The 137,231-nt window shown below is 50.8% G+C and overlaps 4 protein-coding genes and 1 non-coding gene across 6 annotated transcripts; 4 read left to right on the forward strand and 1 right to left on the reverse strand.

Moving 5' to 3' along the window:
* The first annotated feature begins 8,348 nt into the window (after positions 1–8,348).
* Positions 8,349–44,737, forward strand: Epha10 (EPH receptor A10). Its single transcript, XM_015484744.2, has 17 exons — positions 8,349–8,552; positions 10,903–10,967; positions 12,688–13,366; positions 19,384–19,539; positions 20,027–20,166; positions 26,687–26,884; positions 30,822–30,993; positions 34,422–34,530; positions 38,434–38,495; positions 38,616–38,741; positions 39,709–39,894; positions 40,352–40,413; positions 40,634–40,837; positions 41,135–41,284; positions 41,523–41,716; positions 42,045–42,200; positions 42,368–44,737. Exons 1-17 carry the CDS (start codon positions 8,447–8,449, stop codon positions 42,480–42,482), a joined length of 2,880 nt encoding a protein of 959 aa, XP_015340230.1. The 5' UTR covers positions 8,349–8,446; the 3' UTR covers positions 42,483–44,737.
* On the forward strand, positions 23,058–23,164 carry LOC125610437. The gene has a single exon (XR_007340456.1). It is a non-coding gene; the product is annotated as a U6 spliceosomal RNA (small nuclear RNA).
* Positions 44,738–49,728: 4,991 nt separating the features above from the next.
* Cdca8 (cell division cycle associated 8) lies at positions 49,729–66,541 on the reverse strand. 2 transcript variants are annotated; one of them, XM_015485247.2, is made up of 11 exons: positions 65,946–66,541; positions 65,611–65,825; positions 65,353–65,481; positions 63,202–63,242; positions 58,217–58,289; positions 56,274–56,359; positions 54,563–54,627; positions 53,618–53,713; positions 52,354–52,480; positions 51,514–51,600; positions 49,729–50,531 (listed from the first exon to the last, which is right to left on the reverse strand). In XM_015485247.2, the coding sequence occupies exons 2-11, from the start codon at positions 65,702–65,704 to the stop codon at positions 50,487–50,489; spliced, it is 843 nt and encodes a 280-aa protein (XP_015340733.1). In that variant the 5' UTR covers positions 65,705–65,825; positions 65,946–66,541; the 3' UTR covers positions 49,729–50,486. The 2 variants fall into 2 exon arrangements, with proteins under 2 accessions (XP_015340733.1, XP_048671690.1); XM_048815733.1 differs by having other exon boundaries at positions 65,611–65,720; positions 65,850–65,949.
* On the forward strand, positions 66,122–73,305 carry CUNH1orf109 (chromosome unknown C1orf109 homolog). Its single transcript, XM_015485248.2, has 5 exons — positions 66,122–66,166; positions 66,561–66,841; positions 69,353–69,532; positions 71,528–71,646; positions 71,805–73,305. Exons 2-5 carry the CDS (start codon positions 66,567–66,569, stop codon positions 71,840–71,842), a joined length of 612 nt encoding a protein of 203 aa, XP_015340734.1. The 5' UTR covers positions 66,122–66,166; positions 66,561–66,566; the 3' UTR covers positions 71,843–73,305.
* Positions 73,306–114,427: 41,122 nt separating this feature from the next.
* Positions 114,428–134,846, forward strand: Rspo1 (R-spondin 1). Its single transcript, XM_015485249.2, has 7 exons — positions 114,428–114,750; positions 116,731–116,888; positions 119,082–119,439; positions 130,403–130,594; positions 132,400–132,549; positions 132,825–133,013; positions 133,637–134,846. The coding sequence occupies exons 3-7, from the start codon at positions 119,346–119,348 to the stop codon at positions 133,804–133,806; spliced, it is 795 nt and encodes a 264-aa protein (XP_015340735.1). The 5' UTR covers positions 114,428–114,750; positions 116,731–116,888; positions 119,082–119,345; the 3' UTR covers positions 133,807–134,846.
* The last annotated feature ends 2,385 nt before the right edge of the window (positions 134,847–137,231 follow it).

The raw sequence follows: 137,231 nt of genomic DNA on the forward strand, positions 1-137,231 counted from the left end.
ACTTTTATATATTTTTTTTTTTTTTTGATTTTTTTTTAAGGTACTGGGGATTGAACTCAGGGGCACTTAGCCACTGAGCCACACCCCCAACCCTATTTTGTATTTAGAAACAGGGTCTCACTGAATTGCTAAGCACCTCATTTTTGCTGGAACTGGCTTTGAACTCGCCATCCTCCTGCCTTAGCCTTCTGAGCTGCTGGGATTACAGGCATGTGCCACTGTACCTGGCCTGGCCTGGCCTGACCTTGTACTTTCGATCCTCCTGCTTTGCCTCCCGAGCCAGGTTACTGGGATTACAGGAGTATACTCCTTCACCTGGCATCGCTTAGATTCTTTTAGGATCTTGGAAGTGGAGGGAAGAAGGAAATAACTGTTTTTTTTTTTTTTTGTACTATGGATCAAATCTAGGGCACTCCATCACTGAGCTATATCCAGTCCTTTTTACTTTTTATTTTGAGACAGGGGCTTCTGTTAAATTGCCCAGACTGGCCTCAAACTTTCCATCCTCCTGCATCAGCCTCCCAAGTCACTGGGATCACAGATGTGCATCACTGCACCTGGTCATAAAAAGCTCTTTTAAGAAGGAGGGAGTTGCTTAGTATGCACAAGACCCTGAGGTCAATCCCCAGAACCACAGGTGAAGAAGTAAATTAAAATGAAAGTGCAAAGGAGCAAGCAGCAACTCTGTAACCGCACCACGGAGCCTAGCTCCACTTCCCGCCAGGTTGTCCAGCTCATCTGGGACGTGCTTCCTCTACTCAATCACTCCTCCCTCATTTGCTTGTGTTGATCTGAATATTTCTGTGGTAGGCAGACCCTGGAGTGGTCCCCATTATCCCCATTCCCTGGGGTGTTGGTGACCTTCCACATCTCCTCCCCTGAGTATGGGCAGAGCCCGTAAAACACAGCCATGATGAGGGATTCTGCAGATGTAATTAAGGTTCCAAATCAGCTGAGGCCAAGTAATTGAGAGGGAGATAATTCCAGCTTAATCATGAAAAGGTCCTTCGAAGAGAGAGTAGGTAAGAAACTCTTGTGGGCTGGATGGAGTAAGCAGTCATGCTGGGAAACTGTGGGCAGGGACTGTGAGTGGTAGCTCTAAGAGCCTGCAGTTGAGAGTCAGCAAAAGAGCCAGGCCCCCAGGTGTGGATCCCCAAACAAATTTTGCCAACAATCTTTTTTTTTTTTTAATTTTTGTTCCTATTTCGGAACCAGGAATTGAACCCCTGGGTGCTTAACCACTGAGCCACATCCCCAGTCCTTTATTTATTTATTTATTTAGAGACAAAGTCTCACTGAGTTGCTTTGTGACTTGCTAAATATTGCTGAGGCTGGCTTTGAACTGAGATCCTCCTGCCTAAGTCTCCCAAGCCACTGGGATTACAGGCATATGCCACCACACCTGGGAAGAAGACAGGGTCTTGCTAAATTGTTGAGTCTGGCCTCAGACTACCAATCCTTCTGCCTCAGCCTCCTGAGTCACTGGGATTATAGGTGTGCACCGCCATGCCTGGCTGAATTCTGCCAACAATCTGAATGACCTTGGAAAAGACTTGTTCCCAGGTGGGATTTCAGATAAAAATGCAGCCTAACAGGACGGAGGGTGTAGCTCAGTGGCAGAGCACTTGCCTACATAAGCAAGGTTCAATCTCAACGCAGCAGAAAGAAGAGGGGTGGGGAGGGAATGCAGCCTAGCCAACACTTTGGTTACAGCCTGGATGGATCAAGCACAAAGGACCCATCTAAATTGTACCTGGACTAATGACCAATGGGAGCTGCTGAATTTATAGTAATTTGCTAGCTTCGCCTTTGCCACCCACTTTGACTAAAAAGGCCTGCAGTGCTCAGCCAGGAGGCCTGTGTTCCAGCCTCAGCTTTGCGGAAGTTGTCTTGGACCCTGCTCCCACACTCTGCTCTGTTGTGATGTGCTTTAATTCTGCCTGCATTTAAAACTCCACATCCTGTTATTGCTTTATATAGCCATTGTTCATTTATTTTTACTCTTTCTAATCCTGCATGTTTCTGCTTCCTTTTAGGTTTATTTTTCACTGAAAGATTCCCTTTAGTATCTTTTTTTTTCTTTTCAGTGCTGGGGAAATACCTTTCAGTATTTTGCCTTTTTTTTTTTTGAAGGATATTTTCACCTGGTATAGAATTTTTAGATTATATGTTACTTTCCCTTATCACTTTAAAGATGCCTCTGCATTATCTTTGGGATTTTACCTTTTTTTTGTATTGGAGATGGAACCCAGGGCACTCAACTGGGAGTGCCACCCCAGCCCCTTTTATTTTATTTTGAGACACAATTTCATTAAGTTTTCCAGACCAGCCTTGAACTTGTGATCCTCCTGCCTCAGCCTTCCAAGTTTCTGAGATTACAGGTGTTCACCACCATACCAAACTTTCTTTTCTTTTCTTTTTTTTTGAGGCAAGGGACTGGGTGGGTACTGGGGATTGAGCCCGGGGCACTATACCACTGCATCCCCATCAGTTTTTATTGTTTATTTTGAGATAGGGTCTTCCTAAATTGCTCAGGCTGGCCTGAAACTTTTGCTCTTCTGCCTCAGCCTCCTAAATCTTTGGGATTACAGGTGTGCACCACCTAGTTTGGCCCTTCCTTCCTTCCTTCCTTCCTTCCTTCCTTCCTTTCTCTTTTCTCTCTCTTTCTCTCCCTTTCTTTCTAATGCTGAAGAGGCATTCCTTTTTAGAATATCCAGGTTGGGTGATGAGCTATCACTCTACCACCATCCCAATGTAAAATCTTACTGTTCTGCACAGATCTACCCCCATTTTGTTATATAAAATCTCATTTCTGTTTGCGCCAATTTTTGTTGGGCTTCTTGTTATATAGAACTGAAAAAAACTTAAATGACAGTGTTGAAGATATCAGTCTTTGTGATGTCAATACGTTGTAGCTGCTCCTAGTGCCTAATGCAGACACCACATCCCAACAGACACATCCCTTCCTGAAGCTCTTTTTATTAGGAGGGAAACCTTTTCGAGAATCCTCAATTCAGAAGACCAGAAATGTATCCTGTGGCACATGGAATGGGATGAATATCATTAGCCAATAATAATCTTCTGGCTGGGCCTGGTGGCTCAGGCCTGTAATCCCAGCAGCCCAGAAGGCTGAGGCAGGAGAATTGCAAGTTCAAAGCCAGCCTCAGTAGCTTAGTGAGGCCCTAAGCAACTTAGTGAGACCCTGTCTCAAAAGGTAAAAAGGGCTGAGGCTGTGGCTCAGTGGTTGAGTGCCCCTAGGTTCAGTCCCTGGTACCACAATCATCATCCTTATCATCATCATCTTTTATCCCTGATCTTGGGGAGAAGGTCATATTTACTAAGCAAAGGACTATAATGGATGAACAAATAAAGCCGAGGCTCTGTCAGCAATATAAAATATGAGAAGGGGGAGAAATATTGGGTAGATAGTCAGTTACACAACCCCCTCTAACTAATATATTCATTTTCTTGAAAAATATGTGTGTGTGTAGGAATGGTACATATCAATCTTCACATGATTCGAATTTGGGAATAGGTTATCTGGGGTGTAATGAATGAATTTTTCAATTTTTACTTATAATATTTTATTAGTTTATATTGCTTTGATAATTTAACTTTCAGAGGCCTGCTTCAGTCCGAAAATGGCATGCTCATAAACAGAGCTAGGATTTTATACGCAAAGAGTCAAGGAAGCATATGGGATGTCTTATTTCCAGTCCTGAGCCCTAGTATCGTCACTCAGGTCCAAGTGGAAGGTTTGTCCTCACTGGGAGTCTGGAGGCACCAGGCTCTCAGAGTCTGATGCTGTGAAGTATTTAAGCTTCCAACTCCTTCCCTCACACTCTCAAAGCTGCCTTCACGTCATCAATTGGCTTCCTTGTACATTTCCCTACAGGGAAAGGATGTGGTGGACGTGGTGATGTGCCGCAGTCTGGCTGGGCACAAAATCACGAGCCACTCACAGCCTTGTAGATTCAAACAGCAATTCTTTATTCCCGAACTCACACTGGCACTCTACAAGCACGTTCTGGGCAAAATCCACACTCTCCACCGGGCTCTGAATCCCAAATACTCTCTGAATCCCTCGAGAACTCAAGGGGAACTCAAGGGGCCTGAGGCAGCAGGATATGCCCTATTCCCAGCAGGAATCACCTTAAACCTGGAACCGCCCTGGTCCTTGAGCAAGGTCACCTTTCATGCAAAGTCACTGCAAATGATCTGGGTCCACAATGGAGAGTCCTTCCTCTAAGCAACATGGGGTAGGCTGACAAGGAAATTGCCATGTGTCTGTCGTACCTACTTAGCTATGGCTCTCAGCAGTGATGTAAGCCTCCTGGTCCCCTTGCCATTCTATTTCTCATCATGAATGAACACTTTGGTTCTTTAGCTCAGATAGTAGGATAGAAACTGAGTCAGTAAGATCTCCCCTCAGCCCTCCAAGAAACAGATTCTCTCTGAGTGCTGCTAGAGTCAGATGTATAATTCTGACCATGATAAATTCACCAAGTAAATGTCACCTCTGATACCATTTGGCACTTGGCCAGCCAGCCTGCCTGATGACACCCCTGTCTCATCAAGTGCAGACTCCTGTGCTTTCCTGCCACGTTCATCTCAACCAGCGGTCTCCTTCTTTATCCCTCACTCCCTTTTCCTTTAAGACTCTCTCCCTAATTCTGTCTCTCTTCCTACCTCACCACTTAACTTCCTTTCTTCTTTCCTTTTTTCTTCTTCCATATTCCACTTTAATTAACCACAGAGTTGAATAATAGTATATACTAGAGTTCAACAGTACTGTGCCCGGCTGTCTACTAAAATGATATTCTGAGCTCAAATTAGCTCTGAAAGGGTCTTGTTCCTGTGGTGCAGAGGAGGAAGTTGAGGCTCTGAAAGGCTAAATGGTTATAGCTCATAACATTAAAGGTTTTTCTCTGCTTAATTTTCAGTAACTAAATTAAACCCTTTATCTCAGAAAAATTCAGTTAAAATTGCTCATAGCTTCCATCATACTTTTCCTTGTGAGTCAGTTGTACCAGAGAAGAATCTCCCTGAAGGATGCTTATTCCTTTCTCATCCTGGAAAAAGGAACATGAGATGAAGAGTGAATGAGCATGATACGGAATCGCAGCTGTCCCTGTGAACGGCAGAGCTCCCGACTTCTCTTTGCACCTCCTTGCCCTTTTCCCAGAGATCAGGGTTTGCCCCTGATTTTTCTGGAGCCATCTTAGTCCTCTCCGTGGAGGAGACGACCCTCTCTGTCTAGTGTGACCAGAATGTGAAGAATGAGGAAACCAAAATTTCAGCACCTGGATTTGTAACTTTTAGTAGCTCAGAGATGGAAGTTGTGGTTAAGTCGAATCTGCCCTCCCAAGACCACTTTGAATTATTTGGGGTGGTGAACTAGGCTGCTTAGCCCCAACAGGTGTTCCCTCATGGTCCTAGAAGACAGTGAACTGGAGAGAAGCATGCTTTTCACCAGACTTCAGTGGAGGTGTGGGAAGGGCTGTAGAGAATGCAGGCTGCTTCCATGTGTCCCAGGCTCTCAACTCTTACTCCAGACAGTGAAGGCCGCTTGGCTCCGGCAAACACAGATGGCCAGATTGTGGCAACAGGCTGGAGGAGTGGGTAGTCCTAGACTGAAGATCATAGGGCAGCAGCCTATGACTGAAGTTGGAAGGTCAGACCCTGGTGGATCAGCACCATGGAAATTAGGTCAAAGATGGGCTGCAAGCTGAGGCCTCGGCAATACTGCCAGGGGCTCCCTCCCTGCTCACCTCCTACCCCCTTCCCCTCTCCTGTTGCTATGCCAGAGAGGAACCTAATCCTGGCCATTGTTTGGTTGACTGGCCCAGCACTTAAACATTGTGATAAATGATGACTTGGTTTCCTTCAAAGGCCCTTCAGAATTTCTTCACTGAACTGTCTACTCTGCAGTCTCCTGGCAGTGTGGATCCATCTTGGAGTAGCTCTTAAGATCTGGCTGATTTGCATAGATCTGTATACTCTGGGTCTTTTCCATTCTGGCCTTATTATTATAAATGTTCACCCAGGCATGGTAGCTGCACCTCTGTAATCCCAGTCACTAAGGAGACTGAGGCAGGAGGATAGCAAGTTTGAGGCCAGCCTCAGCAATTTAGCAAGGCCCTATGCAACTTAGTGAGACTCTGTCTCAAAAATTAAAAATTAAAAGGGCTGGGGATGTAGCTCAGTGATAAAGCCCCTTTGGGTTTAACTCCCAATATGAATGAGTAAATAAATAAATGTTCAGAAGAAGAAAGAGAAGGACTATCTCCCTCTTTTTCTTCCTCTTTCCCCTAGTCCTAGGGTGCAGTCTGTCAATTTCCCCTGTGTGCCTACAACAGACTTCCAACAGCCAGGCGCCCTATGCAGCTCTCCTCAGTTAATTCTCCTCATTTATTCGGCGCCTGAAAGATCCTTGGGAGGCTCTGAGGGAGCCTGCATTGTGATTTATTTAGCTTTTACCCAGGGTCAGAACATTTGGGCTGAAGTCCCTGGAGCTGGGGTAAGCAACCGTGACGGGTGCCTTAGAGCCTGCTAAGGGGGTGGGGTTTGAAGGGAGGGGTGAGGGGTGATGGAGTGAGGACTCATTCTGAAATGAAAGGAGTCCTGGGTCTCTAAGCCGCTTCTAAAAATACAATCTCCCAGCGCTGAGGAAGGGGGAGGGGACAATGGAGCGTGAGGAGAATGGAGATAGGAAGGAGGTGGGGAGGTATTAACTCTTCTTCAGGTAGATCTTATTTCAGAGACCCCGCCTGCATCCAGGAACCGGACCGAAGCCACACCTCCTTCTGCTTCCTCGGTGGGCTTCAGTCTCATGCGGCATCTGAGCCCCAGCCTCTCTTTCTTTTCAGCAGAAAAAAGATACTAATTCCATCACCCACTCCTCTTCTTGCTACTATATGATACGTATGTGAGTAAGTGGGTGTGTGCACAGCGCGCGCGCGCGCACACACACACACACACACACACACAAATGGCACTTGAAAGCAGCTTGTAAGTGACCAGTGATCTACGATGCTAGGAACTCTCATTACACTGGATGCTCAAAGAGGTATCGACTGTGGCAGAGACTGGGTGATTCACTCAGGTATATTCGGCACAGAGCATGGCGCCCAATAATTGTCGGTTGGAGGGGTGAGGAGTACATTTCATGCAGAATGCAGAGACACTCAGACCACACAGGCCAAGTAAATGCAGGACCCACCCTCACTCTTGAGGAGGCTCGAGCTAATATACCGTCCAAAGGGAGAGAGGGGGTGGGTCCCCCAAGTAAAGAGCTTGAAGAAGCAATGAGGCGGGTGGAGTTTTCTCCCCTCGAGTTCAGCTCAGATGGTGAAGCTCAAGAGCCGCCGCCTCCCTCATGCTAGAGGGCCGCAGCTCTTCCCACCACCAAACGGTTAAACCCTCAGCTTGCACATAAATGACCTTCACTAAATAGAGGTCGTGTTCCACGTTTTCTTGCGGCTTCTTCAGCACCGGCTGAACTCTGAGAAAATTGCTCCGCCTCTCTCGCAGCTGCCTCGGATTCCCCGCCACTGCGCTCCTCACCGGTCTCCTAGGGTGGGCGGAGTGGGGTGCTCAGAGGGGAACCCCAGCCTAAGGACAGTGAGGTGGTGGAATGTGCTACTTGTGTCTTGACAGCCAGCAGGAGCAAGAATCTGAGGAACCAGTCATTCATGCAAAATCTACCGCGGCCCCCATCCTGGTGTCCACATGGTTTCCCAGCCTCAGAAGCGCTGCTGGTAGGGTGGGACCTGTCTCCCATTTGGCTCCGTTTTCTCCAGCAGCTCCTGGGGTAGGGCTCGGCCCCTCCCTCCTGCCTCGGTGTGTGTCTGATGAGGGCGGGGAGAAGAGGGGAGGGGTCGAGACATGAAACGCCGAGAGCCGCAGACGCAGAAACAGGCAAGGGGTTTGGAGATCGAAGAGCTCCCCAGAGCTTGGGGTCAGGCTTCGAAACCCCCTGCAAGTCTTGGGACCAAGGGAGCTTCCAGGCTAGTTAAGAGGCTGCAAGTATCACCGCTTCCCCGCGTGCCGCCCCTCCTTAAGCCACGCCCACATTGCCTACTTCTCAGGGTTGAGGGGCTAAGGTTTAGCGCCCTGGGCCACCGACGCCAGGTCCTCTTCTCCCCAGAAAACGAGCCAGCTCTCAGCGCTGCCCCACCCCCATGGTTTGGAGATCTGCGGGACCCCTTCCTTTCCTATTCCAGTTGGGTGTTCCGCCCCTAGCCTATAAAACTCCACCTTCCCACCCTCTGTTGGCAGGGATTGGTGGACCTCCCGCGGCGATGCCTAGTGATTGGTCCCCATGGATGATGGTGACCGGCGAGACTCCGCCTACAGCCCGCGCTGGGGTCTGGGGGCACTGCTCAGCGGTGCTGGGCTGGCGCGGCTTGAGCCGCTGCCGCACTGACAGCTCGGTCTGCGGACCATGGAGACTGGCGCTGGTCCACACCGGCTGCGCCTGTTAGTCTGCCTGATGCCGCTCTGTCTCGCGCTGCTTTTGGGACCCGGACGGCCCGGGACTGCCGAGGAAGGTAAGGAGACTGGTGGCTGTGCTCAGAGTCTGGAATGCCAAAAGATAGGGTGCTGGGGTGCTGGAATGCTAGGGAAGGAGTCATTGGAGAGACTAGAGTCTATATTGGTGTTTGAAGCAAGCGGGCAGCGGGTGGCACAGAGCGAGCGAGCGCGAGCGAGCGAGAGGCTGCTAAGCAATAGGGAAGAGAGGGGCGTTGAGGAGTTTGAGGGCTGGAGACCCAAGAAGCTGGGGAAGAAGGAGACCAGAAACCGCGGGAGCCAGAGGCGGCGGTTAAGGGGCCAGTGAGACGGACAGGCTGAGTGATTGGAGGTGGGAGGTGTGGGGGCGGGGAGATGCAGAGAGCGGAGGAGACGAGGATGTGCGGAGGTGAGATCCGAGGGTGAGGAGATGGAATGTAGCCCGCATAGTGGAGGCCAGGAAACCACTGTTGGCCAACTGGCCAACAGGAGGTGGAACGCTGGTTGCAGGGTCGCGAAGTGCCGACCGTGGAACTGTCCGCAGTGCTGAATTTGGAGCATAGTGTAAGCCGCGGTCTCGGTTGCCGGGTTTGGGGCGATCCGCTGTATCAGAGCCCGCGTCTTGCTTCTGTCTCTGCATTTAGGGGAGCTGTATGCTCAGTTGGCGTCATATGCAGGTGCAGAATCCTGAGGAGCTGGAATCAGGCGCTGACTTGCAGGGTTGGTCCTGGCGCCGGATAGCAGATGCCTTCCAGTATGCAATTTCTATGTGCTGTCAGTTGTGTGAAATCAGCACGCTGTTGGCGGTCCTGCCCACTGTCGCTGACGCCTCTGGAGCCAACCCCTCTTAGACGCTCTCACCTTGGCGGCCCACCCCCTTCCTTAAGCTCCATATGAGTAATCTTCCGAGATTTGGGGATAGCCTGGCTTCCAGTGTCTGGGTTGCTGGCTCTGCTGTCCAAACCAGTGCTTTTCTGTGACCAGTGCTGAGAGGATGCAGACTGCTGATCTGACACCTCCCGGGGAATAAAGTGGCTCCAAGCTTCTCTGGTGCAGGAGGAGCCATGGATCATACATGAAACACCCTGACATTCTTTCAAACATAGTATATAGGTGACAGCCCTGGGAAAGGAGCTGGCTGAGGAAATGAGAGATTTTTATTCCTCTTGTGGTTAGTAAGGTCTCTCCACTCCATTTTCTCTGGAGATCCTGGGAGTCAAATGAAAAGGCTAAGTCTCCTCTCTGCCTGCGTACATGACTTTAGAAAAGCCCCTGAATCTGAATTTGGGGGGTATACACAGGAATCCCCTGCTACACTCCTTTTCTCCCTCTAATTGACACTTAACTGTAATTTAGGGAACCTGGGAAGACTGGGGAGTGTCACGGGCTCCCCACCCCCAATTTGAGAGCCAACTCTAGAGAATTCTCTAAGGAATCTGTGGAAAGCTGAAAAATGACACCCCTTCTCCAAAAATGTCTATGTCCCAATCCTCAGAACCTGTTAATCTTACCTTAAGTGGCCAAAAGGGGCTTTGCAGATATAATTAAGGATTTTGTGATGGAGAGATTATTCTGGATTATTTGGATGGATCCAATATAATCACGATGGCCCTTATGTGAGGGATGCAAGAGGAGTCTGTCCGAAAGAAGGTGATGTGATGGCAGAAGCTGAGATTGAAGTGAGGCACTCAGAAGGTGAAGGAGGGGATCATAAGCCAAGGAATACAGGTGGTCACTAGAAGCTGAAGAAGGCAAGAAAATGGATTCTCCTCTCAGAGTCTCCAAAGAAATCAGTCCTACTGATGATACCTGACTTCAGACTAGTGGAACTGAGATCAGGCATCTGACTTCCAGAACCGTACAAGAAATAAAATTCTGGCTTTTTGGGGGGTGGGGGTGGGGTGGCTACCAGGGATTGAACTCAGAGGCACTTGACCACTGAGACACATCCCCACCCCTATTTTGTATTTTATTTAGAGACAGGGTCTCACTGAATTGCTTAGCACCTTGCTGTTGCTGAGGCTGGCTTTGAACTCGCAATCCTCCTGCCTTAGCCTCCCAAGCCTCTGGGATTCAGGTGTGCATCACTGTGACAAGCATAAAATTGTGTCGTTTAAAGCCACCAGATTTGTGGCAATTTGTTTCAGCAACCCCAGGAAACTAATATGAACTCCTTCTCTAATCATTGTGGCTACCTATCTCTGGATTTGTGGTACTCATAACTCCATTTCTGAGGAAGTATGGAGTGGGAAACATTTCTTTGCATCCTTTGCCACATTCTCTATCCCTCAGTTAGCAAATTTACAGTGAATTCAGCAAAGGATCCCATCCCACCCTCCTTGTATACTGACCTTCTGACTTTCTCACATCTCTCTTCTCCCCTGTCCTTAGTCATCCTCCTGGATTCCAAAGCCTCCCAGGCTGAACTGGGCTGGACCTCACTGCCAAGTAATGGGGTAGGTGTAAAACTGTCCTTCCCTGTCTCAGAGATCCTTCAATGTCTTTACCTCCCCATGGTCACCTCAGATCAAAACACACTCAAACCTGTGAGATCTCCAGTTGCCCTGGTGTCAAACCAAAGAGGCCTATTAGAAAATGTTGTCTTCAGTTAGTTAGACAAATAAATAGAAAGAAAGAAGAAAGAAAGAAAGAAAGAAAGAAAGAAAGAAAGAAAGAAAGAAAGAAAGAAAGAAAAGAAAAGAAAAGAAGGACTATGTCTAAGAACAGAAATATGACAAATGGATGGAGTTAATGCTGGAGTGTGCTTGTACATAGTAGATCCTGCAAAGAGTGTTGTTGATTGACAGAAAGCAAGACTTGGAGTCCTAAAAGAGGGCTTGGGAACTTGGGGTGGAGTACTGTGGGAGGCAATAGAGTTTGGTGTAGTGGAAAGGGCACTGGATGTAGAGTCAAGACACTCCAGATACCATTCTTAGCTCTGCCACTAATTCAGTGTGCATACCGAGTCATTGCTCTCCTTCTGGAATTTCAGATTCCTCACCAATAACAATAAGGATTGTTGTTTATTTCAATTGAATATATACTAAAATGCAGAACAATGCAGAAATTAGCACAGCCTAAGAATGACATGCAGATTTGTGAAGTGCTCCATTATTTGTTTGTTTTGGTGCAGGGAATTGAACCCAGAGACTTGCACATGCTAGGCAAGAACTCTGAGTTATAGCTTCAGCCAATGTTATTTATTTATTTATGTATTATTTTACTTCTTCTTCCTTCTCCTACCCACTACCCACTGCCCTTCCACTTTGGGCTGCTTTGTACCACCATTGAATGAAAAAAATGAATAAACTCTTGGACTCCATGGGTCTTGAAATCCCATAGTTCTCCCTGACAGTGCATACCAGGCCTCACCCTTCTTTCCCTTGTTCATGAGCTCCTTAGAGCCCTTTTGGGATTTTTTGGAATCACTTTGGACTTCTACTACTTTGCCTGAAAGGGAATTTTGAATTCTACAATGCTGTGGTGCCAGTTAGCAAGAAGGAAAGTAGGTACACAGAGAAACCAGGTTTTATTTATGTATTTATTTATTGTGGTACTGGGGATTAAATCCATGGACACTTTATCCCTAGCCCCCCCTTTTTTATTGTTTTGAGTTGTAGTTTGACACAATACCTTTGTTTTATTTATTCATTTTTATGTGGTGCTGAGGATCGAACCCAGGGCCTTGCACATGTTAGGTGAGCGCTCTACCTATGAGCCATAATCCTAGCCCACCCTTTTCATTTTTTGAGAATGGGTAGCACTAACTTGTGCACACTGTCCTTGAAATTGCCATCCGCCTGCCTCAGTTTCTCGAATCACTGTGATTTGCAGGCCCAGATTTCCCCTCCACTCCCCCACCTCCACACCAAACTTGGGATTGAACCCAGGGGTGCCCTACCACTGAGCTACATCCCCAGTCCTTTTAATTTTTAAATTTGGATCAGGGTCCTCACTAATTTGCTGAGGCTGGCCTTGAACTTGTGCCCCTCCCGAGTTGCTGGGATTACAGGTGTGCATGACTTGCATTTTATAATTTTAGGAGTGTGTGCGCTAGTGGGAGGGGAGGCAGAAAATGATAAAATGATGCAAAATGAAGTTTTCAGCCAGAGTCAGTGTTTGACTTTCTAGGAGCACCTTGGCACTGAGCTGTTCTCTTCTTTACTCTTGCCCCAGTGGGAGGAAATCAGCGGCGTGGACGAACATGACCGTCCCATTCGCACATACCAAGTGTGCAACGTGCTGGAGCCCAACCAGGACAACTGGTTGCAGACTGGTTGGATCAGCCGAGGTCGAGGGCAGCGCATCTTCGTGGAACTGCAGTTCACACTGCGCGACTGCAGCAGTATCCCTGGCGCCTCAGGCACTTGCAAGGAGACCTTCAATGTCTACTACCTGGAAACCGAGGCAGACCTGGGCCGCGGGCGTCCCCGCTTAGGAGGTAGCCGACCCCGCAAGATTGACACGATCGCAGCGGACGAGAGCTTCACGCAGGGCGACCTGGGCGAGCGCAAGATGAAGCTGAACACAGAGGTGCGTGAGATCGGCCCGCTTAGTCGGCAGGGTTTCCACCTGGCCTTCCAGGACGTGGGCGCATGCGTGGCGCTGGTCTCTGTGCGCGTCTACTACAAGCAGTGCCGCGCCACCGTGCGGGGCCTGGCGGCGTTCCCAGCCACCGCGGCGGAGAGCGCCTTCTCCACTCTGGTAGAAGTGGCTGGAACGTGCGTGGCACACTCGGAAGGGGAGCCCGGCAGCCCTCCGCGCATGCACTGCGGCGCGGATGGCGAGTGGCTGGTGCCGGTGGGCCGCTGCAGCTGCAGTGCGGGATTCCAGGAACGTGGTGACATCTGCGAAGGTATCCTGAGGATGGGAAGTGCGAGGTGGGAGGACAGAGCGCAGGTGGCAATTGGGAGAGTGTGTGTCCTAGATGAAAGAATCAGGAGAGGGAGTGGAGAAGCCATGGGCTTTGGAACTGGGAGTTCTGACCTTTTGTGGAACTTCTAGCGGGTTCAGTCGGGGCCAAGGATTGAAGTTCCTAAGAGGTGAATTGGACTCCATATAAGGAAGCTTTAGGAATCTATATTTCAGGCACTAGGATAAGCACTTCATTCAGGCCTTCTCATTTATTTGCCCAGCAACTAACTCAGTCATCATTATCCCTACCTTATGGGTAGGAAACAGACTCAAAGTTGCAAAATTAGGAAATGGGAAGTCAGGATTTGAATTCAGGTTTGTCCAGCTCTTTATAACTATACCATGTTACCTCTGCTGTGCATAAGAAAGAAATCTACAGCAGCCCAAACTTTGAGCCAGCACTGTATGAGTTCTCCTGGGGTCACTGACCAGTCAGAGGCTGGAGGGGGGACTTGTGAGTTCAAGAGAGAGTGGAGCAAGTTTGCACTAGGACTGGGAAAGTCCCTGTTAACTCTCTGCACCACACTCATTGTGTCTTCTGGGGGGAGATCCACCATGATTTTTTTTTTTTTTTTTTTGCTGGGTTCTCAAGTCTGTGGGGAATTAGGCACAGACCTCTCCTCTCTCTTTTTGGAAATGGGGAGTGGGTGTTAAAGACAGGGCTATGAATGTATGCCTTTAATGTAGGAAGATCAAGGGATGCATTTTCTAAAGCAGGTCCTTTTTTGGGTGCCAGGGCAACATAAATGAATCAGACAGTTCCAGCTCTTGAGAAGCTCACAACCACATGGAGAGAGTCAAAGACTAAAAATCAAAAGAGGGTGATAGATGATATAAGAGAGAGATACACAGGATAATGAGAAGACAGAGGAGGAAATAACTGAACTTGTTCTTATTCCTTTGTTCAATCACCCACTCAGTATGAGATGAGGACATACTGGCTGCATTTATTCAGGTCTTAGATGTGTATAGATGAATACCACTATGTATTCCCTGGGGAAGTTGTATGAGACCCAGAGGCAAGACCCCTTCCTGAGCTCTCCAGATAGGCTTAGGATCCAGTTTAGTGCTCTCCAGTACTCAGTGCAACCTTCTGTACTTACCCCATGGTCTACAGTAATCTACTTGAGTGTATTGTATTTCCACCACTAGATTAAGAATTTTTTTTTTTTTTTTTTACTGGGGATTGAACCCAGGGGTGCTTAGCCACTGAGCCACATCCCAAACCCTTTTTCTATTTTATTTTAAAATGGGGTCTTACCAACCTGCTTAGAGCCTTTCTAAGTTGCTGAGGCTGGCTTGGAATTCATGATCCTCCTGCCTCAGCCTCCTGATCTGCTGGGATTACAGGCAAGCACCACCACGCCTAGTTAGATTTAAGAACTTCTTGCACTCAGACACTGGGTCTTAGTCTCAGCAGCCCCATCATCCATAGCAGGATATGGCATATGGCAGGTGCTCAGTGAAAATGCATTGAGTTAACAAGTGGTTATCATAGGGTGTGATAGATACTAACAGAGAACTGAGCAAGCATGGAGAAGGGAAAACACTTCTAAGGATGGAGAGGGTTTCCCAGAGAAAATGAAAAGGTCTTTATTCCAGGCAGCTGAGACCACTGTGCGCTTAGGGATTGCGTATAAAAGCATGGCAGCAGGAAGGAACATAGCATATTGGTGTAAATAGGTAGCCTGTGTGACTAGAACCAGGACATGGATGTGGGGTATGAGGAGCGATCAGGCTGGAGAAGGGCTGGGGCAAATCACGAAGGGGCCATGAATGTTAGACAAACAGCTTGTGCTTTATGTTTAGACCAGTGAGGAGGGATCCAACATGTTCAGATTTGTATTTTGAAAGATCATTTGAGCTGCAATAGCAAAGACAGGGTTGGAGAGGGAAGGATTAGAGGCTAGACATAAGGAAAATTGTGCAATAGTTTTGGAGAAAGAAGGTGAGCTCTGAACCAAGGATGTAGCAGACATCCTTGAGCCATGAGAATGGGGGTGATCAGGAGAGAGCACCCAAAGCACTTAGTGATCATGTGATCCAGGAGGGTAGGCCCCCCTTTTGACTTGTATGCTGCTGGAGGTTGAATGGACAGAGGGATCGTGCACTGGGTACAGAACCCAGAATACAGATGGACAGGTGTGTCCCAGTGGAAGTATCTAGAACGTGGAGCTGGAGCTCAGCATCAGATACTACTTGAGGCTCTGGGTACGGTTGGTACAGACTAGAGAGAACTACAGGGTAAGAAGCAACAGGGCCAACAAGGGAGACTCAGAGAACAGCAACGTTTAAGGAAAGATAGAAAAAACAGTCCACAAAAAAAGACTGAGGAGGACAGGTGGACAGGTGGGTTGGAGGACAGCTAGGAGAGGGCACTGGCTTGTGCTTAGGGAGAGGGAGGGGTTCAGGAGGGCACCTCCCATGGTATGAGTTTGCAGTTAGGGAAGCTGGGGGCTGGACAATGTTCACTTGGTGGCCTTAGCAAGAGCAGCTTCAGCTGATCAGTGGAGACACCAGGTTGTAATAGGTCAACATTGAAGGACATTGAGTGGCTGGAGCAGGGAATCTAGAAGTGTGGATTTGAAGGGGAAGAAGAGGTAGCATCTTCAGGAAGACCTTGGGTTGAAAGAGGGTGTGAGTGTACCTTTCATCTGAACACAGAGAAAGGGCTTTTATTGAAGGATTTTTTTTTTTTTTTTTTTGGCAATGGGGATTGAACCCAGGGGCGCTTAACCACTGAGCCACATCCATCCCCAGCCTATTTTATTTAGAGATAGGTCTCACTGATTTGCTGAGGCTGGCTTTGAACTCAGATCCTCCTGCCTCAGCCTCCCGGGATGCTGGGATTACAGGGGTGACAGCTGCACCCAGCTGGGAAGGAGTAGTTGATTACTGATGGGGGTTAGAATTGCTGATACATGCTGCTAATAAAAAGAGAGGCCAACTTTTAGTCAGTTCTATGATTGTTTGAAAACCCTCTACAGTCAGTGCTTTTATTCCCTGAACCTGAATGGACCACCTTTTCTGCTCCACCCTCTTAAAAGCCAGCAGAGGAGCCCTGTGAAAACCAGCAGGGGAGATGACCGATGGAATGTCGTCTTTGAAGAGGTGAAAGGGGGGTCCAGAGTGGAGATGGAAGCGCTGGCCTTCAACAGGAGATGGCTCATCCCCTCCTCTAGGACTGGAATGAAGGAGGAGAGGGGAAAGGAGTGTAGATGGAGGTGTTTGTGGGTTTTGATGGCCAGATGTTGAGGAAATTACCAATTGATGGCCTCTCTTCTCCCCGTGAGGTGGGAAGGAGGCACTCGGATCTTTGTCTATTCTGCTCATTGCTGTGTCTTTGGAGTCTAGCTCATAGTAGATGATAAAATCATTTGTTGAATGAATGGATCAAGGGCTGGAGGAGGTTTTGATCCACACTCTGGAAACACACACACACACACACACACCCAATTCCACTCTGGTTTGTGTGGGGCTGCCTTCCTTTGGGCTGAGATCATTTCCTCTGTCCTGGGGAATGGGGAGCTAGGGAGCCAGTGAAGGAGGTGCTGTTTGGACTGGGTTTTAGAGAAGTATAGAACTAGATTGCCAGGAGGAAAGGGGTGTAAAACACTGCAGGACAAGACCCAGAGGTGTGAAAAGAAGAGCGGGATGCGGTTGGCATCCTAGGGTGACTGGCAGTGGAGAGCTGCTGGAGAGTTTAGGAAAGGAAGCGGTCGGGTGGACAGTCCGCAAGCTCAGGCCTTCCCAGAGTCTTCTACAGCTAAGTCAGCCCCCTGTCTAAGGGTAGGTGGATCTCAAAGAGGGTATAGAGCTAAATTATTGTTCTTTCCCCCTGTTTCTCCCTCTAGTGACTGACTCTGTTCACCTCTCCAAGCCACTAGAGGAATTAATGAAAGAGGTGGGGTTTCCCCTTGGGGAGAAAAACCAGGGCATATGGCCTGTGTCTTCCGCTCTGTGGGACTCGCCTGGAGCTAAGGCAACCAAGCAGTTATGTTCTGAGGCTGTGCAGGGCACAGGAAGCCCGTGATGGGTGGCAGGAAGGGAGCACCGACAGGGAGGCCAATTCCAGCTCTTCATAAGAATCCCCAGCCCATTTTATTTAGAGACAGGGTCTCTTAAAAAAAAAAAAAAAAGGTGGTCCATCCAGGTTCAGGGAATTCCTCTAACTGCAGGAGATGGTCCCTGAGGGCAGCCTCCGAGGGGTGAGTGCCCCACTGTGAGGTATATGAGCCACGGGTCTGGCTGCTGCTGCCCCAAAAATGCTGCTGGAGGGCCAGGCCAGGCGAGCTGATCCAGGCTGGCGCTGGCCTTGAGGAGCTAAGGCAACCAAGCCGTTATGTTCTGAGGCTGTGCAGGGCACAGGAAGCCCGTGATGGCGCTGGCCTCGGGGAATCCCCTTCTGAGTGGGCTCTTCAACACACACCTCTAACAGAGCCTCTCAGCGCAGAGACAACCCACTGCTCTGCTGGGACCAGTGGCAGTCATTGTCCTCTCCTACTGTCCCAGACCCTGCAAACAAGGTTGCCCCCAAGGCCCTCACCTCGTCGCTCATTTCACAAGGCAGGTGGGCAGGCTGAGATGATTATTCCCACTTGACTGATGGATTGCGGCCAGAGAGGAGTGGTCTAGCTAACACTGCAACCCAGCCCTCCTGATCCCTGTTTGGGTAGTCGCCACCCTAAGCCACAAGGTGGTTGGCCCCAGGGACTTCTGAAGACCCCTGGGTTGCTGAGACCCTTCCCTACACTGTGCTAGATGGATCTTTCCACATCTGAGCGTCTCCAACACTGGAAATCCTCAGGCCCCTCCCCTCTCTCCCAGAAAGTTCTTCTCAGGTCTAGTCTGCATTCCTGCTGCTGTTTTCTGTCTTCTTGGAGCTGGAAAGCAACCTATCTTCCCTCATCAGTTAATCTAGAGGGCAGGGCCCGGGAACAAGGGGAGGACCACCCAAGTTCTGACAGAAGGGGCCAGCAGCCTCTGCTTCTCTCCTGGCCCAGCTGGTGGGAAATTCCTTAAAGTGGGTGTTTATTACTTTCCACTTCAAGCCTGTGAGGGAGACAGAGTAATTACCATGATTATTGTGTAAAATAGTCCATACTGGTCTAAGCCTTTTGCATGTTTTATTTCAGTTAATCCTCCACCAGCTTTGTTGAGGTGGGTATTCTACACAAGCCTCAGAGAGGTCAACCATTGTGCTCAAGGCCACACAGCAAATAGGTAGTGCAACTCAGCTACAAACCTCAGTTGTTCATATATAAAAGCCTGTGCTTTTAGCAGCTGGGCTTTGTGAGGTGAAGCAAAGTAACTGAGTAGGTGTCAAGACTAAAACCTGCTTGACTCATGAGCCGGGAAACTTTCCAGGGTCCTCTTCTCCCTCCCACCCTGCCTCCGCTGCGCAGCCCAGGGGGTGAGTTGGGGATTTATGACACACTAACTCCCAAGGACCATGGTGGGAAGAAGAGCTTTGACAATGTGCGTGTGTGTCAATGCTGATAAGTGGGAGTGTGCATGTGTCTGTCCCTGGGTGACTGGGGCCCAGCCTTTGGAGCTCCTCTCTTCGCATCAGGATTGCAAAGTTTCTTCCAATGAACCTTAGAGTCATGTAGTCTGGGCTCTAGAGGAAGAGGGCGTGGGTTGGAATCGCACTAGCTGTGGGACATTGGGCAACTGATTTTACTTCTCTGAACCTCAGTTTCCTTATTTTTCAAAATGGGGATGAAGTCACACCTTCATTAGGATCAAATGAATTAGAGGAAGTAAAATATGTCAACGCTCCCTGCAAATGCTGAGTGGTTACTAAGAGGTGACACTAGGTTGTTCACGCTGGAGGAGCTGAGTCCCCCGACTTTCCCTATCACAGTTTAAGGGTATAAACCCCACCCTGAAGGGTTCAGGCAGGAAAGGGGCGGGGAGTTGTGGAGAAGCCCCCTGCTCACCGGCCCCTCTCCGCAGCCTGTCCCCCAGGGTTTTACAAGGTGTCCCCCAGGCGGCCGCTCTGTTCGCCGTGCCCGGAACACAGCCGGGCCCTGGAAAGCGCCTCCACGTTCTGCGTGTGCCAAGACAACTATGCGCGCTCGCCCACCGACCCGCCCTCGGCCTCCTGCACCCGTGAGTGTCCCTCCTGGCCGCATCGCGAGGGTTGGGGGCTCTGGAGGCGGTGAATAACGGCGCGATCCAGATGGTGGTGACAGGGGCTCCACAGTGGGGGCGTGAGGGCGGATGTGGAGCTAGCGACCAGGGGTGTCTAGTGCAGGAAGGGAAGCCTGGGGTGGGGACAGAGACCGGGAGAAGTGAGGATTCCCGACGGTTAAGGCCACACAGGGGGGAGTGCCCTCTCCCGCCCTCAGCTCACGCTCCCCCAGCCTGGAGGGGCTCCCGACCCTCGCGCCCTCTCTTCCCGATCCCCACGCCCCATCCTTGTGCCAGCACCAACCTCCTCCCACCCCATCACGGACGGCCCCCGCTCCCACGCCCTGTCCCGGCTCCCCCAGGCCGTTCCCCTCACTGACCCCGAGCCTGACCCCACTGGGGATGCCAGAGCCTCGTGCCGGCGGGTCCCTCCTGTCGCCCCGCTGAGCGCTGTCCCTGCCGCCAGGGCCGCCGTCGGCGCCGCGGGACCTGCAGTACAGCCTGAGCCGCTCTCCGCTGGCGCTGCGGNCTCAGCAACCCAGGGGTCTTCAGAAGTCCCTGGGGCCCCGCCGTCCCACCGCAGCCACCCCAAATCAACCACGGCCTGTGCGAGCTCCCAGAACCCCTCCAGGACTCGAAGTGACCACAAAACCCCCGAGCCCGGGGATGCCCACCGGGGCTTGGTCGCTGTCCCCCAAGTCCCCGAGGGAGCGATGAGGTTCCCAGGTGACTCCCTGCCTTTGGGCCAAAGAGGATGTGAGCGTTTCCGCAAGTCTGCGGGAGCCCGAGGGTGCTCCTTTCTCTTGACCACGTCGCAGAAAGCCTGGGTCCCACCCAACACTGCAGTTTGTCTGCCTCTGATTTCCCGTGGAAAAGGGACGTTGCCTTCCCGTTTCAAAAGTTTCAGTAGGAAGCAGAGTCATTCTTCCCTTCCTTCTGTCTCAGGGATGGTGTGCCCCGCTGCCTCCATCCTGGGGTCTACAAAAGGGCTTTGCTGCATTGGTCTCTTTCTTGGTCCTGGAAAAGGGCACCGAAACAGAGGGGGCAGGCAGGGTGAAGAGTCCACAGGTCAGCCAGCTCTGAGTCTGGAATTGAGACGAATAAAGGAAGACCTTTTATACTACACCATCATTCTTTTTTCCTTGCTGTCTGCCTGCCTGCCTTTCTCCCCCTGGCCCCTCTTCCACTTTCCCCTACTACTGGGGATCAAACCCAGGGGGTACTACACCCCCAGCCCTTTTTATTTATGTTTCATTAGCGACAGGGTCTATATTGCTGAGGTTAGCCCCGAACTTGCAATCCTCCTGCCTCAGCCTCCTAAGAAGCTGGGATTACAGGTGTGCCACCATGCCCACCCCCTTGCACATTCTTGACACTGCTCCCGCAGACTCTCTGAAAATGTACACTTTCAAGTAATCTCTCAAGTATCTTTTGCAAGAAGGATGAGTGGTATGGTTTTTGAGTTTTCCAATCTGAGGACATGTGAGGGGTTTGTGACCCTACTTCCCTCCTTACGGTGTCTGAGGCTATATTTGTTTTCATTCTTTTGTAAGTAACTGGGCGTATTTATGTGTAGCACACCAATGTTTGAATAATTCCTTAGCCTACTGACGAAAATTAAAATTTAACCACTATGGATTTCTTCTCATTGAGTTTGGCTGGAATACAGTAAACATTTTAAACATTTCTGCACAGCTTTTTTTTTTTTTTTAATTCCTGGAAAAGTTGTCTTCAGTTATTGCTTTGACTAGAACTTCTGATGGCTCTAGTTTATCTCTTAAGACTATCTCTAAGCATTAGGATGTACATCCATTTTCTGATTTTCAAATCTTGACTCTTGACATTTCTTTATCATTTTAGCTCTTAATCTATTTCCTCTGCCTCTTTTTTTAATTTTTTTTTTTTTATTCTGGGGATTGAACCCAGGGGTGCTTAACCATTGAGCCACATCCCCAACCCCCTTTTATAGGAGCCACCACACCTAGCTGAATATTTTCTTTTTGTCATGAGGTTATAAGAATGAACATGTAGAGAGAAATATATTCATATATATGTCTATACACATACATCATGTTAATATATACACACACCTCAAGGTGACAAAAGCTATGGTGACAAAAGCAGTGTATTTTCAGCTGGGGGTGGTGGCGTACACCTGTAATCCCAGCAACTTGGGAAGCCAAGGCAGGAGGTCATGAGTTCAAAGCCAGCCTCAGCAAAAGCAAGGCGTGAAGCAACTCAGTGAGACCCTGTTTGTAAATAAAAATATAAAATAGGACTGGGGATGTGGCTCAGTGGTCGAGTCCCCCTGAGTTCAATCCATGGTACTCCCACCCCCCAAAAAAGAAGTGTATTGTCTGTAATTGTCTCATAGCTCTGGAGTCTAGGAGTCCAGAATCAAAGTGTTGGCAGGGCCGTGCTCTCTCTACTGGTCTAGGGGAGGACACTTCCTTGTTCTTCTGTCTTGTGGTGTCACCCAGCAATCATCCAGTCCACAGGACTCAGTGTCTTCACAGCATCTTGCCCATATATGTCTGTCTCTGCATCCAAAACTCCTGTTGTGTCAGAGAGCACCTAAATGACCTCATTTTAACTTCACCTCTGTAGAGTTTCCCAAGTAAGGTCACATATTCTGAGGGCCCAGGGATCAAGACTTCAACATATCCTCTTTGGGGAGACAAAATTCAACACATATAACCCTTATCAAATATGTGACTTGCAAATATTTTCTCCCATGCTGTGCATTGTCTTTCATGTAACTGAGAGTATCCTTTGAATCACAAAAAGCTTGTAGTTTATCTATTTTTTTTAATTGTTTGCTTGTGTTTTGGGTGTCATCTCTAAGAAACTATTGCCTGATCCAAGGTCATGAATATGATGTATGTTTTATACCTGTTTTCTTTTAATATTGTGGTTTTGACTCTAATTATTTTAATTTTTGGTACTGGGGATCAAACCCAGGGTGTTCTACCACTAAGCTACTTTTCTCAGTACCCCCTGCTTCCCCACCCAAGACACAATCTTGCTGAGTTACTGAGGGTCTCACTATATTACTGAAGCTGGCCTGGAACTTGGAATCCTCCTGCCTCAGCCTCCCAAATTGCTGGGATTACAGGTGTGCACCTCTGTGTCTGGTTTAAATTATTTTAGAAAATGTTTTGTCATTTCCAGTAAACTTATTTTAATTTTGTTTGGAAGAACCAGGACAACATGGAAAGCTCAGGCAGAGGAATTCTGACTTACTGTTCCATGGTGAGACAAAGATGATTGGATAATTTTTACTCCTTTTATATTTTTTAGTAACTATTGAGTTTTTCTTTGTATTGTAAGATATGGTAAAAATGTTAACTAGGGCTGGGGTTGTGGCTCAGTGGTAGAGTGCTTGCCTTGCATGTGTGAGGTACTGGGTTCGTTCCCTAGTACTACATAAAAAATAAATGAATAAATGAATAAAATAAAGGTATTGTGTCCATGTACAATTTTAAAAAATTTTTTTAGTGCTCGCTTCGGCAGCACATATACTAAAATTGGAACCATACAGAGAAGATTAGCATGGCCCTTGTGCAAGGATGATACACAAATTCGTGAAACATTCCATATTTTTAAATTTAAAAATTTTTTTATAAATGTTAACTATTTCATGGATACTTTAAAACAATGTGTATTATTTTGTAGTGTAACATTATCTCTATATATACACATACATATATAAATTATATATAAATATATATATATATATTTCAGTATATTATTTTATTGTTTTCTCCTTATTTTGTACTTGATGTTCCTAAGACTGAGAGGTTTAGGTTTTCCATTCTGTTTGTGGGTTCATCAACACTCTAGTATTGGTGATGAATTTTCTCTTAAACATTTCAGTTTTGCTAGTGTGTTCAGTTTCCCTCTGAGATTCTCGGGTTTGGTTTCCCATGGGGTTCCCTCCTGTCTGCCTTCTTTCTCATTATGGCCGCCTTCCGCTGTTGGGTGGAGGCTGTGTCTTCCCATTTTGAAGATTCCAGGCTGTCTCCTTACTCATTCCTCTGTCACACTGCACCACTTTTCAAGACAGACTCCTCCTCAGTCTTCAGAATGATGTTGGGGTTCCCTTATTCAGAAATATTTTTCATATGATGTTTCCTGGTCATTTGTTTTTGGACGAGGTGATAACTGATGTTTGCGGAGAATGTGTGAATTGCCCTATGGATTGGTTTGAGGTTTTTTAATTTTAATTTTTTATTTTATTTATTTATATGTGGTGCTGAGGATCGAACCCAGGGCCTCACACATGCTAGGTGAGCACTCTACCACTGAGCCACAACCCCAGCCCTGGTTTGAGGTTTTTAAAAGCTGAAAATAACAATACAGTTCAATCCAACCGCCTTCACTGAAAAGGATTTCTTAGCTCACAGAAGCTTGGTGTTAGAGCTTGGTGAGCCAGGTTCTTTCTGTCTTTCCATTCTGCCATCTTTCCCACACAGGCCTGCTCCCCCCGGGGGAGGGGGTACGTTGGCTTCACATCATAGCCTCTCCATCCAGAGGCATAAAATGACTTTCTTCCTTGTAGGTATCTTTAAAGATTTTTGCAATGCTGGGGATCTAACTCTGCGCCTCACACATGCTAAGTGCTCTACCACTGAACCACATTGCCAGCATTTATTTATTTATTATTGGGCACTGGCTGGATTTCATCGCTAATGTTCAGCTGGCCAACAAGCGCTCGGGCTCAGTTTTTAGTTTTGCTCTCAGGCTTATCAGGCTTTTGTGTAATTTATCTCTGAGGTGCTGAAATGGAAGCATATCCCACCTCTGTATCCCAGCCATCGGATGCTCTTAATGAATGCAGTTCACAGTCGACATCTCTGGGCTCTGCCTCCCTCTGTCCCCATCTGTATCTGCACAGGACCAAGCCACCTCCTGGGACTCTTCTTCACTCCTCTCACCTTGTGCCCGTATCTCCAAGTGAATTCAGGCTGAGAGGTGCTCCCGGGGGACAGGGAAAAGCACTTTTCCTCTAAAACAGATGTACAATAGAGTCATGGCTGCGCATTGTCCCATTGACAAAGACCTTGCTTTTTTTTTTTAAGGGTCAGACACTTGGAGGGGAGGAATAAAGGATTTTTCAAGTTATTTTTAGAATGGGAGGCAATACCACTCTGCAGGCAGCATAGCCTGGGGTTCACTACAATTATACATTTCACTCTAGTTCTACTGGCTTTATCATAGGTAAAAATACCCCCATGCGCTCCCCGTCCACCCATTCTGGCAGTCAGCTGCAAGACGAGTGTACAGTGACGTTGTGCATTTTCAATGCTTTCTGTATCTTCCTCCCCCGCCCCGTACTAGGGATTGAACACACTGAGCTACTACGTCCCAGCCCTTTATTTTATTGTTTACTTTGAGACAGGGTTTCACTAAATTGCCCAGGCTGTCCTCAAACCGTGTCGCATTTCCTCAGCCTCCTGAGTCTCTGGGATTACAGGCATGCACCGCTGGGCCCAGCCCTGGCCTGTCTCTTACATGTGTTTCTTGGGCTTATTTCCTAAACCTCTTCCTCTTCTCGAGCATTTTCCCTGTTACCTTGGATGGCTCCTGAATCTCCCCATTCCTCCCCAACACCTCTTCTGAGCCTGTACCAATCACTGCTCTGCCTTTCCAACTTCTGCTCTTGGACATGCCTGGCTCAAAATACACCCAAGTAAAGTCATGACCTTGCCTCTCAGTGACATGTGTGTATGGTGTGTTTGTGTGCCAGTCATCTGACATTATCTAGACTAGTGGTTCTCCAACTTGTCTGCACATTGGAATCACTAAAAAGCTTTTAAAAATCTTATACCAGGTGTGGTGGCGCATGCCTGTAATCCCAGCAACTCAGGGGGATGAGGCAGGAGGATCACAAATTACAGGCCAGCCTCAGCAACTTAGTGAGGCCCTAAGCAACTTAGTGAGACCCTGTTTTAAAATAAAAAAGAAAAAGGGCTGGAGATGTGGCTCAGTGGTTAAGCATCCCTGGGCTCAATCACCCCCCAAAATCTATATACTAATGCCTGAGACTCACCCCACAGATGTTATGACTAAAATACTTGGGATGTGACCTGGACATCTCTATATTTTTTATTGTGGTAAAAAGCACATAACAAAAATGTTACCACCTTAACTAATTTTAAGTGTACAGCATAGGACTGTTAATTCTGGGTACATTGCTGTGCTACAGTTCTCTAGAACTTTTTCATCTTGAAGAACTGAAACTCTACATCCATTGGATAGCGCCTCTTTCACCTCATTCCTCCCCTTCCCTTGGCAAGCACAGTTCTACTTTCTGTTTCAAAGAATTTGACTATTTTAATATCTCATATTTTAAAAGTGTGATCCTACAGTGTTTTTTTTTAACTTATTTTTTAGTTGGGTTGAACACAATACCTTTATTTTATTTTTATTTATTTATTTATATGTGGTGCTGAGGATGGAACCCAGACACACACTGGGCAAGCGCTCTACCGCTGAGCCCCAGCCGCAGCCCCAGGGTTGTGTTTTCGTTAGAGGCTTATTGCAGCATGATGTCCTCAAGGTTCATCCATGTTATATAAGCTCTGGCAGGAGTTTCCTTTTTCATTCTTTTTTTTTTTTTTTCGTGGTCACCATAATACTGGCTAGAGCTGTCAGTATTATGGCGACTAGAAGTGGCAAGCGTGGGCCTCCTTGCCTCAGGGGGAAAGCCTCCAGTCTTTCACCAAGTGTGATGCTCACTGTGGCTTTTCATATAGGCCTTTTATTATGTTGGGCTAATTTCCTTCCATTTCCAGTTCGTTGCTTGTTTTGTTCCACTGACCAGACATTTGGACTAGTTAAATAGCTGCTCCCCTACTTCTAAATGATTTCTTATGTCTCCAAGCCATCGGAGGTGTAGAAACCCCCTGGGGGACTAGAGCCACCCACCCTGAGGGAGCTGGGGTGGTGGGGTGGGCCAGGGCAGGAGGGTTGGTGCTTCCCCACAAGAGGCAGTGGAGGTGGTGAAGAGAGTCTCCAGCCCCAGGACTCTGCCCTCTTCCATCCCTAGCCCCGCCCACCACCCACCGCCCCGCCCACCAGCCACCCTTAACTCCTCCCATCACCCGCACGCCCCGCCCTCCAGCCCCCCAAGACCCTGCGCCACTTCAGCGGATCTGGGTGGAGAATCCCGCTTCACTTAATTTCAGCACCCTGGGAGGAGGATGAGATCCGCAGGGACCGGGTGGAGCCCCAGAGTGTGTCCCTGTCGTGGCGGGAGCCCATTCCCGCTGGAGCCCCCGGGGCCAACAGCACGGAGTATGAGATCCGCTACTACGAGAAGGTGAGTGGTCCGGGTCTGGGAGGGACCCGCAGCCTTCGCCCCTTGCCTGCCCGGCTTTCGGCTCTTCACGCCCCCCTTCCAGCTGAACCCTTCCTGTTTTCTTTTTGCACAATTTCCCCGTCTCCAGGCTGGAATTTCTTCTTCCTGACCCCTCCACTCCTGGACTCCATGCTCTGCCCCTCTCCCCTCAAGTTGGCCTTCCTCCTCATTAGCGTCTCCATTTTTACCTCTTTTGACAAAGAGCTTTCCCTGGGGGCTGGTACAGATGTTGTGTGGTCGAATCCTACCATTTGCAGACTGCTTTTAAGGGAAAAGAACACAGAAATACCGTGTTTTTTAAATTTCTCCTCCTCCTCCTCCCTTTCTCCTCTCCTCTCTCCCTCTTCCTCTTGTACTGTGTGTGTGTGTGTGTGTGTGTGTACTGGGAATTGAACTCAGGGTAGCTTCACCACTAAGCTACATCCCCAGCCCTTTATACTTTGAGACAGTGTCTTAAACAATTGCTTGGAACCTGTGATTCTCCTGCCTCAACTTTCCAGAGGGGCGTGTGCCAACCAGCCTGGCTTTGTTTCAAATTTCACAAAAAAACGTCTTGACCATGATGCATGCCTGTAATCCCAGCGAATCTGGAGGCTGAGGCAGGAAGATTGCTAGTTAGAGGCCAGCTTCAGCAATTTAACAAGACCATCTGCAACCTAGTGAGACACTGTCTCAAAAAAAAAAAAAAAAAAAAAAAAAATTAAAAGATGTCTGACCATATGAGTACATTGCTAGGTTGGGTGGAATGCTGGTAAATGTTTGATAACCAGGTCTACAAAATAACGAGTGCAGGAATTATGATTTTATTGATGTAAAGGATGTGTATCTATCACATCATTTATAATACTATTAAAGTAACATCTTTAGTATTCATTATAAATGCCATATAATCAATTGATTATCTCTTTTTGGGGGTACAGGGGATTGAACCTAGGGGTACTGTATTACTGAGTTATATCCCCAGCTCTTTTTATTTTTTATATTGAGACAAGGTCTCCCTAAATTTCCCAGTGTGGCCTCAAACCTGTGTCCTCCTATCTCAGCCTCCTGTGTAGCTGGGGTTATAGGTGCGAACCACTATGCCCAGCTAGCTAGGTGATTCTCATGGGATGGTTTTGTAAACCTCTTGGATTATTATTATTATCATCATGATTATTATTTTGTGATGAGGTCTTGCTGTGTTTCCCAGGCTGGTCTCCATTTCCTGGACTCAAGCAGTCCTTCTGCTTCAGCCTCCCAAGTAGCTGGGACTACAGTCATAGGCCATCATGCTCAGTGGTTTTTTAGTCTATGGGTGCAGTTCAGCTATGATTTGACAAATGAAGTTATATCCCAACCCACTATCTCTTTTCCCTGTAAAATTTATTGTCTTCTAAATCTGAGGAGTAATCTACCGTTAAACTGCTTCTCACCTTGGTGCAAATTAAACTCATTAAAGTGAAACATCTTTCAGAGTCAGCACTACACATGTCAGAACTTTGCTCACTTCTCAGTGACATGTGGGAATTCTTTGCTGAATCAGATAATAGTTTTTGAATACTAGAAGGCAGTTGAGAGCTGGGAGTGTCAGGGACCAGAAGGAAGAGGGAGTCCCAAGTCACTGCTGAGTGTCTGACCTGGGTGACTCAGGGAATAGGGTACCACAGGCTGAGAATGGAGAACCACAGAGCAAGAGGAGCAGAGTGGGGCAAGGGGGTGCACTTGGTTTTGCTTATGTGGCATTCAGGGGGCCTGTAGGCCAGGTGTGGTGCTGCAAACCTACAATCCCGGCTACTTGGGAGGCTGAGGCAGGAGGATTACAAGTTTGACACTAGTCTGGTCAACTTAGTGATAACCTGTCTCAAAAAAAGAAAGAAAGAAAGAAAGAAAGAAAAGAAAAGAAAAGTGCTTGGGATGTAGCTCAGTGGTAGAGCGAGCATCTCTAAGTTCAATCTCCATTACCACACACACACACAAAAGTTGTGGGGTGTGGATAGGGTAGGGCATCCAGGTTGATTCATAGGTCTGAGGCTCAAGGTAGAGCCCTGGGCTGGAGAGAGAGAGAGAGAGAAGGTTGGGTCCTTTCAGCACAGTGATAGTAGCTAACACCAGGAGGGGAGTGTGTAAGAGTAGCCAGGACAGAGCCCAGAGGAACCCTGGAGACAGGAGGCAAGGCCCTGGGAAGCAGCTATGTATGCAGCACGTGCTTAGAAAGGACTCACTGAAAATCCAGCCTCAGCAGCTCAGCGAGACCCTGTCTCTAAATAACATATCAAAAAAGGCTGGGGATGTGGCTCAATGGTTAAGCACCCTGGAAACTCCCCCTCCACCCCCAAAAAGGACTCACTGAACTGACATTTGGGGATCAGGTTGTAGACAAGAGTCCCAGGCTGAGCTGGCTGCATCCTCCCAGGTCCTTAATCAGGGAGTGTGAATATGCTGATAACAAAACCCTCAAAAAGAAGAGCAAACACACCAGGGGCTGTGTTTGAGCTCCACTGGGATGCCAGGGACCCCGGAGCCTCAGTGTTCCTCACCTGGCTTCTCTCTGCAAACCAGCCCAACCTCCTCTGCAGAGGGGCTTCTTTCTAGCACAGCCAGCAGCTGAGGTTGGGGTCCTTGCACCCTTCTCCCCCCTAGCTTACTGCATCTCTTGGGTCCTGCGACCACTGCCTCTGTCTTCCCAGGAATTTTTTTTTTTTTTTTTGTACTGGGGATTGAACCTCAGGGCACTTAAGCACCACTGAGCCACATCCCCAGCCCCAGGATCTCACTAGGTTGCTAATGCCTCACTAAATTGCTGAGGCTGGCCTTGAACCTGTGATCCTTCTGCCTCCGGAGCCACTGGGATTATAGTGGGCTTGAGCCACCAAGCCAGGCTCTTCCCAGGGATTGTCCAAATGCCAGAAAGGAGATTCTCATTGGCCCAAAGTCAGTCCCATTTTCTGAATGCCATGGGGCAAGGATATCGGCAGGGGGTGTGCCTTTTCCAGGGGCTGTGGATGTGGCAGGAGGTCTAATAAGGCATGGGTACAGGTGACAGGAGGGCAGGAGCACCTTTAGGATGTGTCATTATCAGATGCATTGGGGGAAGGATGATGTAGAGCAAAGAGCAGGCGTCACCCTGACCCTTCCTGATTCAAACCTTTGAAAAGGACAGCAGGGCTGACTCTGGCTGGCGGTAAGTAGGTCCTCATCAGTAATTGACACCGCTGTTCCCTGTCCCCAGTAGGGGCCGGGGAGAGCCTTTACCCCGCTGGGCCCAGTTTCCTTATCTGTGAAACAAAACAAACAAGATACTACTCCTGTCCTCTGTGCCTGGAAGGACCTGGGTGAAAATCAGATGATGGGGGGAGGGGAAGCCTCCTGAGCATGAGGTCTGGGCAGGTGTTGGCATCTTTCTTTTTTGGTACCAGGGATTGAACCCAGGGGTGCTTAACCACCGAGCCACATCCCCAGCCCTTTCCACTTTTTATTTTGAGACAGGTCTCTTAAGTTGCTAAGGCCGACCTCCTGCGTGCAATTCTCCTGCCTCATCTCCTGGGTCGTGGGGCTTGCTTTCTTATTCTTTCCTCTGTGATGTCAGGACTGTCGGGACTCTGGCCCCGCGTGTCCCTGGACCACCATGCCCTGATGGCCTGTCCTCCCCAGAAGGAGGCTCTTCCCTCAAGGTTCTCTTAGGCAGAAGTGGGGCTGTTCTCAGCTACCAGCACCCCCAGTGGAACTTGTGGTGGACAGGGGTGCTGGGACTCCCTTGGGAGGAACCTCTGCGGGCCCTGGACTCTAGGGTCGGGTTCTGTCAGCTCACTCATGCTCACCTGAGACTGCTGCTCTCACCTCCCCCTTCCTCTCATCCTTCTCCCCACAGTGTGTGTGGGTCTGGTCTCGGGTCTGGGCCTCACTTCTCCGTTCTCTCCAGGGTCAGAGTGAACAGACTTACTCCACAGTGAAGACAGGGACGCCTGCGGTCACTGTCACCAACCTGAAGCCGGCTACCCGCTACGTCTTCCAGATCCGGGCAGCTTCCCCGGGGCCCTCCTGGGAGGCCCAGAGCTTCAACCCCAGTATTGAGGTGCAAACCCCAGGGGAGGGTAAGTGGTGTGTGCTCATGGACTGGGTGTGGACAGAGAGAGCCTGGCACTGGACAGGGACAGGGACAGGGAGACAAACAGAGGGCGGGAATGAAGCGTGCCATCAAGGAATCCTGCAGAGCAGTGGAATCAGCCTAATTAATGAAGGAGTTTGGGGTCCACTGACATAGATTTGATTGGGTACATGTCCTGGAGGGGCTCAAAGGACAAGGGTCTGGACAGCCATGATGCCTGCCTCGGCCAGTGTCCCCTCCTCTGCAGACCTGTCGTGGTGCAGAAACGCCCTGCGTCCTCTCCCAGATCTGGCCACTTTCTTGGAGGGGGGCGTTGATAAGTCTCATGGTCTCGTTATGACCACCAGATTCTTCTTCCTATTCTCCTGCTTCCCTCCTGTGACATTGGCCTGCCATGGGCACTGTCCCTTTCTCCACCAGGCCTTAGGATGTGAAGGAGATGTCACTGAAGGTTGGGGGCCAGAGGGGTCAGATTGCGGCAATAAAACAAAATGGACACTGGACCCTTAAGTGACCGAGTGGAATGGGCTAGTTGTGAGCTGTTCCTCAATAAAGGTCCTACGGAAACAAGGAGCGCTGGCCAGCAGATATCCTGATCTAAAATATCTGCTTCCCTGTGGCATCACGCTGCCCTTTCCACCCTCTGCGTCCCTCCCTCTCCCTCTTCTCCCCACCACCCTAAATCCCTTTTCATGGCACGCAGGGCAGTTTGGCTGCTGACCCAGCCCTCAGGGTCTCACCTCTATCTACCCTGAGCAGCTCAAGAAAGTATTTTCCAGAACAAAGGCAGTTCCCCCTAAGAGGCATTCTGGCACCAGCTGTCAAGATGATAATTCTCTCCAACCTGCTACATGACTCTAATCCAAGATAGGAAGAGCTCTGAGCCCAAAGGGAGGCGAAGATAAGTGTTGAGGGAGCCGGAGTCCCAGGGAGAAGGCGGCACTTCTTGCTCGAATGGCTGTCTGTGCCAGACCTTGGCCAGGTGCTGCGCAGAGGAGATTAGAGCTACGTCTTGAAGGCTGTGGGGCATCCAAACAAGTGGAGGTGGGCAGGAAGGCGCCCGGGCAGAGGAGCCGAGTGTGTAGGCTTGGGTTTGGCAGCAGCAAGTGTGGTGGGGGCGGGATCCGGGGCTGCTGGCTGAGGAGGGCTGTGGCTTCCGCTCACTGGGTGCCTCTCTGAGCAGGGACTGCTCACATCCCAGCCACCTCTGCTGTGGCTCTGACTGTGGGAGGATGGGTCTCCCCATCTGTGACCCGAAATTGGAGTCTTCATGCAGGGTCATGCTTTGCCCCACTGTTTATTATCTGTCGCAGTGTAACAAATCACCCTCAAACCCAGTACCTGAGGACCGCAGATGTGTCATTTCTTGGGGGCTCAGGAACATGGGGGCTGCTTCTGCAGGTGCCTGGCTCAGGGTCCTTCCCAGCCTGCAGTCTAGGTGTCCTCGGGCTGCAGTTGCCTCACAGCTTAACCAGGGAGGAGCGCAGGTGCTTGCTGGAAGCATGCTGGGCCTTGCCCCATGGGCTTCCTCCTCAATGTGGCTCCCACATGGCATTAGATCTCTTCAGACAGTGAGTAGAGGATGACGGGACACCCAAGACAGAAGCCACGGTCTCTCGTCATCCAAGCTTGAACATGACACCCCATGATGTTTGCCGTATTCTGTTCCTTGATGAGAGTCACCAGGGGAGGGAAGGCCAGGAGGCAGGTATCCTGCCCGCCATCCCAGAGCCTGCCTGCTGCAACTGTCTTTGTCCCATTCTCCATTCCTGTGTCCCCTGGAGGCTTCATTTCAAACACTTCTTGGCAGCTCCCCTGCTCTTCTGCCACCAGCCAGACCCTGGGTCCTGTTCACCTTCAGAACCCCGGGCTCTGCAATGCCCTCCTTGGCCCTGGCCTGATGGCCTCTATGACAGCCTGACAATGGCCCTCAGTCCCAGTTGCACATGTCTGTGTACCCAGCCACCGCCACTTGTCCCTTCAGAAACGCCCCCTCTCTGTCTTGCTGGTCCCAGGCTTGGGCGGAGGCTGCCGCAGGGCGGATTCTCCCAGGTCCAGTTCAGTCCTAGGCTGCTCAGTGCTTCCCGTTCTTCACAGCTACCCAGCTTCTCCTCCCAGCAGAGGCCCTCGGTCCCTTTCTCCCTGGGCAGGACCTCTGTCCACGGTCCCTGGCTCCCCCGACCCTCAGAATGAAGTTCATGCCCTTGGCCTGGCGTCCCAGGAGGTTCTGCCTCCCTCAGTCCCTCCGCCCTCCCGGCCTCCAGCTTCTGTCTTGCCACCTCTGCCTCCATGCAGTCTGTTCCCTAGCCATGTGGGGCCACCTGGGTGTGCGTCTGGGCCTGGAGGGCATTGTCAGAGCCTTCAGTCTCCAGGTCAAGATCAGTCGACACCCCTTCTGCAAAGCCTTCCTCTCGGGCTTTGGGAAGGAATTCGCAGGCTTCTGCTCATGTCTCAGCCTTGGTGAGCACTGGGCTCACTGGGCTCACCTGGTGCTGCCAGGGAAGACCATTCCCAGGGCTGTTGAGAATCCTGTTTGTTCCTTTGTCACTGTTTCATTTTTGCTTCTGTCTGTGAGCTGGGGTCAGGGCACTCACTCCCCCAGGGTAGAGCTGGGGTCTGGGCACTCACTCCTCTAGGGCACACTTTACTTGTTCACTTTTGGATAGGTGGATGGAGGGGTGGGTGGATGGATAGGGTCCTCTGGGCCCCTTGGGGAAATAATTCAAAAGCAGGGGCTTGGGTGTCAGGTAGAGTCTTTGGAGTTCGGGTTCAAATCTTGGGTTCACTGCTGATTAGTTCTTACACATTGGGTGTTAATATTTCATAGCATTTGGGCAAATCCCAGACCTCTACTCTGCCTCAGTTTCCTCAGCTGTGACTCCTGTTACTGGTGTGATGATGAAATAAGATAATGAGACAAAACATAGCATCTTAAATCAGTGGGCATTTAGTGTTGGATCTTATTATTTTTTGTTAATGTTTTATTTTTGTTGTTGCTGCTGGGGATTGGACCCAGGACCTTGCACATGCTAAGCAAGCACCTGCCACCTAGCTGTACCCCTAGCTGGCTCTAACTGTCGGTAATGGTCTGAGTGGGGGTAGGGAGCTAGGAGCAGAGGCCCTTGGCCCTACAGAGCTTCTTTAAGTCTCCCTTGCCCTCCTGAAAGGGCAGCAGGGGAGGCTGGCCCTGCCTGTCTTGCTGTCCTCTCAGCCTCTCAGAGCTGGGCTGCAGTGGGAGGTGCCCTGTCCCAGGAGGAAAGACTCCAAGTGCCACTGTGGGTGGTGGAGCCACCTTGGTCCCTCTGCTCCTGGGAGGCAGTGCTGAATGCAAGGTGCTGAGGACAGGTGACTGTCCCGATGCTTGCTCAGGAGCCTCATTCTCTGCCAGCCTCAACCTCGTGGTTTTCCTCGCAGCTGCCTCAGGGTCCAGGGACCAGAGCCCTGCAGTCGTCGTCACCGTCGTAACCATCTCAGCCCTCCTCGTCCTGGGCTCCGTGATGAGCGTACTGGCCATTTGGAGGAGGTAGGTGACCCCTGGCGGGTCATGTCTCTGTGCACATTAGCATGTGCCCACGGGCACCTGTATCTGCACCTGCTTTGCACACACGAAGATTAGCACTCACACTGCTGTATAGATAGTGACTGGCCCCCGCCTCCCCCACTGCTTGCTGCTCCTGCACAGTAACCCTGCAGCTAGCTCAGCTGCTCTGGGATGAAGGGGATTTAGCTCCTTAACTCATTAAATGTCAGGAGGCATCACTAAGGATAGAATCAAGTTCCAGCTGCTCCAGTGTGATTAGGATTCTTCCGAGGCTCTCCGAGGCCCCCAGCCCCTGTCCCTGAGGGATCTAGAGGCCCTTGAATACAAGCAAAGAGAAGAAAGGCAGAAATTGTGTGTGTGTGTGTGTGTGTGTGTGGACGTGGGGAGGAGAGGGAGGAGGACTCATAAGCCAGAAATCTCTCCAACCCCAGGAGAGGGAAGCTTGCAGGAGAGTGGGCAGAGGAAGGGGATGGGGGTGGGGGGATGTAGAGCTTGAGTCTGGCTGAGAGAAGATTCCAGTCCTTTTGCACACATCAGAGGCCTCACTGGCCTACATCCCTCCTCCACAGGGCCATGCTCTGCTACCTGCAGAGGCCCCAGGTGGTAGCAGGTTGTTGATGAGAGAATGTGCAAGTTGTGGACCCAAAGGCTGGAGTGGGGGAGCAGGGGAGAGATGGGCTGGCCAGGAGCCATGCTGCAGCCTGACTCCGCCTCCTGAGACTGCCTGTGGGCTGAGCATGCACTTGGCACTGGCTGTGTACATGGTCTTGACTGGGGCACTGACAGTGACCAAGCAGGAGAGGGCATTATCCTTCTAGTCTGGGAGCCATTTTTGCCTGGACCAGGTGAGTCCAGAGGCAGAGAGGAGCAGGCAGCTTAAAGGTCCGTGTGCTGGGCCTGCTGGAGAAGCAGGGTGGGCAGCTGCTGAGGGCACCTGTCCTGGTTCTGAACATAGAGGCTCTGGAGGCAGGGGGGACGCGGGGAGCAGGGAGTGTCTCTTCCAGGCAGGGGCTCTGCAGCACAGCAGCAGCTGCCCAGCAGAGACACATGCTGCGGGAGGCAGGCGGCCTGCAGTGGCCCTCCAGACTACCCTGCAGTGGGGACAAGCAGCCGGGCCTGGTGTGAGGCAGGTTCCTCCAGCCTCGCAGATGCTCTGCGACAGCTCTCACAGCATCCTCTCTCCTCCTCTCGTGCTGCCCACTCTGCTCCGTGGCCCTGTCACCTCTGTTCCCTCTCTGGTCCACCTGGCTCACCCATCCCTCATGAGAGGGCGTGGCCTGTCTCTTAACCTCTGGTTTCTGTTAACTTTGCGCTCCCTGTGGCTCCTGCATCCACACAGACTTCCCCCTTTATCTCTGCTCACCTCCCCTGGATGTTCCTCCACATGCACAAAAGTCACCTGCCCTGGGTGACTGCAGTAGCCACTGGTTGGCCCGACACCTGCCTCCCGCACTATGCCTCTCAGTTCTTTGACTCCCTTATTGCCAACGACCTTCTCTTCTGTCCACCAGGCCTCCTGGCCCTCCCCCAAGACTGCTCCCTCCCCAATATGTCCTCCAGCTCTTCTGCTTTGGGCCTGCAGAGCCCACCCAGCCGTGGCTGCTGCCTGCTCTTCAGCCTCATCAGTGGCCCCTCAACTGCCAGCCACCCGGTGTGTAAGCCTGCCCCATGCTAGGCCCCGCTCCTGTGAGCTAGAGACTTCCTCCTAGCTAGGATCAGTCCTACCCCTTTTTCCAAGCATCTCTGTAACCTATTATTACTTATAATGCTTGCCTCTCCCCCAGATAATAATGCACACTTACTGAGGAGGGTTAGTGATCATGTGTGTGAGTTAGCTTTCCATTGCTGTGACAAAATATCTGAGATAATCAACTTATAAGGAGGAAAAGTTCATTTTGGTTCTCAACTCCGGAGGTTTCAGTCCCTTGGTTCCCTTGGCCTTTGTGGCTACAGAGTACAACATGGTGGGGGTGCATAGCAGAGGAAGCCACTCACCTCCTGGTGGCTGGAAGCACAGAGAGCGACAGGCAGGGGCTAGGGTCCCAGTATCTTCTTAGAGGGCTCTCCTTCTGACTTCTTTCCATTCCATCCCCTCCTGAAGGTTCCCCCACTTCTCAGTAGCCACACGGGCTGGTGACCAAGCCTTCGTGGGGGTCATTCAGAATCTGAACTATGTCAGTAAGCCTTTGCAATGGTGCCAGCTGGCCCAGCCGTCTGTATCCTAATTTTATTATCCTAATTTTATTAAAAGGGAAACCTGAGCCACCCAGTCCACAGCCGCTGAGTGGGGGAGCGGCAGCCAGTGCGTGCAGCCAGGTCCAGGCCCTGCAAGCGCCCTTCCACGCCCACTGTGCCTCATCTTACTGGGATCTGATCATTTCTTTTGAAAAGCCCTCCCTCCCTCGCTCCTGCTCCAGCCGTCACGGCCCCTCCCCCACTCTCCCAGATCCCTGTGCCGTCTGCAGCCCAGTTTCCCTTCTGTTTCCCACCTACTTCTCTGCAGGTCTTTTGTGGCCTCCTTGGAGGCTTCCCTCTCCCTCCCAGCCTCCCAGCCTCCCAGCCTCTCACTGCCGGGCTTCCTCAGCCTTGCTCCCAGCTCCTCCTGTCAGGCTCCACCCTCTGTGGGCACCTCCTGAACCCCCTGCGCATTTGCCCCCCCACCCCCCATGCATCCCGCTGGCTCCTGCTCAAATGTCAGATGGGGAAATTTCATCTCCCCATCTTGGCCACAGCACCCCCGGAGCTCTGGGCAACTTCCTCATCTTCCTTTCTGCCATCCAGCCGTCTCCAAGCCTTCGGCCCCTCTCGCCTCTGTCCGTTGACACAGTCACCCCATAGCCAGAGCCACTGCCCTCTCCTGAGGGGACCACAGAGCAGCTGGGATGATCTTTGTAAAATGCAAATTGAGTCACAACACTCCCCTGCTCCAGGCCCAGGGGCTCTTCTCTGCTTCCAGAATAAAAACTAGAGTTATCTGGGCTACCCTGACCTGCCTCAGGTGCCCCGAATGCCAGCCCGCAGCTCTGTGGATTGCAACTTGGTCCTTGGCTCTTTGGCTGCCCGTCTCAGGAAGCCATCCTTGATGGCCCTGGACCAGGTCAGGTGGTTTGTGTGGTGCCTTGCCGGGCACAACAGCCTTCTTTGTTTGGACCTGTGAGCTTGCTGGAGGCCAGGGCTGCCAGTCTCCCATCTTATTCACACTGCTGCTTCCCCCTGCCCCCCCCCCCACACACACACACACACTGGGGTTGTACTCAGAGCCTCACCAAAGAGCCCCACCCCAACCCTTTATTCAGGCTTTTTCACTAATCTGTGGGTGGGGACAGCCCAGGGCTTCCTGCTAGGGAGGTGGATTTGGCTGCCTTTGGGGAGTTTCATGTCTCCAGGTGGAAATAACTAGAACTGCTGATGGGATGAAGGGCTGGGGCTGGGGCTGGGGCTGGGGCTGTACCTGTGCTGTGCGGAGGAGGTTGTCAACTATGGAGGGGGTGGCAGGGCAGCAAAAAAAAAAAAAAAAAAAGATAATAGAGGAAGGAAGGGCTATAGAGGTTTCAAACCAACAGGATAAAAAGGTCCCTCCCCAGTGGCACAGACCTTGTCTGTTTGAAGGGACACCAAGGTGCTGCCCTTGGTGCTGGTGAGGTGAGAAGAACTGAGGGGCCTGGTGGAGCTGGGCATGGTGGCACTCACTCGGTGTCCCAGCAATCCCAGAGGCTGAGCCAGGAGGCTTGCCATTTCCAGGCCAGCCCCAGCCTCATCAGGACCCTGAGCAGGAGCTTGTCTCAAAATAGAAATAGAAAAGGGCTGGGGTGTAGCTCTGCATTCCGGCAGCCCTGGTTCAGCCTTCAGTAACAACAAAACAAAGCCTGGCCATCCCTCTCGCAGGCCCTGCAGCTATGGCAAAGGAGGTGGTGACGCCCGCGATGAAGAGGAGCTATACTTCCACTGTGAGTCTGGGCCTGGCCTCGAGGGGCCACCTACCTCTCCCGAGCCCCTGAGCCCCTGCTTCGCTGCTATTGCCCAGCCAGGAAGCCTCTTCTCAAACTTCTCTTTCCTTGCCTTCTCAGTCAAAGTCCCGACACGGCGCACGTTCCTGGACCCTCAGAGCTGTGAGAACCCGCTGCAGGCTGTGCATCTCTTTGCCAAGGAATTGGACGCGAAAAGTGTCACACTGGAGAGGAGCCTGGGAGCAGGCAAGCTGGGCACCTGGAAGCCTTGATGCCATCCAGGGGTCCTACCCACTATAGAAGCCCCACCCACCAAGCCACACCCAGCCTCGAAGTCCCACCTGTCCCAGTACAGCTCTCTGGAAGTGCCTCACCCACTGCCCTCCCCACTCTAGAAGCCCCACCCCACCCACTCTAAAAGCCCTTCCCCATCCACTGTAAAGCCCTGCCTCCACTCTGTCGTCCCCACCTGTACCCTGTCAACCCAGCCTCCTCCAGGTCTTCAAGGTCACTTTGAGACTTCTCTGCTGGGTCCCATTCAGGGTTACCCCTGCAGGCTGCCATGGGCAGTGTAGCTCCGAGCCTCCGTGGGGGAAGTGCAGAAGGGTCTTTGTAAGCATGGGACCAGACACACCTGCATTCTGGTCCTGGCTCTTCCGTTAAGCTGTATGACCAGGGCATGTCTCTCTTCTGCTCTGCACCTCGGTTTCTCCTCTGCAAAATGGGCGTGGCATCTGCCTTATGGGGCTGATGTGAGGACTTTGCTGCGCTCACAGTGGCCTGCCTGGCTTGCTCTCTGAGGGTCAGTCTCCTGCCTGCCTTTTACGAGTCCCCACCTCTCTATTCCCAGAGAAACCTAACACTCTGACCAGAGCCTGACGTTTTCCCAACACTGTCACCAGACCTGCTGGCCAGAAGCCAGAAAGGGGCAGTATGTTAAAATAGATGTCATTGTCATAGGTCCAGGGTCATGCTGGCTTTAATAGCTTTGATGGACTGGCAAGTGCAACATCCTCTCTTTGAAGCTTCACAGAGAAGGAAATTGAGGTCAAGAGAGAGAGAGATGAAGCTCAAGGTCATTCTGCTAGTACTCAGGTTACTGGGATCTGAACTCAGGAGCTCCAAATCCCTGGCCAGAAACAAACCGGGACCCACAGTCACTTTCTCCTGGGCCAGGTGCTCTAGGGTGGCATCTGAGCATTGTTCCCTGCAGGGCGGTTCGGGGACTTGTGCTGTGGCTGCCTGCAGTTGCCTGGGCGCCAGGAGCTGCCCGTGGCCGTGCACACGCTGAGGGATGGCTGCTCCGACTCTCAGAGGCTCAGCTTCCTGGCTGAGGCCCTAACTCTGGGCCAGTTTGACCACAGCCACATCGTGCGGCTGGAGGGCGTGGTCACCCGAGGTAGGCCCTGGGCTCCACTTCCTGCTCCCCAGCCCCACATGGGGAGTGGAAATGATGGGGGTAGGTGGGGTGCTCCTCCAGGCCCCTCCCTCAGCCACAAGAGGGAGCCCATAAAGGGCTCTCAGCTCCCTTCCACGGACTCAGGTGGCTTCTCTCCAGAGTGGCCCCTCTGACCTGGAATGACCTTTCTGCCCTGTGGTGACACTGGGTAGTGGATTGCTTGGACTTCTGATGATCTTTCCTAGCTAACTTGTTGAGCTCCTGATCTTGTCCTCTTAGACACCGGCTCTTTTGTGTCTTGGCACAGGGGATGCAGGGCCAGGCTGGGTGGTGGCAGATGAGGGAGCTTGGTTTTGGTTCTGGCCATCCTAGTCAAGATGCAGTCCTGCGGGGTGGGATGTATGTGCATAGGGTGGAGCAGGTGACTAAGTGTGTGTGTTCCCCATCCCTGGCGCAGGAAGCCCCTTGATGATTGTCACTGAGTACATGAGCCATGGGGCCCTGGATGGCTTCCTCAGGGTGAGTGGCCCGGGCCCTGGGGATACTAATGACCATGTTATTCTTGGTCCCTCACTTTTCTCCTTGGTGGGGCTTGAATTGGCTTTATTCCTGATGGCCAGGCTGACCTGGTGGTCACAGGGTACACAGATGCCCAGGGACAACCAGGCGGCTTCCTTGAAGTTCACAGAGAATGAGTGCACTGCCCTGGCCTCAGCCTCTCACTCCCTCCATCCTACAGCAGCATGAGGGGCAGCTGGTGGCCGGACAGCTGATGGGGTTGCTGCCTGGGCTGGCATCAGCCATGAAGTATCTGTCGGAGATGGGCTATGTTCACCGGGGCCTGGCGGCCCGCCGTGTGCTGGTCAGCAGTGGCCTCCTTTGTAAGATCTCTGGCTTTGGGCGGGGTCCCCGGGACCGAGCAGAGGCTGTCTATACCACCATGGTGAGTGTTCCCTTCCCCCAGCCCAGCCCCCTGTCCTCCTGTTTTCTGTCCAGCTACCCTGGAGTCTCTGTCTCCCTCTCCCTACCCCTGTCCCTGTCACTCCCCACTCTGTCCCTCCATCCTGTGGGCCTGAGCAAAGGTCAGTGGGCACCACTCTGTGGTCAGCTGGGGCTTTCCTGAGATAGAAGCTGGGGGTGGGGTGCCACCTGGGAGGATGACAGGTGGGGCTGGGTGCAGGGTGGGGAAGCCTGGGTGTGACTCTGTTCCTCTCTGTCCTACCTGCTTGCCCATCCACAGAGTGGCCGGAGCCCAGCGCTCTGGGCAGCCCCTGAGACTCTTCAGTTTGGTCACTTCAGCTCTGCCAGTGACGTGTGGAGCTTTGGTGTCGTCATGTGGGAGGTGATGGCCTTTGGGGAGCGGCCCTACTGGGACATGTCTGGCCAGGATGTGAGTGACCTGTGGCTCAGCTCTTTGCCCTGTGACGCACCCTCTGGCCCCAGGCTCCAGCACCTGTCTTCTTCCCACTGACCTCCTGGCTCCAGGCCCCCTTCTCTATCTACCTCCTTCCTGTCCTGCCTGGCCACCACCTGAGTCCTCCTTGGGATGGTGTCTCTGTGTGTGCGTGTGTGTGCTTGTGTCGGGGAGACCTGAAGCCTCCTGTCTGCTTCTCATCCCCATGACCCAGGTGATCAAGGCCGTGGAGGATGGCTTCCGGCTGCCACCCCCCAGGAACTGTCCCTCCCCCCTGCACCGACTGATGCTTGACTGCTGGCAGAAAGACCCAGGCGAGAGGCCCAGGTTCTCGCAGATCCACGGCATCCTGAGCAAGATGGTGCAGGACCCAGAACCCTCCACGTGTGCCACTGCTGCCTGTCCCAGGTACCTTCCTGCTGATCCCCGACCATGCCAGACTCCGCCACCATGTTTGTAGTTCCAGTAAACGGAGTAAGCGGAGTTGATATTAGTTGTTCCAGCACTTCATCGGCTATGCCTGTTTTCTAGGTATGCCCGCCATAGACTCTTCCTAACACTCCCAGCACTTGAACTATCCCCCCCCCACCCCGCCAGAGCATCCAAAACCTTGCCAGGCTTGGCGCTGGGCTCAGTTGCTTCCCCTTTCTCACTGATTCTTGGGGACCTCTGCAGGAGAGCAGCGGGTTTGGGCACCAGGTCCCAGCCGTCTGACGGTAGCTCCTCTGCTCCCCAGGCCTCCCACCCCACTGGCAGACCGTGCCTTCTCCACCTTCCCCTCTTTTGGCTCTGTGGGTGCCTGGCTGGAGGCCCTGGACCTGAGCCGCTACAAGGACAGCTTCACTGCAGCGGGCTACGGGACACTGGAGGCTGCAGCTGAAATGACCAACCAGTGAGTCAAGTCAGGGCAAAGCCAGGGATTACAGAGACCCTGCCTTGCCCTGATGGGAAGCCCCTGCTTGTCCTGGCTCTGGGCCCAGCCCTGTCCAAAGAAGGGGAGGGGGAGGAGGGAAGGAAGCGGGAGGGCGCTGGACGCTATCTGACCAGCCCTTGTTCCAGGGACCTGGTGAGCCTGGGCATTTCCTCGGCGGAGCATCGAGAGGCCCTCCTGAGTGGGATCAGCGCCCTGCGGGCTCGAGTGCTGCAGCTGCAGGGCCAGGGGGTGCAGGTGTGAGTGGCCCTGACCCTTCCAAGGCAGAGCCCCAGGGGCCTGACCCCCAGCCCTGCCCAAGGACCCTGGCAAACTGCACTCTAGCCGTGTGGGACTGAGCACCCTATTCTCCTCTTGGGCCCAGAGCTGGTTTGGGGCCACAGTGTACCCCATTTCACTGCCTGCTTCTCCCACTTTCCCCTCTGAACACTTCACTGACCTGGTACCCATGGAAAAGAGGTTCAAATGCCCAGGATGAGGGGGAGACCCCTGAGACAGTAGCAGGTGGAAATTCAGGTCTCAGGGCAGAGACAGGGCATGATGGGGAGGGAGACAGTAGATTTAAATTGCCCTGGCTCATGCCCCTCTGTCTTCTATACCCACTGGGTATTGGGGCCTTCCTGGGTGTCCCCTCTTCCCACAGACCCATTGTCAGTCAAGACAGCATGGGTCCTGACTCATGACCCACAGTCAAGGGCACCCATTCAACCCAGCAGCGACCCCAGCTGCTTGGCAGCCTGGGTATGGGAGGCTGGGCTGCAGGGGCAGGGTCCGTAGCTCCCTGTGCTGTGTGTGGGTCTCTCTGGACACTAGTCCTAAGACCCAGGCAGGCAAAAGTGGTGCTGAGCACAGGGGTTGGACCCTAAAGCCCCAGACTCAGAGCTGACTGCTTGCCCACCCTTAGGCTGACAGGCTGAGGGAGAGGGTCCAGGCTGGGCCATACAAGCTCTGGTGCTCTCGAGGGGCCCCAAGAGGCCCCTGTTTGCATTCTTTTCATGAACTGGCTTGGAAGAGCATAAGGGAACATGTCTTCTCCATGGGGCCCTGGGGGCTCATGAGGAATCTTAGAAATGTGTTTTCCTCTCTAGCCGCTGGCCTACCCCCTACAGAGAGGGAAAGCCAAGTCCATGGGACTCAGGGCTGGAGCTGGGGCAGAACCCAGTTGAGGGGGAGCCTGGCATGGAGTTCTGAGACTTGCTTGCCATGTGGCACCATCATGCCCCTCTGGGGCAGCCCAGTGGATACCCCTGACCCTTTCCAGCCATCTCTGTCCCTAGTCACCACCTAGTGTCCCAGGGCACTTGTGTCCTCCCTCTGGCTTCCACAGAACTCTGGCAGGAGTTTTTGGAACTGAGTCAGAGGTTCTCATCAGAAGGGCCCCCAGCGGCAGTGGTATAGACAGGGCTGCAGGCCGAGTCTGTCCATGTTCCCTCCGACAGATGCCTGCTCTGGTCCGGCCGAGTGGGAGGGGCAGGGTGGCTGGGAAGGAGGGTGGGAGAGGTACAGGCCACGGCCTGCTGCTAGAGGGCTCTGGCTCCGTGGAGATGAGCTCAGATGGCAAGGATAAGACAAAGCACCCCCAGTGCCCAGCCCAGGGGCCCTCAGGGGCAGTGAAGGTGGGTGAGAGGGGCAGGTGGACACTCTTGACTTGTGCTTATTGAGGGGTATCCAGAGAGCCTTCTTAGCTGAAGCCTAAGGTCTTGAGGTAGGTGGGGTTTCCAGCAGGCCAAGGGGCAGGCCTAGGACAGGAAGCCAAGTGAAGAAGGAGCCAGAGGCTGGAAGTGCAATGCATCTTTGGGGAGCACCCTGTGTGGAGGAGGTGGCCCCAGCAGTGCCTTTGGCTTCACCCTGCCAGCAGCGACTCCTCCCTCCTCAGAGTCTCCCCGACTCCTAGCTCCCGCTCCCCTGAGCACCTGCCCCACCTTGGTGACTTTGGGGCTCCTGGGACTGAGATATTGCTCTACCTTTAACAGGGTTGGGGGTCCCTTGCCAGGTGCCCTCCTGTCTTTGCCTTCACCGTCCCCTCCAGGAAAGCCTGGACCAGAGTCCAGGGTTCAAGGAGCCCACACCCTGTCTTGGGTAGATGGAACCTCATTCCTATTTCTAACCTTGTCCGTCATGCTCTTAAGGTCAAAACCTTCCCCTCCCCCAGCCATTGGCCGAGGGGCTCCTGCTGTGTTGGTAGGACTTCGGTGTCCAGGGTAGATCTCCCCTCTGCTGCGGGGTGGGATCCCAGAATCCTGATGACCCCGGCCTCACCCTGCTCAGTTGCTGGTGTGATGCAGGCTGGAGTCTTGGGGAGCCCTCTATAAAATCTATTTTTATATGGAACTTGGTCACTGGACAAAGGGAGGTGGCCTGAACCCCTATCACTCCTATCTGAGCCCACCCAGGGAGGGAGGGGGCTGGGGAGATGGATCCTTTGACTAATTCCGGAGACGTTTTTATATTTCTTGGGTTCTAAATGCAGGACAAATAAATACAAACTGTGCTCTGGCGCCTGTTTGAGTGGCGATCATTTTGCCATTGTGTAGCTTGTGGGGAGGGTTCCCAAGGGTTCCCACCCCTTCTCCTGGTTTGGGGTTGCATGTGTCAGGTCCCCAGCATGGAGGGGAATCAGACCTTGCTCCTGCCCTGAAAAATGTCACAGTCTAGTGAGGACACTGTTAAGAAACATGATAGGACAGTGTGGTCAGGGGCTCAGGGAACACCCTGGGCGTGTGACGGACAAGCCTTTGCCTCAGTTGGCTCACAGTGCTTCTTTTCTCCCTGGCCCGGGATGTTCTCAGGCACAGGCTGGGAAGGTACCTCACTCATCCCCACGGTCCAGGCCACCGGGAGCGCTCAGGGGACTGGATGGCGGCAACCAATAGCACCCTGCACCTCCACTCCCACGCAGCTCAGTCAGAACAAATGAGTTCTGCTTCACTGGGAGGGACGGGGATCACAGTACCAGCTCTTTGATAAGGCTGACTGGAGAGTGTTGCTTCCCATGTTTCTTTGAGTCTAAGATACCACTGGGTGTGAGATGTACCACTAGGAAAGAAAATCACAGCCAGTCACACCCTGTCGTGCCATCTGGGTGGCAGATGCACGCCGATTTCAGAGACATCACAATGTGTAAAATGCACATCTCCAGTAAGTGAGGTGCAATGTGTCAGGGACAAGGTGTTTCCCACCATTCCCCTCAGAGTCAGGCTGCGCCGGATGGCAGGCCTCCCTCCTGGGGCCCAGCTGCCCACTCAGTCCTGAGCAATGGGAGCAGACCAGGGGGCGCCTTTCCTTTGGGCAGGCAGATCTGCGGGGAAGCCAGATCTCAAGCAGGTTCTCCCTTCTATTCCTAATTCCGTTAAACCAGTCCCTTCTCTCAGTGGAGGGAGTGAACGAGTAGTGGGTTGGAGACGCTAGGAGCGGTGCCTTGCTGAAGTCTGCCCTGGAGAGGCTGCAGCCAGGGAACCGAAGACCCTAACATCAACACAGTGCCTGGCACCCAGGAAGCACTCTCAGTATTCACCAGCAGGTGTGAGTTATCAGGGAGATGAACAAGAATAGGAACCCAGAAGGACTTCTCCGGGCAGTGAGCCTGCTGATCTAGCTTGACAAAGCATATGCTCATTCAGTGAACACAGACCAGACACCTACAAGTGGCCGGCAGGTAAGTTAAGACCTTGTCTAATAATGGGGGAGTCAGTTAAGTAAAAATCATGAGAAGTCGGCCAATAAAAACTGAGTCCAGGCACAGTGGGAGTCCAGGAGAGGGTGCTGCCTCCCCCGGTCCCTGGAGGAAAACAGGTAGTGAGTTTGCTGCCTTTAACCAGCTTCTGGACTAGCATCTGTTCCTAATGTCACCATCACATTGCTTAGGAACTGAGTAAAACTCCTTGCCATGCAAGGAGTTTTCAAATTTCTTTGGAGACTTTTGCCATTTAAATTGAAGTGCCTGCTGGTGTATTTTTAAAAAAATTTCCCCCTTCGAACATTTCCCACTTAGTAAAGTGGGGACCCGGGCAACAGAAAGAAGTCAGAAATTGTTTTGGGTCATGGATGACCTCTTGATGACTTCCAGCATCTTGAGAGCAGATGAGCTATTTTGACCAAAACAAGTCTAAAAGAAAAACTGAAAATGCAAACTGGACTTTTCCCCCCATTTCAAACACCTTACATCCCCTCCCAGGTGGACTCCCTTCTGCTCCTTGGCACTCCCACTCTGTGCTAGGGATTAAACCCAGGGACTTGCACTTGCTAGGCAAGAGCTCTGCCTCTGAGCTACATCTCTCCAGCCCCTTTAAAATTTTTTTTTGAGACAAGGTCTCATTCATTAAGTTACCCTTGAACTTTCAATCCCTGTCTCAGCGTCCTGAAAAGCTGGAATTACAGGTATGTGCCACCAGCCAGGCACTGTGAAGACAGTTGCCTGAGGTTTGCCAGTGTGACCTTTGTAGCTAAGCTGAGGGGTATTCCTGGAGATTGTGTCTCCATTCTGAGGTTCTGGGCCTATCATCATGTAGCAAGTGCTTTTGTGTGCACTGAACATCTGTAAATGGATCTGGGCTCTTCCTGGTATCTTAGGGCCAAAAGTATGTCTGTGCTCTACCATGTCTACAACCCAGAAAACATGTGGTACACACTTGTAAGCTAGTGGCTCGAGAGGCTGAAACAGGATTGTGAGTTCAAAGCCAGCCTCAGCAACAGTGAGGTGCTAAGCAACTCAGTGAGACCACTGGGTGTGAGATACACCAGTAGGAAAATGCAAATAAAATAGGGCTGGGGAAGTGGCTCAGTGGTTAAGTGCCCCCAAGTTCAATCCCCAGTACCCACCCAAAAACAAACAAAAAAAAAAACATTGACCCTGATGTCAACTAAGGGAAAGAGGATTGCAGAGTGTAGAGATCAGAAGTGCAGGACCCACTTGGTGGTCAGAAGTGATGTCCTTGATGGGGTTAGACTGCGGGATGATGGCAAAGAGCTGAGAAAATGTCTTGTCCTGTCCACAGAGATGGCACCTTCGCCAAAGCAAACGGGATTTGACTTCCATTAAGTGGAGACACTCCCACCTAGTGGCCTCCAATTCTGATTGATTCCCCTCACCATCTCTCTTGGCCCTTCATCTGAAGCCACATAAATCATGTATTTTAGAGCTGGGGTTGTGGCTCAGCAGTAGAGCACTCACCTAGCACATGCAAGGTCCTAGGTTTGATCCTTAGCACCACATAAAAAGTAAATAAATAAAATAAAGGTATTGTGTCCTACTACAACTAAAGAAAGTTATCTATTTTAAAAATTTTGAGGGGCTTAGGTGTAGGTCAACAACTACCTAATTATGCAAAATAAGAGGCAGCCCTGTCAGGGTGTGCGAGTGTGACTGAGGTACACTTTGCTTTTCTGAGGTCATGAGGCGGTGGGGGGCACATTGAGGAGGTAAGTTCTGCACTGATGCGTGAGCTCAGTCACTGGTGACTGGTGGACACGGAGCTCTAAGTTCCCTTGAATGAATGGCATTCTAATGCTCTGAAGGAACAATCACTAGGCCATGTCCTTTGGCTCACACAGATGTGCCAGCTCTTCACATGAGTAACTCTTCACAAGGCAATATATCTGCAATTCTTTCAATAGGAAGCCCCAAGTAGGCTTTTAGAAACACCAGGGGCCCTGTCAGGTAAAGAGGAACCTACTCTTGTGTTGGCGCTCAGGGGTCCCCTGAAACTGCCTCAGGGGGCCTGGGGGAGGGGATGCCAGGCTTCCATCTTCCCTTCTATTTAGAGAAGCTCTCTGTCTGCTTTATATCCCCGGCAAAAGGTACAAATTAACTTGCCCAGAGGGATGAAGTAGGTGACATTACTATAAGAAGTAATCTTTTAGGGACTACTTTGAATAAGAAACAGGAAGAGAATTTTCTAAGGGCCAAGGAAAGTTCTACCCACTTCTGACTGTGGGCCTGTGTTGCCAGATCTTACTTTTGGAGGCTAAGATTTTTTTTAATCTCCCAGTTTATGGTACATACATGTAATCCCAGCTACTTGGGAGGCTGAGGCAGGAGGATCACAATTTCAAGGCTAGCCTTAGTAAGACCCAGTCCCAAAGCATAAAGGATAGAGGAGGTAGCTCAGTGTGAAGAGCACCTGGGTTCAATCCCTAGTACCAGGGGAAAACCAGCCTTCCCAGCCAGCCCCTTCTATCAATTTTAGTTAGCTTTTTTGTCACTGTGATAAAAAAACCTGACAATAAGAATTTTAAAAGAAGGAAAAGTTTATTTGACATTCATGTTTCTGAGGTTTCAGTCCATAGACGGCCAACTCCATTCTTTGGGGGCCTGAGGTGAGGGAGAACATGATGGCCCGAGTGTGGCACAGGAAAGCAGCTCAGGACACTGCTACCAGGAGGGGGTGGGTGGGGTGGATGGAGGGACTCCAGGGGATGACAAGCTCCTCCCTCATCAGATAAAATATACCCAAAGGCATGCCCCAATGACCCACCTCCTCCAGCCACAACCTATCTGACCACACCACCACCCAGTTAACCCCTACTAGGAGATCTCTGCACGATAAAACAGCCATCTCATTACCCACTCATTTAACCTCCTTATCCTTTTTTTTTTTTTTTTGGTAGTTGTAGATGGACAGAATACTTTTGTTTATTTTTATGTGGTGCTGAAGATCGAACTCAGTGCCTCAAACATGCTAGGCAAGTGCTCTGCCACTGAGCCACAGCCACAGCCCCTCCCCTCTAAACCTTCTCATGTCTAAACCTCATGTCAAGCACATCACATGAATTGCCCTATCCCAGTCGCAGGCCTTGACTAGGCACCTGTTGCATATCAAGCATTTCCTGCAGTGGGCTCACCTAGTCAGAGGTGTGAATGGAGTGAACCAGATGAGCCTGGCTCTGGGTGCAGCGTGTTGGTCCCAGGTGTTTCCTTCATGTCAGGCCCTTCTAAGCGCTGTGCCAAAGGAGGGCAAGGGAGAAGCCTCAGGTGTGGTTTTAGAGGCTAGGTCACCTCCTTGCATGAGTAAGCTTTCTTCTACGTGCTGACCAAAGGGCCTCTTCTCCATGAATCCCTGTGCTCAGTGGCCAGCTAAGTTCCATGATGATCATTTCAGTGTAAAGAACTTGAGGAAGGCAGACCTGCCAAAGTCCCAAGGACTTTGGGAAGCGAGAGGCATGATCACAGAGTCACCCACCCTTCAACATCCCAGCCCACAAGCCTTCACTCCACAGGTTTACTACAGACATTCTTGATCTCGTCTTCCCAGATGTAAATGTCTAACTCTTGAAATGAAGGCATTAGGGGGAACCTGCTTGGGGGCTGAGGTTACTGCTGCCCTGGATCTGGGTGTGAGCACTGCTTTAGATACCAGAAATTTTGTCTGTAATAAAGGTTTCTGTGCCTTCTGAATAAAGCAGTTGTCCAGAGATCCCCACTCTTAATAGCTTAGCTCCAAAATGGTCCCTTCAGTTCATGTAGCACAACTGGGAATATTGATTAAAAAACAAAACAAAATCAAAATTTATTGAAAGCAGTATCTCGCAGTAGCTCTGATTTGAACAAATCAGCTTGGACATACCATTACTAGGAAAACAATATGTACAAAAAGTCTCATGAAAAGGAGAATAAAGCAACTTGCAACAACCAGCCTGTACAGGACTGAGTTAATAACACAAAAGATGACTAAAGAGCCAGACGCAAGAGAGGGAGCTGCGTGCCTGCAAGCCAGGAGTAATAATCCTAGTTCCCAAAATTCCTGGACCATAGTATGTGGCCCTTTGGGGTCCAGAGGCTCTGCTCAGAGCACAAGGCTGTAACTGCTGACTCCACACAACTAGTCTGTGCCCTCAGCATGAGCTAAACGCATAACAATATCACCAGACAAGGCACCCTGGCCCTCCCAGTGATCCCATTGAGAGAAGTGCTCTCTGCGGAGTCCACAGACAGCATAGGGATGGTTACTCTGCAGCCAGTCACTTAAACTCCTAGACTACTCTAAGCCCTGTAATTCGCTTCTCCAAATCCCCACTAACTAGAGAGGTAGAAATACAAGACATGGAAGCTGCCTCCAAACCAGTTTTTGGTCTTTGATAAGCACAAAACTCTGTTCCACACGTCAGCTTGACAAGGACTATTAGGCACAGCAGGTAAAAGATTCCAAGGCCCCACCCAGTACCCTGCATCAACAGAGGAGGAGATGGTGGGTAACAGGAGGGAGATGTACACATTCTGCTGCCATGGTCACTGCTACAGCCTGAACAGTCTCACTTGTGGGATCGTATGCTGCTGCAGATTTGGGCGAGATGACTCTAAAAAGAGGAGATAGGCCATTTAAAGAAGATAGCACTTCGTAAGCCAGTCTACCCATGCACACGTCTGTGTGAGTCTCAGCCCTTCCATTCTTGACTTGTACCTCACCCTGATTAACTTTTCTGAAACTTTCTTATCAAAACAAAGGGTTAAAATAACACTTGAATGAGACAGTGAAGGTATCAAGTGAGCATCTGGGACCATAATGCTAAAGGAGGAGGATGGTCACGTGGTTTGGGTGGCTGGGTGTGTGTGGGCCTGTGGCAGCCAGGTCTACTCTAAGTGCTCCCACCCATCACCCACTACCACAGATGACACACCAGGGAGGAGCCTCAGACCAAAGCAGGGTCAGTTAAAATCTCCTTCTTGAGAACCTAAATGAAAACAGGAACCTGAACAGCTGTGGCCCTGGAGCAACAATTAGAATCAGAGGTGTTAGTACCTAAAGCCACACATGAATCATTGTTAAAGAACAGCAGAACCAAGAGCCTTAGGAGAGGGTCACGTGCCAACAGGGAGGATGAAGATGTGCCAGAGAAAGGAGGCTGGGAACCCAGAGCCAAACAGACACTAGATTGGTGTGCCCATGAAGGGCCACATACTGCCACTGCTGATTTCTGATGGTCCCCAGCACTTTAAATGTTTCTTTGATTCTGTGAGATCCCTTATAACAAGCCTCTTCCCTCCTTGAAGGAAGTTTCAGTTCATGGTGGTCAGTGGACACCCTGGCACTTAATTGCCTGATCCTTGTAATTATTGTGGGACTTCAGTGGCAGGCAATCTGGGATTGACCAAACTCAACATTAATCTTGGACCAGAACTGCTGCTATGTAAGCAGGATAACAGTCACAATCCCTTGGGAGAAGGCAACATAATTCTAAATATCAAGTATTCACTCAGACCCAGAGGACAACCCTAAAGAAAGCTAAACCAGGAAAGCTGCCACTGCCTTCCTGGCCAGGAGATGAACATGGAACCCACCGAGAGCTTCTTAATGTCCCCTAAAGCCTCTGGATGCAGCTGTGTGATATCAATCCTCTGCAAGTCACTGGCCAATAACCGCATACTCTGTGTGGAGAGGAGAATGGGTTACATTGACATGTCTTTTAAGGCAGAACTTCCACCCACAGCCCAGTGTGCCTCAGGGGTTCCACTGGATATCCTGCATGTGATGGTGGGGATGGCTGGGAGGGAGAAGTGGCAAGGTAGGCAGGAGGTGGCTCAGGCCTAAAGAGAAGATGACATCAACAGCACTATCACTGGGCCACCAGCTGGATCACTGGGGTCAAAGGCATGCACGCTAGCTTAGCAACCCACACAGACCATCTGAGAAGCCACCCTGCCACTGGGGCTGAGGTCAGCAACTCGCTCTTTATAGTCTAGAGAAACCAGGGCAGCCTGCTTCTGAATCCCGCAGGGTTGCACAGAGTTGAAGGTACAGCTCTCACTGCCCTGTCTAGACTAAGAGCACCCTGTAGTCATAATCCCTTTATCCCTATTGTTGTAGCCTAAGTGTTATAACTGCAAACCCATCTGACTACTGAACTGCTTCTCAAGATCAGGCATCATGTCCTTTGCACCTTTGGCCTGCTTTAATCCAGTGGACAAATGATAGCTGGAACCCTGAGCCGGGCAGGGATCCTCCCAGTCTGGGCCTCTAACATGGGAAACAAAATTGGGTTCTGAGCCCTGCAGAAGCATAGAGATCAGGACCTAGGCCACCAAAGGGCTCTGAAGGACAGAGGTGGTTGATGGCCCAGGGAAGGGAAAGGCTTCACTGAGCAGCACACTGTGGTCTGGCTTCCCAGAGAAATACTTTACCGCTCCGCCGCCCACTGGCACAGTCAGGGAGATCTCTTTGCCATCAGCAAGAGGGCTGCCATTGGCAGAGATGCTGTAAATCTGCTCTCTGGCTGTTGGCGTGCGCAGGCCTGGGGCCTTGAAGACCCTACAAAGTGGGAAAATCTCTGTGAAGACGGTTTGGCAGACTAAAAGACATCAAGCACTGTGAGCCCTTCCAACCCCATCTGGTTTTAAGCTGTAGCTTTCAAACCACACATTTCTAGAAGGCAAGTTCTAAATTTAGGGAAAACATTTTTTAAGTAGTAATGACTAAACACAGCTGGAGAAAGGAGGCTGTAATTATCAAACATATATCTAGAAAGAGTCAATGCATACGCATGTAAAGTTTAGGACCAATCCTCTATATGGGTGCCAGTCCTCCACCCACCACGGGACCAGAAATAAACTGGCTAGGTGTTTCCCAGAGTGGCTAAGTCCCTCCATTAAGAGGAACTCTCCAGGGTCAAGGGAGGATGATTCAGAGATTATATCATCACACCAATCCCCACACCAACCTCCTTAAGATAGCTAAAATGCTGCTGTTTCCCCCTAATTAGCTTTTGCTACCTACCCATGTGAAAAAACAATCAAGTGGGAATTAAAAGTGAAAGTAAGTCTTCCTCACTTTTCCCACCTCAGAGTCAATAGCTCCTTACTCCACTCCCCAGAGGTAACTCCTCTGAATTCTAAGTAAACTTTCCAGAAGTATTCTGTGTGCATAAAGCAAATGGGATCCTAAAGTATGCACTGTTGGTAAGCTGCTTGGAGATCTCTGTGATTAGGAAGCTCTTCTTGTGGGGCATGTACACAGCCATTCTTTTCTAAGGGCTACACAGCATTCTTACTTGAGCGACTAACTCTTATGAAAGGTCTCAACTTCTGCTATAAACATTCTCACTTATGTTGCCCTTCAAAAAAGAAGGTGTTAATTTTACTTCTACCACAGGTATAAGAAAGTACCTAGCCAGCTTAAAAAATCTTTTGGCCAGAATCAGAAAAAATCCAGAGTCACATAGATGTCTCCTAGTCACCACTCTCATCAGATAAAGAATGTTCTTCTCTCTCATCAGATAAAGAACATTTCTGGCCCTGAACTGGGTGAACCTGCATGCAGGGGAGGGGCAAACACTAGGGAGCCCAGGTGGCTTCTCAGGCCAGGATTCAGGGCATTTCCTAACAGTCCTACTTTGAGTGCTGTCACTGCTGGGCTCCCCCCTGAATCCAAGTGCTGCTCAGCACTCACCTGGAGTCAAACCTGGGCGTCAGGCATGGAGTTGGTTTCACCATAGACAGCTCTAATCTGCTTACAGCTGGGGTCACATTGCTGTTGTGGCTTGATCTACAGGGAAGAAACAGCCATAAATGTGTCAACTCTCGGGTGCAATGACAGCTGCAGCTGTAGAGGCAGATGACACGTGGAGAGCACTGATCATGCTCTGGATGTCCTGTGCCCATTAAGTCATGTGGCCCCACCAGCTAATGTAGGAAGCAAGCAGTATTTATCATCCTCATTTACAGATGCAGAAACTCAGGCATAGAGGTTTAAAGAGCTTGTCCAAGATCACACAGCCAATTAGGGAGGAGCAACTCTGAAACCCAGCAGAAATCTTGCAGAGTCTGACTTCTCAATCAAGCTGGAGAAGATGACACAAAGCTCACAGCTACCCCCAAAACTAGAATTCTTGTTCTCTTGAAAGACAGATCGTTAATGTCCTGCTACCTCTGCCCAGAGAGAAAGGGGGACTCATAGTCCAATGCCTACTTTCCTAAGCTGTTTCCTCTTATCTCCAAATAGTGGAGATTCCATAGTCATCTCATAGAATCTTTATTTGGCAAGACCAGAAGGAACATTTCAAGCAACTAATTGTGGGCAGGTGATGGCCACTCTGTGACTGATTCTGGATACCTCTGCACACAGACTGTCAGGCAACTAAACATAAAATACAGTTCTTACTAAACTCTTTTGAGCTCACTCTGCCTGTTAAAAATAAAACAGTGGGGGAGAATAGAGAAGGTAGGCAGAAGAACTGGCTGAGACTAGAGGCCCTCCAGCATGGCTCCTCAAGGATCCTGTGACTTCACACTCCTAGAACACTAATCACCAAAACCCTTTTTGCCTTCTTCTGCCTGTTGTACAGAGTTCTTTCAGAAAGCCCAAGTCACGTGTCTAACTTTGGAAACCCATTACCTTTTGCTTTTGCCTTTTCCTTGTACGGACTGGGTTCTCTTCTTAGATGGAGGACACCTTTTGACCTATAGTCACAATCAATAAAACTGAGGTTACACAAAGCCCAGCCCAGGGGAAAGTTAAGGAGGGTTAAAAAAGGAGAGGAAAGGGGATCAGTTCTTGGAAGGAAAGTTAATATTGAACATAGGAAGGGTTCAAATTGGGGCTGGGGTGGTGGCTCAGCGGTAGAGCACTTGCCTAGCATGTGTGAGGCACCGGGTTCGATTCTTAGCACCACATATAAATACATAAAAATAAAGTTCTATTAACAACTAAAAAAAGTTAAAAAATTAAAAAAAGAAAAGAAAGTTCAACTCACAGAATTTAGTGACTAAAGCATTCAGAATATAATTAATCAACAGAGGACTTACACTGGCTGGGCCTTCAAATAGAAAATTTGGGCCAAGATTGAAGCCTGACTTGCTCCAGTACTTTCCATAAAGTGCTACAGTGGTGGTCGCTCTGGGCATCCCACGTGCCCAATCCAAGGAACCCCCTACAGTCCTTACCTTCTGAGTCCTGGGAATACCTGACAAGAGTCACTCATTTCCTGGCAACTCTCCCCTCCTTTCTTCCAAGTCCAACCCAGCCTTCCCGCATCTCTTTCTGTCCCTTGGCGGTCTGCATCAGGAGCCCTTCCTCCCAACTTCCCTCTCATGCCCACCTGCAGTCTCCCTCCTCATGCTTTCCCTGACAGTCTTTTCCACTCTCCCCGTGGGACTAGCATGTAAAGACCGGGGGGCAGTGCATCTCTACTTCCTCCTCCCCCAGAGCTCCAGGTGAAATTCCTATTTGAATTCCCATGTCCCAGAAAAGTACTCAACACACAACATGTCAAGCAACCAGCACGTCTCCTCTCACCCTAACCCACCTCTCTGCCTCCAGGGTCCCGTGTTCACTGGATGGCAATTGCCTAAGCTAGAAAGTATTTGGTCATCTCTGATTCCTTCTTCCACCAATCATGCTAGTTCTCCTTTATAAAACTTATCTTAAAACCATGACTGTTTTTAGTCACTGCCTTAGTTCAACCTAACAGCTTTCCTTATTTTCTCCTCTTCCATTTATCCTGAATACTACTGTAAAATATGGATCTGATGTCACTTACCATCACCTGTCTGACAGAATAGAAAATTCCAAGCTTGGCACACAAGGCCATCCGTTATTTGGTCCCTGCTCTCCTCCTGTCCTATACCAGCCATACCAAATTGCCTAGGAGCTCCTTAGCTAGACCCTTTCCTAGCTCTTCCAGAAATTTTCTCCCCTTTCTTCTCACTGACCTTGAAGAGACTGGCTATGTCCTCCTTGGGTAGGGAAGGCTTACTAGCTTCCTCTTCTGAGGTCTATACACTTCAAATGCATGTCAATGATCTCTTTTGTTATTTACCACTTACGTGGGATGCTCTCAATCAAATGTGAGCTCTAGGAGGGCAACACTGCATCCCGTGTGTGTGTGTGTGTGTGTGTGTGTGTGTGTGTGTTTAGTTGTAGATGGTCACAATGTCTTTATTTTTATTTATTTATTTTTATGTGGTGCTGAGGATGAAACCCAGGGCCTCATGTGTACAAGGCAAGCACTCTACCACTGAGCTACAGCCTCAGCCCACATCCCATGTATTTTTATATTTGCTTATCTCTTGCCAGCCCTCAGCCCTTATCCTGAATTCCTACTTACTCTTGAAGTTTGAAGATTCTTATGTTTATTTTCCTCCTCCTCTTCTTCTTCCATTATCATTTCATCCACTTGTAATACCTTTCGTGCTAAAAGAGACAGCATTAACAGTGTGTTATTTCTGATAGGAAGAAATTTCATGCATTCACATTTCTCATAAGGAATGACACTTAACATAACCTAAGGCTACAATCATGAAATAGACTCAACATAAAGAATACCACTTTTTTCTTTTTGGCAGTGTTGAAGATTGAACCCACGGCCTCATGGCCTCTAGGCAAACGCTCCACCACTGAGGTATAATCCCATCCTAGAAGATCACTTGAAAAAAGTGGGGGGCATTTAAACAAAGGAACTTAATCAGAGTAGATAAGAAACCCCATACAGTGATTCTACAGGGATAGCCCAGCCCTCCTACCAAGACAGACTTGAGCTTCAAATGTGGTACTACCACTTACCAGGTCAAATGGCTTTAATCAAGGTGTTCAGTTCCCTCACATTTATCAGAGAGCTGTTACTATAGCGATATTATGAGGTTTGGAATGTATGCTCCATAAGAACACATTTGTTATTTTCATTCTTGCCTCCAAGTCTTAGAATTATGTCTCTAAGTGTTTAGTAAGTATTTGAGGAATTAATGAATGTAAAGTCTATTGGACCATACCAGACACTGTTATAACAAGTGTTATTTATTGTATTATTGTTATTTATAAAAATAAAATTTTTATTATAATTGTCATCAAAAGAGGAAAAGGAGCATTAGGGATATTTAAGAAGAATGATTCCAAAGGATAAATGCCAATTTTTAATATTTAAGGGGTTGTCATATTGAAAATAGTTTTATGGGGCTCCAAAGAGCAGAACTAGTATTGATACATAGATACCATAAGAAAACTTTGGCAAGCACTCTACCAATTGAGCTACATCCCCAGCCTGAGATATATTTTAATAGCTTACAATGTACTTGAAGTTCAGTAGTCAAAAGGGTAAAAAAAAAAAAAAAAAAAATCAATTATAATGATTGGTTGACATTGGTCCTGGTATATTCAGTTGTACAAAGTGAAATCAGAAGACCTCTGCCTCCCATCCACCACCATCACTATGTAAGCAAAACTGATAATATGTAATCTAAAAACACTGAAGTTCAATTCTATCATAACTTGAGAGGCAGGACTGGAAAATGGCACAAAGAAAGTAAAAACCTCATCATTCAGCAAGACAATTCTGATGGAAGGCCAGTCATAACTACGAGAAGACAGTGTTTCTGGCCCTGGTTAGAGGAGCAGGTACCTAGAGTGTAGCTCCACATCCAGGCTATGGGGCAGATCTGCCCTCACAAGAGCTGGATGCATTCAGCTACCATAGCTTCATGATAGTGACATTCAACCCAGGTTTCAATTCATCCTGACCATATTCCAAGCTCAAAAGTTCCAACCTGGCTTCCCATATAGCTTTCCTATGAGACAGTGTTTCTCTGGTGTAGGACATGGATGTGAGATGATTTTACATGGCCAGATCACTGAATTGGGGAATGTGAAATTACACTGAGAAAGTTTCCTTCTACGATTCTCTTTTGACCCTGCAGATCACATCAGAGAGTCTCAGTTGGCATTGCCTGTCTTGGAACATCTCCCTGAATCCTGCCAGCCTCTCTGTGTTACTCAGGGGAAAGCAAGCAGGCAACAATGTTTGGTTTCTGCACAGCTGTTTTTCCCCCCATCTCCTTTCACTTTTGCTCACACAACAGCCTTGTGAGTTTGGTTAGTATTATACATACATACATTTAATTAACTAAATGTAGTAGCTAAAATAAAATTTTTGGATTTACAGGATTGGGAACTAGACATTAGAGGGAAGAGAGCCACCAAAAGGCCCTGCCTGAGAGGCTCACCAAGCTCCTCGGACCTCAGCTCTCTGTCCAACAAGGGGTTTTCAAAAGTACTCACCTTTGGAAGATTTCAGGGGAGTCTGGATAGCTTCTGCAGTTAGTTTGTTTATTTCTGTGATATCCACATCAGCCTGTGACAAACACAGACAGAAAGTACCAGGCTTAGTCCATCAAATATGAGAAATACTTGCACACGTGAGGCCCTGGTACATGAAAAGTGACTGCTAAATATTAGTTACAATACAATACAGCAAACCTCCATAAACCTACACATACCACAAGACCTAAAATATTGCCAATAACTTGTTTCTAAGTATGTATTCCTTCCCTGTTCCATTTTTGTCTCTCTCCCTCCCAATGACAGGCTTTTAATCCTGTCATTCTTCAGAGGTAACCACTGTTTGCATAAGACAGTAAATGTATAACTGAATGTGTGTGATTCTATCACCATGGGTTTGTCCATTTTCCCATCAATAGTGCTACTTTGAACTGCCTCACCTACATGTGTGATGCACTTGACGTCCAAGTTTTCTCTTGGCCACATACTTAGGAAGGATAGAGTACTACAGGGTTATATGTTACATAAATGTCAGCCTTACTATTATGCCAAATTTCTTCCCAAAGTTTACATCTCATTTGTAAACACAAGTCCCTAATGAATCACATCCTTTACAACACTTGATACTATCAGACTTTTTTGGGGGGAAGTCTACAGGGTCTCAACAGGGTTTTCTTTTTCTTTTCGTGAGATTGGGTCTTACCATGTTACTCAGGCTGGTCTTAGACTCTTAGGCTCAAGTGATTCTCCCATCTGAGCCTCTCAAGTAGCTGGGACTGCCATCACACCCAGCTCTCAGTAAGGTTTTCTGATGCTCCTTCAAAAAGGCTTCCTTGCTTTCTAATTAGGTTTATGGTGGTGACTACCCATATGTATGATTACAGGCAAGAACAGATATGATTTGGGGTCTTCTCCTCATGGGGCACATATAAATACTAAAATGGTTATTACAGACTAGGAATCACACAGATATCACATCTGGATTTGTAGAGACTACATGGAGTACTCAGAGAAGAATTCTGAGGCTGTCAGGGCTTAGAAGACAGTACTGGGATAGATTAGTGGGGTCTATCATGCTTGATGGAACAGAAATGGCATTCCTGAAAACTTTCTACAGTCTCTAGCAATAACTAGCATGATGTGACTCCCATCATTCTTTGACAAGAATAGTTCACCATGCCTAAATTTTATGCAAACATTGTGGTCTATACCAAACACCTGCTTCTTTCTTCTTTCTTTTTCTTCCCAAGAAGCCAGCACCCAATTAAAATCCTGGGCATTGAGTCTCTAAAGAGTTTTTCTGGAGATAACAGGGATTCTCTCATATTACACAGAAGTTCTTATTTCAGCTCTATATGTCTGATTAATTCAAAAAGAAGATGCATTAATTAATGATTCTATTTCATCTCAGAATGTTTTGAGGGGCTGGGGATGTGGCTCAAGCGGTAGCGCGCTCGCCTGGCATGCGTGCGGCCTGGGTTCGATCCTCAGCACCACATACAAACAAAGATGTTGTGTCCGCCGAGAACTAAAAAATAAATATTAAAAAATTCTAAAAAAAAAAAAAAAGAATGTTTTGAAATATTAGATCCAGATCTGTGACAGGGGGGCATCAATAAAATGGATCACAGACACATAAGAAAAAGAAGGCTTGGGTCAAGAATGTTCTACTAGCTCAATTTTATTTCAGTTATTCCCATCCTTCTCTTACAATAGTCATCTCCCAAATCTTAAATTTTTTCCTAATTGAACAACTAGTTCCTGCCTATCTTTAGCTTCTTGAGCTGGTAGGGATCTGTTATTCAAAGAAAATATGTACCCTTTGAAGTCATACCCCTTCAAACCTCAGATTCCAAATGATTCTCATTGAAGAATGCAGAATTTTGTGTTCACTTTAAAAATGTGTTAAAAGCTACAATAAAATCTCTCTCAACAGGAAGACACACAAGTGGATATGCACATATTTTGTTTGTTTGTTTTTGGTGGTACTGGGGATTAAAACTAGGGCCTTAAACATGCTAGGCAATTACTCCATCCCTGAGCTACATCCCCAGACTTTTCAAATTTTTATTTTGAGCAGGATGTAGTGCCACAAGCCTATAATCCTAGCAATTTGGTAAGCTGAGACAGGAGGATGGCAAGATCAAGGCCAGCCTCTGCAATTTAGTGGGAACCTGTTTCAAAATAAAAAGGGTTGGGGACATAGCTTAATGTTAGAGTGCCTCTGGGTTTTGATCCCCAGTACCAAAAGATAAAATCAAATAGAGTTGTAGTTTATCTCCTAGCTATTCAGGTCATGGTTTAAAGGCACTTGAGCTTGAGGCTTTCCACTTCTCCTAAAGAGTTCAGGAAAAGGACCACTAGGGGCCTGTCAAAAATGGAACTGTCTGCCTCTGAGGATTAAGAATGACAAAACTCCACTTCTCCCCACTATATTCTTTTTTTTTTTTTTTAATGTTTATTTTTTAGTTTCCGGCTGACACAACATCTTTGTATGTGGTGCTGAGGATCGAACCCGGGCTGCACGCATGCCAGGCGAGCGCGCTACCGCTTGAGCCACATCCCCAGCCCCCACTATATTCTTAAGAACATTTCCATGGCCAAATGTGTGTGGATTTTTCCCGACACCATACTATATCCTATATTCAGAAATCCTATAGTGGACATCATTGATTCGATTCTGATCATCTATCTGAGAATAGCATCAGATCCTACAAGACTATTCCCTACTTCCCATGCTAAGTGCCAGCCCCAGGTTGTTTTACCTGTGTTTCTGACCAACTGATTACAAAGAGGAGTCACGGGCTGGGGTTGTGGCTCAGCAGTAGAGCACTCGCCTAGCACAGGTGAGGCCCTGGGTTTGATCCCCAACACCACATAAAAATAAATAAATAAAAAAAGGAGTCCCTTGCCCGCCCCCCCCCATCCCCACCCTTGGGTTTGACTAATTTGCTAGAGCTGCTCTCTGAACTTGGAACCGCTTTATTTATGGCCTTCTGATGACCATTACCTGAGAGACTTTACTTGTATAATAAGATAACTTCTGTTCTCATTGGGATCCCCTCCTCTACCTCCCATAGCTTGCAGTAGCCTCTTTTGCTCCAGGAGCCTCAAGCTTTTCTATCTGACTCTTTCTTTGAATTTTATCCTTTGTGTATGGCTCCTATGTTTATGTATGTTGATCAATTGTATACCTTTGTTACATTGCTAATCTATTACCAGTTTATTTTATATACCAACATTATGGAACCTTCAGAAGAAAAATAATATTTAAAACCTCCTTAGGGCTGGGTTGTAGCTCAGTGGTAGAGTGCTTGCCCAGCATGTGAGGCCCTGAGTTTGATCCTTAGCACCACATGAAAATAAATAAATAAAATAAAGGTATTGTGTCCATGTACAACTAAAAAATATATATACTTAAACAACAACAACAACAACAACAACAAAAAAAACCCAGAAAAATCCCTATAAGGTGCCTAAGGCAAGAGGAAGTGGCACATAACTTCCATGTTCCTTCTGGTTTGCTACCCTCCAGGAATCTCCATGTATTCAACTATTAGAAGCCCATGAACCTGTCCTTTTAAGGGTATTTATGAAGGCTTCACTACATAGGCATGATTGATTGATTTATCATTGGCCTTTGGTGATCAACTTAACCTTCTTCCCTCCCTGGAAGAGAGGTTTTGAGTTCCAACTCTCAGAGCACAGGGTTTGTTTCCCTGGAAACAGCACCTCATCCAGTGGTTACCCAGGGACTTTCCAAAAAAAAAAAAAAAAATCACCTCATTAACATCAAGGTTGAAAGGGGTTTGTTATAAATAGCAAAAGACTGTCTTTCACCTTTATCACTCTGGAATTACTCAGGTCAAAAGGCCAAAAAGATGTTCTTACTGTTGTAGTTGCTTAAGAAATTATAAGGGGTATAAAAGCTGTGAGTTAGAAACCTTGGACAAAACCCCTAAAATATATAGTAGTCCCTTGGTATCCTCAGGGGATTGGATCCAGAACCCCCCTGAGGATACCAAAATTCATAAAGGTTCAAGTCTTTCATATACAATGATGTGGTATTTGCATACAACCTATGCATGTCCTATTATATGTTTTAAATTCCATCAAGATAAAAATAACTATTATACTGTGTTTTTTTTTTTTTTTTAGAGAGAGAGAGAGAATTTTAATATTTATTTTTTAGTTATCGGCAGACACAACATCTTTGTTTGTATGTGGTGCTGAGGATCGAACCCGGGCCGCACGCATGCCAGGTGAGCGCGCCTCCGCTTGAGCCATATCCCCAGCCCCTATTATACTGTATTGTTTAGGGGACAATGACAAAGTCTGTACATGTTTAGTATGGATTTTTAAAAAAATATTTTTGATCCATGGTTGGCTGAACCTTCAAATAAGGAACTCACAGAAGGGCGTGAAGAAGACTGTATCATAACATCAGAGTCCTTTTGGGGATTCAGATCTATTCGGGCTATTCAGATCTATTCAATGTTTGACACACCATAACTTTTTAGTTGGCAGAGATAATGCTCCCTTATGGAACCTCTCTTACAGTGTAAAACCCATTAGTTGGATATCTTTTTTTGGGTATGGGGGATTGAACCCAGGGTGTTTAACCACTGAGTCACATCCCCATCCCTATTCTTTTCTTTTAAATACTTTTTCAGTTGTAGTTGGTATGATATCTTTATTTATTTTTATTTGGTGCTAACAATCAAACCCAGCACCTCACGTGTACAAGGCAAGTGCTTTACCACTGCGCTACAGCCCCAGCCCTGCAATCCCTTTGTTAATATTTTATTTAGAGATAGGGTCTTGTTAAGTTGCTAGGGCTGGCTTAGAACTCACAATCCTCCTGCCTCAGCCTCCCAAGCCCCTGGGATTATAGGTGTGTGCCACCATACCAGCCCATTGGTTGAAATTTGTGAGTGGATTATACTTAAAAACTAACCAGCTCAAAAGTAAAATAAGTCACTTACTGTTGCTGCCTCTTCCAGGGCCTGTTTGTTTCCTCCAAGGGCTTTAAAAAGAATATCACATTTAGTTACTATCAGATTTCAATGATAAATCATCTTCCAGCATTGAAAGACCCTCACAATCTAGTCCAATCTTTCTCTAAGCTGGATTCCTTCTTTTTTGACTTATTCCACCTCATCAAAATTTTTGTTATTTCTCAAATGTGCCACCATCTCTTATGACTTAGAGTCCTAGTATTAAGCATTTCCTCTGCTCCCAACAAATTTCTAATTTATCCTTTAAAACTCAGCTCAAATGTCACCCCAAAATTCTGCTTATGTTTCTATCATACTAGATTGCTGTGAACTGTAAAACTTACATAGTAAATTGCTGAGTTGTTTCCCTTTATCATACCCAACAGCTACTCAAAACAAAAACTGTTTAAGTGTCCACTCCTGTCTTGGACTGAATTCCATAAATAAGACCACTGTTTCTGGCAAAAATTTGGCATAGGAAATATGCATTGAATAGAAACGTCTTTGTTAGATTTAGATGTGGAATAAACTTAGGTTACATCCTACTCTTAGAGACTGTCTTGGTATCCTGTATAACAGTTAAGATCTTACTGGTTATGGTAGTGCACACCTGTAATCCCAGCAGCTCAGGAGGCTGAGGCAGGAGGATGGTGAGTTCAAAGCCAACCTCAGCAACTTAGTGAGACCCTGTCTCTAAATAGAATATAAAAAAGGGGCTGGGGTTGTGACTCAGTGATTAAGCACCCCTGGGTTCAATCCCCAGTTCCAAAAAAAATAACAAAATTAACAACTCAAGTTTTGGAAACAGAATGCTGGGGTTCAAATTGATTCTGCCACTAACTAGCTTGAAACCTTAAGCAAAGTAACCTTTCTTCATGCCTTAATCTTTTAATTTCTAAAACAGGCATGATATTAATAATTACTTAGCTTGTTATGAAGTTAAAATTAGTTCAATTATGTAATCCATTTTGGTACAATGTCTATCTGGAGTACAAAACACTAAATACACTAGCCACTACTCTAGTCTCTTTTGTAGTACTTATAATTCTAATGACATACTTGTAATTTTGTTTTAATTAATTAATTTATTTTTTTTGCAGTGCTGGAATTGAATCTAGGCCTTCATCCATGCTAGGCAAGTTCTCACCACTGAGCTATATCCCCAGGCCCTGAATTTTTAAAAAGACCTTTGTCCACTAGCTCATATGCTCTCAAGGGCAGGAACAATGTCAGTTTTATTCTCCAATGCATCTTCAGCATCCATCATTGTGACTGAGGTGTGCTCAACTTTTGTATAAATGAGTGAATTCATGAAATAATAAATAAAAAGGCAAACTGAAAGACTTGCTAAATCCTATGTGAGCAGGACAAGCATTTCTATCCAGGAAAAAGGCTACATACTATAATTATTAATAAAAAGAAAAACAGAAAAAGGATAACCCAGCAGAGGAAGGTCTCTGCTTTTCCCTGGACATTTAGTGAGGGAGTGGGAAAATCGGCTGAGATTTTTCTCTCGTCAGGAAAATTCTCCCGTCCTTGCAGTTCACAAACAATTTGCCCATTTTTAATCAAGACAGGAGTGAACACTTAAAAATCAATTTGCAATTTTCATGAGCTGCAGAAAGAGCTACTTCCACCTGAGTGCTGATAACAAACCAACTCATTAATTCATTCATTTTTAAATTGTTGGATAATGTACATACACACACACACACACACACACACGTGCATGCACACCCGGAGGAATATCTCCTAGAGTGTGAAAATTATGTGAAATTCATGTTAGTTTGTCCATAAAGTTTTATTGGAATACAGCCCATTTGTGCCCATTCATTATAGTTGTTTCGAAACTACAAAAGCAGAGCTGAGTACCTGGATCAAGAACACTCTGGCTCAAGAAACCTTAAATATTTGCCTCCTAGTCCTTTAGGTTTGAATTGGTATGCCTGTTCGGGTTGTGGGGGTGTGACCACGGTAAGTGCTATTGAGAATGAAGCAGGCAGGTGAGACAGAATGCGACCAAGCAGCAGGGTTGCAGTTTTCCATAAGTAGCCATGTTGGACCTCATGAAGAAGGGAACATTTTAGAGAACCTTTTCTGAAGGGTGTCACGATGCCGCAGCCATAATTTGTCTCTTACCGAAGTAGTCAAGCCAGTTCATCTCGCGCACAGCCTTGGGGAGCCGTAGGATCTCGATGTTGTACAGGTTATCCACCTCCTTGAGAAGGTTCTGCCTGTCTGACTCAATTTGCTTGATTCGTACTTGCACTGCGAGAGGCAGAAGCCGAAAGGACACGCGTCACCAAGCGGGAGAGTCCGTGCCGCGGGCGCCCCAACTCGCCGGCGCCCTGCGACCGCCTCAGGTAGCAGCAGCGACGGCGGGAATCCACCCCTTACCTTCACGGTCGAAGTCCTTAAGAAAGGAGGTGAGCTTTTGGCTCCGTAACGAGTTGGTCTTGTTCGTCCGACTACCACGCTTCCTGGGAGCCATGGCGCTTCGGTGAAGACTGCGGGGAGAGGGGGACCGAGCCTCAAGGGGTCAGCGGCAGAGACAGGGGAAGGAAAGTAAGGGGTGGAGACGACGGCTGGGAATCGTCCTTCGGGGTCTAGGCCTAAAGAGATCGCGAGACACGTACCTACGGGTCAGGAAGCTAGGGCCGAGAAGTATAGCCCGCTGCTCCAGCTGAGAGGGAGAGGCTCTCTAGCTAACCGCCACCCAATTCAAACTCAACTGCCTGCGGCTGACGAATGAGAAGTGGCCCTTTTAAGGATGGTCTCAGAACACCCAACCACAAGAAAGCTCCTCCATCAGACAGCCAATCCACAGGCAGGACTTCATTGCCCAGAAGTCATTGCGGCTTTACGGCATCTTTTCACGACTCCGTAGTCATGGGGGGGGGGCGGCGGTCACTTCTGAGCGTGCGCAGAAAGTGCGAGTCCCGGCGCTTTCCGGGTGGGTTCTCACGCTTCAATATCTGGCGGGGTTAGGGAACGCGAAAGGCAGTTTCGAAGAGAAGAGACAAGATTCCGGCTCCAGGAGCACAAGTCTCGAGGGGAGACAGGTCTTGGGCTCCGGGAATCCTCAGTCTGAAGCAGGAGACTGCCCTATTCCGAGGAGTAACTAGGACACCCGCCTGAGCGGGGGAAGCAAGGGTCCTTCACGGAGCAGCTTCCGAAGGCGAGAGGACGCCTCGGGCAGGAGCTCCTGTGCGGAGGGACTCGGAGGCCGAGAGCCGGGCCGACCGCGGGGCAGGAAGTGGCTCCCACCCGGGACCCAGCACCTCGTCTCCTGACTTGGCGCCCTGACCCCCCCCCCTTTTTTTTTCTTTTGTTTGTTTTCCCAACAGAAGAAGATGGCTCAAGACCGGCCTTTACTTGCTGTGCAGGAGGCCCTGAAGAAGTGCTTCCCGGTGGTGGAGGAGCAGCAGGGCCTGTGGGAGAGCACCCTGCGGGACTGCTCGCCGCTCCTGGCCTCCCTCAGCAACCTGGCAGAGCAGTTGCAGGCCGCGCAAAGCGTGCGGTTCCAAGATGTGCCGGCGCTCCGGGCCTTCCCGGACTTACAGGAGCGGCTGAGGCGCAAGCAGCTGGCGGCTGGGGACGTGGTCCTGGACAAGCTAGGGGAGAGGCTGTAAGGATTTCCTCGGTGCCGTTTAGAAGGATCTTTAAACTGGGCGCTTTCAAGTAGCTTGGGTGGATCAGAAGAGTGTTTTTACTCGGGAGCATGGCATTTGAAGGTGTTTCGGCCCTTCCTTCTGTTGCGAAGGGACCACTGTCAAAAAGCCACTTTCTGGCATTTCCCTTGTCAGAAGCCAGGCATGTAGAAGATACAAAAGCACAAAGGAAAAGGAGTGGAGAAGGCTTATTAGCCCTTCTCTATAGTTGTCTTTGGTAAAGGCAACAAGGAACTGGGCTTTAAGCTTAGCAGGTGCCAGAACTGAAGGTTTTACCTACATTACCCATAAAGTCCTTTAATACCTCTGCGACTTAACCTCACTTCATTCCAGTTTTTGCAAGTGAGGAAATGGACTCAAGCAGGTTGCCCTTGGGCACACATCTAGTAAATAGTTGACTGGATTCCAACCCCCATCTTTTGAAACACCAAAGTCAGAGCTTTTTGTTTGTTTGTTTGTTTGTTTTTTAAGTCCATCTTAAGATAAATATATATTTAAAATATTTATTTTTTTATTGTGGGTTGTTCAAAACATTACAAATTTCTTGAAATTTTTTAATTGTAGTTGGACACAATACCTTTATCTTATTTTATTTGTATATGGTGCTGAGTATCGAACCCATGGCCTCGTACCTGCTAGGTGAGCTCTTGACTGCTGAGCCACAACCCCAGCGCCTATGTTATTTATTTATTTTTTGTGGTGCTTTGGATTGAACCCAGTGCCTCACACATGCTAGGCAAGCACTCTGCCCCTGAACTATGGCCTCAGCCCTTTAAGTCCATTTTTTTATACCTTTATTTATTTATTTATTTTTTATGTGGTGCTGAGGATTGAAACCAGTGCCTCACACATGCTAGGCAAGCACTCTACCACTGAGCGACAACCCAGCCCCAGAGCTCTTAACTATTATTTGTTTTGCTGTGCATTGGTGTCTCTGTGCCCAGGAGTAGCATGTCTAAAAGCTCTGGTTTTTGCCTTTTAACTGTTTTGTCTCTCAGTAACCAAAAGGTTATTGATTGAGAAGAGATAGGAGACAGGGCATATGAGAGCCTGCCTTCCTAGAGGCACTTGTTTTCCTTTAGATCAGTGGCTTTTAGAGTTTGACCATGACCTATAGGGTGAAATAAGTTTTGTATCATGGTCCACATAAACACATGCATACATATAAACTGAAATATTCCACAAAACAATGCTATGAGTATTACACTCTGATATTTTGTCTTCTGTTCTACAAGTCACAGACTACAAGTAAGCAGATCTCACAGTATGAAAAACAGCTTTTGAGAGAATAAATATTGTTTTGAGAACTTTTAACTTCAATTGATTACATATTTGTGTGTGGGTGTTGGGTTGTTATTCTGTTTTTTCATTGTGAGTCATGGTCAAACATTTTTTTTCATTTTTAAATTTTTATTATATATGACAGCAGAATGCATTACAATTCATAGTACACATATAGAGCACAATTTTTCATATTTCTGGTTGTTCATAAAGGGTCAAATATTTTTGAAAGACACAGTACTAGGCTGGGAAATGCCTTCTACTTTTGGAAGTTGTAGCCTTTGTCTTGATGGCTGGATCCTTTGGGGTCACCGATGAAATAATATTTACCATAACCTAGACACTGCTCTAAGCACTTTATATGCATTATTGTGTTTAGTTTTTAAAATAATTTTATTCACTCATTGATTTGTTGAATAAGTGTTTGCTCTGTGTGCTAGTCTAGTTCTTTCGTGAGCAAAACAAGCTGTTTTTATGCATGGGGGAGAATAAATAACTTTCCACAGTAGTCTGTGCATCCTGAGCCCACACTTGACTGTTCAAGAATTTTCTAGAAAGGGTTAGGGAGCATGTAGATGGGAATGGTTTGTTGCTTCAGTACCCTCTTTATTCCCTTTTCTTGTACATGGCTTGAGTCTGTGAGTAAGCATTTGCTCTCCTTAGGTTATTTATTTTGTGGAGGGGGGCAGTGCTGGGGATCAAACCTAGGGCCTTACACATGCTAAGTAAGCATTCTGCCTCTGAGCTCAACCCTCAGTCTATCCTTAACCCCAGAAATGTCCCTTAGTCTTTACTTTCTTTGGTAACCGGGCTTATCCCACAGCTTTGAGAGCAATATAACTTCTTCAGCTCCCCATTATAAAGTTATTTCTTAATTCTCGATCTACCTGTACCTCCAAAGCAATATCACCAATCTCCTTAGCTCATGTTCTCATTTGGGGGTAGTTTTTCTGTGAGGGGATATTTGGCAATGTCTAGAGACATTATTATCATGGTGGAGATGGTGAGAGTGTGGTTTATTTCTGTCCTCTGGTGGGTAGAGGCCAGGTGTACTGTTAAACATCCTGCATGTGTGAGGTGGCCCTCCACAAAACAGAATCACCCAATTCAAAATGTCAGAGTGCCAGGATTGAGAAGGCTTGCTGCGTACATTTCTCATATTGCCTAATGCAGAGACTCTTCCACAGAGCCACCCTCCTCAAGGTGCGTGACACGGTCAGCAGCCATGTGGAGCAAGTGTTTCGGATCTATGAGCAACATGCAGACGTGATCGGCCTTGTTGCTGTTCTGCAGCCCTCGGCTGAGAGCCCTTCTGTGGCTGACATGTTGGAATGGTTGCAAGATATTGAGAGACATTATCGAAGTTCATATCCTTTGCATACATTCCAGATAAGTGTTCAGAGATATTCCAAAGTCTCTTTAATTTTCTAATCACAAGTTTGGATTCACTCTCTTTGGTTCTTGAACATGGATTCCTCTTTGATTATTCTTTATTATGATTTCTCAACTAATTTGTAACTAGCTACTATCTGCCAGTCACTTCTGTAGGTACTAGGAGACAGACATTAAAAAAGGAAAATATAAGGAGCATTTCAGATGATGATGAGTGCTGTGGAGCATAAAGCAGGGAATGTGAAGTATGATGGTGGGTTGTGGTTTTAAATAGAGTGGTCAGAGCAGGCATCATGAGAAACGGACATTTGAGCAAAGATCAGAAGAGGGCAAGGGAGGAAGCTGTGTAGATATTTGGGGGAAGAGTATTCCAGGCAGAGGGAACATCAAATGCAAAAGCCTGAGGTGAGAGTGTGCCTGGTATGTTTAGGAAGTAGCCAGGAGGCCAGTGTGGCTTGAGCAGGGTATGAGGGGAGTCTGCTGGGAGGTGAGGTGATTGAGGAGGTGGCTGGACTTCTTAGGGCCGTGAATGTCTTTGAAAGAATTTTGGCGTTTACTTTAAGTGAAACAGAGAGCTATTAGGTTTTCAATAGAAAAGTAACAAGAAAAGATATATGTTTTTAATGTAACCATGCTGACTGTTCCGAGGAAAGAGTTGGGGTGGTGGTGGGCAAGGGTGGAAGGAGAAGACTAGTTAGTTGAAGTTCTGGCTGTTTTGTCTCCATTCTCACCTGATACCTACATCCACCCTCTGGCTTAAGTTTCTGCTTTCATTGTTGTTGCTAGTCTTGAGCCTCAGTTTTCTGTAGATGCCTCCAGCTGGATTGCTTAAGAAAATAAAAAGTCAAGCTCAAAGTTGAACTCTTCAATCTAGCCCTCAAATTCAACCCCCTTTCTTTTATTTGTAGGCTCAATGCTGTCCATTCACCTGCTAGATGGTGCTAACAGTTTTAGTAATGATGCCAACAGCAGCAGGAGCAGACTTTACTGAGTACTTAGCATGTGCTAAACTCTTTACACAGGCACTTATCAGGCACTTCAATTCTGTTTCCCTGGTGCTTCTTTTACAGTCAGGTGGCACATAACAAATTTTGGTCAGCAGTGGTATCACATACCACAGAGGTCCCATAGGATTGTATCACGTGGTGACGTCAGAACTGTCTTAGTTCGTGTAAGTGCACTCCAGGATGTTTGCACAGGATGACATTACTTACAATGCCTTTCTCAGAACATATCCCCATCAGTAAGTGATGTGTGACTCTTTTTCTCTCTATTCCCTCTGCCACTTCCACAGTTTCTCTTTTGGATTCTTAATCACATGTAGCCTTTGGCAGCCTTCTCTGTCTCTGACTTTTGCCCCTCTAAGCTGTCTCTCACTTCCTTGTATCTTTAGGAAGTCTAGTTCTCATCAGGTTGCTCATACAATATGTGTCAGTAGCTTCTGCTGCTAGTAGGATAAAGTTCAGAATGCCTACCTTGTTCCTCGGTGTCTGTGTGTTCTGGCTCAACCCACCTTTCCTGCTATGTGCCCTTCACCTGCCAGGCATGCTGGAAAGTTCGCAGTTCCCTGAAGGCACTCCACACTTCTTCACTCCGTACCTTTGCTTATGTGTTTCCTACCAGCTAAAATGTTCCTGTGGTCCTCTAAAGTGGATGTATTTCCCCTTCAAACTTCTGCTGCGTTTGTCTTTTATGTCACTTTGCTTGTTTTTAGTTTCTGCTTTTGTCCTTACAAAAGATAGTCTAGGTTTCAGGGACAGTGTTTGATTCTTGTTTTCTGGTGTCTCAAGCCATATTATTAGAGTTGATTAGAAAATATTGTGGCACAGTCTAATCCCACTCCTCCCCCCCAGAGAAATGTAACAATGGCTCTACATTGACTTTATAGTTCCCAAAGCTTTCATGAGGTACCTTTCCCCCACTTCAGCATTATTCCTTTTCTTTTTGAGCAGTCCTTAACTTCCAGGAAAGTATCTGAAGAGAAAGTATCTCTTTTCCTCCATCCAATGGGGAGACTTGGCAGGTATCCAAGCATTGCCCAAGGCCTGGGACCAAATTTCAGCAGATGAACACCAAGATCTTGTACAAGGTACTATTTTTTTAATTCCTTCTTATTTCCTCTCCTCCTTCCCTGTGCCTCTTTGGAGACATTAGAGAGATGCCCTTGTTGTGCTCTATATCTTTATAAATCTGGTGTTTATGTTCTCTGGAGAGGTGATATGCCAGTTTTCCCTCTTCCTATTCCAGATATCCTACTGAATGTTTCCTTCTTCCTGGAAGAGTAAGGAAACTTCACGTTTATGTGGAGACCAGAAGCACCACAGTTGAAGACTGACATTGCTGCACTGTGATATTTCTAAAGAAACATCAGCATAACAACCTGACATGTTTGAAATATCAATGCCTAAAACCCAAGGACTGGGTCCTGAGAGGATTGATGGTAAATGTCTCTGGGGCTTCTCCATGCCAGACCGTGCCAAGGGTTCCTGGGCCATTGCTTGCCCTTCCTGAGGTTCAGGGCAATGGAGGAGATAGAAAGAAAGCAGGAAAGGCAGTACTGATAAACCTGTCTGTATCATAAGGACCAAGCAGCAGGGAGGGAAAGGACAGGAGATAAAGGGCAGAAGTCACCTGTGGCATTATCTGAAGCACCAAGTCTGACTGATATCGGATCCTGGCTTTGTGTCTGTACTTGACACCTTGAAGAACGAAAAAGAGGTTTTGATGATTTAAAGGAGTAAGGATATGGCTGGGGGGGTATGGTTCAGTAGTAGAGCTTGTGTTTGGCATGTTTGAACCCCTGGCTTCAATCCCCAGCACCAAAAAAATAAAAAATAAACTAAGAAGAAAAGAGAGAAGGATGACAGGCTGCAGTAGTTTCTTATCAAGTGATTTCCATTTCCAAAGCCTGCCACCAGGGGGAGGTGGTGCAGTATGAATTGTCTGGTTGCTTTTGTCTCAGAGAGCAGATCTCCTGTTGCTGTTACCATCTGAGAGAAAATAACTGGGGAAAGTGAGACTTCCAAAAAGACAGGGTGTTTTTGGCCAAAGGTGGCATCACACTTGCCACATTTTTTTGAGTTGGAGTAGCTGCATGGGTGGGAGAGAGCCAGGATAGGCAGGTGACTGGAGTGTGGGACTAAGGGCCCTGGCCTTCATGTGTGCAATGATTGTGTGCCTGTGGAAGTCTCATGACTGACATAAAGGGACTTAGTAAGGAGTAGAGATATTTTTCAAAATGAAAATGGCTGTTTATTTTTTTATTACCATGCTTTTTAAAAAGATTGTAAGAAAACTAGGAAAAAATTTAAAAGGTATAAATAAACTAACTCCACCAAAGGCATTTTGGTATATGTTCCTTTAGGGGCAACTTACAATTTTTTTTTTTAAGCATGATACCATCAATATATACTGTTGTCTTTTAAAACATTATAGCATGGCATTTTTTCATATATGTAAATATACCTCAGCACAATTATACACCATTGTATGTATCATATACCATTTTGTGAATGTTATATCATAAATTTTACATTTCATCTTACATTTTACATAGTTTTCTAAATCTTGTGTGTTTTTCTACCTATAAAGGTAATACATTCTGATTGTAGAAAAATTGAAGTATTGCATAGAAATGTACTTTGTCCACTTACCAAATAACTAGTATTAATAAAATGGTATTTTATTCCTCCAGTAATTAAAAAAATCTGTCATATACATAATTATTATAAATAAAACTTAGAAAACATTTGGATGTCAAATCTTATCATGGGCTTGGGGGACAGAAATGAAAGCATCCTAGGAAGGCTTACAGTTCAAGTAGAGAAAGATTTAAAAACCACTGGTTTTTCAAACTTTACCATTCTATAAGTCACTGATATCTTGTTAAAAATTCAGTTTCTCATCCTAAATATCTAGGAGGACCCAAGATTCTGCATTTCTACTGCATTCCCAGGTAATATTGACACTGATCATCCAGGGATCAGTTGTAGATTTAAATTGCAATACTGTAACAAAAGTGTTATAGTTGAGGTAAAGAAAGAGTGCTGTGGGAGAATAGGGGTGATGACTAACCACTGTGGGATTACTTCATGGCGACAGTGACATCTGATTTAGCCTTGAGAGGAATGTTCCTTGGGGCTAGGAGAGGGGTGCAGCGCATTCCACATGGGACAGTTTAGGCAAAGGCAGGCTTTGATTAAGAATGTAAGCTAAGTCTTAATTGAAAGTTTGCTGTGTGCCTGGCATTGGGCTATGGCTTTTACCCCCTAGAACTGGCAGATGTTAATAGTTCAGTATAGCAAGTAACTAGAGTTCATAGAAGGATGAAAGAATGGCAGAAAATAAGTCTGTACAGCAGACGAATCAAATGCTGAAGGATCTTGAATCCTGACTCAAGAGTTTGTATTTTGACTGGGCATGGTGAAGCATACTGTAATCCTAGTATCTTGGGAGTTTAAGGCAGTAGGATTACAAGTTCAAGGCCAGCCTTGGCAACTTAGCAAGACCCTGTCTCAAAAAATAAAAGGGGGTGGGGATGTAACTCAGTGGTAGAACACCACTTTTGGGTTCATCTCTCGTACCTACCCCCCTGGAAAAAAAAAGAGGGGGAATCTGTATTTTGTTCTACACATGGGTTATGTGTTTGTGTGTATGTGTACACATATGTACAATCATGTGCCATATGATGTTTCAGTCAATTAAGGACTGCATATTGAGAGTTGCTCCATAAGATTATATCAGTGCTGGGCAAGTGGTGCATGCTTACAATCTCAGGAGGCTGAGGCAGGAGGATTATGAGTTCTTAGCTGGCCCCATCAATTTAGGGAGGTCCTAAGCAACTCAGCAAGACCCTGTCTCAAAATAAAAACATAATGGGCTAGGGATATAGCTCAGTTGGTAAAGTGTTTGCCTCACATGCACAATGCTCTGGGTTCAATCTCTAGCACCACAAAAAAAAAAAAAAAAAAAAAAAAAAAAAGGGNTTCAAATGGGGTACGTCTTTATTTTATTTTTATGTGGTGCTGAGGATCGAACCCAGCGCCCTGGGCATGCCAGGCGAGAGCTCTACCGCTTGAGCCACATCCCTAGCCCTAAATTGCCAACTTTTAAATTGTTCTTTTAAAATTCAAATTTGATGTATTTTTGAATAAGTGATACATCCACATTGTATAAAATCATAAAGATATGAAAGCATACTCAGTGAGAATTCTCCCACATTTACCCAGTTCTCTGCCCTGGAGGCAGCCAATATTTAATGTATCCAGTGCATCCTGTGTAAGTGTGGTGCGGGTGTCCCCTACCATGCCCTCCAACTCTCCTACCTCTAGCATCCATGCCCTTGGGCCTTCCCTTCCCCTTGGCATGGGCTGGCTTGCACATTTGCATCTAATGAATAGAATACTACAAAGTGGTGGATGTCACTTCTGAAAATGTGTTATGAAAAAAGACTGCGACTTCCATCTTGGTGCTCTCTATCTTTCTGATTACTCACCCTGAGGAAGTCAACTGGGATGCTGTGAGGCAGCCCGTGGGGTGAGAGGCTGATGCCTGCCAGCAATCTGGAAGGATCCTGGAAGGAGATCCTCCCTCCCCAAGCTGAGCCTTTAGATGGGTCCACATCCCTAGCTGACAGCTTGACCACACTCTTCCAAGGACCTGAGCCAAAGACACAGCTAAGCTGAGCTGGGATTCCTGACCCATGTAAACTGAGAATGAATGCTTAAATTGCTGTTCTGGGGTAATTTTTTCCAAGGTAGTGGATACCTAATTCAGCAAATATGTTTTTGTTTTTCTCCCTCATTTTTATATGAATAGTAATGTGCTATATGCCCAGTTTTGTACCTTTTTTTTTTTTTTTAAATTACTATATCTTGGAATTTGCTCTATATGAATACAATAGCTTCCTTTAAAAATTCTTTTTTAAGTTATGGGAATGCTCTTCCACTTAGCTAAATCCCTAGCACTTTTTTTTTTAAAAATATTTTTTAGTTGTAGATGGACACAATATCTTTATTTATTTTTATGTGGTGCTGAGATTCAAACCCAGTGTCTCAACATGCTAGGCAAGTGCTCCACTACTGAGCCGCAACCCCAGTCCCCCAGCACATTTATTTATTTATTTATATTTCGAGACAGGGCCTTGCTAAGCTGACCTTAAACTTGGCAATCCTGCCTTAGCCTCCTGAGTCATAGAATTATAGGTGTGTACACTGTGCCCAGCTTCATTAAAAAAAAATAAACAGATTTACATACCTTTTGCCAATGTGTGGGTATACCATAATTTATTGAACATAGTTTTCTAGGTGTCCACAGCTTATCAATGACATTGTCAGAATTTTCACTAGGGGTTGGTTCTGGTGAAAGAATCTTTTCCCCTGAACATTGTCCCCTTTCTGCCACAAAAGGCAAAAACACCTAACACCTGCTTGAGCTTTCTGAACACACAGTTCTGCACAGGATGTGGTTCCCCTAGCACAGAGCTACCCCCTCTTTCTTGGCAGTGGCACATGAAGTGTCCAGGGCTCTTCCAGGGCAGCTGCAACCTTGCCAGTTACTCTCCCTTCTGATCCCATAGCCAAGATGGTTGGAGTGAATCCTGGGGCTGTCTGCCAGAGACTTACACTTTACCCTTTATGCCAGGGCCTGGGAGAAAAAAGCCAGTCCTTAAGTGTCCTTCTGGGCACTCTCCTCCTCCTCATTCCTGGAAGGCTTCTTGGTTTCTACATAGTGCAGAAGAAAGCCATTTTTCTGAAACTGGTGTCTGATGGGGCATATTGGAGCCCCAGCCCCAAGGACCATGATCCATATGTGTGGGAAGGGGCTGGGTACCTACATTCATACCAAAGAACCCCTCATTTCTACTGCAGAGTCACTAAGAAACAGCCTTAATCCTGAGAAAAAGTGTCAGTGCAAAGAGGGATGATTGGGTAGAATAGCCCGGAAAGGTTGCCCTTCTCGGGAAGAAACTAGTCTTCATAACTTTCTCATTTCTTCATACCTTTCTCTCATTGCTCAGGACATGTAGCAAGTCCCCAGTTCCAGCAGACACCTTAGCATTGCTGGGCATGGTGGTGCACGCCTGTAATCCCAGTCACTTGGGAGGCTGAAACAGGAGGATCTCAAGTTCAAGACCAGCCTCAGTAAATTAGCAAGGCTCTAAGCAACTTAGTGAAACCCTGTCTCAAAATGAAAAACAAGGGCTGGGGTTGTGGCTCAGTGGTAGAGCGCTTACCTAGCATATGCAAGGCCCTGGGTTCGATCCTCAGCACCACATAAGAAAATAAATAAAGATATTGTGTCCAACTAAAAAAAAATAAATATTTTTTAAAAATGAAAAACAAAAAGGGTTGAGGGTGTAGCTCAGTGGTTAAGAACCCCTGGGTTCAATCCTCAGTACCAAAAGAAAAAAGAATGAAGTAATAATAACTATGTCTGTCACATCCACACTCATTCATTCTGAGGCCTTCTGTATGTCCAGCATGGAACTGGTCATTGGTGATACAAAAGAACATGGTTTTGGAGGCTGAGTAGATAAGCATGCTTCTTTGAGGAGGGCTGTCATGAGGGACGTGCAGAGGACAGAGTGGGTGCCTGATTCTTTTTCTGTGAGACTAGATCCCGAGTGAGACTCTCTGGTGTCTATAGATCAAGTCATGGAGACAGGGACAGCACCGGCCATCTACCGTCCTGTGAGCAGGGAGCAGCTCATCCCTGTTATGGCTCTTCTGCTGATTGAAACATGCAGAGTGGTTCTTAATTTGCACAGAAAGCCCAGACTAATAAATCCACTACTCAATTGCAATCCCCACAGGGCGTTTATAGGCAGCAGCTGACTTTTATCAGCTAGTTTGTTCTTTCATATAAGCAGAGTTTTATGAGGGTCTCCTGAGCTGGCTTGTAACGTGATGAAACGTCTGCAAAACTCTGCCATAAATCCCCGGCACCTGCCAAGCAGAGGATGCTGTTCTCCAGGCACATTTTGTCCAGCTGGCGGCTCTGTCCCCTTGCCCAGTTTGCATTTTTGCACTTGTCTCTTTAAACTTGGATTTGTTTTTCAGCTCTCTGCGGCCTCTTTAAAGGCAACTGAAAAATGAGGGATAGGAAAAAGGAACTAGAAAGTTACATCTGTGCTAAAAATTACCCCGGCTCACGTTGCTCTGAAAGCTGGTTTTGATCCCACTGCTGAAACAGACATCAGGCTTCCCAGCCACACGAACTCCAGGACAGGGACCCAGCGGACAGTGCCAACAGAGCCCATTACTGTTACTTTGATTCTTTTCTTGGCCATCACCCTTTGTACTTGCCAAAGGCCCCTACCCTTGGTTGTCAGTTCCATAAATTAAAGGAACAGCTCTAGAGGCCTCTTGCCCAGATGGTCTCCAAGTGTGACATCCTTTCCCAGCATTGAGAGCTCCCCCAACCCAGAGATGAAGTTTATATCCTCCAAAATGGGCAAGACCTAGACTCTGGGAGGCTGCTGGCTGGCTGAGGTGGCCTGGGGACCTGTGAAAGCTACCAATGCCTTGGAGGAGCATGCTCCCTCTCTAGGAAAGGTTGAGTGTGGCTCCAGGTTGTGCCTCTAGTTATTTGCTTGTGTTTCTGGGTTCCCTTCACTTTGGTCAGGAGACGGCTAAGCCAGAAGACTCCTGTCTTCTGCTGCCCTCCGGTGGCCTCATCCCTTGGTTGGCTTCATGGGCATGTAGCCCATGCTTGCAAGGGTCCCTGAGCTTGGTTTTTGATTCTGTGCTGTTGTCCTCCTGAAATTCATAATAGTTTTAAACGGGGGACCAGATTTTCACTGTGCATGACCGTGTAAATCATGTTGCCAGTTCTGCCCTGCTTTCCTCTGGTTCTGCTGCATGTAGCTAAGCAGGCAGAACTATAGGCAGACCCCCTCTCTCCTCCAAGTCCAAGTCTGAGCCACACAGAGCAGGTTACTTGCCTGTCAATGAGAGAAATCTGGCCTTCCCCACTCCCAGAGTTTCCTCTTTACCCAATCTTGTGGTAACATTCAATCCCTATTATGTGACATTATCTCTATAGGCCCTAAAGAGGTGTCTGCCAGTCCCAACTCATTGAGTCATCAGCAGTTCCTGGCCCCTTCTTAGCATTTTCCAGAAAAGACTTCTAGTCAATGCATCTGCTTGAAATGGGCTGCCTGTCCCCGTGGAGAGCCTGGGGTCTCGGCCAGAGAAAACAGCCCTCACTCCACCCTGACGGCAAGACATTGGTCTCTGCTATAAGAAGAGAGAACTACCTTTTTCCAAGCCTAATTCAAGCACCCTCTCCTCCATGGCACCTTGTCTTATTTCCCTAGTCAAAATAACCCTTCCTCGGGGCTGGGGCCTAGCAGTAGTGCACTTGCCTGGTATGTGTGAGGCACTGGGTTCGATTCTCAGCACTACATATAAATAAATAAAATAAAGGTCTATTGACAACTAAAAAATATATTTTTAAAATAATAACCCTTTCTTGGCCTGTTACTTGTATTTTTTGATCATTTTTTATGTTTTCATGCCCATCCTTACATCCCTGCCAGCTAAAGGACTCAGCCCATCTGGAAATTGAACCAGGTAGTAGAACTGGCACAGAGGTCCAGAGACATCAGAGTGGCGTGGAGAAGGTGGACCCTGCTGTGTGTGTGTGTGTGTGTGTGGTGGGGTGATGGCTTTGGTAGAACTGTCTGGCTGCTGAGGGCTGTGACCTCCAGGAAAGTGACAATGTCCTGGAATGACCACAAACTTTGGCATAAGCCTGACTCTACCTTAGGACTATGGGCCTTGGGCTTTACCTCTCTTACCTGTAATGTGAAGATAATAATACCTGACTCATTGAGCTATTGTGAAAATGAAATGAGCTGATTCATTCAAAGCCCCACACCCAGCAGGTTCTTAATTAGGGTTTTTTTTTTTTTGCTGGTTGGTTGGTTTGTTGGTTGGTACTGGGGATTGAACTCAGGGGCACTTGTCCACTGAGCCCCAGCCCCAGCCCTATTTTGTATTTTATTTAGAAACAGGGTCTCAACTGAGTTGCTTAGCGCCTCTCTTTTGCTGGAGGCTGGCTTTGAACTCTAGATCCTCCTGCCTCAGCCTCCTGAGCCACTGGCATTATAGGTGTGCACCACCACACCTGGCTTAATGGTAGGTTTTATCTTCCTGCTGGAGGACTTGGGGATAAGGCCCATTTACTCCTCTGTCAGGTACCTGCTGGGCTCAGGGTGAGTTCCCTGACTGCCTGTGCCTCAGTGCTAGGCTGCCTGGTGGAGGTGAAAGAGAGGAGAGGACCACCCATCCCCAATGGCAAAGAGCCACAGGCCAGACTGGGCAGAGCATCATCCCTGCCCCAATCCCGCGTGGCAGACCAGAGCCACCCGGCATTGCCACACCAGCGGAAGTGGTGGTTGCTGTCTTAGCCAAACCCTAGGACTGTGGAGACAGCCCTGACTGGGCTCAGTCACCACATCAAGGACCAGCTCCACCCTCCTCTCAGCCTCCCTCCCACCTCAGGCTTCCCCCGCTCCCTCCTTCCCAGAGAAGCCAGGGCGTAACCTCTCTTAGGCCTGGTAGACCACAACCCTCTGTGGCGGCTGCTGTGTGGTAGAGAAAGTCCCGGGCAGGGAGTCGGGACATCTGGGTTCCTGACCCAGCTCTGCCACTCAGACTTGTGGGGCCTGCGCATATGACTTGACCTTTCTGGGTCAACATCTTCATTAAAAAACAAAACAAACAAACAAACAAACAGAAGACCCACAAAGTTTTGAATTCATAGCTTAATTACAGGTTTTATCTGCTGTAAAAATGAACTGGGCTAATATACATTAAAACATGTTAAACAGGGCTGGGGCTATAGCTCACATGCACAAGGCCCTGGGTTCAATCCCCAGCACCACAAAAAAAGAAGTGTTAAACAAAATCATTCAAATGTAAGTGGTTTTCTTCTGAGAAGCAGCGGGGTGAAAGGGAAAGAAGGATTTGGGAATCTATGAGAATAATCTTCTGAGTGCCATTTACCAAGTGGGTTCTCCGTTTCATTTTTACACCTAGTGCTTTCTATCCATTATAACAACCCTGTGAACATTTCCCATGTTTTACAGATAAAGATGCAGGTTATAGAAGGTCACGTGAATTCCCCAAGGTCACATCTGAGATTTTTACACTTAATGGATTCCAGGCAAATCGCATAACCCCCTGTGCCTCAGTTTCCCCCCGGTGCAGTGGAGGCCGTTTCCCGCTCTGGGAACCCCCGGAATGAAATGAGCCCTGGTGAGGAAAGCACCTGGCAAGGGCTAGGTGCTGTTGGGAGCCAGCAGCCTCTGCGAGGTGGCTGACTTCAGCCTTTCCAGGGGAACAGCTGTTCCCAGCACTGGCCTGAGGTTCCCTGAAGCAGGCAGAGTTCTGGTGACAGTGTGTGAGGGAAGCACTGCCCAGGTAGGACACAGATGGGTCATTTTCCGACATTTGAGGTGAGGCTGGCCTTGGGAGCCTCCCCAGGGCCCAGGGCAATCTGGGGACAGGCCTCGTTTTTCTCTCTGTGTTCACTGAAACCACCATCATTCCCCAGGAGTTGCTAAAGATCAGAATTGTCATCATTGTCCCCCAGGAGTTGCCAAAGCACAGAATTGTCATCATCATTCTGCAGAAGTTGCCAAAGCCCCAGAGTTGGGCATCACAGCATGGGGAAGTATCCCCAGGGCAGGGAGCTCTACAGACGTGTTTGTGACAGTAACCTGTGCAAGCGCGGGTCCCTTCCTTTGATCTGAGGCCCAGGACCGAGGAGGGTAGTTTCCACTCTAACAGCTTCCTCAACTAGTTGCCCCAGGGCCTGGCTGCCCTGTCCAGCAGGAGACAGGCAAGACTCCGTGTTGTCACCATTTCCATCCCATGGAACTCTGACCTAGTGAGGAGTGAACAGTCTCTCCATCAATGAGGATTGAAGAATCCAGACAAATGGTTTTTGTTCTTGGCTACACGCTGGTCTCATTTGGGGAACTTCATAAAACCCTGATGCCTGGAGCCAGGCGCAGTGGTGCACGCCTGTAATCCCAGCGACTTGAGAGCCTGGTGCAGGAGGATCACAAGTTTGAGACCAACCTCAGCAACTTAGCAAGATCTTCAGCAACTTAGTGAGACTCTTTCTCAAAATAAGAAATAAAAAGGCTAAGGATGTAGCTTGGTGCTAAAGCACCTCTGGGTTCAATCCCCAGTACCAAAAAAAAAAAACCTGATGCCTGGGTGGACACAAGCTCACCCCCAGATTCTGGTGTATTTGGCGGGGGTACAGGAATTTTAAAATCCCCCCAGTGAACTTAATATTCAGTGATAGCCAAGAGCAACTGCTTTAATGCAATTCACTCATTTAAAAAATGCTTTGGGTGTCTACTGTGTGTCAGATACTATGCTGGGCTCTGAGGTGAACAAATGAGAGACATTCCAGATGGCAATGAGTGCTACACCGTAACACACTGAAGTGGAAAGGCTGGGGCTAGCAAGGCTTTCTGAAGAGGTGACATTTGCATGAGGTGACACCTATATGAAGCCAATGAGTAGAATGTGCCATTACCCAGTGCAGTAGGTGTCCCAAGTGTCGTCTGGGTTCTCCAAGACTCTGTTGGGGGATCTGCAACTTCTTATAACACTAAGATACGATGTGTCTTCTCTGCTCTCCATGTGTAGAGTTTTCAATTACCTTGCGGTAGGTGTGCATGATATCACCACTCTGACAGCTAAAGGAATGTGCGATTGTGTGTTTTCCAGTTTTTTGGCAAATAGTGACGTGTCTAACCCACATCAGCACAGACTGTTTGGAGTCCTCAGTTTTTAAGAGAGTGTAACGAAGTCCTGAGAACAAAAGGTTGGGGGATTGTGATCCACCAGGGGAGCTTTCCAGAAGGTCCCAAGGTGGAAACCAGCTTGGTGTGTTTAGGAAAGAGCAGGAAGGCAGAGGACTGGAGCCAAGAGAGAAAGGGCACAGAGGCAGACAAGGTTGGGGGCAGAGACAGGCATACAGGGACCCAGAGGCAGGACCAGCTTCCAGCTGAGGAAGAACTGTGTCCTAGTGGGGAGAAGTAAATAAGCAAAGGGAACAGGTGACTTTAGAGGGTGATGAGTGCTACAAAGAACACGGAGGTAGAAATGGGATAGAAGGACTTGTGGAGGGGGTGAGAAGGCAGAGAGGCTCTTATCTCCCCTTTCCAGGTGTGAGATAGGAGACTGAACCAGGAGAGACGGAAGGAGGCCAACACTATTTGGAAGGTTGTAGAGCAGGACCTGGAGATGCACTGCATGTCGGGAGAGGACAGGAGGTGGCTCCTGGTTGCTAGGTGGGGTTGTGGTCACAGGCTGGATGAGTTTTAAGGTGGATGGGAAGAGACCAAGTATGAGTTACGTCTGGGGTGGGGACTTCCAGCTTTTGGATAGACGGATTTGGAGGTCACTAGATGAGTGAGTGCTGGGATGAGAACTTGCACCTAGGGAAGAAAAGGCATCTACAACCTTTCCTGGGGGAGCCTGACTTGTGTCATGTGTCCTGAGAACATGGGGAGAGTGTCCCCAGGGGCACTGGAAGGTAGTGGGGGAGCCAAAGAAGGAGAGAGTAGGGAAGGAGGGGAGGATCTGGGATGACAGGCATGCCCGGGGGTCACACAGCCTCTGAAGCTTCTCGAGGGTAGGAGCGGAAGCCAGTTTGCGAAAGGCTGAGGGGTGAAGAGAGGAGCCTGTGGAGTGGTGAGTGTCGGACGCTGTTCAAGATGGAAAGAGACAAGCGACTCCGAAGCAGATGCCGAAGGGCATTTGGGGATGGAGACCGAACCTCCCCTGTAGCCTGAGGGGTAGGAGATGGCGGGTACGAGAAGCCATGGTTGGTGGCCCAGAGTTGCAGAGCCCCGGGAGATGCTGGCTCAGGACCAGGAGAGGGACAAGGAGCACAGCGACAGTGAGTTTGGGTGGCAGGGAGGAGGCAAAGTCGCTTGCTCAGGGGGACCAGCAAGGCACAGGAAAGGTCACCAGGGCTGCCGGACAACAAAGCTGCCGGGCTCACCGGCAAGCCTGAGCTCGGGATTCTGTGTCCCCTCTGTGACCTGGGGGACTCAAGCGCACAGACGTTAAGCAGCGATTCCCCTCAAAGCACCCCTCCTTCCTTCCTCAAGTGTTCCCATAATGGCAGGGAAAGGACAGGAGAAGGGTGGGAATGGACATCGTGGCTTGATGGAGGGAAACATGCTGAGGGCAAAGCCGCCCGGACATGTCCAGCTGACCCCTGGGCAGCCACGCCTGACAGACCTCCTCCCCCTCGCCCACGTGGCCTTCCTCTCTCCCACCGTCCACCCGGGCTCGTGGGCCTTGATTCCTCCTGATTGTTTGCCACCCCATGCCCCAAGCACATCTGTCCCCAAGAGGGTGGTACTCTCCGCACCTCTCCTGAGTTTGCCCTCTCCCTCCTCTCCCACCGCCTGGCCAACTGCTGACCTGCGCTCAGTCTCTCCCCTTCCAGCCCACCCTTTTCCAAGAGAATCAACCTAACCCAGGAGTCCATCCCTGCTGTCCTCTCTCCCCTGAAGCTTCCCAAATCCCCAGAGTCTGCAGGAAGTCCTCAGCATGGTGCTCAAGGACCCTCATGAGTCCGACACCTCCCCTTCACCTTCCAGCTCTCCTGGGGTCCCTTTGCCATGCCATGGGGGTCTCCTCCTTCTGTTCCCAGGGAGGGTCTATTCACCTGTAGTGGCTCAGTTTCAATGTCACCTCCTCCATGAAGTTTTCCTTGACTACCCAGGCCAAGCCATCTCCCTCGTCTGAGTCCCTGTAGTACCATGGACACCAGGATGACAGTTCCATCCCGTTTGGGGACAGCTGGCCATCTCCTTTCCCCGGCCTGTTCACTCCTCCGGCACAGGGGTCAGGTTTCTCTGTGTGTCCCAGCCAGGAACAGGGTTTGGGTCCTCGTGGATGCTGAAATGAATGAGTGAAATGATTTATTAATATTCTCATAGGCCCTGTGTCTTGCTGTAGCTGTCTCCTTAAATTAAAAAAAAAATGTTATCTGTTTTTATACAATCCAAAAACCGCATAAGGATTTAAGGCCCAGGGAAGGGGGCTTTTCAGTGCACGTGGACAAGGCCGTGGCCCCTCTGGAGTGTGCAGAGGACCGCTGGCAGCTTGCTTCCTGGGCGCCCCTGTGGAAGTCCTCCTTGAGGCCTTTAGGCAGGACCCTGCAGTTGGGCCTCGGGACAAACCAGGACCAAGAAACAATGATGGCCGGGAGGCCCGAGAGGGGCAGCAATCGCTCAGCAGTCCAGCCTGGCACAAATCTGCCCTGCCCCGAGGCAGGGGCTGCACGGAATGAACCCAGCTCCGAGAGGCCCTGGCTCCCCAAGCCTTCGTGACAGCCCAGAGAGTCGCAGTGGTTGTGCATAGTCACATCTGCAGGTAATTTCTTCATCCATCTGCATTGAAATGGAACCCATTCAATTCATTAGAACAACACCCTCTGTCCCAGTGCCATCTCTCAGGCAGGAGGGGCCGCTGGTCCCCTGGAGAGCTCGTTGCTCAGCCTCTGCCTCGGAACTGCCTGTCTCCTAGAGCTCTAACGGCGTTAGGATTAACCATGAGGTCAGCGAGCATGCTTGTAACAGGGGCCTGGCCTGCAGCCCCCTGGGTGCGTGCGCAAGGAGCTCCCAGGCCGTGCTGCCTGACATTTGCAATCATTTAATGGGAATAAGTTCCATCTTTGAGCTCTGCTCAGCCTTTCATAACAACAGCCAAACTGTCCACTCTGGACAGGACATAAATCCTGTTGGCAAGTCATCGGGCCAGCTCTCCTTCTGCAGCTGCTTCCTTCCCGGACTTTGCCTGGGTACAGCTGTTTGCACCCAATTCGGGAAAGGTCCCCAGGAACTGATGGGGTGCTAGGGAGAAAGAGCGTATTACTAAAAGTCAGATTCCAGCAGCTTCCAGGCTAGGCAGGATCCTTAACCCTGAACTGTAGTTTTCCTCCTAGTGGACGATTGATACATGTTTCTCTTAAGGATTCTAAGAATTAAAGGCCCTGGCTATACTTGACACCCTCAGGTACTCAGAGAGTGCTTCTTGGCATCCCCCTTGTACTAGCTGTGTGACCTTGGATGAGATTCACAATTTCTCTGTGCTTCGATTTCCTCATCTGTCAAAGGCCATCTCACGTGGCGGTTGAGCGGCTTAAGTGAAGCCACACGTGTCGTGATGAGAATAGAGTCTAGCCAGTGGCGAGCGAGCACCTCAAGATGTTAGGCATCATCACTGTCACTCCTCTAGAATGTGCTGCGGGAGAAGGGCCTAGCGAGTACTTGCTGTGGGTGGCTTGGAGGGCCACCCTGGTCGGGTCCTTAGCCGAGGCAGATTGCAGTTTTGAAGGAGAAAGTGGCCAGTGTGAGGGGTGGGGTTGAGTCCTGACTTATCAATCATCTTGTTCCTTTAACAAATGTTGACTGAGCTCCTACTGTGTGCTGAGCCCTGGGATAAACACGTAGACCTGACAGAGAGAGGTCCACCCAGGTTCCTGTGACCTGCTGACTGGATTTTTCTCTTAACTGGCCCATCCTTTTTGCAAAAATCATTTTTGTAAGGAAAAAGCTCATTGATGCCACCCCAGCTGAGCTTCTGGGTGTGCCTGGATGGGGCACACACACAGGGACTGGCTGACATTGTCCTGGGATCTCAGCCCTGCGGTTCTTCTAGTCACCACCTCCCCAGTCTCGCTGGAGCTGCCTCTGCCCCAGGAAGACTTCCCTAAGTCCTGTCCAGATGGGGGAGGTGCCCTGACCTCGAGTTTCTTCCTATCACTAGCTTGAAGTTTTCTAGTAACTTGTCTGTCATCAGGATGGACAGACACTGCGTCCCCTGCTCCTCACTCGGTTCCAGAACCCAGTGGGATGCCCAGAACAAGGCAGATGCTCCACAAACACTTCTTAAGGGAAGAAACATGGCCTTTGGGCTGTGGCCAGGTTACGACTGGGACTTTCAGAGGCGGCCTGACTCTGCCTTGTACCCCTGCTCTCCGCCATGCCAGGCCCCAATAGACGGTCTCTGGAATGAAGCTTTCTCCCTCTCCCCACAGTTGCTGTTCCCGTGTCTCAGCTGTTGCTCAGGAAATTCCTCCCCATGTCTTCCTAAATCTCCAGGAGTAGCCTAAGCTTGCTGCCCTAGAGCCAGTGTGGAGGCACCCAGGTGGCCTCCCTGGATGCCTTCCCTTGCTTCCCCAGGGGAAAGACGACACAAGGGACCACAACAGGGGATCAAAGCGGGTGGGGGGTGGACTGGGAACGGAACTGATAAATGTCAAGCACATGTTCCCGAGGACATAGAATGTAGTTGTGGTAAACGGGACTTGGCAAAGCAGGTCTGCCTCTGAGCAGAATCTGTGTGTGTGTGTGTGTGTGCATGTGCGTGTGCGTGCGTGTGTATGCGTGCGTGCACAAGTGCATGCTGTACTGGGGACTGAACCCAGATTGCTTTACCACTGAACTATACTGTTCTTTTTATTTCATCACAGGGTTTTGCTAAATGGCCCAGACTGGTTTTGAATTTACAATCCTCCTGCCTCAGCCTCCTAAGTGGCTGGGATTACAGGTGTGGGCCACCAGGTCTGGCTTGATCTGAATCCTCCAAGCTCTGCAGCCACGGGCAGCCAGTCTCCCTCAGCATGGCAGCGCTGGCTGGTGCAGGTGTGGGCATCGGGAATCCCAGGACACCCACCAGGTGGGGTGGAAGCAGCAGTCAGGGTAGGAGCCTCCCGACACGTCATCTTCCTAGGCTGGGCTGTGGTTGAGACAGGAAATTCTGGAAACTGGGCCAGGACCACGGGCCACTGGGTGGAACAGAGAGAAGGTACCTCCTGCTGGGCGATCCTGCAGGGAGAAAGGTCAACCTCAAAGGCAGGGGCCCCCAGCCTGAGTGCAGGTGGGTCACGACTGTCCCTCACCCTGGGTTCAGTACTGCCTCTTCCAGGTACGCTGCGTGCTGGGCCCAGAGAGATGACCCCAGAGGTCCCACGGGATGTCAGTCCAGGCCTTTAGTTCCAGCTACCCACTCCCCAGAGAGCCGTTTTCTAGTCTCTCTGGTTTTCTTGAAATGCTGGTTACTCCAGGGAGGGAGGCGGGACCAACTCTAGGCTAGGAGGCAGGTCACTTTCCATTATGTTCCAGCTTTATGTGACCTTGAGCAAATCCCTTCTCCCTGACACCTGAGTTATGTCACCTGCATAGGGTAAGGGAGAGCAGGGATTTTTAAGGCTTTTTATTATCTTTTTAAAAAGAGCAGTAGATATCCTGGTATTTTGGAGAGAAATGAGAGGTGAAGGTCAATATGTAAGTCAGGTAAGAGCAGAGCCACTCTGGTTGGAGGGAGAGGCCTGGGGGTCCTTCCTGCTCAGCCTCCCCCCATGCCTCCAAGCACCTCCCTTATATCCACCGCCTGAAAGCCACTGGCTGCATGACCTCTGAGGGATTTCTTGCCCTCAAGCCCAATAGGGGCTCCCAAATGATGGGCTGGGAGGTCCAAGGGCAGCCCTATCATGGGGAAAGATTTCGGCTCATCCAATCACACCGTGGGGGAGGGCAGGCCCTGGCACCTTGCCCAGGAAGAAGTCTCCCATGTGGAATTAGCTATCTCGGGTTGGTCACAACCCCAGCTGAACGAATAATGGAAACCCTCTCCCGTCTTAAGTTCTTGGGGACATGTTGCTTGGAGGTGGGAGCCCGCGGTGGGCACTCCCAGGGGCTGGTGCCTTGGGTAGAAGGCAGAAAACAGGCGTGGAGGAGGCTCCAAGCTTGAAGGCCCCTACTTCGAAGCGATCTGAGCCCCCAGGCTCTGCCTTGCACACTCTGGCAGGGGGACAGATGTGGAGGGCACCAGACCAGAAGCCCCTGGTTCCTGGTGTCTGCTTAATTGCTGTTAACAGCAGGCTGACCTCCCTTCTCCATGGCCCCACACTGGGCCTGCCCCAGATCCTCACAGGCCTCCTTTGAAAAATAAATAAATACTTTCTCCATTATTCCATTAGCAGCTTCACAGGTTTTTCTGCCATTTGTCCCCAGCTCCAGTGAAAGTGGAAACACGTGTCTGCAAGATGCAAGAGCCTCTGTTTGTTTACCAGCTTTCCCAGGCCTGGGGCTAGACTCAAGTTGAGAGCTGTGCCTGCCCACCTGCAGCTGGCCTCTGGGGAGAGAAGGGCTCTGAACCAGATTGGCTTCTCTCAGGTTCTGCCAACTGCAGCACATACCAAGGGGTCTCCAGTCACAGCCATGGAGCTGGGAGATGTGGCTTCTATGTGCTGTTTGTGATCGGCTGTGTGTCTTCAGGCAAAGGTCTTTACCTCTCTGTGCCATAGGTTCTTTTATAAATTTTTAAATGGAGATTACAGTTCCTTTCTTGAAGGATGAGAGGATGGAAATAATCTGAGAGACTGACGAAGGGTCTTTGGTGGCACTGATGGTTTTGCCAGCAGGGGTGGACTTGAGGATTGTTTCTCTTTTCTGGCCTTTGCTGTCTATCCATCCTTCTGTGAATCCAGAGAAAGAAGTAGCCAGGCCTTTCTGCCTGCGCTGTTCTCAAAGCCCCAGAGAGGGGACTTTGGAAAATGGACTGTCCCGGTTGAATGTTCTCTTCTCTGGTGTCCAGCGCACGGACTATTGCTTTCCTGAGGTGTCTAGGATGCCAGCTCCTTGGCTCCTCAGGTGGTGGAGCTGCCCAGCTGGTCTTGTCTAACCCCCCACCGTGCCCAGTGCAGGCCCTGACACAACAGAACGAGGCTGGAATCTGGGAAGGCCTTTGTCTCCCTGTTCCATCTCATGTCCTTCTTTCTCTCTCTGCCCGTGGCCTCAGGCAAGCAGGGCCCAGGGAAAGGCAAGTTCACCCCTCAGCCCAGGTGTGCAGGAGTGCGGGCTGTTTCCATGTTCCCACTGTGCCCCAGGGACTTGGGTGGGCAGGAGGCAGCTCCATTAGTCTGAGCAGAGCCCGCCCGCTCTCAGGACCTGGCGGCAGTGCCTGTGAGGTCTCCCCGTGAAGACCTCATGAAGGAGGATTAAGTGCTAGCCCAGGCCACCTCTGAAGCCCTTGGTCCCTTGGCCCCACCTTGGTTCATATCCTCTCCCTACGACCTGTTGCTGGTTTCACTTCTTCTCTTGCCTGTGAGGTTCTCCATATTACTGACCAAGATGACGCACGCAATGCCGAGACTGAACCCAGGGCCTCACGCGTGCTAGGCAAGTGCTCTACCACTGAGCTACACCCACAGTTTCCAATTTTCTCATCTTTAAAGTGCAAATAACAAGTCTCATTGCTCTGGGGGCTTAGTGGGGTGATGCATCGACATAGCACCTGGCGCCGTGAGCGCTCCCAACAATGAGCTGCTACCACTGCTCTCTCCTGATCCCTGGAAGTCAGCCTCAGCCTGAGAAAACGTGGTGAGAAGCAAACGCGCATGTGCGTGTATCCTGGGTCCCAGGCCCCCTCTCCAGCCTCTTCCTCCATTCCTGGCCAGGTGAGAGACACTGTGAGCTCTGCCAGAGTGTGATTTCTGGCAGGGGAAAGGCTGTCCAGACACCTGGGAGCAGAGGACGCCTGTGCCTGGCCATCCGTGGGGCCCAGGGCCTCCCTGGGCAGACAGGAGCCTGGAGCACATTCCTGGGTGGGGGGCTGGCATTGCCCACCTGCACCGTAGACTTGGCCTCAGTGTTCTGCCTGATAAGTTGGCCTCCTCTTTACCAGCCCATCGCTTCTGCTGGAGGTCCACTGCTGTGGCTCTGCAGCAGCTGGGCTTCCTTACCCTGTCCCCAGGAAGCCCCCCGCTCACCTGTCAACCTACGACCCTCTTGGTTCCCCCAAAGTCACAGGTGCAGTTGGCCTGCACACCTCTCAGAGGGAGCCACCCTGGGGACCCCGGGTGGGCTGCTCTAACCTGCTGTCTCTATCTTGGCCAGTGCTGGTCTTCGAGGAGGCGGAGGAGGGAAGGCTGGAAACAGGACCAGGTGCACCGCCAGCCCAATGGGGGTGGGCAGGCCCTGTCCCCCTCCAGAGCTGGCCTCCTAGGGAGCTGGCCTGGACGCAGCAGAGGCAGGGGCCGCTCTGCCCGACCTCCTGTGAGTCCAGAGGCTGCAGTTCTGTGATGGATTCTCCCCCCTGGGAAAGCGGCAGGTCTGGGTGGAGGGGAGGGAGTCTGCAGGGCCCATATTGAGGGGCGGATTAGCTGGGGGAACTGCTCCCACCAGCAGGGAGGGGAGAGATAAAGCCTGTGAGCTGGAGAAGGGGGGCCCAGCACCGAGACATTCCCTCCCCTGACCCCAGGCCCGTGCAGAGCGGCGTCTGCGGTGGGGGAGGGGGCTGCCCCCTTTCCCAGGGTACTGGCCAGCGGCGGAGCCCAGCACTTTCTCAGGCCCTTTATTAAATTTCTCAGGAGCAAGAGAGGGGGTTATCCCTCCCCCTCGTCCCCCAGCTCCCCTCCTTTTGTCTCCCTCCCCAGGAGGGTCGGGAAGGAGCTTTTCTCATTATTGTGGTTATTAAAAATAAATGAGCCAGAGACAGAGACACGGGGAGAGAGAGAGACAGAGGCTGAGAGACAGAGGCCAGCAGAGAGACAAAGAAAGACAGATAGAAGAGGGCTCTGGGAAGATAGAGGCAGGGGAGGTGGACACAGGAGAGACTAGGAGACATGGGGAGAGGCCAAGGGCAGCTGGGTGGGGATGGAGGCTTCGGAACTTCCAGCCGCCTTTAAAGTCACACCTGGTGTGGAGTCTCAGGGTTCGGAGCGACCCACTTCATCTATGTGAAGTCAGTTTCCTGCAACATGGAAATTCCGATTCTCACTTTGTAATATCACTGTGAAGGATACAAATGAATTCTGTATAATACTGAACACAAGGTTTGGAACTTAATAGGTGTTCAATGCATGGCTTTATGTGTGTGTGTGTATAGAGAGAGAGAGAGAAAGAGAGAGAGAGGACCAAGGGCAGTGAGGACTCAGGCGTGCCTGGAGAAGCCCCAGGCCCACAGGCAGGGGACACCCCCCTTCTTTGCTCATTGCTTCATTTCTGTGAACCAATTCTTGGCTAATGAATGGAAAATAAATGAGTCACAGAAAGTCCACTTTATGTTAGGTTTTTTTCCCCCACTTTATCTCCCAAATTAGAGAACTTGAACATGAACTTTGGAAACAAACAAACCTGTCACTGAAATTTACTATGAATTTAAGGGTGAAAGGGTAATAATGTTCATCTCATAGTGTTTTGTTTAGATTTTTTTCTTTCTTTTGTTTTGTTTTTTTCAGTACCAGGGATTGAACCCAAGGTTGCTTAACCACTGAACCACAACCCCAGCCCTTTTTATTTTTTTTATTTTGAGACAGGGTCTTGCTAAGTTGCTGAGGCTGGCCTTGAACTCATCCTCCTCCTGCCTCAGCCTCACTGAGATTACACCACGCCCAGCTTTCTCTTAAATAGCTTTCTTGAGGTATGAAATTTTCTTGCAAAAATCTGCACCACTCAGTGATCTTCGGTAAGTGTACGGAGTTATGCAACCATCACCATGGTCCAATTGCAGAAGGTTTCCATCACCCCCCAAATAGCCCTCCTGTCCATTTGTAATGGCTCCCTGTTCCCATCTTAAGCCCAGGCAACCACTCATCTATTTTCTGTCTCTATAAATGTGACTTCTCTGGAAATCTTGCATAAACAGAATCACACAATGCGTGCTCTTTCACGTCTGGCTTCTCTCCCTGAACGTGTTTTGAGGCCCGTTCACCTCACGGCGCCCCTCAGGGAGTTGCTGAGCCATAGTCCACTCTACGGAGCACTAGCCATTGGCTGGTTGATGATACCATGTGAAAAGCGATTAGATCAGAAAATAGCAGATCTCTTAAATAGAGAAAGGAGGGACGGAAGTTTCTTGGCGGGCCAGGCAAAGTTGGGGTGCTGGGCAGCCATAGATGATCACAGCACAACTCCAGGGTGGGTGATATTGTTACCGTCTCCATTCTACAAAGAGGCGACCATGGCTTGCAAGGGCACCAGCTTGTCGAGGTCACACCCAGCAAGTGTGGAGCGAGAGCCGAGCCAGCCTGGCGGTTGGCCTCAGGCCTGCAGCTTCTTCTGGGCTCTCCACCAGGAGCACAGGGGAAGGGCCTGATTTTATGGTGGAGAACAGTGGCGGGCGGAGCCTGCCCAGGGGCCTAGGGAATATCAGGGGATGAGCTGGAATTCCCACAGGCTCCCTGCTCCCAGTGGGGCGTCCAGCCACAGAGTCTGCTGTGGTTGCTTTCTCTCCTGGAATTCCCTGAGAGATCCCCACAGAGCCTCCAAGAGTGGAGACCTACTGTGTGCCAGGTGCTGCTTCACAGGGGTGGCATGAGTGAGCTATGGTAATCAACAGGCAATCCCTGGGCATGGCTGTGTTGATACGAAGGCCCAGAGAGGTTCAGAAACTTGCCCAAGATCACACAGCTCATGTGCAAGTGATGGAACTCTGCACTGCCATGTCTGCATCCATTTGGTTCCCAAGGCCATTCTCCTCTTGCTCTCTGCCCTCCTTCCCATCGGCGGGAGCTCCACATCTGGCTCCCAAATGACCTCCACCTCAGGAGGGAAGGTGAAGACGGGGGTGGGGGGGACCCTGTCTTAGGGAGGCTGAGGGTGGTGTGGGCAGAGGGGCAGGTTGGCCTTCTTCCCTCTGCTTGGAGGCCCTCCCTGGGGAACAGCTTCTCCTGGAAGACAATGTGCTTCTCATTAGGCACCGGGTTTTGCAAACCGCAGGTTTAATTGTGAAGGTTTCGGGGTGTGAGTGTGTGTCTCGCATCTTGTGTGAGAGTGAGATCAATCAGGTCCCTCCCACTTTCCGGGGTGACTCCCAGCACACTGGAGACAGCAGTGCCCTCAGCCCTCGTCCAGTGCCAGCCCAGAGATGGAGGAGCAGACTTCCTGAGAGTCCCTGAGAGGACGGGGTCGGGGTGAGACCAGGCCGGCTGCCTTTATCTGCTTCCAGAGGATGGACCAAACCCCAACCTTAGGCTCCTCTAGGTACCCTCCCTCTGATTAGGACTCCCCAAGGGCAGGGCCAAGTGTCCCCTCAAACTGGGGTCCCTGGGGGGCTGGGGATTTCAGGCAAGTTTTCCAGAACCAGGGCACACCCAGCAGGAAAACCCATGAGCACCGCAGAGCTGGGGTTGGGGGCGCACGCTGCACCCCGCCCAGCCCAGCGGCCCCAGGCTGGGCGCAGAGGAGCTGTGTAATGAGCGTGTAACTGAGTTAGGCCCACAGGAGCCTCGGAAGGCTTGGGTTTCCTCCCCACCCAGCGGGTCTGTCTGGGTGACTGCGAGGGGCCGGGATGCCGCCTTCTTTTTTTTTTTTTTAATTTTTTTTAATTTTAGGTGGACACAATATCTTTATTTTGTTTTTTTATGTGGTGCTGAGAATCGAACCCAGTGCCTCACACATGCTAGGCAAGCGTGCTACCACTTGAGCCACATCTCCAGCCCCCGGGATGCCGCCTTCTCAAACGTTCCGAAATCCTCTCTGAGAGCTGAGCCAGGCCCCCGTTGGGCGAGGCCAGGGCTGCCAGGGACGGGCAGGGTGTGAACGTCAGGCTGCGGGAGCTCCCGTCATTCCCCACTACACAGACCAGGCCCTGCCACAGCTGGGCCGGCACACGGAGACCCACGTGAGACCCTCTCGCCGGTGACTGGCAGGCGTGCACACTCACAAATATGCACACACACATGCACACAAAGGTGCATGGACACACAGAGATGGCCACCTTACGGGGGCTCCTAGAGTCCTTTACACACTCGTGCACACTTCTGCTGGGACACATCGACTGAGCCCTGCCCAGGTGGCTGGGCCACACCTGCCGGTACATTTAGGTGCGCTCTCATTTTCAGCCCTCCTGTACTGGTTCTGGAAAGGACCTTAAAAGTGCATCTTGTCCCTCTCCCTCCCAACAGGCCCTTCTCTAGGTCTCCTGGCTGCCGGACATCACCCAAGGAGCGCACCGGCCTTGGTCCCGCTCTGCAGTCTGGGAGTCTTCTTAACATCTGACTTTGTCAGGTGGACCTTGTTGATCTGGTCATTTGGGAACCAAAACCTCAGGTACTAAAGCCCAAGGCAGTCTCTGGAGCTGGGAGAGGGCAGGAGAATTCACAGGGGGCCCTTGCCAATGAGAAGCATTGGTTTGGATTAGGGAGAACACCTCATCCCTTCAGAGCTGAGAACATTTGGTTTATTTGTTTGCTTAAACAAAAAGAGAAAAAAAAAAAACAAAAAAAAAAAATAAAAAAAATAAAAAAAATAAAAAAAAAGAGGAGGAGCAGGAGGCCCAGGCACTCTGTCCCCACGATGCCCTCAACAGACAGGGAGGGAACCAAGGAAGGAGCAGGTCAGGAAACTGGAGTCCAGGGAAGGATGATCCGAACCCCCGACCCAAGCTGGGCAGGGTAGGGTCTGTGTGGGGGTGGAGTGGAGTCCCTGGCTTTGAGAGACGGAAGGGGCAGGGGCCAGGGCGATGTGAAGCCCCACCCTGACTGTGGCCAGATGGACCAAGTGAGCACTCTGAGAATGAGCTAGAACAGGGCTGAGGCCTGAGCTCAAGGTCACCTGGGCTCCGCCAGCCCACCGCCCTCATTGATTCCAAGTTAGAGGCTTCCTCTGGGCTCCCAAAGCTGCTGATCTGCAACTTGTCCCCCTGTGTCGTGACCCTTACCTTCTCCCTGACCATGCCGTGGGCTGATCTCCGGTCACTCACTCTTACATTCATTCACTCCTCACCAGCTGCAAAACCTGGGCCCATTCATTATCTTCTCTCCCGTATGGATAATGTGACCCTCCTCATGGGGTTGTTAGGGTTGAGTGAGTTATTATGTGTGATGCTCACAGAACACCACTTTGCACAAAATAAATGCCACATGTTAGCTTAAAATAAAAATGACCGCCGAACACCAGTTCCTGACAGGCACCGAGGATATCGCAGTGGGTAAGGTAGACAGAGTCCCCCTGTCCTTGACAAACTCAAAGTCCTGAGTGCTGGGGAACTGGGGTGGGGTGTCATCCTGAAGCAAATGGTCACCATAATCTGCAGTGGCTGTTGTAATGACAGAAGGAGTTTTACGGAAGCTGGGCAGGGAATCCTGGCCCAGGCAGAGGCTTAGGGAAGGGCCCTGGGAGGCAGGATGTTCAGTGAGACTGGCAGGGGTGGGAGTAGTGAGGTGGAGAGGTGAAAGGAGGGAAGGGGGAACAGCAGGTGCAAAGGCGTGGGGGTCACTGTCATCAACTCCAGGGTCTGGCCTAGGACCTGACCCACACCAAACCCTCAGTTGCTGTTTACTGAATGAAGCCTTGATCATCCTCCAGCTTCCGCAGTGGACACATTTTATGGAGTCTTTGACGTAAACTTGAGAGATGTTGGGGCTGGGGGCTAACACACACCCATTTCACAGAGAGCCACTGAGGCTCAGCAAGTCACATAGGTGGCCAAGGTCACACAGCTTGGGGTTGGTTGTGGCATAGGAACTTGCATCTTCTCTTTTATCTGGATTTGGGGGTTCCGGGGACGTTTCCTTGTGCTTACTGTAGAGAATAGCTGCAAATTAGCAGGTGAGGGAGTCCTTGTCGCCCTCTACTTTGAGGTGCAGCCCCTGGAGTCTCTGAAATCAAAATCCATGGAGCCCAAGTTTTGGGGAGACCTTTTTTGCACCTGAGACTTGTGATCTGACCTCCTCCCATAGCCAGCCTTGTGAGGGTCTGGACGGGAGACCCGAGCTCCCTGGCTAACCTCCCTTCCTGGGAACTGCATCTGGCTCCTGTGAGCACAGGACTCTGGGCCTCGGCTCCCTGGGGACTTCAGAATGTGCATCTGCGGCTGTGGCAGATGTGGGCCTGGGATGGGGCCATGATGAAAGGTGCGGGGAGGCTGCCAGGACGCCCGTGTCTGACACCTGGCGGAGCTCCCTCTAGGTCCCTGCCTGCCCCCCACACCAACCCATCTGGGCAGGGGAGTGTAGTGCATCTTCCTCGGAAAAGTTTATTCACGTGAGCTCTGGAGACTGCACTGGGGGAGCGTGGGGGCAGGGCCAAGGCTGCCAGCCCGTTACTGGGCCAACCGACAGCCATTTCCAAGCCCCAAATGCTTCTTCTGCAGGGCACCAAAGACCCCAAGATGAACACCAAGCCCACTGTACAGACAGAAAAACCAAGGCCCAGGAGTGGTCCTCTGCCCCCCACCCCAGGCCAGCCTGTCTGTCCTCCCACTCACCCATCCCCAGGCCACTCTCAACCCCCAACCCCTCTAAATGCTCCCTGGAGCCCAGCCCCAGCGACCCCCTTCCAGGGAACGTGATGAAAGGTCTATTTATTATATTCAGCTCGGACAGTTGTTTCAGATGTTTCCAATTCGTCAGCCTGTGCAGACATCTGTTCCTGGTTGAAGTCAGAGAGGGAAAGAAAAAGGAAAAACTCTGCGCGTTTCACACACCCTCACTCAGATGCACCCTCACACCCCCTCGGCCCCCTCTTTCCCAGGCGCCCTCCAAGCCATGCACTCCCTCACCCACCCCACCCACCCTGTGCCTCCCTCACCCCCACCCTGCACCTCTCTCACCCCACCCCCACCCCGCACCTCTCTACCTCATCCCCCCTGCACCCCCCTGCACCCCACTCCAGCGCAGCCTACACCTGCAGGCACCCCCTCCACCAAGCCCACACCAGGGCCCCCACGCAGCCTCATGCACACACACCTCTACACCTGTCCCCTCCTGGCCCTCACACACACCTTCCTCAGGTCCAGTGCCAGGGTACCCAGGCCAAGTTCTGAGTTCCAGTCTAGATACTATATTAGGAGTTGTCACCTCTGTGCCTGTGTGGCTGTGGCGCTGGCTAGGTCTTGTGCGCTAGCGCCTGGCCTGGCGGGGAGTACTGTGGGAGCACCTCCACCTTCACCTTTGCACAGTCACCCCACAGACACCCCCGTGTACATCATTGCTCCTATGTGGGGGTGTGGAGACTGAAAGATCTCTAGGGTCCTTTGGGATATCGAGATCCTGTGATACCATTTTTTTGCGCGTGTGGTTCTGGGGATGGAACCCGGGATGCTTTGTGCAGCTGTGGCAGATGTGGGCCTGGGAGCTACATCCCCAGCATCCCCCTCCTTTTTTTAAACAGTCCTGCTGTTGGTGAGTCTGACCTCCAACTTGGGATCCTCCTACCTCAGCCTCCTGGGCATCTGGGATTACAGGTATGCACCACCTGCGTGGGAGAGTTCCTGTGATTCCTGACCCCAGAAACAGACGCACGCAGCTGTAGAAGCATGTGTGCTCAGCAACACACATACACACAGAGGCAAACACAGGCATGTGCATGCTCCTTAATATGCACACTTACACTCGCGCGCGCACCCATTGGCACTATCCTCAGCTCATTCACACTCCCACTGGGAGGCCCAGGGTGAGGCTGGGAACTGGGAACAGGAGGAGGGAGGAGATCTGGGTTCCTAGGGGCCAGGCTGGATGTTCCGGGGAGGAAGCCAACCCCTCCCCAACGCAGGTCGAATGCATTGCTACAGAGGAACCAACCCACCCAACCCTGGGGTCCTGGGGCGGGGTCAGGGTTGCCAATCATTTCCAACGCCTGGCCTGGTGGTGCTTACCTGGCCACTCCATGCCTGGAGGAACGGGGGAGGCTCTGAGTGGAAGCCCTGGGTGACAGGGTGCTCTGGTGGTGGGTGGGGTGGGAAGGTTTGGGGTGACATCTCTTCTGTCCAAAGAGTTAATTAGTTCTTGCCCCTTGTCCGCCAAGCCTCAGTGGGCATAAAAACAACTCTGTCTCTGGCCTCCTCCCTTCCTGGGTGGCTTCCGTCATGGCTCAGCCAGACCAGGTGGGTTCAACTGACCCCTCCACTAACCCTGGGCCCAGCATGAAGGTGGGCGGCTGTGGGGGCTGCAGCTCTGAAAACTAGAGAGCCAGGGGAGGGGACCATGCCTCCCTCTCCCGCTCCCTCAGCTGATTGAAGTCACAGTCCCTGCACCCCCAGTCCAGGCCAAAGCAGGTAGGAGGGACAGTCCCGTGTTACACCTGCGCACAGAGCAGCTGGATCCACATGTGCTGGGGGAGCTGAGCAGAAACCCCACTTCCAGAGGCTCCCTCTTCCCTCCCTCCCATTGCCCGAGTGAGGCCCCCCAGGCCAACAGTGGCCCTTCCTCCTTCTCTCTGCTGTTTTGGGTCAGCACTGGTGTTGGAGACAGAAGAGACGTGGGTGACATGCTCTGCGGCTTGGGGACAAGCATTTCATCTCTCTGACCTTTGGGTAGGCCACAGGCTTTGTGGAGAGGACCCATGGGGATGATTGGCACTGAGGAGCCTGGCAGTCGGTCCCCACTGCAGCTCTGACTCAGCCTGACCTAGATGACCTGTCCTCTAGAGCAGTCTGAATCCTCAAGAACTCCCTCTTTCCCCCAAACACTCCACTTTGACCCCCCCCTCAGGGGGGGGCAGATAAGGGGGGGCGCCCTTTCCCCTAAGATCAGACACCACCCTCGTGCTTTCATGGAATGTTCCAGTTTTCCTGTCAAGTGCTGACATCCTAAGGACCACAGGGCCCTCAGGAAAGGAGGGTGCTGCTGAGTAGCGGTGGTGACCCGGGGATGCCTGTGTCTGCCAGGTGTCCTTTGATGGGCTCTTTCAACCACAAGGAGGACACTCTGGACAGAAACTCTTCTTCCCCTTCCTACCCCAAGGCCAAGGGCAGCAGTTGCCCCCGCCAGGCTCCTAACTATTGCCTGTGGACAGTGTTTCAGCTGTGCCCCGCCCACTTCTCCCAAGGCCTGGGAGGAGGAGCCAGAGGCCTTTGGAAGGTACTGGGGCTAAGGGTCATGGGGAGGGGAGAGGGGCTTCTGCCTGGCTTTTCACCCTGGAAACTACGGCCAGGTGGGAGGAGAGGTCTCGAAGTAAACACTTATTGAGCACTTCCTGTGTGCCAGGCGTACATCAGGGTCATGCACGTATTGGCATGAATGCAGCAGAATGCACACACCAGGAGGCGGGACTTTTTGTTTTGTTCACGTGTTGTAACTCCAGGCACATGGCACCCGGTGGGCTCTCAAACACTCGTGAGGGACAAGCAAGAAGTGAATTTGTACCTCTTGTTCTCATCATAACTGATGAGACCATTATCACTTCCTGCTGCAGGGTCTTTATAGGAAAGTGACAGAGCCAGGCCTGTGTGGCTGGGAAGCTCTGGCTCTGTCCACTGCACTCCTGAGCAGACCCAGAGGACCATGGCTACTCAGTGTGTGTGTGTGTGTGTGTGTGCGTGCACCCTGCCAAGGGAGTGTCACATGATGGGGCACATTGTCCACCTACTCATCATTACACAGAAGCCCTCATGTGTACTTGGGCCCCAGTGTTACCTGTGACAGCTCCCAGGTACATCCTACACACAGAAACTTGTCTCTCCATAGGCCCAGCACGGACTTCCCTGGACACCCCTGAATACGGACTGGACACGGTGCCATGAGCAGGACGCAGGACAGCGGGGCATCTCTGGAGCACACAGTGCCCTGGTTGGCTCTTCCCCTCTCTCTCAGGCCAAGAATCAGAAGACACGATTAGTGTGCCTGATGGCCTTGATGCACAGTACGTGTGCGTGTGCACATGTCCAGGCTCGTGCGCATGCTGGGTGGACATGTACATGCATGTGAAGCTGACTGGCTGCTGCTGGGGCCCCGGCCCGATGCACCGCAGGGTCCCACTCTTCACAGGCAAAACATGGCCCTGGGGTTGGACAAAGAGCTGGAAGAAGTCAGCCTCCAGCCTGGGGTGGCTGGTGTGCCCGGAGCACAGGAAGGGGCTGGGGAACAAGTATGTTCAGGCTGAGGGGGATACAGAAGACCCGGGGTGAAGCAAGGGCATACATTCAGATCCACATGTGCGCGCACACACACACACACACACATGCTCATATACAGGGATTCACAAGTGTGAACATGCCTGGTTGTGCATACTGACGTGGGCTCATCACGGGTGGCATGAGGACACACACACCCGATGAACCCACCGATCCACAGATACTTTTGCTCCTCATGAGGAGCAAACTCCGTCTCAGCGCAGAGCCTGCCTGGCTCCTCCACCTTCCCCGGCCACCCCGGCCCTCCATGAATGCCCCCCTGCCTTGAACCTGAGCTTGTTCAGGAGGCTGAACTGCACTCGAGCGCAGTGGCCTGCACTGACCAGAGGGCTTACTGGGCAGGAGGGGGTGGGGGTGGGCTCAGCATTGTCTGTCCTCTCTGCACAGAGTCTGGGGCCACAGCACCTGGACCTAATTAGCTCTCCAGCTTGCTTTGTCTGGGGCAGGCTGGCAGAAGCAGGGGGTGGTATGAACACTCCGCGACCTCTGACCCTGCCACCCACCCCAGGCTAGGCCAGCTCTGGGTCTGGTCTCCAGGGGACTAGGGAGACCAAGCCACCCATGGCACCTCTCCCTTGCATGCTGTCCCCTCCAATCTGCCTTCTGTGTTGCAGAGAGGGTGACCTGCTCATGCGACACACCTACTGAAAAGGGGCTCCCTGTGGTCCCCAGGTCTGAGCACTGCCCTGCGCAGCTTCCCAGGCTCCTCCTTGCTGCTCGGGCTCCATGTCGCATGGCTCCCCTTCACAGCCACCACACCATCATTGCTACCTGGGTCTCTGAGGACGACATATCTTCACCTTTGGGGCTTTCTCTCGCTCTTGCTTTTCATGCAGGGCCTTCCCTCCCTGTGTGACACGAGGGACCAATGCTCTGGGGTCCCAGCTGGGAATCGCTTCTCCGGGCATCTTGCTCAGGGCTCCTGCTGCCTCAATTCCTCCCAAAAGGATCATGACCCCCTGAGTTCTAATTGCCACACCACTCACCCCCTTCCGCTCGGCGCCCAGGGACCAAGTCTGTCTTTTTGTTCATCATCTTATAGTTTTTGTTTTGCTTAGTTTACAATTTGATGTACATTCTCGGTATCCACGGGGGATTCATTCCAGGGCCCCTATAGATACGAGTTCTCGAAGGCTCAAGCCCCTCCTGTGAAGGGCGTGGTACTGACAGCACCGACGCGCACCCTCCTGTGTTCCTGAGTTTCCAGATTCCTTAATACAATGTAATCGCTGTGTTAATAGTTGCTATATTGTGTTTTTTAGAGAATAAAGACAAAAAAAGCCTGTGTATAGTCAGTGCGGATGGAATTTTCTCCCAATATTTTTGTGCGTAGTTGGTTGAATCCATGCACACACGTGCACACACACACACGCACACACACGTACACACGGAATCCCTGGATGTGGAGATACTGCGGAGTAAATATTAACTGAATAAACAAAATGAGGGAGTGGATGAGCGAAGGCCCCGGCCTGTCTCCACAGAGATGCCCTCCTCGTGCTTGGCAGACTGGGTGGCAGGGGACATCAGCTGGAAACTGGACCCTCGGGTTCCTTTCCCTCCGCTGCAGTGCCTTGGGCAAGTCACCTGTCCTTGCTGGGGTCGTTCCCTCCTTTGTGAGGAGCAAGAGCTGCTCCCAGGGGCTTCTGGAGGCCCCTGGAGCTCTGCCACCTCTTGTACCCAGAGTCTGGGCACCTTGGTCATGGCGCTGTGGTCGGTTCTTTTTTTCTCATTCAGTGATGAGTATGAGCGGGTTGTCCTGGAGATGAAGTCCGACTCTGGCTCGCCGTTCAAGGCCTTCCACCATGCAGCGGTCCCCAGAGCTTCCTGGTTTCATTCCATCCCCTCATCACACACACCAAAACACACAGACAGACACACACACACCAAGACACACACACACACACACCAAGACACACACACACACCCCAACACACACACACATTCGCTCACTCACAGCAGACACTGAGGAAAAACAATAGCTCAACCAAGGCTTTGAGACCAACCTAGCAAGAAAAAAGCAGTCTGAGCCAGGTGCAGTGGCGCAGGCCTGTAATCCCAGCAGCTCAGGAGGCTGAGGTAGGAGGATTGCCAGTTCAAAGCCAGCCTCAGCAAAAACGAGGCACTAAGCAACTCAGTGAGACCCTGTTTCTAAATAAAATACAAAATAGGGCTGGGGATGTGGCTCAGTGGTCGAGTGCCCCTGAGTTCAATCCCTGGTACCCTCTCCCCCCACAAAAAAAAAAAATATATATATATATATACACACACACACACACACATATATAGATATAGATATAGATATAGAGAGAGGGGGGCTGGGGATGTGGCTCAGTGGTTAAGTGCCCCTGGGTTCAATCCCCAGTACAAAAAAAAAAAGAAAAGAAAAGAAAAAGAAAAAGAAAAAGAAGTCTGGGGTCCGAGAACTGTATCAGCAGCTGCTTACTAACCTGGGTTCCCTGGCCCCTCCCAGCAACATCAGATGAAGGAAGTCAAGACAGAATCAGGTGACTTGAGTTCAAATGCAGGCTTGGCCACTTGCACTCAGTGTTCTTGTGAGCACGTCTCTGAGCCTCGCTGTGCCTCAGTCTCCTCATCAACAAAATGGAAATGGTAAAGCCTTCCCTGTGTGAGCCTCTCTGAAAAAGAGGCTCCCTATCTGTTCTGTGACCCTGAAGAAGGGTTAGTGGGCACTACCATGTGCTCAAGCCCAGGCTCCTGACAAAGCTGAGAGAGACAGAAAAGTCTGACCCGAGCGCTGCCTGCCCTAAGAACGGGGGGCCACCCACGAATGGACGCATCTGCAGGAGCCCTGTGGACAGAATGATGTGATCTTAGAGGGGGACAGGCTAAGCAGGTGCAGTAATGGTGAAAATAATTAATACCCTTGCCATGTGACAATCTTACACATCTGCGTTTTTTCAGTACTGGGAATTGGACCAGGTGTGTTCTACCACCAAACACCATCCCCAACCCTTTGTATTTTTGTTTTGAGACAAGGTCTTGCTAAGTTACCCAGACTGGACTGGAACATGCAATCCTCCTGCCTCAGCCTCCCGAGTTGCTGGGATCAGGCATGCGCCACCCTGCACAGCCAGTCTTGTAAAACTTGAGGAGGAAAAGCCCAGAGACCCTTGAAATGAATGGAATCTTATAATTTACACAATGGGACAGATGATAATGGATATGAAATCCACAGGAGACTAATTATAAATATTCAGTGACAGGCATTTGTAACACATAGGCCATCTTATCAATAGTCAAAGAAATGCAAATCAAAACAATGATGACATTCCTGCCAATCAAATCGACAATTATTTTTTTTTTAATGAAAATACTCCATTTAGGTAATAGAGTGAGAGAGACACCCTCTTACATCTTTATGGGTCCATTTGATATTTATCAGGCGCACACCACATATAAGCACTGTTCCAGGGGCGAGAAGGCTCCAGGAAGCTTTAAAAATGCTCCCGGCAGGGACGCCACAGAAAGTTGCAGTATTTCTCACTACTCTGCTATAGAAGCCAGGGAGAGGTACCCACAGACCCGGATCCAAACCTAGTCTGGGTCACGGCTGCGCCTCCTCGGGGAGCAGCTAACCTGGTCAGCCTCTGTCTCCTTGTCTGCTCAGTGGGGATGCCCAGTCCACAGTGCTGTCCAAGCATAAAGTGAAACAACAGGTGCAAAAGACTAGCACTGCCCGGGCATGGTGGTGTCTGCCTGGAATCCCAGCGGCTCAGGAGGCTGAGACAGGAGGACTGCAAGTTCAGAGCCAGCCTCAGCCACTTAGCAAGACCCTAAGCAACTTAGTGAGACCCTGTCTCGAAATGAAAAATAAAGAGGGTAAGGGTGTAGCTTAGTGGTTAAGTGGCCCTGGGTCCAATTGCCAGTAGCCCAAAAAAAAAAAAAAAAAAACACTGTAGTGAGACCCAGACAGCAGCATCCAGTGGAATAATGATGCTTATAGTTGTCATTTGTCACTGGAAGAAGACCCTGCCAAGATCTGTAACAATGGGGGAGTCACAAAAATACATGTGGCTGCGTTCACCTTTTGCTATCTCCCCAGGGAAGCCAGTCATGATGATACTTCAAAGGATCTTTCATGGCATAGCCAAATATTACAAAATAGCCCTTGACACAGTGACATGTGACATGTGGCATGATCATTGTAAAGTAGCCTACCTGAAGGGAAAGAATTCTACTACATTGGGGGATTCAGAGTGATTCTGATCTTCCTCTGTTTTCTCTCTTTTTTTTTTTTTTTGGAGGAGGGTACTGGGGATTGAACTCAGGGGCACTCAACCACTGAGCCACATCCCCAGCCTATTTTGTATTTTATTTAGACACAGAGTCTTGCTGAGTTTCTCAGTGCTTCTTCTTTGTTGAGGGTGGCTTTGAACTCTCGATCCTCCTGTCTCAGCCTCCCCAGCCACTGGGACTACAGATGTGAGCCACTGCGCCCCAGTTCCTCTGTTTTTCTAAATAATCATAATTGCTCTTGTAATTGGAAACAAGTTGCATGTAATTATAACATATGGTTATATATAATTAACATTATATGATACAATTAACCATTAATTATAATAACAGAGTCAGAAGGGAGTTGTTGGGCAAGGAGTAAAAAAGATTATTACAATTATGACATTTTGTATTTATGTATCAAATTATCACATTATACCCATAAAATACATACAATTAAATGATAATGACTGTTTTTCTTTCTTTTAAGGGAACTGGAGATTGAACCCAGGGATGCTTTGCCACCAAACTACACCCCTATCCCTCTTTATTTTTATTTATTTACTTATTTTTGTGGTGCTAGGGATTGAACCCAGGACCCTGTATATGCCAGGCAAGCACTCTACTAACTGAGCTATATCCCCAGACTTTTATATATTTTTTCTTAATTTTAAGACGGGGTCTTGCTAAATTGCTGAGGCTGCCCTTGAACTTGTGACCATCCTATTTCCTCCTATCTTCCACCTGTGAGTTGATAGGATTACAGGTGTGCACCACTGAACCCAGCTTAATTACTAGTTTTTTAAAAGAGCCATTGCAATGACACAGACCTGTTGAGAAAGTTCAGGATATTAAAAATCTTATTTATCTTTGTTTTCCTGGCACATTGTTGGAACCTAATCAATCAATCAATCAATTAGAAAATAATGCATATGCTTACTTTATTTGCATTGTATCAGTTCTAAAAACAATCCTATAAAGCAGGAACTGTAATTATTGCCATTTTACACATGAGGAAACTGAACTTATCATGTTCAAGAGATTTTTTTCCAAGGTCACAAAGTTAAAAGGCAGAACTGGGACTGTAACCCAGGTCTGTCCGACTCCAGAGCACCGGCCTTGGTGCTCTGCTGACTCCCAGGTACTCATGCTCGCCCTCGGTAATGAATACAGGAGTGGGGAGAAGACTAGCAGTGTGGGGAGAGGCGGGACCTCTCCCAAGGCCCTGAGGTGGGTAATGGGAGATCTAATGGGATCAGAGTGGGGCTTCCTGGGAGGGTCATGCTGGGTCAAAGACAGGAAGACGAAGGAGATGATCCCGTGTCTGGGGAGAAAATAATCCAGCTCTTTCTTGGTTAAATTTGAAGAGATGGCAAGAACACACGTGCTGGAAACTCGCTCCAGGTGGCTTGGGTGCTGACTGGTTGTGGAGATCGGAGAACAAGCTGGAGATTACATTATGCATATGAATGTGGCTAAGTAGAGTGGAAAGGTGGTTGGAAAAGGAGAAGCCTATGTTTCTTGAGATTGTACTATGGCCAGAGAGGGAGCTATGCCCTTTGCCATTACTGCAGATGTTTTGGGGTACCTGCCCAGTTATATGGAATCCTTCCCATCCACAGTTCCTCCTGAGGACACATGTCCAGGTAGCCACACCTGTCTCATGACCTTACCATCTTGTTCACAGTTTGGGACAATTGGCTCCCCATCTCTGAAGTAGGGCTTAAAACCCCAACAGGCAGTGGATACTGAACAACCCCAACGGAAGGTCACAGAAGCCATTCTGGGCCACAAATGGCTACATGCAAGCCAAAGAAACTAATCTTCTGAGAAGAAGCCCAGAAGTGGGGATGAGGGAACATGTGGCCCTGGAGGGGGAGGCGGAGAGCACTGATGGGGCCCCTTCACAATGCCCAGGAAGCAGCCCTCTTCCTGCATGCTCTCCTCTCCTCAGATGCTCACCAGTCTATCTTACAGTAAGCCGCCTTCTCCTTTGCTGGCTTGAGAGGTAGCGAGCATGGGCACCCGGGAGACAGCAGAGCACCAAAGGATTTCAACCAAAGACCTTGAACTAACGAACTACACATCTCAAATAAAAAGTTCTTGGTGCGGTGCTTAGCTCATGATGGGCCACCGAAAGTTTCAGCCATGATTATCTCATTTGCTTCTCAAAGTAACTCAAGGAGGCAGAAGGTATGGTTATATCCATGGGAAAAAGAAGGAAACTGAGGCCCACTGACGTGTTCAACAGGTACTGGCTGAGTTCCGTTGCTGGGGGTTTGGAGAGACAGGGCTCAGCTGGACGGTGTGTGCCTTTCTATAGGGGAGGCAGACGACAAGAAAAAATAGCAATATCAGGCAGAGATCAAGCATTACAAAAAAAAAAAATCACAAAATGCTCTACTAGGGGTAAGAGAGTGTCCCTCTGAGGAGCAGACAGTTGGCAGGAGGCCTGAATGACCAGAAGGGGCAGGCTATGTGCACATTTGGACGAAGAGCATCCAAAGCTGAAGGAAAACAAAAGGGAGACATTGAAGTTGGGCAGGGTTTGGTCCAAAGTGGGCAGAGTGGGCAGAGTGGGCAGGCAAGGGCAGGTCCCTTGGGGGCTGGGAGGTCAGGTCAGATGTTTGGCTTCTGCGCCAGGTGGGAGGGTTTAGGAGTGCTGGGCTAGACAGTTCTCCCAAGATGTCCAGCCTAATCCCCCAAAGCTGTGAATACGTTACCTTATGGAGTAAAAGGGATTTTGCAGACGCTGTCACCTATCTCAAGATGGGGAGATAGTCTTAGATCAGCCAGGTGTGTCCTGGATCATCACCAAGGTTCCCAAGGAAGGGAAGCAGGGGGGTCAGCGTCCGAGAAGGAGATGGGACCATAGAGTGTGGGTCCGAGTGAGGCAAGGAAGGGGCCACAAGCCAAGGAACGTGGGGGGCCTTTAGAAGGCAAGGAAAGCAAGGGAAGGTCTTCCCCAGGTACCCAGAAGGACCTGCTGCCCTAAAAGCCCATGTCAGACATGAAGCCACAGGACAGTAAGAATAAGTTGTTTTAAGCCACCAAGTTCATGTTCATTTATTGCAGCTGCAGCAGAGAACAAATACAAGTGCTGTGACCTGACTTACAGAAAACCACTCTGGTTGCTGTGATCATCAGCTGGAGACCACCAAGGAGCCCCAGGCAGGGCCCAGGCAGGGATGGCCGGTGAGGTAGATAATGGGAGATCTTTGGGATCAGAGTGGGGCTGACCAGCAATCCTCCTGCCTCAGCCTCCCGAATCATTGGGGTTATAGGCGTGTGCCACTGTGCCTGTCGTGATTATCTCTCCATGAGATAGACATATGTCACAAACTTGGTGTCTTAAGACAACACAAGCTTGTTGGCTTACAGTTCCAGAGGCGAGGAGTCTGAAATGGGTTGTAAGGGCTGTGTTCCTGTCAGAGGTGCTGAAGAAGATCTGTTTCCTTGTTTTTCCACCTTCGGGAGGCCACTCACATTCCTCAGCTCTTGTCCCCCTGTCTCTGTCTCTTTCTGTGTCTCTCTCTGTCTCTGTGGCCCTCTGTGCCTCTCTGTCTCTGTTTCTCTTTGACATTCTAGTATCTGTGGGGCGGTGCCACAGGCTGGAGGCCAGGGACGTCCAAAGGCAGTGTGCCGGCAGAATTCCTTCTTGTTCCCGGGAGGGAAGTCTTTTCTTTCTCTGAAGGCCTTCAAGTGGTTGGAGAAGGCTCATGTGCATCACCAAGGGCTTCATTTTATTCAAATTCTACTGATTTAGACTATCAGTACTTTCACCAGGTGCCGTGGCACATGCCTGTAATCCCGGCAACTTGGGAGGCTGAGGCAAGAGGATCACAAGTTTGAGGCCAGCCTCAGCAACTTAGTGAGACCCTATCTTGAAATAAAAAATAAAAAGGGCTGAGGATGTGGTTCAGTGGTAAAGCACCCCTGGGTTTAAACCCCAGTACCAAAGAAAATAAATTAAAAAATAAAAATAAAAAGTACTTTCAGAAAAATGTTTAGAATAATGTTTGTCAGCTGGCCCCCATAAATTCACACATAAAATTAACTATCTCATGAGTCTTACAACTGGGCGTTGTTGTTGTTGTTGTTTTCAATTTATTGATTTACATGTTATGACAGCAGAATGCTCTTTGATTCCATGTACACAAATGGAGCCAGAGTTTTCACTCCCCTGGTTGCCCCCAAAGTAGGGTGACACCATTCATGCTGTTGTTTTTTCATCTATTTGTGAGTGGAGAAGGGCCCAGGGCCAGGATCCCCTTGGGCTTGTCCACCGTTGAAGGCTGGGAGGAGGAGTGGGCAGAGACCAGAAGAGAGGAACGGGCCCTGGGGGGGTTCAGGAGCTGCACTGGGGGTTGGCACCTCATCTGGGGATGAGGAGGCTGTTGGTGACCTTCCCAGGGATGGCAGCAGACAGGCTGGGGGAGGGCAGAGGGCTTCAACCGCAGGGTCCCCAGGAGCCCGAGTCCACAACAGGGCACACCACCAGGCAGAAGGGAAGCCGTGGCCCCGAGTCATGGGGCGCTACTTAGATGGAGGGGTCAGGAAACATCCCTCAGCATCCCGTGTCTCGGCCGAGATGGGCGGAAGGGAAGCAGCAGCCCATGCCAAGAGCCACGGGAAGGGCAGCAGCCAGGGGACCTGTGCAAAGGCCCTGAGAGAGATTGGGAATCATCCAGGAACGGGAAGAGCCCAGTCAGCTGAAGCAGAGGGAAAGAAAGAGGGAGGGAGGGAGGGAGGCGGTATATGAAGCCGGAGGGACGTGGCCTTATAAGGGATGGTGTTTGGACTGGACTCCAAGTGCGATGGAAAATCACCGGACGTCTGGGCAGGGAGCGAGTGAAGGTCCACTTTATGGTCTTCACCGTGTGCGGGCTGCTGTGTGCACTGTGTTGAGGGGGAATGGGAACAGGGGGCGAAGGGGTGCTGACCACCATCCAGGTAGGCAGCAAAGAGGGCTGGACCCCGCGGCAACCAGGGGAGATGGTTCAGGAAGGTGCTGGAGCTGGATCCGGCAGGGCTTGCCAGTAGAGTGGACGAGGGGGTGAGAGAGGCAAAAGAACAGCACCCCCTCAGTTTCCTGCCCCATCTGGATCCTTGCTGTTTACCAAGAGAGAACCTGAGGGGAGAGAGGTTCTGCATGGGGATCAGAAGTGTAGTTTCAGGGATGGGGATGTAGCTCAGTCCAAGAGCACCTGTCTTCCATGTGCAAGGATCCTGGGGTCAGTTCTCAGCATTACCAAAAAATCTATCTATCTATCTATCTATGTATCTATTTTAGGGCAGGAAGTTGGGTTTCTACTTTTTTCTTTTTTCCCCTCTTCTAGTACTGGGGACTGAACCCAGGAGAGCTCTACCACTGAGCCACACCCCCAGCTTATTCATTTATTTTTTGTTTGGTGACAGGGTCTTTTGAAGTGGCCCAGGATGGCCTGGAACTTGTGATCCTCCTGCCTCAGCCTCCCAAGTTGCTGGGATTATGGGTGGGCACTACACCCCGCCCAAACAGGAAATTGGAAGAGCTACTCTCATCAGTCCTGAGGATGAAGACTGGGACTAGGAGAGGAGGGTGGGGTCTGGGTGGCCCAAGGAGCTTCTCTGGGGCCATCAGCCCCACACACCACAGGACACATGACACACATGGCTGAGGACGTGCAGTGAGTGGTGCCACCTCCCGGGTGGCTGGGGCTTCTCCAGCAGAGCTCAGCACCCAGATGACAGTGGCAGAGGGTTTGCCTGCAGGTGAGCTGCTGAGGCCACGCAGGCGCGGGCATCACTGTCCAGCAGGTGGAATGCCAAGACTCTGAACTAGGAGCAAGGGGCAGGCTTGGGAGCAGAAGGGGATTCTGGGGAGGGTCCGGGGGTCCAGCAGTTTGGGTGAGGCCCCACGAGGGCGTGGCCATGGGGGTGGGAGGCGGAGGTGGAGTTGGCGAGATGATTGTCCTGCCTCGGAGGTCCCTGAGGGTTGGGATACAGAGAACAGGTCTCCAAGTTGGTGTTCGAAGCTGCCACAAAGAGGACAGGGGCCCAAGTCCTGTGTGAGGAAGAGGGCACTGCAGGGCACTGGGAGGGGAGAGGGCAGCAGAGCAGCAGGAGCTGCAGGAAGGGTAGCCAGGACAGGGGGGGTGACAGGAGGCTGGCGCTGCACCCTCCAGGGGGAGGACGAGTGATGTCTCCGACCGCGCTGGGCAAAGGGGACAGTGGCCCTGGTGTGCATCAGCCAACCCGAGCTTAGAGCCAGGTGTACGGTGGTGCTGGCCTCCAGGGCCCACGGCAGGCCCCCAGGAAGGGAGGCTGGAGCAAAGAGAAAATGGAACCACCACCCATCAGTTGTCACTGGAGCGCCTCGCTCCCTCCTTCTGGGTCTTCTCTCCCAATTCAGCCAGCGTGGGCGTTGCCAGGAAGTCCTTCCGAAGCACAGCTCCAATCCTGCCTGCCCCCCACCGCCTCATAGACCCTCAGGGTTGCCATTGCCCTTAAGGTTTAGTGCCTGCTCTTTAGCCTGGTATAGAAGGTCCTTCCAGAAGGACTTCATCTGCGGCCCTCCTCCCTACTTTGGGCATCCTAAAGCCCCACGAAGCAGAACTACTCATTGCTAGCTGGGTGCTGCCTGTGATCCCAGTGACTCAGGAGGCTGAGGCAGGAGGATGGCAAGTTTGAGACCAGACTAGCAATTTAGCAAGGCCCTAAGCAGCTCAGTGAGAGCCTGTCTCAAAATAAATAAATAAATAAATAGGGCTGTGAATGTGGCTCAGCTGCTAAGTACCCTTAGGTTCAATCCTTGATGAGAGAGAGAGAGAACACACAGGCCTATAGTCCCAGCTACTGGGGAGGCTGAAATGGCAAGACCCCTGACTGGAGTCCAGTTGGAGACCAACTTGGGCAACACAGCAAGACCCTGTCTTTTGTATGTTTATGTGTGTGTGTGTGTGTATTTGTGTGAGTGTGAGTGTGTGTCTGTGTGTACACATATATATAATATAGAGAGAGACAGGTTTTGTATATATATGGGGTGGGGAGAAAGACTTGTTGATGGAATTGGTGGATGAAGATGTGGTGCCTCCAGCTGCTGCCTCTACACGGTGTTCATAAGGGCAGTAGCCAACATGCTGAGGAAGATTGAATGAGAATAGAGGAAAAGAACACGATTTTTTTTTTTTTTGGTAATGCTGGGAATTGAACCCAGAGACGCTAAACAAGTGCTCTATCGTGGAGCTACACCCCCCCGCCCAGAACCCGATTCTCGAGGGAAGCGGTTGAGCTACTGGGTCATTCCTACATAAGTCCTTCTTGATGTATAAATAATACACAAATAAATAATTTAAATACTACATCACTCTTTTGACTTGTTCTTCTATTGCTTGTAGTGGAAAGTATCACGAGATGGTGAAAATGAAGATGGTAAATAGTTCTTGCCTGGTGAAGAATAACACAAAGTATTTGGAAACTTACTCATGTCCAGGAGCTGCTACTGTGGCCCAAGTCTGCTCACTTTTTATCTTCTAATGAGAGTGATGATCTAGGCTTGTCGTGGTAACAGTGATGTATGACACCACCGGTGGACTACAGAGGGATGGTCCCGGCTGTCTGGGGTTCAGTTCACCAAGCGTTGCTTCAGCGTGTCCATGATGCTGGGATCATGAAGGAACTCACAGGGTAGGGGAAGAGACAATCCCCGGCCGTAGAGGAGTGATGCGCAGTCTACCACACAGGTCTGCCGGCCGACTCGCGAGAAGACTCCATAGAGCTGTTTTGAGAAGGGTCAGGGAGGGGCTGGGGACATAGGTCAGTTGGTAGAATGCTTGCCTTGCACGATGGCGCACATCTGTAATCCCAGCTTACTCGGAAGGCTGAGGCAGGGGGATTGCAAGTTTGAGGTCAGCCTAGGCAACTTAGGGAGACCTGGTCTCAAAATAAAAATAGATAAACATATGAAAAGGGCTGGGAATGTAGTCTGATGGTAAGAGGGTCCCTGGGTTTCATCCCCAATACTGAAGAAAAAGAAAGAGAGAAAGGAAGAAGGAAAAGAAAATGGTTGCGAAACAAGTAACCATCTATGCCAAGCACAGTGGCATATATTAGATGCACAAGAAATGCTCTTTGTTATCCACCCATTATGGTCACATGGTTCTAATTCCCTATCTTCTCTGACCCAGGTGGCTTTCTACGCTTTCTCACTCATTCCTGAGCCCAGTAGCGAGGCCCCCAACTCCCACAGACTTCTCCTCAGGCAGGAAACCCGAGCCCACTGCCTGGCTTAAGACAGCTTCTAGGGCTGAGTGGTTTGTGTTATTTCTTCTCTTCTCTCTCTCTCTTTTTTCCCTTAAATGCAACAAAATAAAACCAAACAAAAGCCCAGCGCCTGGCGTGGCTTGTCAGGGAGTTATGCAAGTGTGTAAAAAAATAAAATAAAATAAACATTGAGTTTTCGGCATTTGGAGCTGTTTGATTAGGCACAGAGCAGAGCCAAGAGCTGGTTAGACACCAGGGAGGCTCGGGGCAGAGGGAGAGGGAGGGGCCTGGAGGGGCCCTGGACCAACTCGGAAATGGCCATTCCCCTCCTGCAAACTTGGCAACACCCTGGCTCCGGGAGTCCAGACACTGGGCATCTGGGATCCCAGGGCTCCGCTTTCTCTGGCAACCTACCATCCTGCTCCCTGCTCCCTGGCCATTCCACCCATTCCTCTGCCGTGGAAAAGGACCCTGTGCTCTTGGCTCACCAGTCAGACCTCCCCCCTCCTCTCCAAGGAAGGAGATTCCACAGCCTGTCTTGATTACTCACCCCCACCCCACGCACAATCAGTACATCTTTTCTGCTCCAGCTTGACTCCACTAACGACAGTGTTAGCTCATTTTCCTTTCCCCAATCTGAAGTGAGGCTGGAAAACAGCTGTTTGCCACCCTAAGAAGTGAGTGTCCCTCCCTCCCTCTTCAGGCTCAACTTCAACATCATCTGGGTCACTGCAGGTGTCTGCAGCCCTTCAATGCTCATCCCACAAACATTTATAGAGTTCCTACCATCCACCAGGCATTGCACACTTCATTTCACTGAACCTGCAAAACAGATGAGAACCTTGAGGCTCAGAGAGGTTAAGTACCTTAGGCATGGCCACACAGCTGGTAAGTGACCGAGTGGGGATTTGAATGTAGGTTGTATTCTGTAACTTCTGCCACTCTCCGGTACCAGCGAGGAGTGTGGGAGTGTGGAGGAGTCCTCGTGGGTGCCCAGGGTCTTAGTATTTCTTTTGAACTTGAAAGATGCTTTGAAGATTATTTGATCCTGAAGGGGAGGAGGGTGTGGCCAGGAACACAAAGCTCTGTTGAGTCTATTCCTTGTCACTTTCCTGGTTCTTGATGGGGAAACTGGGGTTTGGCTAGGGACCCGGGCGCTCTTCAGACCCCCAGATGCTCTGAACTGCTGCGGGTGCCCAGGCTGTTGGGATCCCCCTGGTGTGGACACTGGTGCGGCCCGGGAGGGAGGAGACCGGGGCAGAGGGTCTGCGCCGGGGTTCAGAGAATTTGTTCCCGTGCCAGCCCTGCGCTCAGGGCGCAGCGCGCCAGCGTGGTGCACGGGCGTGCGGGAGGGGGCTGCGGCTCCCGGCCAGGCGCTCCAGTCCATTTTTTCTTGCGGATCCCAGGAAGGGGGGCCGGCTCGGGGGTGGGACCGCGAAGGGGGGGGATTCCCTCCCTCGTGCGAGCGGAGGACTGGCCCCTCTCCCGGCTGGGAGCTCCGGCCGAGCGGAGGCGCGACGGAGACACGAGCGCGGGGCGGAGAGCCCGGCGCGGCGAGCCGCAGTGGGGCTTTCGAGCTGTGAGCCGCGGAGAGCGGGGGCCACAGAGCCGCCCCGGGAGTGATGCGCCGGGTGGGGCGCTGGCCCCGGAGGGCGTGAGCCGCCCGCAGATTGAGCAACTTGGGAACGGGCGGGCGGAGCGCAGGCGAGCCGGGCGCCCCGGACAGTCCTGCGGCGGGCGGCTGAGCCGGCCGCGCCCTCGCCCCTCCCGGGCCTGCCCCCGCCGCGGCTGGCAGCGCCGAGGTGAGTCCCCGCTTCGCGGCTCCGTCCTCTCTCCTAGCGCCCCTTCCCTGGGACCTGGGGTGCCGCGGGCCCCCATTCGGGGCTTACCCTTCGGGCGGGGGAGACGGAGAACGGGGAGCCCCATTGCTCTCTCGGTCATCCCTCGGAAGAAGGCACCTCCTCGACTCCCTGCTACGAACCCTGTCGCCCCGTCACCCCTCAGGGCAAGCGGGCAGCCCGGTCCCGATCGCTTCCTCGGGTCCTCCGCAACCCCCTATAAAGTCCTGAACTTCTAGGTCCACCAGCCCTGTCACACACCCTCCCCGCCACAGAGGCTCTTGATCCCTGGTCTCACTGCCTTGGGGTCCCCCTGTCCCATGGTCCCTGGTGACCCCATCCCATTCCCACAGCCCGGGCCCGGGTCCAACGTGGCAGGCAACGTGCGCTTCGGCCCTGGGTGCGCAGGGAGGTGGCGCGATTCCCTGGCTCGCGCTGAGGGTCAGACGGTACAGCTTGGTGGGGCAGAGCTGGGGGCCCTGTTCGTCTGGGGCCCCGAGGCGAGCAGGGATGACTTCTGGGTGCGGGTATTAGAGGTCGGGGTTTCTTGTGAAATTGGCTCTTGAACTTGGATCTTGGGGGCAACCACCGGGGCTTCGGTCCATCTCTCCTAGGGCACCTGTTGGGGCCTCTCGGGGATGGTGGAGAGGGAGGATGAATGTGGACACTCGGGGCGGTGATGGGGGGGGGCTGCAGNTGATGGGGGGGGGCTGCAGGAGCCTCTCTCTGGTCCCTTGATTTGGGGGGGGGGCGGGAAAACGGCCCCAGCACCTGGTTCGGCTCTGGCGGACAAGCTAATCCCGGCAGGTTGGGCAGCGCGTACTCGTCCCGCCCCCCAAGCCCAGCAACTCGGCCCCCCGCCGCCTGCCCGCTCCGCAGCCCGAGCTGTCCAGCCCGCAGCCGCTCCTGGGAGGGCTAATGAGGAATTATCTGGATGGTTTACATTTTTGGGTCCGGATCGGCCCCGGCCGGAGTACCAATTTATCCTGACAGTGTTACAGGCAGGAAGGTGAAGTGATTCCAGCCCTGTGTCAGGACCGAGTCTCCGCCCAGCTCCGCCCCCAATGGTGTCCCCCTCCCCAACGCGCGGCCTCCCCTTCCGGATCCATCCCTCGGTCTCCCGCCAGCTCGGCCCCCAGCCCTTTCACCTGCTGCAGGTCCAGTCCCCAAGCAGGGAAGGGGGCACATTCCTCAGCGACCTTCACAGCACCCAGCAGGCACCCCGTTCTGGGTAGCCACGGAGACCCCAACCTCTGCAAAATGGGATATAATACTACCTCCCTCTTCCTTAGGGTGGAATAAATGAGGGCCTAGAGCAGGTCAGGTGGCAGGAGGCACCCTCACCCCCACCCTGGCAGAGAGGAATGCCCCTCCCCACCCCGAGCCCCCACCAATGCCGGGCACTTTGAGCATCAGCAGTTCCCTTTCTTTCCGGGTAGAGAAAGGAGCCCCCGAGACTGCCTGTGCCATAGCCCAAGGCCCCCAGGACACCAGACAGCAGAACCATGACAGAGACAGGCGACTTAAAAGAAAGTTGTCTGCTTCTGGCTCCACTCCCGCCCCAGCCCATGGTGTCCTCTTTTCCTAGATGCATCTGTGGGGGGCCAGGATCTAGCCAGAGGGATGTGGAACCTCCAGGCAGGGACCTGTGGCCCTCTGGAGCTTGGCACCTGAGGATCTGTAGTCTAAGACTGTGCAACGTATTTCACCCAGGATCCTGAATTTTCTACTGCTCTTTCAAAATGCCTGAGGATCTGGTGATGTTGAGCCATCCTTTCTGCCCGTCAGCCCCCAGCTGGAGCCGAATGGCCTGTGCCCACTTGAGCTGGGTTTGCCCATGCCACATCCTGCTCTGCTCACATGCGTCACTCCCATCCCCTGGTATAGATGTGTCTTTAGCTTCTTTGTGGGGTTGAAAATGTTATATTTTTCCCCTAAAAAAAGGGTTTGGAACACTTCTGATCCCAGAGGTGAAGGAAGCCAGTGCCACTTGGTCGGATGGAATTTGCATCTGGATCCCCCTCTTCATCTCTCAGCTGAGACGGTGGTCCCTGGTGATTCCCGTGAGAGTGGGCCAGAAGATCACTTCAGGCAGAGGCTAGGTGAGTGTGGCCAGGTCGAACCTGGAGGACCGGGGCTCAGGAGGGGGCAGCCTCTGCTGAGCACTGACCCAGGCACCGTGTGGGCAGACACAGAGCACAGAGAGGCATAGGGGACCTTTTCTACCCCAAGGACCCTAGAGACATGGATCACACAGTTAGGCCAAAGGGTGGGACACCTAGTTTGTCTGATGCAGTGTTTGTCAAATGTAAGGACTGGCAGGATGGATCTGCTGGGGGTCCTCACAGCCCAGTCTGACCAGTGCTGTTAGAGGTAAATCCTGTCCCTCTGGGGAATCAGAGGTAAATCCTGTCCCTCTGAGCAGCTACTTTGGTGCCCAGGCCATCAACCAGAGATCAGTGCAAATGAGTAAATGGCATGTCAATGCTCATGATCAAGGTTGGTATCCAGGTGACACAGAAAATGTCGATATTGCTTTTGTTGATATTGAGATTGATATTGATATCGAGACCTCCCTGTGTGCCTGCTGCACTCAAAGCAGTGTCATATAGTAACTCATTTAAGGTGTCCAGAGGCAACTGTCTTGCAGATAAGGAAACAGGCTTAGACCAGCTAAGCCAGGAACACAGGGTAACAAGCTAGCCAGCCCCAGAGCCAGCATTCAAAGCGCTCTGTGCCCTTGACCATCAAACTGTGCGCCCAGCCTCTGAGGCTGCGTACTGGGGACTGAAGACCCTAGTTTGGTAAACTGGACTGGGCATCCACACTCTGGGTGAAGGACATGTGTAGCCGGGGCCGGGGAAGGTGGGAAGCCTTTGAAGGTCACGCAGGGGCTGGCATTTGGGGGTGGCTGGGGGCATCTCCGCTGGCTCCGGCCACAGCAGCAGGTGGGATCCATCAGCCCTCGTGTAAACACTTCTTCCAGGCAGCTTAACCACTTGAGTGTGTCTGGCCTTCAAAGCTAGTGGGAGAGGCCGAGGAGGGAGGTACTGAACTCCCTGGGGGGATAATGATTTATCTCCTGTGCAGGTGGGCTCTCCTGGGGCCTCTCCAAGAGGCGAGGGGGTAAACTGGGCACCGAGGAGATGAGAGGCGAAAGGATTAGGACAGGGGAGGAGGACACCTGCATGCCAGTACCTCAGGTTCCTCATCAGTAAGCCAAACTCAGTGACCCTCAGCCAGCTTGTGAAAGTCCTGAGTATCCCCATCTTATAGATGAAAAGACCGAGGTTCAGAGAAGCTAAGTGACTTTCCAAAGGTGACTAACCAGTGGACAGGAAGGTGATGCTTCCCTGGCATCCACAAGGCTTCCGCTGCTGCGGGCCGGGTGTTCCCTGTGTCCCCGTGTGAGCGTGGGCAGGTGTGCAGAAGTGTGCGGAGGCCGTGTGGGCGGGCCTCTGTGTGAGAGGGCATCGGATGGGCAGACCCTGTAGGTGGGGAGCAGGGTTCCGTCCTCACTCCCAGGTCGGGCTCGAGGCTCAGATGTCCCACTTCCCAGACACATCTCACGAGGGAGGGCCCAGCTCCCCTGCCCCCATCACCCCAGCCTGCAGGTCCAGAGCCCTGGCTCTCACGGGGCTGGGGGATTATCGCCATTCTCTGTGTCCCTGACCAGGGCGGGCATTGCTGCCTCTTTTATCCCCTCACAAAGGCCAGACCCGCCGGGCCTGCTGTGTCAGAGTTTCTGTGGCCTGGGGAAGCCTTACTTCCTTTTCTCCCGCCAAGCCGGGAGGGCCATCCAGAGTCTGCCAGCTTGCCGGGGGCCACTGCTCTAGCTCCAGGACAGGTGAAAGGCACATGGGTGACTCAGCACTGGGAAGAGAAGGCTGAGGGGCCACTCATGGAAGGACAAGTATCAAGCTGCTACTGCAGCATGAGGTCTGTAGGGTAGACTTAAGAAGGACTTCCAGTTAGAGCTGGCCAATAGTAGTCAGGGTGGGGCCAGCTGGTTCCCATTATTGAAAAAATCATCATTAAGCCACAAATCTGGTTTGAGCGTTCACCATATTCCAGCTACTCAGGTAGCCGGCTCTGGTGTCAGGTTAGGGAATTCGGCAGGACAGGAAGAGGAGCAGATTTCTTCTCCCTGGTGCCAGGTGGGTAACTGGTGGTGTCCAGAGGTTCTGAGTTCTCAGCATCTTCTGGGTAGGAAAACACACGGGGAGGTAGGAGGCATGGAGCCCAGGGCTCCCCCGGGTACCACAGACTTAACCCTTCTCTCTCCTTCCCCATAGGTTGTTTTTGGGAGTAACCCCTGCTGAAGTGACAGAGAGGACTCCCATGTGACACTCTGAGGTGGCTTTGAGGACCTCCTTTTGGGCTGATGGAGGCTTCCCACGCCCTCTCTGTCCCCCGCTGAGATTATGGTGGATTTGGGTTCTGGCCCGGACCCGGGCCTCCTGCTGCTGACCCAGCCCCAGAGGCGTTAGCAAGAGCCCTGCGCTGTCCACCCCCCAGCGACCACCCCTCCTGCGGGGGCCTGGAGCCGGCCAGTGAGCATGCGGCTTGGGCTGTGTGTGGTGGCCCTGGTTCTGAGCTGGCTGCACCTGGCCGTTGGCAGCCGGGGGATCAAGGGCAAGAGGCAGAGGCGGAGTGAGTACCGGGCAGGGGGCTGGGCCTCCGCTGGCCTTGGCGGTGGGAGGGGGGTCCCGGGGTCTTGGGTAGTGGAGACCCTTCAGATCTCCCCTGGGCCCATTCCAGGTCCCTGGCCTCGCAGTTGTTGGGTGGGTTTGTGGAGATCACCTGCTCCCTCCCACCCCCTCGCCTTCTGTGTTCCCCGGTGTAGACACTGCTTTCTGGATTAACCCCTCTCTTGTGAGGATCTGTTTGTGAATGAGCCCTCTGACATGACACCAGCTCTGTGGTGTCCATGGAGACGCGGGTGGCGGGCAGCATGCTGGGTTCCCCCCTCACCGGATCCCAGTCAGGGGCTCCTGGCTTTCTGTCACGGCTGAGGCGTGGTCCCTGGGGGACTCTGCACCTCTGGGTAGTGGGCCACAAAGGGCTTCCCCCGCCCCACGAACAGGGCAGGAGGGAAGTCATGAGACCCTGCTGTCCTGTGGCTTTTAAAGCAGGCCCAGTGGGACTGGGAGCTGTGGGGGAGACGGGAGGCCAGCAGGCCGGGCGCTGCCCTGGCAGCCTGGCACGGGGACAGCTCCACTGCCCCTGCTCTCATGGGGAGCCTCCATGTCAGATGTCACTGCGGGGCTGGGGATCTAGCTCCATTGGTAGAGAGCTTGCCTCGCGTGCACAAGGCCCTGAGCTCAAGCCCCGGCACCACAAAAATAAAAAATAAAATAGAAAGAAAGAAAGAAAGAGATGTCATTGGAACAAAAGGTTCTCAGCTTAAAAAGGGAAAGCAAATCTCTCTCTGTCCAATGCTAACAAAGGTGAAGGGATGGGCCTGAGCCCACACAGTCATGGTGGGAACCCTTCTCAGGGTGACAGTGGCCCAGAGCTCAGTAAAGATCAAGATTAAGGTGTGGGACCCCCCCTCCCCTCCACCAGGCACTCCCTTCCCTCTGCTTATCATCTCCTGTGATGAGGCTGTTATGTCATGGGAGTGGCATTATGTGACAGTGACCCATGTCAGGGAGTGGGCTGAGGGCTTCTGAACTCCCAAGGCCTGGTCTATTTCCACGTACACCGCAGAGATGTCACGCCCGCAGGCGGGAAGTCTTCCTGAAGTCTCTCCCAACTCCCTCTTGCTTCACTTTTTCCTTCAGATGGATGCCGCCCGCCCGCCAGGGGAGGCTGAAAGGCAGTAGAGTCTTGTTGGGTCCCGATGGGAGGATGGGAGCGGCCGAGGCCAGGACTCAGCCCAGGGAGGGAAGCTCAGAGAATTGGTGAAGCTGAAAATCCCTGGCTTAACAGACAATTAGAGCCGGTTAGGTTCAATCAGCAGCGCGCCTTGATTTCCCTCCCCTCTCCTCTGTTGTGGCCAGTATTTTGGACTCCACGGGCCAGATGTGGTTTAGTGGTTTATAATCAGTCTCCTCTATTTCCGAAATGAGAGAGAGAGAGAGAGAGAGAGAGAGACCAGCAATACTCATGGAATATGCACAAACGATTCTGCTTACGTTCACATGCAGGGCCACACACACCCCCCCTAAACCAGGGGCCAAAAGATCTGGGTTCAAGTCTGTTGGACCAAAAATACAACAACAAAAACGAAGTGGACTGAGCCTCAGTAAGGGCCTCTTGCTTCGGCCGTGGCTAATCTACTGCAGCAGTTCTCCATGTGCCCACTTTTGATACAGTGGCATCCGGCAGCCTCAGCAGCATGTAAACCGGTTTTTGTTACCAAATGATGTGACAGACAACCTTGGCAGTGGGAGTCAAGGGTGGGGGAGGTGTGGGGAAAGACTGGGTGCAGTGAGGGTCCGGAATGAATGGAGGCTCGGAGGAGATACAGGGTGTGCAGTTGTGAGGCAGTGCTTGTCACTTGAGGGTTATTGTAAAGCTGAAATGTAATCCTACGGGAATATAGTAAGGCTCACGTGAGATAGCAGCTATTTTGTTTTGTACTTTTGTTTTAGTGCTGCTGCGGAGGGAGGCCAGGGCCTCCCCCGTTCGAGGCAAGTGCTCTTCTGGTAGCTACATCAAGCCCTAGATATGCATTTTAAGCTCTTTATAAAACAGCAAGCTCTGTGCAGAGTCGGGGATGCAGCGGTGGTTAAATAAACCACATGTGGACCATTTTGCCCTGGGCTTTCCGGGGAGTGTTGGGAGGACCGCGACCAGGCACCTGTGTGGGCTGCTCTCCACCATACAGAAGGGCACCAGGTTGTTTGGGGGGGGGCACAGAAGTGGGCTTGCTGTATGCATATGAGTCTTAGGGCCATTGGGTGGGTCTGATGTCCCTTGACCACATGACAGCAGGCTGCCCGCAGCCACCCAATAGAGCTCTGATCCTGAGCCTTACATCAGCTAGTCAGCTTTGTGTCACTGTGACAAAATGCCCGACAAGAACAACTTAGAGGAGGGAAAGTTTCATTCGGCTCATGTTTTAGCGACTCAGTCCGTGGTGGGCTGAGTCCTGCGCTCTGGGCCTGTGAGGAGGTAGAGCCTCACGGTGGAGGAGAGCGGCTCAGGTGACAGCCAGGAGCCCAGGGAGGGGAAGGGGCGGGAGGGAAGATGCGCCCGCGCAGGCCACGCCCACCTCCTCCAGTCACCTGGAGATTCCGGGAGAACACAGGCGCTTTTAGGGGCCATCTCACATCCAAACCGTATCAGCCACCTCTGGACCCAGAAATGCCTGACCGGAGCCCGAGGGAGGGTCCCCTGCTCGGAGGCGCAGGGAAGTTGAGCCAGAACTTCTCTTTGGCGGTGGCTTATGAAGCCCCCTGGCAAGGGCTGCTCTTCCTCGCTCCTCAGGACCCTCGCCACCGACCCTCACCCCCTCCGAGTCCCCTTCCTGAGCCCTCTCTCACTCCCATCTCTCTCACCCAGTACCCCTCCCTGAGCCACCCGATCTGATCTCAGGGCCCCTCGGCCACACCTGGCCCCATTCCTTCCTGAGCCCCTGAAGCCCGAATGGTGCCTTTCTGCCCCATCTCATTGTCCTGCCGCCACCCCGAGCTCGCGTCCCCTCCCACACTGACCAAGCTCAGAGCCCCTTTCCTGTGCATTCATGGGGTCATCCAGCAAGAGTCACTGAGAACCGGCAGAGCTGGCTCCGGATCACAGAGAGGACTCTTGAGGGGCTCACGGTGATGGGGAGGTGACCAGCAATCCAGCCTCCTGACTGTTGCGACAGGAGGCAGCCCCAGGGCAGAGAGAGCCCCGATGAACTGGGGGAGGCCCAGTGCGTTTGTTCCAGAAGGGAGAGCAGCAGGGAGTAGCAGGGAAATGATTTAAAAATGGGGTTCTGGGGAGCCTCAGGGTTTCACCTGGGCAGCTGTGCTCATATCTGCTTTTTTTTTTTTCTTTTTTCTTTTTTTGGCTCTGAGGATTAAACCCAGGGGCACTTAACCATGGAGCCACATCCCCAACCCTTTTTGCTTTTATTTTGAGACAGGGTCTCACTAAGTTTCTTAATGCCTCACTAAGTTGCCAGGCTGGCCTTGAATTTGGGATCCTCCTGCTTCAGCCTCCCGAGTCACTGGGATTGCAGGTCTGCAATACCACTCCTGGCTCGCATCTGGTTTTCATGCTGGGGATCTTTGTTGTTGAGAAGAAGTGTTCCCTTGGTGAAATAGGAAGCCCAGAACCCCTTAGGCTAGAGGGACATGAGCTGAGGGTCCTAGGGAGATGATGCTGTGGACCTGGGCAGAGGTCAGATGATTTGAAGCTCTTTGTACTCATCAGGTGGAGGAGTTTGGACTTGCCCTGACGTGAGCTGTGGGTGAGGAGGAGCCACTGAGAGGTCTCAGTCTGGGGGCACATGGGCCAGCTGCGGTAGAGGCTGGAGAGGGGCTACGGGCAGGCAAACAAGCTAAGCTATGAGGCAGTCTTGGCACAGGTGAGAAAAAGTCTAAGCTAAGTTCATGGTTAGTTAAAGAATCCCGAGGGCTTGGGTGTGGCTCAGTGGCAGAGCATTTGCCTAGCATTTGCCTAGGCCCTGGGTTCAATCCTCAGCATGAAATAAAATTAAAAACCTCGGTATTCCCAGGGGGACATCCCCAGGGCCTGTTGTCCATGCAGTAGCTGGTCCTGGGTGCCAGGAACAGATGCATCCCTGAGAAGGCTCCCTGCCTGCTCAATCTACCTCTTCCAAGGCTGGGTCCACCCCACAACCAAGGCCAATGCTCCTCTGAGTCATGGCCAGTTCTCTCCATCCCCATGACCCCTGCCAGCTCCCCCTGAGTCCTGCATTCCTGTCCAATCCCACTCCCCACATTTCAGGGGTTGCCTCTGAGATCTATGCACACACCATGCCTCCCCCACCCTCCACCTGGGGGGCCCTGCTCCTTAGGAGTCTCACTGCTTGACTGGGCCTCCGTTCAAAAGTAAGAGGCTGTGCCCTCCAAAGCTCTTTCTAGTGGGAGAACAAGACTTATTACCAGATAATAACAACATGAAGTGATCAAATACTGGGGACGTGGGAACACAGAAATACTCCATCCAGACTTGTGGGAGGTGAGATCTAGGAGGACTTCCTAGAGAAGGTGACTCTAATTCTGAGGCTTGTAGGAGTTTGTCAGGCTCAGGAGGAGGCCATCTTGAGCAAAGGCACAGAGGTATGAAATAAGGTGACATGCCCAGAGAACAGAAATAGATATTGTTTAGGGAAGCATTGAGAGATGGGGGGGGGGTAAGCTCATGATAACGTTTTAGACCCCTCCAGGAGCTGGGTCTTCTTTCTGTCAGTAATAAGGAATCATTGACGGATTTTAGGCAGGGCTGGGGCACCATGAGATTTCTGGTTTAAAAGAGATGCCTGGGGAGGAGGCCGTTGGGAGTTGGAAGAAGCAAAGACCTTGGGGGAGGACGGACAGTGGGACAGAATCCATTCTTCAGGGAGGGGCAGGCTGAGACAGGACGGGACTCAGTACCAGCAACTGGGAAGTGTTGTGCACAAGGTTGACAGAGGCCAGTCCGACCCTGCCATGGTCCCTTTCCTCACCGATAGTAAAAAGCCCTGTTTCCCACCCACGGACGTCAGTGCCTCTGAGTCTGTGCCCAGGCTGTTCCTCCCGTGGGGTGCACCCTCTTCCTGGTGAGACCCAGGGGCCTCCCCCACCAAGGCCCCATCACCACTGGCTGCCCTGCAGAGCCAGCCCTACTTCCCAGGCCCTGGGGGACCTTCCTTTCTCTATCACCATGTCCCGGCCCCCAGCAGTCCTGAGCACCTGTCAGGTTGCAGCAAGTGCCTGGGGAACAAGTCCCCTGGAATTGAAGGCATCCCTCAAACACGTCTTCCTGGAACCCTGCACTGGAAGTCTTGTTCTCAATGTTGAACCCACCGAGCCCTCCTCTCTGGCTCTGTCCCCTCCCTGCCCACACGTTTGCCTGTCAAGCTGAGAACACTTTTTGGCTTTTATTCCCCTTAGAAGCATCCCTTTCCCTCCCTGCCCATCGCTGAGCCCCCTCCCCTTTCTGAGCCTCAAACTCCCATGGAATTTGGATCCGTTAGTTCTTTGTCCCTTGTCCTTGACTTCAGTCTCTCATCACCTGATCTTTTTGGTTTGTTTGTTTGTTTCCCCCCATTGTACTGAGGACCCAGGGCTCCACACATGCTAGGCAAGCACTGTACCACTAACCTACACCCCAGCCCTTTTTTAAAAGTGTGACACGGGGTCCCACTAAGTTGCTGAGGCTGGCCTCAAACTGTGATCCGCCTGCCTCAGCCTCCTAAATAGCTGGGGGCACCGCACCCAGCCTGACCTCTGTATCTTGACCCTCCTGTATCCTCAGGTCTTCAATTCCATCAAATTTACTCTGCCTTTGAGTCTTGGAATCACATTCCACCCCCATTTCTTCTCTCCATGTTGTCTCTCTCTATTATTATTATTATTATTACCAGGATGAACTCTGGGGTGCTTAACCACTGAGCCACATCCTCAGTCCCTTTTTTATATTGTATTTAGAGACAGGGTCTCGCTGAGGCCGGCCCTGAACTCATAGTCCTCCTGTCTCAGCCTCCTGAGCTGCTGGGATTATAGGCATGAGCCACTGCGCCCGGGTCCCATGCTGGCTCTTTCTATGCTCTCTGATTTTCAACCTTCTCCTTGCTTTATTCCCACCTCCTTCCCTCTGCTCATTCCTCAGCTCACTGTGGTCTGGCTGACATTCCCCCTCCATGACACTGCCCTTCCTGACATCACCCAGTCAGTGGCCACCAGTGGTCACATCTCTAGGTTTGCTCTAGGGCTCACTGGCCTTGGCTTCCCTCCAGCCCAGTGCCTGAAGAACTCTTCCTTTTCAACTTTTTTTTTTTTTTTTTTTTGGTACCAGGGATTGAACCTAGGGTTGCTTGACTACTGAGCAACCTTTTTTAAATTTTTTTGATTTTGAGATGGCCTCACTAAGTTGCTGAGGCTGGCCTCAAACTTGCAATCCTCCTACCTCAGCCTCCCCAGTCTCTGGGATTTCAGGTGTGCGCCACGGCGTTTGACTTTCTGCTTGGTTTTTATCCTCACCCTCTGCATCTCCTCCTGCATTTCCAAGGGTTGCTTCTCAGCTTTCTGGAGCCCCTCTTCCTCTGCTTCTCTGTAGACTGCAGGTGTCATCAGGGCTCAGCCCCGGTCCCCTCCTCACCCACACACTCCCAGGGTGTTCACTACCAAGGGCAGTCCTCACCCCTCGCCCACAGCCACTTCTAGAAAGAGATGGTGCACGGCCTCTCTGCCTCCTCACCGTTCTTTTACTCCTCTGCCAGGTACTCAGCTCCCCACCAGAGTGGCCAGCACCCTTCACTGATTCCCCCAGGTGACATCTCAGCAGCACTGGGCACGTCCACGCCTCGTCCTTCCATGGAGGGCGCTCTTCCCCTCGGTCTCCGAGGTGCAATATGCTTCTCAGTGTCTGCTGCCCCCTTCTCAGCCTCTTGGGGGGACCTTCATTCTTCTGTCCTTCTCTTAAGTGTCGGGCTCCTCTTCCTGCTCTAGATGCCTTTGGTGACTGTTTTCACGTTAAGGACTCGGTGTCTCCATTTCCAGGCCCCTGTATGCAGCTGGCTCACTCCCCTGGGTGCCCCACAGCGGCCACACCTGGCCACACCTAGAGCCTAAGTTCTCACCATGTCACCCCCCAAAAAAACCCTGCTCCTCTTCCTGGGGCCCCCGTCTCAGCAAAGGCCCAACAGCTGTCCCCTGACATAGGCCCCCCATCTCCAGGTCACCTTGACCTGTGCTGTGCCCTGTCCCTGGTCTTCCCACACAACCCGTCCCCTGGTCCTCGATCCTTTCTTCCCTCTTGGCTCAGCCCCAGCTCTTCTCCCTGAGTCCTCACCTGGCTTCTCCCCCTTGCCCTTGGCCGTCCTTCAACCCATCCTGCCTGCTGAAGAGGGGTCTTTCTGACACGAAGCCCCAGCCTGCCCCCGGTTCCAGCGCCCTGCTGATTCCTCCTGGCCTCTAGGACAGCTCGGGCTGGAGGCCCTTCCTCTCTGGCCCCTGCTTCGCCCCTCGGCCTCCTGTCTGAAGTCTCCTGCTTCCCTGTGCTGAGGAGGCCTCTCTCTCCCTGCCCTGCCCCTGATGGCGCTGAAGGAGGGTTGGGGTGGAGCTGGGGGAGAGCGCTTGCCAGCGCATCACGGGGAAAAGTGCACGCAAGGCATTGCTGCCGGTCGAATGAGTGGGACTCTGAGGAGAATCTGTCCTCAACGGAGGAGGCAGGAAGGGATCAACAAGTCTGGTAAGGTCCCTCCAGAGGACAGCCAGGCAGACCACTAGTGGTCACATCTCTAGGCAGAAGCCCAGGGGGAACATTCATTTCAACAAGGATTTAAGTAAAAACAGTGAGTAAGGGGGGTTTTAACATCTTGGAAGGGGAAGCGGTACCTCAAATCTTCAAGGACATAAATTTGTAATATAGCTGAAAAAAGGCCCAGAGTAGAAAAATAATCCCAAACAATTCTAAACCAACAAGAAGGATAGTAAATTTTAAATTTATTCATGAAATAGTAACATCGGCTTGCCAGATGTGGTGGCGCATACCTCTCATGCCAGTGACACAGGAGGCTGAGACAGGAGGATCACAAGTTCAAGGCCAGCTTCGGCAACTTAACAGGACCCTGTCTCAAAAAATAGAAAGGTCTTAGGATGCAGCTCAGTGGTAGAGCACCCCTGGGATCCATCCCCAGTGCCCCCCCACCACACACAAACAATAATAATAATAACCTTGACTCTATACAAATAAATTGCATATTTAAAAAATAATCACTCCAGCCACAGTTGCAGTTCCTCTGCTCCCTCATGTTGCCCCACACCTTTCTCTTATACGCGTGGTTCCCTCTGCCTGGAACTCATTCTGGCTGAGGAATCCGGGTGGAGAACTTGAACCTTTTCATTTCCTCATCTGTGACAACGAGGATGGGAGATAATAACAGCACTCACCTCGGGGGTGTTGACGGGGGTGAAATGAGGTGGTGCTTGTCAAGCCCCTAGGAGCCGACCTTGTCACGGGGTCAGTGTCACACTTAGCGACACTCTGTGGTTCGGACTGAGACTGCTCAGTGATGCCCGCGGTGGTCTTCGTCTCCCCTCCCCCTCTGCCTGCGGTCTGTACTCCTCCCAGGAGCCCCCAGGGTGGACACCCCCACCTCCCTTTCTCTGGGGTGGGAAGGGAGGCACAGGATCCAGTATTTGGCCTGGGCTCTCAGTCTGAGACTTAGGCCTGAGGTCCATCTGGGTCTGCAGCCTGAGCTCCGGGTCCATGCTGCCGAGCTTTCTCCTGCTATCTCTATTCTGATTTTTCCAGCTCTGGCTCCAGGTGTATCGACAGCTTCTTGCTGCTTGACTTCTCCTAAGTGCCTTATAACTACTCTCCTTCCTTCTCCACTCGATTCTCTTCCCTTGGGCCTCTTTTAGTGACTGACCCCACAGTTCACCTGCACCCTAGGCCAGAATCACCCAGGCTCCTGGCCGCTCCTCTCTGCTAAGCATGTCTCCTCTGTCTCCACTACCCACAGTTTTGTTTAAGGCTTTCTTACTTTCTCACCTAGAGGAATAGAGTCAGCTCCACCCAAATATTCCTTTGGTCTCTGGTCTCCACCCTGGTTCCCAGTTGAGTCTTCACAATACGTAGACTGGACCAGTTACGTCCAATGAAAATTGGATCTCACTCCTGAGTCATTTTCCCATGGCTCCCTGTTGTCCAAGCAGCTCTGGAGAGGTCCCAAGAAAGACTCTTCGGAATAAATGGTTTGTGTCCAAAATGTTGGGGAAACGCAGCTTCCTCTGTCCCTCTCTTAGAGGCTCTGCATGAGAGTGTCATAGAGTTTGCAAAAAGTCTCGCTGTAACAAATCCTGTTTGCATTTGTTTGACCCAGGGGATCCTGGTCTTACCTGTTACAGTAGCCTTTTCTCCAAGACTTCCTATTAACATTTAGGGGAATCTCCTTCCGAGGAATACTCTTTTGGAAAATGCCATGTCACAGGATCAAGTTCAAGTTTGAGATATATAGATAGGATATCTTATCTTTCACTACCTCCCCTCATCTCCACCCCCAATTATCTGCAGTTCCCCTCTGTGGTATTTTACCTCTGTGGTCCTACTCCTTCTAGAACCTTATCTCCATTTTCCAGAAGGAAAGCTCTCTACACTTCTCTGTGAATCCTTCCCCTTTCTTGCTGAGTCCACTATTGCTTGGCTTTGTGGCTGTCAGCATTTGCCTGTCTGTGGGTGTCTGCTCCGCTGAAAGTCCAAGTCCCCTGCCTAGCTCACCTGCCTCCCTGTCCCCAGGGCTCACCCTGTGCGTGGTGCATGGAAGGGGCTTAGTGAGTGTTGGTTGGCCCAGGGAACAAGATCAAAGCTTGGAGACTCAGCGCTGCACCTGGAGGTCACTCTGCCTCTCAGGATGGTTCTAAGACAGGATTTTTCAATCTTGGCACCACTGACATTTTGAATCAAATAATTATTTGCTGCCAGGAGTAGTGGCACAGGCCTGTAATCCCAGAGGCTCGGGAGACTGAGGCAGGGGGATCTCGAGTTCAAAGCCAGCTTCAGTAACAGTGAGGTGCTAAGCAACTCACTGAGACCCTGTCTCTAAATAAAATACAAAATAGGGCTGGGGATGTGGCTCAGTGATTGAGTGCCCCTGAGTTCCATCCCCGGTGTCCCCTCTCATATAATAATGATTTGCTGAAGAGGGCCACACCATGCCTTAGAGGGTGCTTACATCATCCCTGGTCTCTATCCACTTGATGCCAGGGCAACCCACCTCTGCAGTTGTGAGGGTCAAAGATGTCCGTAGACATTACCACCGGCCCCTGGGAAGCCAGATCGTCCCTGGTTGAGACCACTGTTGTAGACATAGGTTATTTTAGTCGTCTTTCTGTCTCTAGGTAGGTGATCCTTTTCTCTGATAGCTTGATCCATTTCCTGTCTTGTCCTTAAAACTCAGTCAGGGGGCGCTGGGGATGTGGCTCAAGCGGTAGTGCGCTCGCCTGGCATGCGTGCGGCCCGGGTTCCATCCTCAGCACCACATACAAACAAAGATGTTGTGTCCGCCGAAAACTAAAAAAAAAAAATATTAAAAAATAATTAAAAAAAAAAAAAACTCAGGGGAGTAAAAACTGTCCTTCTGAACTTGAGGTTGGACTTTTCCTCTTTGTGGGGAGTCAGGGCAGGTTCCAGGAAGGGGGTTGCTTCAGCTGCTTCTCTGGTGGTGGGAGAGCGAGCCTGACGGGGTGAACTTGTGTCTGGAGCTCGGGGGGCACATCGGGTCCTGGGAGCCCTAACTCCAGGCGTCCACGCTCTTTCCCTGGCGAGAGGATTCTGGGGGTGTTCATAAAACAGCCTTTCAGAGGGCTGCCCGCCTGGCTGTTTCCTGAGCACATTCCTGCTGCAGAATGGCACCCCCTACTCTCCCCCTGTCCTGGTGGGAGCCTGGAAGGACGGGGCTGGGGCTGTCTCCTTCAGCGTCCCCTCATGCCCACCCGCCCTGCCCTTGCAGTCAGCGCCGAGGGGAGTCAGGCCTGTGCCAAAGGCTGTGAGCTCTGCTCTGAGGTCAACGGCTGCCTCAAGTGCTCGCCCAAGCTCTTCATCCTGCTGGAGAGGAACGACATTCGCCAGGTGGGCGTCTGCTTGCCATCCTGCCCGCCCGGATACTTTGACGCCCGCAACCCTGAGATGAACAAGTGCATCAGTGAGTGTCGGTGCTGGAGCGGGGGTGCCACCGGCTCTGGGCGCCCGGGAAGGGTGCTTTGAGCTGTTGGTGGTTGGTGAGAGGAGTGGAGGGGACGCTGGTGAGAGCAGACGAGGCTCTTGATTCAGGTGTCCGGCTGCCAGCCAGACATGGCCCCAGCTATCCCACCTGCACTCCCAACTCCTTGTCCAGACCCAGGCCCCATCCTCCCTGACGCTTGCACCTGCCTGTGCTCTCAGGTCAGTTCAGGGTCCCGGCACATCGCCCTAGCCACAGACCTGGCAGCCAGCCTCCCGCCTGTGCTGCCCCCATCCACCCAGTAACCAAATGCTGGCTGCTCCCTTCCTTCTTCATTGCCACGCTCTCCGCCTGGCTCCCAGCCTGGTCCGGGGTCTCTCCTCTGGACCCCTGCTCATCTGTGCTCCAGGCTGTATGGTCCCCCCAGCCTTCCCTCTGCACCACAGCCAGAAAGATGCTTCCAAGACACCCAGCCTATGGCTTCCCACTTCTGCTTGAAAACCACCGTTGGCACCACACTGGCCACCAAGAAATCTAAGTGTGGCTGCCCCACCCTTTCACTCTCTTCTCGCTCTGGTCATCCAACCCTTTCACTCTCTTCTCGCTCTGGTCATCCAACCCTTTCACTCTCTTCTCGCTCTGGTCTTCCAACCCTGCTTTTCCATACCAACCACGGCTCTCCCTGCTCCAAGGCCTGGGCTCCATTCCATCCCTGTAACTGCAGCTGCAACATGCTGGGGACACTCAGCACACCGGGTGAACAGTGGCCATGTCCCTCCCATCTCTTCACATTTTCCCACCTCATGTCAGTTGATCCTTTGACCTTTTTATGGAAGCAGGGCCATGGGGATGGTACCCTTTTTATAGCGGATAACTTAGAGACTTGGAGGGGAAATGTCTGGCCTGAGCTCCGCCAACTGGGTTCTGATCTCAGCCCTGCTGTTTATGCATTGCGTGACCTTGGGCATATCTCAGCCTCCCTCATCTTTAAAATGGGAGTACTAGCTTCCCCCCCCCCACTCTGCTCTTGATCCTCGGGAGAGGGGCTCCTGGCTGGGCTGGCTCCTGGGAAACTGGAAGCCTGGGCCTCGGGCTCCAGAGACTGGGAGGGGAGAGATTGTGAAAGGGCTGCCCGTTCCCAGCCAAGCCCTGCAGAGCCATCCTCCCTACCAAGGAGAGAGCTGGCAAGAGGGTGGCAGGGAGGGACCCAGGAGTCCAACCAAGGTGGTTCCTGGAACTTGGCCTTGCACAGGGAGAGGAATTTGCCCTGGGATTGCTCCCTGCTCCTCCTAACAGATTCCTTCTGCCCAGGGCAGGAGAACAAGGTTGGGATGCCGTGGATGCCCAGCGGTGGAGGAGGGAGCCCAGATAGCGGTCTCCAGGGGTCGTCCCACTCCTCAGTTCCACCCTGGGTAGGGGGCCCTCTGGGAAACACTCCTCCCACAACCCCCACCAGGCACAGAGGGTCCCCCAACTTCTTCTCTAAAACCAGCTCTTGTGGGCCTGACCTTGGGTTCCAGGGCTTGAGCCTGGGTTTGGCTTTGGGTTGGCTGATGGAGGGGAGAGTCCCAACCAGCCCTCAAGAATGATCACTTCAGACTCTTCCCCCCGATCTGCCCTCATCCCTGCTTCCGCTCCTCTCCCAAGCTTCCTCTGAGATCACAGTGGTAGGCCAAGGTTCTGGCCTCCACGTGGGTGAGTGTGGGTGGGTGGGCTTTGGGGCTGGGATGAGGGGAAGGGTCTGTTCCTGGCTGGGCCAGAGACCCCGACTCTGGTGCTGTCCACAGAATGCAAGATTGAGCACTGCGAGGCCTGCTTCAGCCACAACTTCTGCACCAGGTGTCAGGAGGGCTTGTACTTGCACAAGGGCCGCTGCTATCCGGCCTGTCCAGAGGGCTCCATCGCTGTCAACGGCACTACGGAGTGCAGCAGTCCTGGTAAGCGGCAGAGGGTGCCTCACAGCCTCCAGGACCCCAGGTGGAGTGAGTGGCAGGGCGGGGTCCGGTCAGGGATCATGTGTCCTGGGACCGCTGTGCAGAGAAAGCTTATTCCGCCACACTCACCTGCTGGGGCTTCCCCAAGGCCCTTCTGCCCTCTGGACTAAAGATGCTCTGGCCTGAGGCCCGGGCCAGGGACAGGTGGATGAGGTTGCCCTGTTCTGGTCCAGGGGAGGAGCCCCCCATATTTCCTTCTCCTCTTCTCTTCCTACCAGCACAATGTGAAATGAGCGAGTGGTCCCCTTGGGGGCCTTGCTCCAAAAAGAAGAAGCTCTGTGGTTTCCGGAAGGGCTCTGAGGAGCGGACGCGCAGGGTGCTTCATGCTCCTGGGGGGGACCACGCCGCCTGCGCTGACACCAAGGAGACCCGGAGGTGCACAGTGCAGAGGACGCCGTGTCCTGAGGGTGAGCAGCAACCCCTGCCTCCCCGGGGTCAGTCACCTCTGTGTCCTGCCTGGTGCCCAGGGCAAGGCCAGATGGAGAATGCTCAACTCGAGGCCCTATGCCGTCCAGACTGGGGGCCCTGTCCTGGAGGAAGGCAGTGCCCCAGGATGCCGCGGCAGGAGCGGGGAACTTCTGTGGTCACTGTTCCTGCAGTTCCCCGTTTCTTCTGGGTGTTCATGTTAGAAGGGCCTTCAGGGGTCAGATAGCCAGAGGGCTAAGCCCCAGAGACTTACTGTGATTCAAACAAGGTCCCGTAGCCTGCATTTGGTCATGAGGTGGCTGCTGCTCCTTGCCTGGCCCCAGAGGTACCCAGTGAGGGGCAGGGGTGGGGACTGTCTTGCCTGTGCTGAGACTGCACCCAACACCTGGAAAAGCTAGACCCACTGGGATCCGGGGTCTGAGGAGGGCACCCAGCATGTACTGAGGGTGGGGAACCTGCTCTTAGTCCTTATGCTGCGGGTTCTCTGAAGTGTCTGCTGGTCAGAGGAGTCGCTGGGCTTCCCGTCCCAGCCTTTTCGTCACTCCCCTCCTGGGACTCTTGAGCACATCCTCTGTTGATTTTTCCTGCCGTGGGTTTGTTTCAGGGCAGAAGAGGAGGAAGCAGGGCCAGGGCCGTCGAGAGAATACCAACAGGAACCTGGCCAGGAAGGAGGGCAAGGAGGGGGGCTCCGGCTCTCGGAGACGCAAGGGGCAGCAGCAGCAGCAGCAGCAGCCTGGGACAGTGGGGCCATTCACATCTGTGGGGCCCACATAGGCTCAGTGTCCAGATACCAGGCCTGCACAGAGGAGCCCAGAGCTGTTCTGCGTGATGAAAGCTTTCCAGAACGGGGTCATCGGAGGCAGTGCACACGTGTGCATGCACACACACACACACACACACACACACACACACCCCTGAGGCCACCAGAAGACGCTTTCATCCTTTGGCCTGGCGGTACACACTCGGTTCAAGATGTGCCCCAGTGGACATGTCAGAACATTTCCCAGCATCCAAACCCCAACTTTGCAGAGTGGAACCTTCGGGAGGAGCTGCTGGGATCGCATCTGCCAGGAGTGGCGGACAGAGCCAAAGCTGGAGGACCGCAGGGCGACGCCTCCTCCCACCCGGATCAGCTGTGGGACCTTATGGTTGGAGACTTATTGTTACACAGCCATGATACCTATCAGGGCTGACCTGACTGCTTAAAGGTTTATTTCAAATTAAAAAACAAAACAAAACAAAAAAACCAGCAGTAGTCACTGGCACCATGTTCCTCTTCAGGGTTTGAGGATCGGGAGGTCCACATGGGAGCAAGAAGGGTCAGGGTCAAAGTTCAGAGGCCCCTAATGGCCTCTGTGACAAAGGATCCAGAGCAGGAAAAGAAATCCAGGACTCTAGGAAGGGTGATCACCAGGCTCACTCACAGCCTTCTTACTCAGAATGCGATCCGTGGACTGGCAGTGACATAGTCACCTGGTGGCTTGTTAGGAATGAGAACTCAGATCCCATCCCACACCTGATGAGCCAGAGTCTGCATTTGAAGGGGGGGTCCAGGTCATCAGCAAGCACTTCCCAGTTCAAGAGGTACTGCTCTAAGAACCCTAAGGAGGAGCAAAGGGCTCCAGGCCAGCTCTAAAGGAGGACTTCCCACCTGGGAGGGCAGAGTCTGTGTCCTGAAGGGCTAAGGTGGCTTTCCCAGGGAAAAGGGGTGCACAGGCTCTCTGAGATGGCTGGGGACTAAACCAAAGGGAACAGTAAATCCTAGAGCCATCAAGAAGGAGGGAGAGGGGCTGGGGTTGTGGCTCAGTGGTATGTGTGAGGCTCTGGGTTTGATCCTCAGCACCATATAAAAAATAAATAAAAGAATTATGTCCATCTACAACTTAAAAAAAAACAACATACACAATCATGTTTATAAAAAAAAGAAGGAGGAGGAGGAGAGGTCAGGTTGAAAGGAAGGATGGGTGGACTGACTTCCTGTGGCATGCGGCACCCTCTGGGCTCTGGATGAGGTGCAGGGTTTGCAGCAGGGAGCCAGGCAGATGCAGCGCGGCTCTCCTGCACCTCAGAGATTTGGTTGCAGACAGGCCTGCATCCCCTCAGCAGAGAAGCAGATTCCTAATTGCAAATGGTGGGCGTGAAGGGCAGGCCAACACTGGCTGGACTTGGAGCTGTGGACGTGAATACCAGGAAATAAGCCCCTGAGGGAGGCCCGTCGGAGGAGGCAGTCCTTGGGCCCAGCTCTGAAGGATGGGAAAGAGTGGAGGGACAGCATGCGACACAGCGTGTCCCATAGCAATACATGAGCCATGTAGATAATTCACAAATTTCTAGAAGCCACAACTTATCTAACCAAATAGCTACGAACTAACCCAATATGTGCAAAATATCACCTTTTAAACATGTAATCAACAAAATCGTTAGAGAGATCTTTTACTTTTTAAAAACCAAATCAATATCCTGTGCGAATTTTTACACCTAGAGCCTAACTTAATTTGGATGTTGAATTTTCTTTCGTTTTTGAGGGGACACCAGGGATTGAACCCAGGGGCACTTAACCACGGAGCCGCATCCCCAGCCATTTTTATTTGTTATTTTGAGACAGGGTCTCTAGGTTGCTGGGGGCCTCCCTAAATGACTGAGGCTAGCTTTAAACTTGTGATCCTCCTGCCTCAGCCTCCCAAGTGGCTGGGATTATACAGGCACGACTACTGAATCAGGCTTGGATGCTAAATTTTTATCAGAGATATTTAATCTGTATTTAGACTGCATAAAAATTAAGGTTGAAACAGAAGATTTGCATACCCGAGTTGTTTTAGGAATACTTAAGTCTTCTGATTTGGATTTTTTTGAAAATTTTTTTTTTAGATATCAATAATACCTTTCTTTTATTCATTTATTTATATGCAGTGCTGAGAATCGAACCCAGTGCCTCATACATGCGAGGCAAGTGCTATATCACTGAGCCACAACTCCAGTCCCCTGAATGAGATATTTTTAAATGTAAATTTAATTAATTAAAAATTAAATAGTATTAAAAAAATTTAGCTCTTTAGTTGCACACTAGCCATATTTCAAGTGCTCAATGGCCATATGTGGTTACTGGCCACTGCAGTACAGTTCCCTATAAAAGATACAACACATGCAAATATGTCCTGTGGCAGAAAGAAGCTTGGTGTTTCAAGAAACTCAAAGAAAGCCAGTATAGCTGGAAGGCCTGAGGGCAAGGGAGGCCAGATGATTCCAGAAAGGTCCTCTGGAGTTGGGCCTTTGTTCTCAGAGCCAGGGAGGTTGCTGAAGCATTGTCAGCAGTAAGTCAACATAACCAGATTTGCATTTTTTAAAGATCATGTTGTCTGTAGTGTGAAAGATTAAAGGCTTCCTGGGAGTTCTGCTGTCATCCAGGGGAGAGAGGTTGGGGGCTTGGTCTAGGGTGGTAGTGGTGGAAAAGGAGAGAAGATGACTTAAGTCAAAGATATTTGGAGAGTAAAACTGGCAGATTGTGGCAATACACTGGATATGGAAGGGGTGGGTGGGAGAGGAAGTGTCTATGGCCTGTGGCCCCTTTCACTGCTGGTTGGTGGGGCTTTGGAGCCCAGGCTGCCCCCAGCCAGCTCCAGCCTCTCTCCCTGGCTCTCACCTTGCCCCGCCCCCTGACCTTGGCTCTGTCTGTGCCAACCTTCCATCGCTACTTTTTGCTGTCTCTTTCGTCACCCCTCGCTGTTTCTGTGTCCTCTTCGGGGTCCTCTTTTTGTCACGGTAGCTTTTTCTGTTCCCACTGCCGTCTCTGGCTGCAGTCCGCGGATACCATTGTTTCTTTCTCTTTCTGCTGGTGTCAATCTTCAGGCCTTGTATATCTTGGCTGTCTCTGGTTCGGGTTTGTTCCAATCTGCCAGATCCTTAGGCAACTCCAAGTGTAGCCATGGACCCGCAATCTTGGCCTCATTTGAGAGCCTGTTAAAAATGTAGACTCCCAGGCCCCACCCAGATGTGAAGAATGTGCTGCCTTACCACCAGATCCCCCAGGTAACTCACGCACGCCTTCAACGGTGAGAAGCGCTGCTATAGCGCTCTTTTAAAGCAACAACCACATGAGAACCCAGAAGCTTAGTCACGCCCAGGAATGAGCTGGGGCCTCCTGATCACTTTTTGATCTTCTGAGCCTCAGCTTCTTCAAGTCACCTTCTTGAACCCCCCCC

The sequence above is a fragment of the Marmota marmota genome, unplaced genomic scaffold, assembly GCF_001458135.2.
Source record: "Marmota marmota marmota unplaced genomic scaffold, marMar, whole genome shotgun sequence".
Taxonomy (NCBI): Eukaryota; Metazoa; Chordata; class Mammalia; order Rodentia; family Sciuridae; genus Marmota; species Marmota marmota.

What these genes read in the sequence shown, in the direction of transcription:
- Cdca8 (XM_015485247.2), bottom strand. Translation starts at nt 65,704, where the DNA reads ATGGCTCCCAGGAAGCGTGGTAGTCGGACGAACAAGACCAACTCGTTA. An exon ending in CCCTGGAAGAGGCAGCAACA is followed by an intron (nt 58,290 to 63,201) that starts GTAAGTGACTTA and finishes TGTTTGTCACAG; the next exon opens with GCTGATGTGGATATCACAGA. An exon ending in GGAAAAGGCAAAAGCAAAAG is followed by an intron (nt 53,714 to 54,562) that starts GTAATGGGTTTC and finishes TCTTCCCTGTAG; the next exon opens with ATCAAGCCACAACAGCAATG.
- CUNH1orf109 (XM_015485248.2), top strand. Translation starts at nt 66,567, where the DNA reads ATGGCTCAAGACCGGCCTTTACTTGCTGTGCAGGAGGCCCTGAAGAAG. An exon ending in GAGAGACATTATCGAAGTTC is followed by an intron (nt 69,533 to 71,527) that starts ATATCCTTTGCA and finishes ACTTCCAGGAAA; the next exon opens with GTATCTGAAGAGAAAGTATC. An exon ending in ACACCAAGATCTTGTACAAG is followed by an intron (nt 71,647 to 71,804) that starts GTACTATTTTTT and finishes TTCCTATTCCAG; the next exon opens with ATATCCTACTGAATGTTTCC.
- Rspo1 (XM_015485249.2), top strand. Translation starts at nt 119,346, where the DNA reads ATGCGGCTTGGGCTGTGTGTGGTGGCCCTGGTTCTGAGCTGGCTGCAC. An exon ending in GGGCAAGAGGCAGAGGCGGA is followed by an intron (nt 119,440 to 130,402) that starts GTGAGTACCGGG and finishes CTGCCCTTGCAG; the next exon opens with TCAGCGCCGAGGGGAGTCAG. An exon ending in TACGGAGTGCAGCAGTCCTG is followed by an intron (nt 132,550 to 132,824) that starts GTAAGCGGCAGA and finishes TCTTCCTACCAG; the next exon opens with CACAATGTGAAATGAGCGAG.